The sequence below is a fragment of the Chelonia mydas genome, chromosome 3 (genome assembly GCF_015237465.2).
Source record: "Chelonia mydas isolate rCheMyd1 chromosome 3, rCheMyd1.pri.v2, whole genome shotgun sequence".
Classification (NCBI taxonomy): Eukaryota; Metazoa; Chordata; order Testudines; family Cheloniidae; genus Chelonia; species Chelonia mydas.
In genome coordinates, this window is record NC_057851.1 from 44737990 (window position 1) to 44839094 (window position 101105).

The 101105-nt window shown below is 41.7% G+C and overlaps 1 long non-coding RNA gene across 1 annotated transcript; it reads left to right on the forward strand.

Annotated features, from left to right (window-relative positions):
* The first annotated feature begins 15945 nt into the window (after positions 1-15945).
* Positions 15946-98162, forward strand: LOC122464958. Its single transcript, XR_006289425.1, has 3 exons — positions 15946-16034; positions 97188-97297; positions 97569-98162. It is a non-coding gene; the product is annotated as an uncharacterized LOC122464958 (long non-coding RNA).
* The last annotated feature ends 2943 nt before the right edge of the window (positions 98163-101105 follow it).

Here is a 101105-nt window from a genome sequence, read left to right on the forward strand (position 1 = left end):
TACACACAGAGACCATGAAACAAAACTTCCTCCCACCCCACTCTCCTGCTGGTAACAGCTTATCTAAAGTGATCATCAAGTAGGGCCATTTCCAGCACAAATCCAGGTTTTCTCACCCTTCCCCCCCCCCCCCCCCCCACACACATACAAACTCACTCTCCTGCTGGTAATAGCCCATCCCTCTTTGAAACCTCTCTTTATAATGCGCATGATAATCAAGGTGGGTCATTTCCAGCACTAATCCAGGTTTTCTCACCCCCCCCCCCACACACACCCCCCTCCAAAAACCACACACACAAACTCACTCTCCTGCTGGCAATAGCTCATCTTACAATGTGCACAGCAATCAAGGTGGACCATTTCCAGCATAAATCCAAGTTTAACCAGAACGTCTTGGGGGGGGTTTGTAGGAAAAAAACAAGGGGAGATAGGCTACCTTGCATAATGACTTAGCCACTCCCAGTCTCTATTCAAGCCCAAATTAATAGTATCCAATTTGCAAATGAATTCCAATTCAGCAGTTTCTCGCTGGAGTCTGGATTTGAAGTTTTTTTGCTTTAAGATAGCGACCCTCATGTCTGTGATTGCGTGACCAGAGAGATTGAAGTGTTCTCCGACTGGTTTATGAATGTTATAATTCTTAACATCTGATTTGTGTCCATTTATTCTTTTACGTAGAGACTGTCCAGTTTGACCAATGTACATGGCAGAGGGGCATTGCTGGCACATGATGGCATATATCACATTGGTGGATGTGCAGGTGAACGAGCCTCTGATAGTGTGGCTGATGTTGTTAGGCCCTGTGATGGTGTCCCCTGAATAGATATGTGGGCACAGTTGGCAACGGGCTTTGTTGCAAGGATAGGTTCCTGGGTTAGTGGTTCTGTTGTGTGGTATGTGGTTGTTGGTGAGTATTCGCTTCAGGTTGGGGGGCTGTCTGTAGGCAAGGACTGGCCTTTCTCCCAAGATTTGTGAGAGTGTTGGGTCATCCTTCAGGATAGGTTGTAGATCCTTAATAATGCGTTGGAGGGGTTTTAGTTGGGGGCTGAAGGTGACGGCTAGTGGCGTTCTGTTATTTTCATTGTTAGGCCTGTCCTGTAGTAGGTGACTTCTGGGAACTCTTCTGGCTCTATCAATCTGTTTCTTCACTTCCGCAGGTGGGTATTGTAGTTGTAAGAATGCTTGATAGAGATCTTGTAGGTGTTTGTCTCTGTCTGAGGGGTTGGAGCAAATGCGGTTGTATCGCAGAGCTTGGCTGTAGACGATGGATCGTGTGGTGTGGTCAGGGTGAAAGCTGGAGGCATGTAGGTAGGAATAGCGGTCAGTAGGTTTCCGGTATAGGGTGGTGTTGATGTGACCATCATTTATTAGCACTGTAGTGTCCAGGAAGTGGATCTCTTGTGTGGACTGGACCAGGCTGAGGTTGATGGTGGGATGGAAATTGTTGAAATCATGGTGGAATTCCTCAAGGGCTTCTTTTCCATGGGTCCAGATGATGAAGATGTCATCAATATAGCGCAAGTAAAGTAGGGGCGTTAGGGGACGAGAGCTGAGGAAGCGTTGTTCTAAATCAGCCATAAAAATGTTGGCATACTGTGGGGCCATGCGGGTACCCATAGCAGTGCCGCTGATCTGAATGTATACATTGTCCCCAAATGTAAAATAGTTATGAGTAAGGACAAAGTCACAAGTTCAGCCACCAGGTTAGCCGTGACATTATCGGGGATAGTGTTCTTGATGGCTTGTAGTCCATCTTTGTGTGGAATGTTGGTGTAGAGGGCTTCTACATCCATAGTGGCCAGGATGGTGTTATCAGGAAGATCACCAATGGATTGTAGTTTCCTCAGGAAGTCAGTGGTGTCTCGAAGGTAGCTGGGAGTGCTGGTAGCGTAGGGCCTGAGGAGTGAGTCTACATAGCCGGACAATCCTGCTGTCAGGGTGCCAATGCCTGAGATGATGGGGCGCCCAGGATTTCCAGGTTTATGGATCTTGGGTAGTAGATAGAATATCCCAGGTCGGGGTTCCAGGGGTGTGTCTGTGCGGATTTGATCTTGTGCTTTTTCAGGAAGTTTCTTGAGCAAATGCTGTAGATGCTTTTGGTAACTCTCAGTGGGATCAGAGGGTAATGGCTTGTAGAAAGTGGTGTTGGAGAGCTGCCGAGCAGCCTCTTGTTCATATTCCGACCTATTCATGATGACAACAGCACCTCCTTTGTCAGCCTTTTTGATTATGATGTCAGAGTTGTTTCTGAGGCTGTGGATGGCATTGTGTTCTGCACGGCTGAGGTTATGGGGCAAGTGATGCTGCTTTTCCACAATTTCAGCCCGTGCACGTCGGCGGAAGCACTCTATGTAGAAGTCCAGTCTACTGTTTCGACCTTCAGGAGGAGTCCACCTAGAATCCTTCTTTTTGTAATGTTGGTAGGCAGGCCTCTGTGGATCATTATGTTGTTCAGAGGTATTTTGGAAATATTCCTTGAGTCGGAGACGTCGAAAATAGGATTCTAGGTCACCACAGAACTGTATCATGTTCGAGGGGGTGGAGGGGCAGAAGGAGAGACCCCGAGATAGGACAGCTGCTTCTGCTGGGCTGAGAGTATAGTTGGATAGGTTAACAATATTGCTGGGTGGGTTGAGGGAACCATTGCTGTGGCCCCTTGTAGCCTGTAGTAGTTTAGAAAGTTTAGTGTCCTTTTTCTTTTGTAGAGAAGTAAAGTGTGCGTTGTAAATGGCTTGTCTAGTTTTAGTAAAATCCAGCCACGAGGAAGTTTGTGTGGAAGGTTGGTTTTTTATGAGAGTATCCATTTTTGAGAGCTCATTCTTAATCTTTCCCTGTTTGCTGTAGAGGATGTTGATCAGGTGATTCCGCAGTTTCTTTGAGAGCGTGTGGCACAAGCTGTCAGCATAGTCTGTGTGGTATGTAGATTGTAATGGATTTTTTACCTTCAGTCCTTTTGGTACGATGTCCATCTGTTTGCATTTGGAAAGGAAGATGATGTCTGTCTGTATCTGTACAAGTTTTTTCATGCAGTTGATAGATTTCCACTCCATGCGGCTAAATGCAGTGCCTTGCATAATGACAGGTTTCAGAGTAACAGCCGTGTTAGTCTGTATTCGTAAAAAGAAAAGGAGTACTTGTGGCACCTTAGAGACTAACCAGTTTATTTGAGCATGAGCTTTCGTGAGCTACAGCTCACTTCATCGGATGCATAGCATATCGTGGAAACTGCAGAAGACATTATATACACACAGAGACCATGAAACAAAACTTCCTCCCACCCCACTCTCCTGCTCCAGCGAGAAACTGCTGAATTGGAATTCATTTGCAAATTGGATACTATTAATTTGGGCTTGAATAGAGACTGGGAGTGGCTAAGTCATTATGCAAGGTAGCCTATCTCCCCTTGTTTTTTTCCTACAAACCCCCCCCAAGACGTTCTGGTTAAACTTGGATTTATGCTGGAAATGGCCCACCTTGATTGCTGTGCACATTGTAAGATGAGCTATTGCCAGCAGGAGAGTGAGTTTGTGTGTGTGGTTTTTGGAGGGGGGTGTGTGGGGGGGTGTGAGAAAACCTGGATTAGTGCTGGAAATGACCCACCTTGATTATCATGCGCATTATAAAGAGAGGTTTCAAAGAGGGATGGGCTATTACCAGCAGGAGAGTGAGTTTGTATGTGTGTGGGGGGGGGGGGGGGAAGGGTGAGAAAACCAGGATTTGTGCTGGAAATGGCCCTACTTGATGATCACTTTAGATAAGCTGTTACCAGGAGGAGAGTGGGGTGGGAGGAAGTTTTGTTTCATGGTCTCTGTGTGTATATAATGTCTTCTGCAGTTTCCACGATATGCTATGCATCCGATGAAGTGAGCTGTAGCTCACGAAAGCTCATGCTCAAATAAACTGGTTAGTCTCTAAGGTGCCACAAGTACTCCTTTTCTTTTTACGAATACAGACTAACACGGCTGTTACTCTGAAACCTGTCATTTCTCAGGTAAGTTTGTAAGTTCTCCATACAGTACTTAGCTTTAAATGTTCGCAATTGAATTTGCAATTCTAAGTAGTTCAGTTAAGAAAAGTTGTAGGCACTTATTTCACTCAAAACTTGAAGTATTTCCAAAGACTAAAGTAATGGAAGCAAGAAAAGAGCTTACCTTTTAGACAGGGTGAAATTCTGGCTCCATTGGAGTCAGTGGTAAAGTACCCATTGGCATTAGTGGAGCCAAGATTTCACTCATCTTGTTTATAAACTCCTGTTCCTAATTTCTTCCTCATTACTATATGGACCAAAGGACCGTGCACAGCAATGCTCACTGTTCACTCGACCAGCTTGCATTCAAATAATTTTTTTAAAGATGGAAATATTCACAAACTCTTTTCATTTGAATTGGTCAGTGCTAATTTAAGGATTTCTCAGATTGAGATAATCTGTTTGCAAAATTTGGGTTCTGCCAGTGACTTCTGCCAGGGACATTGGATCAAGACCCAACCATTTTATTTAACATGAGTAATTCCCACTGAAGTCAATAACAGTTAACTTGTATCAAGCAGTAAGATAATCAAGACCCCACTACTGTGCATAGTAAATATAAGAAGAGTATGAGAGAGAAAAGGTTGGTGAAGAATATCTTTTATTGGACCAACTTCTTTTGGTGATAGAGACAAGTTTTTGAGCTTATACAGAGCTCTTCTTCAGATCTGAAAACCTTGTCTCTCTAATATCCTGGACCAACATGGCTACAACAGCATTTCATATGAGAAGAGTATGATGCTGATGATTAATATTTAATGTTAATTCATTCACAAACATTTATTTTTAATGTCTATACCTGAACTGATTGTTGAGATGAGCACACCAGTGATTTCTGCATGTTATTTCCTTTATTTTAATGGGGGAGGGATTTTGAATAAGAATATTGTACTGTTGAGGAGAGTAGCTACCATCCAAATAACTTTTTTAAAAGCAACCATATTTTCATGCAGTGATTGTTAATATTATGGAAAAAGTTGTCTTGAATTAATCTCACATCACTGGATTGACAGAAAGGCCCTGATTATGATCTCACTTAATTTAGCTTTATCTGTATAACTTGGAACAAATACGGACCACAGCACCATAGTATCTAAGTGCTCTACACTCCTGTAACCCCACTGAGTTATTTCTGATTTACACTAACATATAATGATCCATCCCGTGTCAGCTGTTCCCAGCTTCTGGCAAACAGAGGCTAGGGACACCATCTCTGCCCATCCTGGCTAGTAGCCACTGATGGACGTATCCTCCATGAATTTATCTAGTTCTTTTTTGAACCGTTACAGTCTTGGCCTTCATAACATCCTCTGGCAAAGAGTTCCACAGGTTGACTGTGCGTTGTGTGAAGAAATACTTCCTTTTGTTTGTTTTAAACCTGCTACCTATCAATTTCATTTGGTGACCCCATAGTTCTTGTGTTATGAGAAGGAGAAAATAACACTTCCTTATTTACTTTCTCCATACCAGTCATGATTGTATAGACCTCTATCATATCCACCTTTAGAGGTCTATAAAATCATTCAGTTTGAAACCTAAAGGAGATGTGACCCAAAGGTAATAGGCCTTACCTAGCTGAACTCTGAATTTCCAGATGCAGTTAGGACAGCAGATTCGGCCATGAAATTTGAAAGATAAAGTAAAATGTATAATCAGTGGTTGATGTGAAAGAATTTCCCTCTCCCAACAGCACTCCTCAAAAATTCCAGGGGCGGGATATGCTATTTTAATTCTTTAAAAAAAAAAAACATATGCCTGATTTGTTCATCAGCTAGGTCAGAAACCTGCTTGTTCCTTCCCACCTATTGCTGTGATGGGAGTCCTTGAACTATAGTGTGCTGCATTTCACCTAGAACCCTCTCCTGTTCCCATTAAAATCACAATGGTTATTTCCAGCGACTTCTATGAGGCAGGATCAGGACATTTCCCAGAGAACAGTTTTAAGCAAAATGATATTTAATAACAATAACTAGTACATAATGGGGATGGTATTTACAGTTAGTGGTGATCTCTTGTGTCTCAATTGTATCTTGGGTCTTTCTCTTTCCTTCTACTGAAAGTATTCAGTTCCTTCTTAGCTGAGATATTTGCAGAAAGTATATGAATTGCTTCACTAATACATGTTGTTAGTTTGCCTTTTCCATGCTGAACTGGCAAACCTGGAGCGTTCTGACATGTAGCAGACAGCAATTTCAGATCCTATCTCAGTACAGAAAATGCCTCCTCACAATTATAGGGGGCTGCCCAGCATGGACTCCTGTTGCTCTCTAGACAGCAGCATTTCTTATTAACATTACATCTTTTATGATCAGCAAGTTTTCAGGAGGGTGTCCCAATGAAGAGAACTCCACGGGAATACACGCAAGCTGCAGAGCTGCTCATGGTCCTGTAAGTCATGATTTGTAGGCAATGGAAGCTCATTTATTTGCATTCTCCTGCCCTGGGAAGTTCTCCAGCATACCACCATGGAAGGTTCATATTTTTCCTTTTGGGGCTTCCATGGCAGGTGTTAAAAATGGCAGTTCTGTGTGTGTGTGTGTACGTACATACATACTTGTAGTAAATCTTATGAGATATAGTTTGTTACAGTTTTTGGAAAATTACTGTTTCTTCTATCAAAGGCAGATTGCTAAGTCAAGAGGAAGAACATATAAACATTTCCAGTAAAATGCACCTAATATAAATTTGTTTGCCAATTGGTGTTGTGTCTCTAGATGGGTATGGTTGAGAAAATGGTGGGGAGGGCAGGAAAATAGACTGCTCACCTGACACACTTTCTCTACAAGTAGAGTACACAGGGTGTAACATAATCCAGGAAGGAACCTTCCTGTGGGAGTCTCCTATTAAAATACTGGCAGGATACCATTAGCAAAATTTTATTTTCTTTACTGATTTAAGAATACACTAGATGCAAAACACCAAATATTTGCATGTGAACATAGTGCATTTAAGTGTCTGTTCTAAAATGCCTGTTCTTTCCTCATCTAGCAGTCAGAGCTCAAAAACCTGATTGTTTCTCACTGATTTTAATGGCCTTTGTATCAAGCTCTTAGAACCCAATCTAGCAAAGCATTTAAGCATGTGCTTATCTTTAAGCACTCAAGTAGTCCTAGCATAAAGTTAAAGTATAAAATTAAGCATGTGCTTAAGTGCTTTCCTTTATCATGGTCTAAAGACTCATCATACTACTTGGACATCAAATCACATATTCCAATCAATTGCTAATCTAAATCTATGGTATTTTTATTTACTTAGAGCAATGTCTTGATTTCACACAGCCAAGCTATAGCCAGATCAGGATTTTATTGCCCTTTCCAAGCCCCATGTAAATGGTAGCTATTGCTTCTGCTGTTTGTAATCTAGATAATGCAAAGGAAATAGACAGGCTATTATACACATATACAAGCATCCAGAATAGGTATTCTTGATTGGAAAGGAGAAAATAGAATTTACAAAAATTTTGAAAGCACCAGGGAATTCCATGAAGCTTGGTTTTGGCCATGCCAGATTAATATGCCTGTTTCTATTCTGGATTTAGTTTTACACTGTTACTCATTACATAAACTCTGGTTTCTCAGTGGAAATACTTACATTACATGGTAGTTATGCCATGCATATACTGTATATGTACAAATGCAAACCAAAATTTGTCAAGAAATAATTTATTACTTTTATTATTTTTTACCAAATAAAATGCTTCTTTTAAAGCTTAGTTTCTCTGACATCTTTATTTACATTGATTTCATGCTACTATTAATATTTCTAGTTTTAAATATCTTCATCACATTTTTTAATTAAAAAAATTTACTGACATAAAACAAGTCAAGCAACAAATGTTGGTAATGAAAGCTCCAACCGTGCAATTTAGTGCATGCTATGCCCTCATGGAGCCTCACTGATTTCCATGGGGCCTGGTACAGGATCAGCAGTCTACCCTTGGACTGTGAATTGAAGGATGAAAACTTAAATAATTTTCTGTAGAATATCAATAGTAAACTAGAGGTAGCAATAAAGGAGATACTAAGGTTACAAGGATGAGGTCAATTATGTCAACTTCTTGTGCTTAATTTCAAGGTCTTAGATCACTCTGCTTCTACATACATCTCCAGCTTTGTTTCCTTTCATATTACCTCTGCTTTGTTAATGATAATTGATACCTTCTTTTCTTCCTTCTAACACAGCCACCTCTGGGCCTATTCCATGCCGCCCCTTTCAAAATCTGTTTGCCTAGCATCTAACCTCTCCCCATTTAAATGCTTCCTAAAAACTCACTTCTATCAGATTGCTTACAAGAAGTGTCTTCACACACACCTCTGTGCATAAGCGTAGACTTCCAACTTCATGTCTCATGAGGAATTGATTTTGAATATCCAAATATGTGCTAGGTGTTTTAGAGAAATAAGTAGCAAAAAGAAGTCCTAAAGAGCTTACAGTCTACATTTAAACTTAATAAGGAAATGGACAAAAAGGAGAGAAAAGAAAAAGAGAGGACAAGATTTTTAGAAATAAGATTGGGTGGTTATCTGGTTATGGGATGTGTGTGTGTCTCTGTGTGTGCGCGCATGTTCAGATTGACATACATATACATAAAATAAGACATGTCCCCATATACAGAAATATAAATAAAAGAGCATAAAGATTTAACCTACTCAGTAGGATGTGTTCGTGCTGTAACTTAGTAACCACCTGATGTCAGGATTACACTCCTGGGTCCCACTTCTTCCCTTTCCCCTCATTATGTTAATTTCCCTCACTTGTGTCAAATCTAAACTTAGACTGTAAGTTCTTCAGGGCGGGGGACTGTTTTCAACTTCTTTCTCTAAAGTGTCTAGCATGTATTTGGGAGCTCAAAAATTAGTATCAATAATAATTAACCCTATTAAAGTCTCAACTGACTTGAAGAACAAGCCTTGCCTCTGTAGCTAAACAAAATCCAGATTTAATTTATGATACAAATGATTGATTTGTTTGAGACTAAGCAATGAGATATTATTTATCAGCAAAAAGTGTCATGTCATTTTTGATTCAGTATGTACTGTTAAAAATAATAATACATAGGATGAAATCTGCTATAAAAGTGCTTAGATCTCAGAGACTGCATTATTACCTCCGTTTGACAAATGGGGGAAACTGAGGTACGGAGGTCTTATGTTACTCATCCAAGATTTCATAGTGCGCTGATAGTAAAGCTGAGGATATAATTAAGGTCTCCTGACTCCCAGTCCTCAGTCTCCTGCCAGTGGCCTAAACCTTCAAATTTTAAAATGTCAAAGATTACCAGTGATATCGGTTGCCTACGTTTTTGACTGCCTGAGCTGAAGCCAAATTTTCAGAAATTGCTGAACACTTGCCCTCTGAAAATCAGGCCCATTTAAGGAGACTCAAAATGGATCCACCCAAAATCACTAGTCCATTTTGAAAATAGGCCTCTGTATAGGTATATAACAGTGTTTCCATAAAGGTCTCAAAAAATCACTGACAGTTACCACACTGTATTTGAGATACCCACTTATTTTCCATTCTCAGTGTAGTGCTGTCATTGTGGTAACTGCCTGTACATGTTGAATATTCAATGGCAATATAGGGGTAATCTTTATTATTTTTATACAGCAGTCTGTTCCAAGCCCATCAGAAGCAGCTACTGTCTTCATTGATCATTCTTCACTTTGCTTTCCCAAGCTCAGAACACCTCACTATCTGACCAGGGGCCAGTTTTCAACTGGTGTAATTCAGGGTGTTTCCACTCGGGCCAATGGAACTAGTGATTTACACCAGCTGGGGAGCCAGCCCATAGATGGTAATTTTGGTTTATCAGATGTCAAAGAACCATCAATGAACACACACACAGGAACTCACTCCTGATTGTCAGTTCCAGGGCCCTCTACCTTTTTTGCTGCCCCAAGCCACGAAGCAAAAAAAAAAAAAAAAAAAAAGCAGCCACCAAAGAAGAAAAAATAAAAAAACTGCTAGCCACCAACGTGCCAGTGAGGAAGGAAAAAATAAAAGTGCCAAAGTGCCGCCCCTTCTGATTTGCCGCCCCAGGCACCAGCTTCCTTAGCTGGTGCCTAGAGCCAGCCTGGTGAGTTCTTCCCCAACTGAATAAACCTCAAAGTGACCAAGAGTAGCTACAAGGATGTACAGGCTTGGCTGACTGCAGCAACATGTCTGTCAGGCAAGTGCAGTAAAAAAGCCTCAAAGATTCATGCCGCTTTTCTCCTTTTTTTATAGCATTACAAGTGTTTTGGGTGAGAAAGGTGGGTTGGGTCACAAAGAAGAGAAAGAAAAAAAATAAATCAGGAGGATAAGAATACTGACTGTTATCAGTCTCTCTGTTCATAATCACAGAGAAAAAGTTGCTCTCCCCCAGAGTAAGGATAAATTCCGTTTGAGGTGCAACTCCACAGAATTTATCAGGCTACATAAATACATGTATGAGCACGGATAAACTGGCATTATGCAGACAGCAAAAATTAAAAGCAGTCACTGAGCAGTACTTCAGAAGGAAATGAACACAATCGTCTAATTTTTTTCTCTTTTGTTTCAGAGAGTTCAATACACTGGACACTTGGCACTGAAGTCTCCAGTTCTCAGTTGAAAATTAAGCATAGTTCTTCTAGGTACAGAAATTCCTCAATAAAATTCAGTCAAGTGGCCTGGAATGGAGCTGTCTTTGTCACTGTACTTTGAAACTTGAGGTCACCAGCCTGGCCCAGCATAACAAATCTCGGATCTAAAGGAATGTTCTGTTCAATTTGTTGGGACAGATTAAACTTTATCTGAGAGAGGTGTGTATTCCCAAATAAAGCGCTACAGATTCTACTGTCTGACTCCTTTTTTCAACTTGAGGATGGTAAAGTTTCATCACCCACAATGTACAGATTCAAAGCAATAACACCGCTTGGAGCAATGAAATATGAACTCTATATGGGATTACTGACAGACTTTCTGCTTTGCCTAGCCCCTTCTTCACTGCAATTTCACAGAAAAGACAAGGGAGCAGAAGGTGAGGATGTACCAGATAAAGCAATGGACTGTAGAGTAAAAGATAAGGTAGAAGGAAATGCTGTATCTTACATACTCCTGGTCATTGCTTTTCCTGCTAGCATGCCCTCGCTCCTATTTTGTGCACTTTTTTTTACTCACCCTTGGAAATCCGTATGGTGTAAGTTACACTACTGTACCACTTATGGGCTGCTTAGACCCATCTTCTAACCCATTTATATCAAGCATATAGTTTGTACCACAATTTACTTCACTACTGAATTTGGCCCTCAGCGTTTTTTAAAACAAGCTCTACATCAGGACAGCCTTTTTCTGAGTAAGGTTAACGTTCCATAGAGCCAGTCTCCAGCACATTTCCTGGATTTGACCTGGCTAGGAGATCACATATAGATTCAGCCTCATCAGTCCTAAAGACATCAGTCATATTCAAACGTATTATAAAATTCCAAATGGAGGACTTTTTTCTCAGAGATGAATTCACTGCCTTTAATCATGGGATTAATAGCCAATATTTCATTCACTACAAAAGGTAAAGCCAATAATTTGGTTGAATTATTTTCAGATCAATTGTTTATAACAATTTAGATCTTATGGTCTTGAGAGTTTACTTGTAAATTAAGGCGGTGTTTGGCAGTATAAATCCAATCTAGTCAGCTGATTTACATTTACTGGGGCACACAATCACATCAAGAAAGATAAGAGTCAAAATCCAAATGTATGGAGCTTTCTTTATATTTTCATTAAGCATGGGACAGTCCTAAAAATGTGTGGTATTGGTACCAAAAAATAAACAAACAAACAGCAGGAATTTCAAAACTCACATTCCCATATCTGGGGTAAAAAAAAGTTCAAAAGTAAAAAAAAGTTCAAAAGTGCCTACGTGATTTACTAGCCTAAATCCCATTTTCAAAGTCACTAAGATGCATAGGGCCAGAATTTTCAAGGTATTTAGGTGCCTAAGTATGCAGGTGGACATCTTGTGGACTCTTTTGAACACCTATGCTCCTAACTAGGATTTAGGCACTTAAGTACTTTCAAAATTCCTACTAGGTTCCTATTTGCATCTTTAGGCATCTAAATACCTGTAAAAAAACTGGCCCTAAATTACTTAGCTCTTTTGAAATTTTTTTTGCATTCCTTATACAAAGATTCCAGTAAACTATGCCAGAGATTCCAGTTATCCAAATTGAGCTTCTCTCTAAAGGATGGTTACATGCAATATTTTGATCATAAAGACAACTCTTGGGCCACATTCTTTTCTGGTGTAAATTCAGAGTTCTATCATGGATGTGTTTGATTCTTCATTTCTGAGAGAGTCTGAGTAATAAATATTTAACAAATAGCTTAAATTAGGACAGAAGTGATTACACTTCATCAAAATAGATCTCCAATCTCACCATGATTCTTTGCCCACGATTGAACTGCCTTCTATTAATTAATAAAATCTCTTTTGAATTTTAAATGGTCGCTCTGTCCATCACCTTCCCTGCCACTCTTGGATTAAAGATGTATATGATGCACAAAAGGTCTGACAAACCTCATCTGCTTTAGTGCTTCAAAGTGTTAAGAAGTGGCCCGTAGAATATACGTCACTATGTTCTTTTGTGAGTAATTAAATGCTTTTTCCCCTCTCAACAGAGTGGTGAATGCCACAAATCCCCTTGAAATCCTGAGAATATAATTTGAGGAAAATATATAGATCAGACTCTCTACTTTAACACACTTTTGTAGTTCTCTTAATTAAAGGGGAAAAATCACAGAGGAGAAAATATTAGTCTCTCTAGCTGCCTGAGGCAACCAAAGTGGCATTTTTAATTTTCTTTGAACAACAGACCAAATTTGTAGCACTTTGATGTAGCTAAATAAGATTACAGATGACAACACTGGAAAGTATAGGTTAGTATTTTGCATGGAACATTGACTTATTTATTGTTATTTTTAAAGGAAACAAGCTCCAAGCTCAGACTCCTACAAAAGATCTATTTTGAGAAAATAGAAAACCCCAATCCTGTAAAATATAAGGTGTTTCTGAGCTAAGTTAACCCATGCAGAGCCCCTGTTCAAGTCAATGGGGCACATCAATCCACCTGTGCATTGTATTTTGTAAAATGGGGGCCTCATGCCTCACTTTTAACATTACACAACAACCTGAAATGCAGTTACAGCCAGAAAGCTATGTAAGTATGTTAACCACTCAACAGATCAATCTGCTCCCTGCCTGCATTTACAGTCACACCTGCTTCAAAAGGTTTTTTTTTTTTTTTTTTTTTGGGGGGGGGGGGGAGGGAGGTATGTCTTTTAGCATGGAAGATCACATAGAGCTTTGTGTGAGCTGGATTCTTTTCAGTCTCATGAACCATCAAGCAAAATAGTTAGAAAATTCCAGTTCCAAAATCTTTGCTACTGCTGGTGATGCATAAGCCTGAAAGAACACAGCTTGACTTTCAGATTCAAGGGTCGATATCTATTGTTGGCAGATAGATAAACAGCTTCTTGTAAATCGAGAAAGTTTGTTATTGAAAGTCACAGAAAGAATAAATGCAAATTCCTACCTTAATGATATTTTTAGAGTCACTTTTCAGAGTAGCAGCACACTTTAAGGAGGGAGAGTGATTAGTAATGTGTCCTGTTGAAACTAGAGTGGAGTTTTAGGTAGCTAGAATGTAATTTCTGAAAGTGGAATTTGGACTTGACACCTAGGGTAACTAATAGCCTTATTCCTGCAAAGAACTCTGTGGATGCTTTAACGATCATGTTCCATATTGTTCCCCTATCAAATGCGAGTTCTACACATACAACCAGGGTAGCTTATGATCCCAAGAATAACTAAGAGTTTAGTTTTTACAGTTCCCAAAGAAATGCTCTACAGCAACACATTTCTATGCTGGGGCATTAGTACAGTAGTAACTCAAACAAGACAATTCTACTGCCACTATGACTTTTTGCATGCGAGTATTTGTGTTTTAACATGACAGCAGTTTTAAGGAAACCACAACAAACTACTCTGTGCAGTGATTAGCAATGAGATGTATATGTTTGGGATGTATAGGCTGTTATTGATCCCTAAACTATTATAAGATCCAAACATAATTCACAATACATACAAGAACATCTGTTTTTAAAAGACCTAACAAAGTAGAAAAATGTCCTGGGATTAAATACCCATCATTAAACAGTTCAGGGCTTTCAGATGTTCCTTTTCCAGCCTTCAAAATTACGTGTGTGAAGTTTGATTTGAGATTTAATCCAGCAAGCAATCCATTATATATAATGGAACATTAAAAGCAAATTAATTATATGTTTTCTATGTGATTATGATGCAGGCATAAAAATGGCAATTATCATGGGCAAAGCTATAGAAAATAGGAACCTGATTATGTTCTCTTTCAAATCACTGTTTTTTCATGAAGCTGATGCATGTTGCCTTTAAAGATGGAGATATGATTTTACTTCAGTATTCATCTATAAGCAATACTCTGTGAAGGACCTTGATTATACTTCCTGTGAAGTGCAATTAACACATATTCACTTGTTTCAGCTAATATTAGAGCTGCCAGCTGCTACACTGATGTGAACTGAAAGAGTTTGGGGATAAATTCCATCCTGAGTTACGCACAGTAAAAGCCTAACCCTTCTCCTCAGGAGGGATGATATTTTCATTAAGGATTGGCACTCAGGAGATCTGGGTTCAGTTCCCAGTTCTGCCACACGCTTCCTGTCTGGCCTTAGGCAAGTCACTTAGGACCAGATTGTTGAAGGTATTTCAGTGCCTAAAGACACAAATAGGTGCCTAGAGTGATTTTCAAATGCCTCTACGTGCCTAACTCCCATTGATTTCAATAGGAGTCAGGTGCCTAGGTGCTATTCAAAATCCCACTCGAAGCCTATCTGCCTCTTTAGGCACTGAAATACTGTTTTTAAATCTAGCTCATGAATCCTTTTTTTCTTTTTTTGCCTCAATTTCCCATCTGTAAAAAGGGGTTGATAATGCTTCATTTGCCCAGCTTGTCTATTTAGGCTGTAAACAGTTTGGGGCAGGGACTCTTTTCTGTGTTTGCCAGTGCCTAGTATCATGGGGTCCCAATCTGGGTTGGGTCCTCTTGGTACTACTGTAATACAAATACAGACTAATGGTAATCAATCATTAATAAATGCTCCCATTGAGATCAATGGAAAAACTCTCATTAACTTCACTAGATACCTCAGTGGGCTCACCTGTAAAGGCGCTGGTATTAATGACAGAATCTGTCTCAGTTACTTAGCTTTTTCATGTACCTGTGCACAACAAAAATAGCCTTGGGTCTTGCTTGTTCCGTGGTGATTTTATCTGTAGTTCAAGAAAGATTGCTAAACTTCATATCAAAGACCATGATTCTGCTCAGAAACATCTCTCCCAATATGAAATGTGAGCTCAATATTGGTCACTTATGCTCTTCTTAGAAATCTTTTCTTTCGTACTGGGTTACCACCCCTAGACATAAAAGATCATAGCAGGGTATTTCAAGCTTTATTAAACTTCTACTTCCACTGAGCAAGTTCAGCTGAAGGAAATCCCCACATATGCAATAAATGTACTAAGAGAAGTGCTTTTTCCAGTGTATTAAGGGTACCCAATAATCACCAGTTTTTGAGGCCAACTCATGGCTTAATCCACAAATACTGCTCAGATCAACTCAGTTTCATGTACCGGTACTAATAAGGTCCTGTGCATGTTCAAATGGGAGTTGAGGGTACTCAGCATCTCTTGGCATTAAGCTCTAGTAAATTGGGTCTTTTCGTTACTTGCCCTACAGTGGAAGAATGCAACACACTGCGCCTTCTTTTGTGACTACCTGGCCCCATCTAATTCTCCCCAGTAGATGGTAGCCCTCTTATAGGAACTTTTTTCTCCACATGCCTTTCTGTGGCCTGGCCCTTTAAATTTTGCAGAGCCAAGAAGGAGTAGGCCTAAGGTTGCCATTTTGCAGGTAGTTTCTGCATGCTCCATTCTCTTCTCTGCTAACTGGTAAGTACTCTTGCATTTTTCCTTCATTTTCCATATCTTAATCTGCAGAGATGGCATGTTCTCATTACTATGCATTAACACCTTTAGGACAGAAAAAGAAAGAACAGCCTCCAGTTCAAGTAAAAATAAGTCAAATCCTCCTGCTTAGCCACTTGGTTAAACAACTTATGAAACTTGGACCCAGATTTACTTGAATAGATTGGGCATAACTTCATGGGCTCATCAGACAGAAGTAAGCATGTGTGCTCTGCAGATCTCTTCCAGAATTGGTAAGGTATGGTACTCGTAGCATTAGCACAGGGTATAACTTTGGATTTCAGGATTCTAGGGTAAGGAGGTTAGTGCATGATTCAGTAGAATATCAAGTTATGTGGCAGCTTTTGAGTTTGCCCTTCATTTAGTGTGGTTAATTTTGTTGTATTGCTATTAAAAAACCTGCCACAGAAATGAATTTTTAAAAAAAGTTACCTTGACAAGCTAGACTTCTGAAGGCTTTGCTCCAATCTGGAGAGTTATTTGATCATTTTCTTCAATTTCCTTTATCTTCTTTTAAAATAAAGAAGTAGAAAAAATGTTTGGAGAGCACAGGGATGCCCCCTCCAAGCATGGCACCCCAAAGGGCACAGACAGGAGGCATACAGCTGATACTGCCCCAGCCTCCACATGAGGCGCTGCCGAGGGAGCCGCTTTAGGAGTGCGGAGGGGCAGCAGCAGGCGGTACCCTCTAAAGGGATGGTGCAGCACGTGTATTTCTCTGCACAGCTGGGGAGCTAGGGACCAGACTGTGCCTCATCCACTCCAGCCAGCCAGATGGTAAATTACACAATATGTACTTGCTGTTAGTCCATTTCCCAGCAGAGAGGCTTCCAAATAACAAGTACCACTATAATGAGCCCTGTTTCAAAACTTCCTCATGGGCAACCTTAGCAGAGAGGCCAAGGAGTAAATGGTTATAGAAACTGAATTACCCCTAGAAATGGCGTCACTCCCAAAGAGAGACCATTTGAGTCAGACTTGTGAATTGCTCCGGGGCTCCCTGTGCTGTACCTGCAATGTAGATGGAGGAATTTGGTCTCCAGGGCTGTGCACCTGGCATGCTTGCAAACACTAACCTTTGCACAAAAATCTACCAACAAGCTTCCCCCACAAAACAAACAAACACACACACACAACCCTTTCTGCATGTTTGAAGCTGCTTTCTGTTTTGCCCCACTGAGGAAGTGGCTGCTGTTAACTGAACAGGCAATTGAAATACTTGTTCTAGGCCAGAGGCAAAGCTTGACAGCGTAATATATTGCACATTCCAACTAAAGAGGTGTGCACAGATGAATAGTGTATGCACTGTTGATTCCAGGTAAAGGAAATAAGAACTTGTTTCAGCAACATAAAACTTTTTTTTCCCCTTTTCTTTCTTCAGGGAAACATTTTCTTCTCGCTGTAGTGTTGGTTATTGTAGCCAAGGCTTTCAAAAGTGACTGGTGATTTCCGGCACATAAATATTTGGGAACTCAATAAAAGTCACCATAAGGGGAGATGGTTTTCGGAAAGGGCTGAACAATAAGTGCGGCAAATAAAGCCCTTTAAAATATTTCAAGTTGAGGGCCTAAATAGAGAGGCACCCCAAATCATTAGTCGCTCTTGTAAGCCTTGACTTGCTCTTGCACTTTGCTATTTGATTCTATTCCCCCGACCATTTTGCCAAAAACCTAGTCCAGCAGAGCCCGTTCTCCTGAAGTTTTATATTGATATAGCTGTATATTTGCGGGTGCATCATGGAATAGCTAAACCTTTTAATATGCATAGCATGGCAGTAACAATTTCTAGAAATAAGTTTTCAGTCTAATTTAAAGAACAAGAAAAGCATCCAAAGGCCAGTTTGAAGTCACACTGCTGACTGGCAGTACTTTTTATTCTGATTCTGCATGCAGGTGCAAAGTGAAGTCCAACCATGCACTATGTTAAGTGTGCTCTAGAACCTCTTCTACTGACCAGTTCAACTAGTTTAATATTCTTCTTACATGGAGAATTCTTTTCTTTAGGAGTGTATGCTAGGCTCTTATGAGAGTCTGCCTTGGTGTTTCTGTCATTTAGGCTGATTTGTCTTGATCTTCAAGTTCAGTATAGCAAGCCTAAGGGAAGGACAATATTTATTTATGGTTACCCTTGAGTTTAAGGTGCAAGCTGTAAAATGCCATTTATTACTTAGTTTTATTTCTTTAGTTATGTAAGGCATGTCTGCAGGTACATAGTTCACAGTGGGCTCTTATTTTGCTGAATTTGAGCTGCCTTGGCTTCGATGGTCTGAGAAGCTTTTTAGTACCTTGTTGATTTACTAGCCACAGCTGGACTAACCTGTGGAAATGGCTTATGTGGATAAATTCACAGCAATATCATGCATCACTTTTTACAGATAAGGAATGTGTCAGCTACATGTCATTGTCAAAGTGAGCTAGGCATTAGGATGCTAAAAAACATTGTATCATAGTAGGCATAAAAATATTGGGTTACAACAGACAGACAATCTTGTGTGTATGGAGGATTTTAATATCCATAATTAAAATATTGTCTGCCAAATATTTTCAATGACTATCTGTCAGATGTGCAGGGGTGAGGTTTTTACATGAGTAGAAATTAAGCCAAAAGAAGCCTGGAAGCTTCTGGTGAAACTAACTAGTGACTTCAAGGATTAAGGAGAGACAATGGGCCAGATTTTCAGCTCCAGGTCCATCCAGGTAATTTGGCTGCAGGCGACGAAGTGAGAATTCCCTCAGCAGATGGGAATGCTGAATGTGCCAGCAGAGCCTGCTCCTTTACCAGCTGGCTCACTCTTCTGGTCTGGAAATGCGTTGACTGGAGCTCCACTGTGCCCCTTCTCAGCTGACCTGTGATCCTTCAGGGAATCAGCCAGGTGAGTTAAATTAAAGTAGCCATCTCCTCACTCCTCCATCTTGTCACAAAAAGAGAATATGGCCCACTATGTACTACAAATTATTTTATCACTAACTTTACATTGGTTCAATTAAGGCTTGGGAAGTTTTACCAGCATTATATAATACCATATTCATGTTTTTAGATACAGATCCTTTTATATAAGTGGTACAGAGGTTCATGTAAAGTCAACCTATTGTTCCTTATGAGGAACTGTGTGCAGATCTCATCTCCAAAGACCACAGAATGGAAAGGCCTATCGAAATATTAAAAATGTTCAGGATAAAATATTTAATAAGTGTAAACTGTGCTGAAGTATAATGGAAAAACTCTCTTTCAAAGCTAAACCAGCTTTTATTTCCCCAAAGAAATGACCCAGCAGATTTCTTTATGATAAGGTCAGGTGGAAAGTAGACCCTGAGGCCTTTTCAGAATAAAACTACTTAGCTTTACGAGGGAAAAAATCAAGAATAATGAGTTCCATGACTAACGCATCATTCTGCCTTCAAACTGAAAAAACATATGTGAAAATGGCTTTTCATAGAATTACATTCTCACCAGTCTGTTCCAAGTCTTTTTAGAATCGCTTCAGTGTTACCACACCCAGTCTGGCTAAGACATCTGTGAATCAAACCTCTTGTTTATAGGTATGACTATACAGTTTAAGGATACTCCCTGCTGACTCATCTGAAACTACAGCTTACAGAATATCAAGAAATGCTTGTATTCATTGGAACAATGTCAGCGTACAGAACTTCTCTAGACAAGCTGGCCTTCATGTCTCATATCTCCATGAAGATAAAGCAGTGAAAAGTCATTCAGAGATGCATGCATTCATAACATATATCTCCATGGAGATAGAAGATCAGAATAGGACAAAGAACAGACCTTCCATTAAAATATTAGGCATGAACATGACCTCAGTTATACCTGTGCAACACTCTTAGGCCATATTCATCCTTGCAGGTGTAGGGAGTGGAATTTGTATGTACACACCCATGCCAACAGGATAACTGTGTTGAAGAAGGGGATACAGCCAGGGCCGGCTCCAGGCACCAGCGAAGGAAGCAGGTGCCGGGGTGGCCAATAGAAAGGGGTGTCACTCTGTCTGTAATTGGGGTGGCACGTCTGCATCTTCGGCGGCGGGCCCTTCACCCCCCCACCCCCTTTGTCGGCAATTCGGCTGCAGGGCCTGCTTCTTTTTTTTTTCCTTTGCCGCTTGGGGCGGCAAAAAAGCTAGAGCCGGCCGTGGATACAGCTATATACCCTCAAGGGCTCCACTAGGGGAGAAAAGCTTTAAGATCCAGTCAGTGACTGGTAGTGACCCTTTACGTTATTTTCAAAAGAACATTGCCTCCCTTGATTGGGGAAACATGGGTTTATTTGAGGAAAGAACTGAGCCAAGGAAATAAAGCACATCAGAAACATATCTGCTCAGCATGCCAAACATCTAAAACCTCAATTACTCAGACGTACTCTAAGAGAGTAAATACAACATATCACAAGCTTACACCCTCTGAGGGAATCTGGGAGACCTCTCTGAATGTGACTTTAGGAAGGGAGGGTAATGAGCAAATTTCTAGCAATAACAGAACAAATGAGGAATACCAAGTCCAGTACTTCATGTTTACTTATTGTCAGATCTTTATTATATTCCCATGCATTGAAACCAAGATATGTCACAACTACTGGACAGTGATAACAGATTAACTATTTCTTACATAAGGGGGAACAGAAAAACAAATGACTTCAAGAGAGATCACTCGAATAATAAATACTGTCCGGAAACAAAGATTCCTTGCAATTAGCTGCATAACTTGTTTGTTAGGCCGCGTGCAGGGTGATTTAGATAATTAGTGAATTGATTACATGACAAAATTACTTCATGTATTATTTTCCTGTGACAAACTTTGCATTACCCAGAAGTGGAAATCCCAGAGGGCCACCAACAAGAGAATAGGTGGGGAAGTGTCATAATGCAAACTTATGAGAGTGGAGTTCAAAATGAAAAATAGACTGAAAACCTGAGGAAAAATCTGGAATCCCTGAAAAGACCTTATGTCATAAACAAACACAGAGTGTCATTGACGACAAGGGTTCTAGTCTTGGGTCTGCCACTGATCTGCTCTATGACTTTGGGTATGTCCTTTCTCTTCCCGCCCTTTATCTGTCTGGTCTGTTTAGGGTGTAACATCTTTGGGGTAGAGATTGCCTCTTTCTGTGTGTTTGTACAGTGGCTAGCACCATGGCCCTTATCTCTTTTGGTATCTCTAGACACCTCCATAATACAAATACATACTACTGTAAAAGAGTTTAGTATTAGATATAGTGTCACCCCAGGGATGTCTCTTCTACTTACATGAAAGATGGATTTTTCCCATTCTTTTTTGTTACAAAGCTCCTTTGTTGTCACTGCTCTTGGAAAATTGATCAACATTTTTTTTAAAAAAGACTATAAACTAGAATTTAATTTTATTGACATTTTAAGGCAGCTCACACTGCTATAAAATAACGTGATAATAGAATAATAATAGAAGTGTTGAAACAGCATGCAACCCACCTCGGGAAAATAATATGCAAAAGAAAGCAATGTTTTTGAATAAGCTGCTGTTATAAGATTGTTTAGGCTCTTATAGGTAGAAGAAAAACCCCAATAATAGTAGGAGCTATATTTTAAGACAAAGAAGAGCATTACCAGGTTGGGGACATGTTTTTGCACATTGCAAAGCAAATCCTTTGCAGAAAGGTAAACGTTAGGGGAAAAAGTTACACCCTAAACACAATGAAGGGATGTCATGCAAATTGCAGGCACAGATGTTCAGGCTTAATGTGGCATCAGAGGCCAGGCTGAGTTAGAAATTTTGTGTTTTAAAAGGGGGTGGGGGGCTTGAAGCATGACCATGGACAAGATATAAATAAAATTCTGTTTATTATTTAAAGTTGTAATAGTGAAAGTGTGGTCTGGGGTTTCATGCCATGTTATGGCTGGTGATTCTCATTCTTACAAACTACATTACAAATATTTAACCTTATATTAGAGATAAAGAAAAAGAAGGAAAAGTAATTAAAGCTTTTGAAATGTAAAGTAAAATAAGGTTTTCAGTGTAACAATATCCCTTATTCCCTTTCCCTTCAGTGGTAGAGTGTTTGTTTTTGTAAGGGGGATAAGAAAAACCCTGTTTTACAGTCTTTTAGAGGGTATTAAAGATGGTAAAAACTGTCCTTTCTGGGGAAAACAGAAGTAGGTAGTTGAGATGAGCTGGAGCTACATCTGAAGTTCCTGAAGTCCAGTCCTTTAAGGATAGAAAACGCAGCTTCTGTGTCTGGTGCTATTTCTCACTTGCAGCCTCACTGCTGGAGAAACAGAGGCACAGCACAGAGTTCTATCAGCTGCTCTGAGACCTGGAAAACTTGTACCAATATTCAGCTCTTTAGGTCATGGTTTTTAGCTGCCTTACTGATCATGGGTTCACAGAAATGTTGCAGAAGATTCAGTCTTGGCCTACTAAGCCAGACCCTTATTAAACAGAGGGCAAAAAAGAAAGAGAGTAAAAAGGGAGATAAGGTGGGGAAGGAAAAGGACAAATGAAGGAAGGCGTGACAGCAGGAACCCAAGTCTCTCATGCCAGCTGGTGTTCCGAATGTAGGCAAAGTTGGTAGAGGTGGTGATGTCATCGTTCCCCCTCTCTGGACTGATCTGGTCAGGATGCCTTTTAGTGTCAGGACTGTGCAGGCCCAATAGTGTCATGGTGGATCCAAGTGTTCCCAGGAGATGATAGAGGTGATAAAAACTTATTCCTCTCCCACACTTCCTTTCAGTGACCCTTAGATAAACAATGTCCAAGAACAGGTGTCAATCTCATCCTATTAGCATTACCCAATAGAAACATGTTTTGGAGATTTCAACTATAAATGTTTCCTCCCATTTCTTGAATCTTTCAGCTTGTTGTCATTATCAACCTGTAACTTTATCAGAAGCCTTAAAGTCCCTTTATCACAGTTCTTTTTACTTAAACAATCCAGTCTCTTGAATCAGCATGGATTCACCAAGGGTAGGTCATGCCTGACTAATCTAATAGCCTTCTATGATGAGATTACTGATTCTGTGGATGAAGGGAAAGCAGTGGATGTATTGTTTCTTGACTTTAGCAAAGCTTTTGATACGGTCTCCCACAGTATTCTTGTCAGCAAGTTAAAGAAGTATGGGCTGGATGAATGCACTATAAGGTGGGTAGAAAGTTGGCTAGATTGTCGGGCTCAACGGGTAGTGATCAATGGCTCCATGTCTAGTTGGCAGCCGGTGTCAAGTGGAGTGCCCCAGGGGTTGGTCCTGGGGCCGGTTTTGTTTAATATCTTCATAAATGATCTGGAGGATGGTGTGGATTGCACTCTCAGCAAATTTGCGGATGATACTAAACTGGGAGGAGTGGTAGATACGCTGGAGGGCAGGGATAGGATACAGAGGGACCTAGACAAATTGGAGGATTGGGCCAAAAGAAACCTGATGCGGTTCAATAAGGATAAATGCAGGGTCCTGCACTTAGGACGGAAGAACCCAATGCACAGCTACAGACTAGGGACCGAATGGCTCGGCAGCAGTTCTGCGGAAAAGGACCTAGGGGTTACAGTGGATGAGAAGCTGGATATGAGTCAGCAGTGTGCCCTTGTTGCCAAGAAGGCCAATGGCATTTTGGGATGTATAAGTAGGGGCATAGCGAGCAGATCGAGGGACGTGATCGTTCCCCTCTATTCGACATTGGTGAGGCCTCATCTGGAGTATTGTGTCCAGTTTTGGGCCCCACACTACAAGAAGGATGTGGATAAATTGGAGAGAGTCCAGCGAAGGGCAACAAAAATGATTAGGGGTCTGGAACACATGACCTATGAGGAGAGGCTGAGGGAACTGGGATTGTTTAGTCTGCGGAAGAGAAGAATGAGGGGGGATTTGATAGCTGCTTTCAACTACCTGAGAGGTGGTTCCAGAGAGGATGGTTCTAGACTATTCTCAGTGGTAGAAGAGGACAGGACAAGGAGTAATGGTCTCAAGTTGCAGTGGGGGAGGTTTAGGTTGGATATTAGGAAAAGCTTTTTCACTAAGAGGGTGGTGAAACACTGGAATGCGTTACCTAGGGAGGTGGTAGAATCTCCTTCCTTGGAAGTTTTTAAGGTCAGGCTTGACAAAGCCTTGGCTGGGATGATTTGATTGGGGATTGGTCCTGCTTTGAGCAGGGGGTTGGACTAGATGACCTCCTGAAGTCCCTTCCAACCCTGATATTCTATGATTCTATGATCTCCTGTTTTTCATAAACAATTTTATGGAACAGGATGAGTTGGACTTTGTTGACCTTGGTCAGTGTAGAGTAAAAGATCTGCATGACAACCAATAATATCAAAAATTATGAGACACAGGAGATACGGACCACAAACAGGTGTAGCACTGGCCAGGAGGAAAAGGCCCCCAAATGTCAGCTCAGAGGACATCAACATTTTGGCATGCCTAATTCTACAACATGAGAGATTGCCACACCAGCTAGCATGAAGTATGTTTGAACAAGCCCATTTCATGGTTGAGATTAAAAAAAGAATAAGATATCAGTAGAGAACCTCCCACAAGTTCCATCTCAATGTCCAAGTATCACCAAAACTGTATGCAGAGACACAGGCACAGCAATCAGCAGATACGTTTGCATGATACCCATATAATAGACTTCTAGAAATGTAGGGTTGAAAAGGACCTCAAGAGGTCATTTAGTCCAGCCCCCCGTACTGAGGCAGGACCAAATATACCTAGGCCATCCCTGAGAGGTGTTTGTCTAGTCTGTTCTTAAAACCACCCAGTGACAGAGATTCCACAGCCTCCCTTGGAAGCCAGTTCTAGTGCTTAACAATCCTTATACAGAAAAAGCTGTGTTATCCGGCACTTTACCAGCCAGAAAGCTCTATAAACCGGCATTTCTGATCTTCATTGAAAGTCCATTTTATAGTCTGGTTGGCGCGGGGCCGGCAGGCTCCTTACCTGACACCACATGGCTCCCTGGAAGCAGCAACATGCCCCTGTTGCTCCTAGGCGGAGGAACAGCCATGAGGGGTTCAGAGTGCAGGGGCGGTGCGGGCTCTGGGAGGGAGTTTGGGTGCAGGAGGGAGCTTGGGGCAGGGTGTTGGGGCGCGGGAGGGGCTGCAGAGTGCCGGATCCAGGCGGCGCTCACCTTGGGCAGTACCCTGCAAGCAGCCACATATCCCTGCTGCTCCCAGGCGGAGGTGCGGCTAGGCAGCTCTGTGTGCTACCCCCACCCCACCCTGAGTGCCGGCTCCGCAGCTCCCATATATAGCCTATTTAAATATTCTTTAACGTATTCTTTCCCTATATTTGCTTGCTTCCCTTCCCACTTGTTTTTAATATTTATCAGGTTAAGTATCTGGTTACAATCTACTTTTTAGTGAAGACTGAAGCAGAATAGGCAATAAATACTGCAGCCTTCTTGATGTCCGCCTTTATTAGCTTTCCTTCTCTGCGAAGTAGTGGACCTACATTTTCCATTCTTTCATCTTTCTCTTGCTCCTAATGTATTTATAGAACCTCTTCTTATTGTCTTTATGTCCCTTGCCTTTTATGATGCTGATTAATTTAAATAAATGGGGTGCAGTGCTGCAATTGTGGCCACACCATTCAATGGCACCCACGATGCCATATATATTTTAGTACATGATTATCCATATCTGACACTTACTGACTTACAGACTGACTGGAGCTACACGCCCTGCTTGAGTCTATGTTAGGGTAGACCAATGTTTGGAACACTCAGGTACCTGGCAATATGTTCAAAACATCCACATTATCATAAAATGTCTAGAATGTTGATAGATCCTACACTAGAGGTCACAATCTCCAGTACACATGCCTCTGAATGAGCCTGGAACACCATAACAACTGACAGGTTTCAGAGTAGCAGCCATGTTAGCCTGTATTTGCAAAAAGAAAAGGAGTACTTGTGGCACCTTTTCTTTTTGCATAACAACTGAGTAACCATTGGATATTTGTTTATCTATGCACTCTTAAGGGTGCAGACCCACGGACATCTCAATCTGGGCCTGAAACCACTACAGTTTAGCAAAGTGAAGTTCTGGCGGAGGAGGAACAGGGAACACTTTTGACATGTTTGAGGACATGGGTTGTATAAAGAGGCATGCTCAGGGGGACAGAAAGGCAGAAGTCCTGCTGAATAAGGAGCTGTGTCTGATGCTTGAATTAGCAAACCACAGGCTGCTACATACACCAGTGAAGCCTAGTGAAACATGTGGTGGAGGTGCCTTCTGGCCAGTGTTTCTCAAGAGCCACCAGAAACAACTATGGTGCATTATAGTGACTGGATGAAGAGGTAACTCTGAAGAAACCTCTATGCCTGTGGTGTCCAATATGTTCACCACTAGCCACATGTGGCTAATAGGCTATTCAATTGTGGCTAATGCATGTGGCTTTTTTATAGTGTGGCTTATTGTGGCTTTTTTATAATGTGGTTTTTAATTTTTCTTATTAGCCACAAGTGTGGCTAGCAGTGTAGCTAGCATCGAATTTCTATTGGACACCACTGCTCTATGCCATAACAAAGAAGAAGAGAGTCGGAAGGAAATGAGTGATTTTTTTAATGTAAATGTCTAGAGTTCAGGATACATCTGCCTCTTTTATGTGACTCTTTTTGCTCTGTGCTGTTTGAATACCTGATGTTTGAATTGCAGTGGAACAAGTCTGTCATTAGATTTCTTACTACATAACATACTTCCCTTGCCGTCTCTTGCTGACATATATATATATTGTGATAGACCCAGGCCAGTTGGGTATAGCAGAAGGCAGATATACTGGCCACCGGATTAACAGTTTTCTGTTCCCTGACTGGCCAGAGCAGGGGCTGCTCCAGGCTTATGAGAACACCTGACTTCAATTAACCTGCAAAGAGTCAGGTGGGGCCATTAAGCTAATGTGACCACCTGACTCTAATTAAGGCCCCATCCGATAATATAAAAGGGCTCACTCCAGTCAGGCAGAGAGGAGCGGAAGTATGGCTGAAGTGCTGGTTAATGAAGATACCCTCGAGTCATTGGTAAGGGAGCCCTAAGGTAAGGGTGAAGAAGGGAGAAGCAGGAGAGCTGTGGGGAACTGGCCCAGGGAAATGTAGCAACTCTGGCAGTAAAAGGTTGGCTGCCAACAGCTGGGCCGGAAACCGAAGTAGAGGGTGGGCCCGTGTTCCCCCCACCTACCACTAAGGAAACATCTCCTGGGAGGGGAAAACAGGCCCCTGTCAGGACAGGAGGCAAACTGTTTTGGCATGAGGCTGTAGGAGCAACAGAGACTGTGGGAATTCTCTCCCCAACCTCCATTGCTGGCTTATGATGAAAAGGGCTCAGTAGACTGTATCCCTGGCCCTAGAGAAAGAAGGGCTATGTGGAGGGTTGCAGTGAGCCTCTGAAGCTAGCATAAACCACCTGGAAGCGCCGGACCCACGGGGACAAGGTCGGAGCTCTGCCACTAATATATAAGTGTCACATTCATTTTGCTTCATGAAATTTGCAAGACAGTGTGTTATCTGCATGATGCCATGCAGTGCTGTCCTACAAATTGCCAACTATGTCTAGTAGTGAAAGACATTTATCTGTGTAGTTCTCACTTACTCTGAACATTGTGTTCAGTTAGTCTCGTGCTGACTTTGTGTTTCCTGAGCCTTAGGATATGAGTCAGTCTGCAAGTGCCCCTCCAGACTGTAATCATTGCGAACATTTCCGGCTGCTATCTCCCTCCTCCATTAAAGATATTCCAAATCTGATAGCAAGGTTGTACAATATGTTGAAAGTCAGGAATATCTCCCAGACTGTGCTGTGGCAATATAATAGGAGGCCACTGCATCTTTCTAATCTAGACATTGGAATTGCATTTTCAGACTGTTACATGGTCTTTCTGGGGTGGATCTGCCGGCTACGTGAGCAGCATTGTAGCTCTTCCTTAGGAGTTCAGTGGCAAGAAAATGGGAGTCATTGTCATCTGTAAGAAAGGGCAAATACAACTGCTATGTGGGTTTTGCATTATTATGGCAATCAGTATTTGTATAGAGAATGAGAACATCCATAATTATATCAGGATTTGTTTTAAACCCTGAGTTTGTCAGGGATGTTGTGAATCCTCATGTATCAGAACATAAGTCAATTTCTGAGGGTGCTGGGAAGAAACTTTCTCTGTGGCCAAGTTATTCCACAATTGTTCACTGCACAGGGCCTTTGCAGCTTCCCTTGAAGCATCTGGTACTGGCCACTAGGACAGAACAGGATACTGGACTAGAAGGACCACTGGTCCAATCAATCTTTCTCTATGTAAATGCACAGCGAGGTCAGTCTTGTACAAACAGCCAAACACTACCAAGATCATTGGTTCCAAATGCTGTAGCCAAGGCTGAATGTCTGAGGACGTACAAGGTATGACACCATCCTGAGTACTGTGTCTTCTGTATGGTGAATGAATGGAAAACAGTCCAGCTTCTGTAGGTCGCCTCATTCCCTGGGGGAAGGGAATAGGACCAAGAGAGATGTAAGTGCAGTCTATATAGCACCAATCCAAGTGATGAGGTTTTGCTATGCCATAGAACTCTTTTATAGTTTAGCTTAGATTTCAAACTCCTCAGTCAGGGATCTTTCTTTGCTTTGTCAATAAAGTAGAGATGAGTGAATAATGGAATTTTTTGGTTCACTGGCAATTCTGAAAAAATCAGGAGAAAAAAAATCCATGTTGAATTCAAAGATTTTTAAAAAAAGAAAAAAAAATTTGACAAATTGAAAAATAAAATGAGATGGTTTCAGGTTGAACTAAATGTTTTGTTTCAACTTTGAGCATTTTTAAGGTTTTTTAAATTTTTTTAAACTAAAATCGTAGGAAATTTGCAAATGAAAAGTCATTTCAAATTGAAATCCAAATGTTTTGTTTTAAAAATGTTGAAACAAAGTTTTGATTCTTTGAGGGTTTTTTTTTAATAAAGTTGACATAAGTCCATAAAACGTATTGGTGTCACTGAATCTACCTTTTTCACTGAAAAAGTTTCAGTCAAGAATTTTGCCTACCTCAATTATAAAAAAAAAAAACCACCATGTAAATATGGTATCAGAGTGGGTGTCTGTGTTTGAAGACCATGGTTTAAAGGTAAACAAAAAGAAAACTGAAGTTATACAAGTAGAGAAGGTGGAAGAAGAGCTGTTGATTGAGGAGTCAGGAGAGAAGCTGAATCAGAAGAAAGAATGTGCCCTTGGGAAGTACACTTAGTGCCATTGGAGAGAGGTCTGAATAATTGAAAGGAAAAATCAGCGTGCATGGAAATCAATAAAAAAGGTGGCAGCAGTACTGTGGGACCAGCAGTCAACAAACGGTAAGAAAAAGTGTATGCTATGTGTGTTTGTTCCTGTATGTTTGGAAATGGTGGGTCTTACGGAGATGGAAGAGGAAGATACTCTACTGGAAGAGGAAAATAATCTACTGAGGAAAATGGCAGGCAAGCAGAGGGCAGACAAGGGGTGCACATGGAAGAAAGTATGCAGAGGGTGAACTTGGGACTCTCTGATAGGCTGGACTGCTCACGTTTGAGGTGGGCTTGACATGTGATAAGAATGGAAGAAGAATGACCAGCAAAGAAAGCATGGGACGAAGAGGACAGCCACCAAGCATGGGACGAAAAGACACGACCAAAAGAAGTCTGAAGAGAAAAAAGACTGGAACTACAACCGCTATGAACCCATGCTATGGACTGGAGAGAGTGGTGAAGAATCGTGGGCATCTCTGACTCTGCGTAAATGGGAAATGGAGTCAAGAAGCGAAGTACGTGCATAGCTGTTGATTTTGTCTTTCTTGTGGGAAAACAAATATATTGTGTATCTCTTTTGTACAATATTCAAAACACCTAAGTGACTTTGGAGCCTGTCTCATTTGCAAAGGTGAATACGGCACTTAGGAGCTGAGTGCCTAAATCACTTTTGAAAATGGGGCTTAGACTCCTATATTACTTATGCGCTTTTGAAAATTTTCCCCTTTGAGAATAGTGTCAAGGGAAAGGTTAATATAGCAGGATGCAGCAGAATGGCTAATACCTGGGGGTGTCCCCAGTAATTCTATGGAAAGGCATTGTGACTAGAAATCCTAAGGCAGTGATTACATTGACCACTGTAGTACTGTATGACAAGAGTCTCCTCCTTCAGGTCCTGGTTTAAGTCCCTATGATAATTTGTCTCATTTCTACAACTCTCTAGCACCATTGTTCTTGTCATACTGAAGAAGTTGACCCTTTGCCCATATATAACCTGTTTCCCTGGTCTGGGTGTGATCTGTGGGCTCGCTGGACTACCTGTCCTGTTCTCTGCATCTCATGCTGGCAGAGTGATTCCTATTTCATGTACTGCATTCTAGGTAATCACATGAAAGGACTCCAAGCTTGTAAAACCAAACTGGCTCTTCGTGAAGATAATTATTTACAGAGATGTTGCAACTGCAGCAAGTATTCAAGCCAGGTGCACACACACTAACTTTCTGGTGAATCCTCCAAATTCTTCCCTCCTGCACCCTCTGCCCCCATCCTCCTTCCTCTAAATTCCATGCAGGCTGCTACAGCTCCCACACACAGTTGGCTCTGTATCTGTCTGCAAATGTTATGGGTTTGTTTGGACTGGTTGGTTACAATAATACAGGTCATCAGTTGTATGTTTGTCTGTGGTAGCCATTAATCGACATGCAATTCCTATTACAAAGCAATTACATTTCAGTTTAAACTTATTTTCAGCTATGCTCAGTGACAGATTTGACTCTAGGCCATGCCTCTAGCCTGCCCATATTTCTCAGTGCACACTTTTTGGTTGCATTGCTGCTCTGCTAAAGTTTGAAATCCTCTGCTGGTGTAAATCCACCAATTTACACCAGCAGAAATTTTGCTCTGATCATCTTGGGCACAACATTTCCTTCCACCTCTCTTCTTATTGTGCTAAAGCCTTCAGCTCATGTCCCTGGGGAAATCTAGCCCTATATGTTTATTAAATCAGTATAAAGGATAAAGTATGAACACACGTAAATCTGAACATTTTTTGAATAATGGCTTGCACAAGTATTATGACTGGGTAACTTCAAAGTGCTTTCAACTTTGCCATCAACCAGATCCTCAGCTGGTATAGATGTCAACGGGCCAGAGTGAGACAGCAGGATATAGCCCTTGTAGATAAACTTCACAGGTTTAGGCATTGTAGCATATCCTGGCCACACAATCATGGGAAATGTTCCATTCCCCAAGATGTTTAGTGACTTATTCCTAAGCAGTAAAATGTTGCCTAGAGAGGATGGACTATTCCTCTTTTTGGTAACATTAAATACAATTCTGGAGGCTCTACAGTGTGGAAGCTAGGGAGTTGTTGTTGAATTTGGCCCTTATAGAAGTCCATGTTTTGCAATATTTAGGTACTCCAGAAAGAAGAATTAAAGTAGCTGAGACTGAATTTGGAATTTTCTTGCCTTTATGATTAAAAAAATTAATCAAATAACCTTTACTTTTTACATGATATTATGTAATATCCGTTGGGTCAGATTCTGCTCTGTGACAGTATAGTAAGTCTGGAGTAACTACATTAAAGTGGACTTCTTCCAGCCTACTTCAGAGACCTTACATCTATTTATGCTACTGCTCTCTCATCACCATCCTGTTTGAGCACCTGTAATAACTCTCTCTATTCTTCTCTGTTGTCTAGCACCAATCTCCTTCCTTTCCCTTCTTCATAATCTTTCCACTGTCCCTGTGAGAGCCTTCTCTTCAGCTGTTCCTACTATCTACAACAGACTTTGTGTCTCTGCCTCCTCAGCCCTTCATCGCATGTCAGTTATTAGCTGAAAACACATCATCTTTCCTGCCAGTACACCTCTGGTTTCTCTTTTTATGATGTATGCTTGTAACTGTATCACTATGTGATTCAAGGAGCCATAGCATTTTTGTATGGGGCTTATATGAAAAGTGTGTTGCCAAATAGAGTTGCAGCCTGTCATATTGGAACAAAATAATGTAAGTTGGCATCTGGTAAGTATGGGATGAAAATAGGAGCACTGTCAGGTTGCTAGCCTTCGTGTGGGTGGGAGAAAGGCACAAAGGGCCAGATTTACAAAGGTCTTTAGGTGCCTAAAGATGCAGATAAGCACCTAGTGGGATTTTTAAAAGCACCTAGGTGCCTAACTCATTGAAATCAAGGGGAGTTAGGTGCCTAGATACTTTTGCAAATCCCACTAGGTGCTTTTTGCACCTAAAGGCCTTTTAAAATCTGACCCAAAGTGTGTTCTAACCCACAACTCCCTTGAGCCCTCCATGTATCAGCCAGCTGCAGTCCTCACATTCAGGAAAGTGAAGAAAATGCTCCTTCAGTGGATTTAACTGTTTGAACAGTTAACGATATGGTGGATCCTCCCTCACTTGAAGTCTTTAAATCATGACCGGATGGATGCCTTTCTCAGCTGTAGCTCAAGGAGAAGATTTGGGTTTGATGCAGGATCCACCTGTTAAAATTCTATGGCCTGTGTTATGCAGGAGATCAGACTAGATGACCATAGTGGTTCCTTCTGGATTTCAAATCTGTTAATCTTTTAAAAACTACAGTGGAGAATACATTGCCCCAAAGGGGAAGGAATGAGATGGGACTGTGCATCCTTACACCAGCCTGTGGATAGGAGAGTAAACTGTACTCTACAAAGGGAAAGTGCAGCATTCACACAAGGATGTCCAAGGAGGGATTATGACTCCTGTACCAAAATCCTGCTGGAAAGTGCCCTCAGTATGGGCCAAAGGCTCAACGCCTTTGGCCGATACTGGTCCCCGATAAATGCAGACAACTTTCATTGTCCAAGTTCAGAGTAATGCACAAAATAAATAGTGGAAAGTAAATTAGACTCCACAGTTTCAGAACTATACATGCACAGTTACAGTAACTGCCTGTGCAAGTGAGCACAGTGTGCACAACCAGGTGAATTGTCTGTATGATGGTGTATGTTGCATTTTAAACATCTGCACCTAGTTGTTGTTGGGTATTTTAATTTCCATTTTAATACTCCAAGATATGAGTTGTAGCATAGAACTTGTGGTTTTTAAAAAATCTGAGACACACTTTATGTGAAACAAGACCCCCCCTCTTTTTTTGGGCAAAAATAAAACAAAACATCCTTCTGAAACAAAACAGAGTCCTGGATCTTTAAGGTGAAGGAGCTTCCTTTACTGAACCAGCAGGTGGAGCCTTTATAAACAGAGATGGGCTGATTCTGACGCACTCTTTTGTAGATAGCCAGAGTTTAACATATACTCATTAGTATATTACTATTGTATTACCTTGATAGATTTACATTGATTTTGCTATTGTAATCTGCTGTATTAATCTGCTGTCCAGGGATTACATTGAAAAATCTTTCTATTCTATGTTGTTTCTATCATAGAGTCCTATAGCCTCCGTAGACTTGAATTGAGATGTTTTGCAAAATATAAAGTTGTATTAAATTTTGTTTTATTGTATTAATTTTGAAATCAAGCTTCCATAGAATTTCAATAAACATTGTTTTGCAATTGTACATGGCTAGCAGGTTGTCATCTTCCTAGGCTGGCATTAACATTTTCTCTGCTTTAATTTGATAACCTAATAGAACAGTGTTGCAAGAGAATGTCACATTTTAGTTGTTAATCTCTATTCAAATCCATCTAGGCATTAGGACCAACTAGGGATGCCAACTTTCTACTCGCGCAAAACTGAACACCCTTGCCCTGCCACCTGTCCCGCCCCTCCTCTGAGGCCCTGCCCCCTCCATCCACCCTCACTCACTCACACATTTTCACCAGGCTGGCTCAGGGGGTTGGGGTGCGGGAGGTGGTGCGGGCTTCACCTCGGGGTGTGGGCTCCGGGCTGGAGGAGTTCAAGGTGCGGAAGGGGGTTCCAGGCTGAGGCAGTGGGCTGGGATGCAGAAGGGGGTGAGGGCTCTTCCTGGGGGTGTGGGCTCTGGGATAGGGCTAGGGATGAGGGATTTGAGGTGCAGGAGGGGGCTCTGGGCTTGGGGGTTCAGAGTGTGGGAGGGTGTTCTGGACTGGGGCAGGTGGTTGGGGTGGGGGGGGCTGAGGGCTCCAGCTGAGGATGTGGGCTCTGGGATAGGGCCATGGATGAGGGGTTTGGGGTGAAGGAGGGGGCTCCAGGTTTGGCTGAGGGGTTCAGAGCGTGGGAGGGGGATCAGGGCTGGGACGGGGGGATGAGGACTCCGGCTGGGGGTGTGATCTCTGGGGTAGGGCCATGGATGAAGGGTTTGGGGTGCAGGAGGGTGCTTTGGGCTGGGACCGAGGGGTTTGGAGGGTGGTAGGGGGCTCGGGGCAGGGGGTTGGGGCACAGGAGGCGGTCAGAGTTGCAGGTTTACCTCAAGCAGCTCCCAGAAGCAGTAGCACGTCCTCTCTCCAGTTCCTACACGGAGGCACGGCCAGGTGGCTCTGCGTGCTGCCCCATCTGCAGGCACTACCCCCACAGGTCCCATTGGCTGCTGTTCACAGCCAATGGGAGCTGCAGAACTGGCGCTTGGGGCAGAGCCCCCTGGCTGCCCCTATGCATAGGAGGTGGAGGCAGGACATCCCACTGCTTCCGGGAGCCACGGCAGGCAGGCAGCCGCCTTAGCCCTGCTGCACTGCTGACCAGACTTTTAATGGCCCGATCAGCGGTGCTGACTGGACCTGCCAGGGTCCCTTTTTGACTGGGCATTCCAGTTCAAAACTGGACACCTGGCAACCCTAGGGACAGCCAATATGGAATTGATTGCAGGTTGAGGGCCTTAGACCGTTCAATATACGCAAATACAAAATAAACTAATGAAAGCCTAATTAATTGAATAATTAGGTTGTCCATTTAAAATCACAAAAGCCATGAAATGCAGCAATTAAGGTACTAAACACTAAATTAGCTGCATTGCGAATCCAATGTATTTTGTCAACAATATATCGTTCAACATATTTATTCAGAAAAACAGAAATAGAAAATACTGTCTACCAATGAAACAGGGTACAGTTGAGTAATAATGAAATTATCTGTGAGTCTGTATTGGGGTAATATTTATTTTCTTTGCTGATTGATAAATCAGCCCTTTCAGTGTCTTGGGACAAATGTACCCATAAAAACCCCCTAAACTAAAACACTTAAAAAAAGGGTTGGGGGGCCAAAACTAAATAAAGCCAAAACCAAACAAGCAAAATGAAACCAGGGCTACCCATAGAAGTAAAAGCTTGGTAGCTGTAGCTTCTGGTTTTCCATCCTGATTTCCCTTTCCATCATAAAAACTATTTATTACTTCATTCCTCCTCATTTCTAATCTAAACTTGCTTTGGAATATCTGCAATGACTATGCTTTGAGCACCTCCCATGGTAGTCTGTTCTGAACTCCTTATACTACATTTATCACCATAGCTCACTACCTGATTTCTCTCTCAACCACAGACTCTTCCTGGTATCTAATGTACACTTTCCCTTATGTAGTTTCACATTACTCCTGCCATTTTCTGAGACACTGAAAAATTCTCTCCATTTACATGGTAACCTTTTACATATTTATAGATTCTGATCCACAAGACTCCCTCATTAGTCTTTCTCTTTTCCAAGAGAATATAAATGTAGTTCTTTCTCTCCTCATACATCTTGTTTTCTGTACTTTTTATTGACCTTCTGTATTTTGCTATTTTACTTTCTATTTTAGTATTCCCAAACTGCTAGGACAAGGATTGCAGTAAATACCGATTTTCATCAGTGAGGATTAAATTAGTTAATTTGTGAACAGCAGCTTAGATGTACAGAACATTATACATATTAGTACATCCCAGCTATGGTTTCCCCAAAACTCCATAGTTTGGCATTATGCCTTCCCTAGTTTTATATGTGGCACTCTTAGAAACAGAGTACATCTGTTAATATTGCAGTACGTTTTTTTGCAAGAAAGTCAAATCACAAGATCATACTCAGCTTTCTTTCAATTGTCACCCTGAGAGTTTTTGCAAACTCACTGCTTTCAAGACAGTGGCATGTCTTCCCTCATAATTTTCTAAGAGGTCCCCATCTAGAGAACATGGTGAGCTTCCAGCTTGAGGCCTTAAAATTATTTATCTATTCTTCAAGAGGATGGGAGTGGAGAGGAAGAAGATGATGTATTAAAGACAGTTAATTTCTAAGCAGGCTGAAGATTTGAATGGAGGGACCATGCATCTCATTGAGTGAGGGTTGACTGCATTTAGAGAACAGCATTATAAACTTTCACAGAATAAAAATATAAAGACTTTGCCATATTTTGCACTCAATTACACCTCATCTCATTGACATAGTTAGGGTTGTAAATCAGTGCAGAATATGACCCATCATCTTTTGTCTGTTCCTTATTCTACTGGAGAATATTTCTTTAAGAAAAGGTAGAAGTGTGTGAGGTCAACAGTGACTTACATAGAGAAAAACACACCAAGGGAGGGAGTTGTGTTTGTCATAATGCTGCCTCTCCTCCCATCCCACAAACCGAGATTCTGTGCAGCAAGCCTGTGAACTCCAGCTGGGAGGCACAAGGGCTACCAGCGCGTGTAGAGAGAACCACACTCCACAACCTTTTCTCTCCTCTAAAAAGCATTTTATAGGCTCTAATGAACTCATCCTCACAGTATCTCTCTGGGTCAGATTAGTATTTTTATCACCATTTTTCCAGATCGGAAGCTGAGACATACATAGAGGGTTATATTCTGCCACCCTGAGTGAGTAGTACCTTATCCCCAATTAGTCCAATGGAAGTGACTGAGACAATGTAAGAATTAAATTGTTACTCCACTTCAATGAGGTTGGCAGAATTGGGCCCAGAGAGATGAAGGGCTAGGATTGTGATTATCCTATTTGTGTCATTCGTCCCATTTTATTGTAATGGGAAGTGTAAGTGATCACAACTAGCCTTAAGTGCCTTGTCCAAAGTCATGTGGAAAAGCAGTGGAGGAAACAGCCCCTGAATCTGATTGCTGTGCTGTAACTCGCAGACAGTGTGTTCCTTCCCAGCTAATGGGGTCTGTCATATTGATCAGCTTCATTATACAGAGAGATTAGGCTTTTATTAAGTTTGTTCAACAGTGTCTGTACTTCAAGGTCCCAAAATACAAAAACATAGCCTTGTCCTTTGGTGTTTGACTTAGTTTTGCAGGTTTCTGCATTGATACCTCTGCATTTGCTGCTGTTCAAATAATTTTATAATAAGAACCATAGTTCTTTGCCTGTCTCTAGGAACCCACATCTAGGAACATCCGGATCTTCTGCCCATCAACATTCCGATGGGTTGGGATCCAGCTGGAGCCAGTAGGGGTGGTGATGTCAATACTTAGTTCTGCCATGAGAACGGGGGCTGGACTAGATGACCTCCCTCCCAGTCCTATGATTCTATGATAATAATTGCGTTATGAACCTCTGCTCTTGTAGGTTTATAACTAGAGTTGAAAATTCTGCTGAAAGGTAAAGGTTAGCTGGATTAGTCCCATAATTAACTGTGCCCACACATAATGAAATAGCAATTACCAGAAAAATATTTGGAAAACAGCAAAAGTTAGCAACCAGCTATTGGAATGACAATGCACAGCATCCCAGAAGTTTTCCCAGTAGGTAAGCAGTCTTCCAAACCCCATGAGAAGATTTCATATATAATCTTAAATATAACTTTACTTCTATCTGCAGAAGAGAGACTAAAATTTGTCAGTTTGCCAGCTATAGTGTGAGTATGGATAGGGAGAAGATGAGAGAAAGCATGTACACAAGACAGTAACCTCAGATAATGCGCTGCTGGAAAGTGCTAAAACATGATGACGATAAGGGCAGTATAAGACTCTGTGCAGAATAGAATAGAAGGTGGGATGATAACATCCTTCTCCTCTTTCCAACAACCTCCTTACACTGGCGGGCAGTACGGGGCTAATACTGGGAAGATGGCAAAGTGCCCTCTTTTACATGGTATAATAGTTTCTGCTTCTGCACTTGTTATGTTTCTTGTGATTTTCAAAGCAATTCCTGTCCCCTGCATTTATTCCCTACAGCTTGTTATGATCAAGCTATTGTATCACTTCCTGATTGTTGTAAAGATGAAAGTAAAACCCCCTGATCCAAGCCTCTACTACAACGACAACAACAAATTCTTCCAACTTGAAATTCTCAATCATTAATGCTATTTAACACTCTAAACAATAGTAAAAAGAAAAGGAGTACTTGTGGCACCTTAGAGACTAACCAGTTTATTTGAGCATGAGCTTTCGTGAGCTACAGCTCACTTCATCAAGTGAGCTGTAGCTCACGAAAGCTCATGCTCAAATAAACTGGTTAGTCTCTAAGGTGCCACAAGTACTCCTTTTCTTTTTACGAATACAGACTAACACGGCTGTTACTCTGAAACCTAAACAATAGTAATTATTCCATAGTGATACAAGATCCGTAACCTCCTTTATGAGTACTAATGTTGGTATTAATGTTTTCAAAATGTGCATTAATTTAAAGGCATGTAAGATATTGAAATCTAGAGAAGAAATGTATCTTTCTTATCAATATTGCCACTAACTTAGTTTATCTATGGATATTAAAGCTTCTCAATAATTTAAAAGAGAGAATAGCCTATACATATAAGTAGGGTTGCCAACTCTCTAGGATTATCTTGCAGTCTCCAGCAATTAAAGATTAATCTTTAATTGAAGATTGTGTCATGTGATGAAATCTCCAGAAATACGCCCAACCAAAATTGGCAACCTTACATATAAGGTTTTATGGCAGAAAAGGAAACAAGGAATATTGGGCTAGATTCTCCTCTTTGCTGTGTTCCCTTTGAATACTGATATGAATGAGACTGATGTGGTCATGCTCCTTTGTGTCTGTGAAAGTGGACAGTGGCCTTCTATATAAGATGGAGTCTGGAGAGCTGGGAGTTAAAGAAAAGAGTTGCAATAGCCCACAAAACAGAATGCTAGAAGCAGCTTTCTGTAATGTGCTCTCTCAATGGATGTCAGACCTATGTTAAAAATAAATAATGCCAGTGACTGCTAAGATTTGCCAGTTTCTGTATTTTTCTATAGAAATTCCATTTCATAATAGTAATGAAAGATGCCAAAATAACTACTCTTCTGGAAATGATAGGATATCTTCAGTGGTTAAAGCTTCACACCATCAGATGAATCCAGCAATTACCCAGAAAAATATCCTGCCTACTGTATTATGTCTTGCTTACAGTTTCTAGATATCTAGTTTTATGTACTCTGTAAAAATTAATGTCTATTTTTAGGTACTGCAGCGAATCTGTAATTGTGAACCAGTTAAACGAAGAGGCATACAACGTGACACAGTCACCTAGGGGGTTGTAACGTGTAGTACGCCAGCAGACACCAAGTATTGCCTGCGAATATAGTGTTAGGCACACAGAAGACAGAAACCAGGAATTCTGCAGTAGTCTGACAGTTTTTATAAAAGATATTACCTCACCCACCTTATCTCTCTAATATCCTGGGACTGACACGGCTACAACTACACTGCATACAACCATTTTTCTTTTTGGCAGTTCACATTTTTATACCTGAAAGGGGTGGGAGGGGGATATTTTCCTATGCACTACTGTCTGGAATAAATATTTCTATGATAGATGAGCTTGCAGCATGTGTTCCCTAATTCCTTTACAGCACCAGAAAATATTAGATTTTTTTCCCCTTTTTACTTACTGGATTGCTTTAGTTCTGTTAGAAAGGTGCACTGTGAAGAGGAGAGAAAATAATTAGAGAGTGAAAGAATGCAAGAGTTCAAGACTGAGTTAATTTTAAAGCAATGGGTAGTGATTTTCAATTTGCTCTCGTTTCCTCTCTACCATTCTTCTAATCCCATATTAAAGTTCCTCTTTGTCTCTGAGTTGGGTTACGTAGACTGTACGAATTGGACTCCGTGCCTGTTGGAGGTGGGGCAAAAATGCATTTCTGCAGCATGCATTGTTTGGTATATACAGCCTGTTTTGTTTGAAATGAATGTTCTTATTGCAGAAATGCCATAGGACCCAGTCTGAGCCTCTGAGTAACAAACTACATCACTGATGTTCTTGAATTACTGGACATTTCCACCAGGCATGGATATGTTTTATTCAATCCTTCCTTTCCTCCCATGCATGCACGCTCTCCATCTGTCAGCGGGATATTGCAGTTTGAGCCTCCTGTAGTAAAAGGGGAGTTGAAATTTTCAGTAGAGTAATGTGAGCACGCACTCTAGGGCTAGATTCACAAAGGGACTAACTGAGCCATTAGGCACTTGAATCCAACACGTGGGCACCACCGGCATTGACAAAACCCCTTCTTAGCTTCTGCCTAACCCTGAGGGGTCTGAAGTCCCCAGGTGCCTAAATTTTCACTGTTGAAGTCTCTGAGACATTTAAATTTTTGCTGGTGGATATGCGCACAGCTGCCTCATTTCTGACACCAAATAGCCACTTGGCCATGGGGGTTTGTGGGGTGGGTCTCTCTCAGTCTCTCCCCTTCAAGCCATTCCACTTATAAAAATACTTACATAAACATAGTGCCAGCAAAAGAATCACAGTGTTTCTGAAGCCCATTGTTAGGGAATCAGGCAGAGTAGAGATTTGAACCTGGGTCTACTGATCTCTTGGGTACAAAGGTGGGTGCCATCACCACCAGTACTTCCTCCTCCTCCTCCTCCACTCTGGGTTTTTACAAGAAAGAGCTGACCTGGCATAGGTGCCTCACTTCATGAGAGTGTTCAAAGCTGTGCATCCCATCTGGGTCTTACTTACCACCTCTTGCCTAGGTATCGCCTAATGGCTAACTTAGGTGGCTTTCCACTCAGCCTGCTGGCTTCTGTGAATCCCTATTTTAGGCATGTAACTCTCCCCATGCATTGTGTAGGAAGCCTGGGTGCCTAGCCTGGGACTGTGAACTCCACTAGGTGGCAGGGCACCTAAAAGTCACCCTTGAGGTCTAAGAGAAGGAGCACTCTGCTGCCATCTCTTGATGAGCTGGAAGAAAAGACAGAATGAGCCAAACTTTATTTGCATATTTGTTACCCACTGTTCCCAAGTCAACATTTTTGTCATGTTAAAATTAATTTAAGTTTACGGTGAAGTAGTAATTAAATATTGTTATCTTTATTATGTGACAAAGGGCACCTGAACTCTACCTGAGTGAGAAGTCACCATATCTAAAGACTCCATTCTACATGGCTGGGTATTGGTGCTTGGCCAGAAGCCAGACAGAATAGTTTGTTTGTGTTTTGTTTTTGGTTTGTTTGTTTTTTAGCAGAGAGTGAATCTGTAGTGGTGAGATCTTTGCTCTTTCATATAGTGCTGACCCCTTTCTACAGTGCAGTGAGAGAGCGGAGTGAATTCTGGTAAGGATCCTCACCCCAATACCATTGAAGATGTAATTTCTATAGCTGAGTTAAGTGGTGGAGCCTTGAAAGCAGACAGGATTGTGTAAAGATGGTGAGGCTAGAGGTAACAGTGTAGAGGTAGTAGTAAGGCTTATCTTCCTGGAAGCCAGATAGCATGTTTCCTAGGCAGGGCCATAACCATGACAGGCCGAGCGAGGCAATGACAAAGAAAATTGGTAGGGGGCACAAATATGCTTGCTCACAGCAGGGGCTAAAATGCCTAGTTATAGCTCTGTCCGCTGGAGATGGACCTGCCAGAGTAGACTTCTGGACTTTGCTAATCCCTGGCAACAAATGGAAAATGGGGATGGTTGGGTATTAAAGGGACTTTTGTTTGTCGGACCATCAAATGGGGAAACTGATGTAAGGATGTTACCGAAGATACTGTGGGGGTGGGTGGGCATTTTACTTATTTATATAAATATATTGCTGATTTATTGTTGTGTGTTCTCAAATTAATGCAATATTCCTTTCCCCTTTAATGTAGTTTTGATTGCTATATACACAGACACAATACTCATGAGTAGGGAAGTGTTCCCTGTTATGGGTGCCCAGGGAGGGTATTTCTCAAGTTTCTAGACGGGGGCTCAAGCTGGTGGTGTGTTTGTAAATTAAGAGGAACCCCTAGATATTTGAACCTCTCCCTTTATGCGGCTGACAACACTGGGCAGAAAGGTAACATCTGGGGGGGCTTATCCAGGATCATCTAAGTTAATATCCCTCACAAGCACATTTCTCCAGAAATTATCAGGTTGTTATCTTCTTCCTGCTAGATGATGGCATAGGTTTATTCCTTAGCTAGTCATTTATTGCTTCTGCTGGAAGATGGGTAATAAAGTTCCTAACAGAATTCACTTAGAAATAAAAATTTGTTTTTATCCTCATTAACAGTGGAACCTTCATTAACCCTATTAGTATGATTTTTTTAAAATGTAATAGCATTAGCAATTACTACCTATATTGATCTACTTGCTGCATTTTCTTTTATCATATTTATGGAGTCAGTTAATTTATTTTGTAAGGCATTAATTTTGGCCCCGGTCTCATCAAATATCTCATATGTTTTTGGTTCCCCTCCTTTGTGTATGTGTGTTTATTTCTAAATGGAAATTTCTCCTAGCATCGAACTTTCATGACACAATGCAAAGGCTATAACTTTACCCTTCAACACTGGCTTGATTATAACTAATAGAATCAGAGGACTCTCTTAATATTTTAGGTAATTTACTAAGCAGAAAATCTTGGCAAGGGTAGCAGGTTGCCATTGATTTGTCAAGTTTGGAATGATCTGTCTCCACCAGGGGGATAAAGCTGCAAATGTAATGGACACTGACCAAATATGCTCACAAAAATTAATTAATATATCTACTAGCAGGATTGAGGACTCAAACAAGTAATGTAATACAGCTTTTGCAATCATCACATTTCCTAAAGAAGATGAAGTATCTCTCAACAAACACCTTCTAATGGAGTTTGGATAACATCATTTTAATATTTTTGGAGGCATTGTTCAGGGATTCCATTCTACTCCTGAAGTCTAGATTTATCCCAGATTTCTTTGGGTTTGGTAATTCAGTCTCCAAATGTAAGGATTGGGAGTCCTGAGGTAAAATCTTTTGACCACCTGCCAACTAGAAAGGTATTATCTAGCTAGGCCCCCCATACGTGTAGTATCTGAGCACCTCACAATCTTCCTAAGGTGTTTATTCCCACAATACCCTTGTGAGTAGGGAAGTGCTATTATCTCCATTTTACAGTTGAGGAACTGAGGCACAGAAAGGATTTAGTGATTTGCCCAAGGTCACTCAAGAAGTCTGAAGTGAGGCAGAGACTCCTAAGTTAATTCCCTAACCACTGGACCATGCTTCCTGTACTATGTGAGATATATCTACAGAACAACACCTTTGTGTTCCTAAATAGCTATTCCTTTACATTTACAATGTGACCTCATGGGTCAGAATCACATTTTAACATCTTAAAAGGTGTATATTGATTGATCAGGATTACTTTGCCTCTACTTCTGCTGTTAGAAGGATGCAAAAGTCTTCTGCTACTGAGTGTTTGCTCAATTTTTGATGTTCTTCCTCTTTCATGTGCATTTCTTGGGAAAACATCACCAGTGTAGAGAAAATTTAGGATTCTTTTTCATTTAGTAGGACTATGAAGTCCTCTGACATCTAATGCAATAAAGTTAACATTCAGGGAAGTATGGGAAATAATCTAATCTCAATAAATATATATTCATGTAAATAACTGTCTGAATCAGTTGACCATATACCTTTTTGTCTGAACGCTACTTCGCACTATTCCTCTTGTTTCTGTTATCAGCAACTAGTGGTTCCTCCCTCACTTCATCCAATCACTTGGCACAGAAAGACTTTCTCTGATCCCAGAGTAACTTAATTTCTCAAAATTTGACCATGTAAGAGAATCTGATGAATTCCTAAATGCTTCACCTGATGGCATTCAGACTTACTATCCCTTGGTCTGCAGGGTAGTCAATTCTGAGTCACACAGTACTCTGCCTCTCACCTGCTCTGATTGTGATTGTTCTCTAAATAAATCTGTGGAGTACCAGGCTTGGATCTGTCAGACAGGTTCTGTAGAGAAATGATTGGCCAGGTTTTGTGTGATTTGGTGGTGTGAATGGAGTTTTGGTGGCCTCAAATATCTCCTTAAGGACAAAACTCCACCTCTAGCCAGACTAGAGCCTAAAGAAATACCAAGATCAACTGGCCTTTTATCTTGCAGTTTTCTCCTTCCTTCCCCCCAAAACTCTCTGGGTCCTAAGACATTTCTTCTGGCTTATATGAATGTTGTACACAGATTATCTCTTTCTCAGTCTTCACCCAACCACCTGTTACCGCAGAAATAGTAATAACTGAACAATAATATATATGGCAATTGCTATTGAAGGTCATTCATGTCAGACCTTTGCACATGTCTAATCATGCCATTGCTGTCCAGATAACTACAGACATAATGCATAAAACAAATAAAATTAACTCATGGGCCAATAGCCTTATTAAATACATTATTTATTCACACAAGAATAATGTAGACACTTAGCTCTGCTTTTACATTATTCATATTTTCACAGATGAAGACATGAAATGCAAGAAAATTCAATGTAAATTATGTATTACTACATTAAGCAATGGTCATTTGCTTGGCTGTCTCTGAAAACAGGAATGAGATCACTCATTATTATTGGTGGTAGAATTGCTTGGGTTCTGACAGTGTTTCAGGAACTGTTTGTGTGCGCATGCGTGCACAGACATATGCCACACGTCATAATCTCTACCCCCCAAAAAGTACAATTCAAAGCCCCAGCCCTGAAACTTGGACTTGGACTTGGGGTCCACCTGTGCAGAACAAGTTGCAGGATTAGCACCTTATTGATGCACAGGTTTTTAAAGTACCTTATAAAACACAATAGAGGACTGACTTTAAATCTTCAAGGAGCCTTTCAACTAGCCCACAGAGTTCATTTTGAATCCTTTTTCTTCTCTGGTGCTCACTGCTACAGTACTTTTTAGATATAGCCCGGATCATAAAGATTCAATTGTAGGTAAAGCCATGTGACCACCGGCTTAGCAAAGTCTCACTTTAAATGCCAGACCAACTACAGCACAATGTGAAACATGTCCATTTCTTGGCAAAAGCAGTATGACACTGTTGGGCATTGGCAGTTTCCTGAAATTACCCTATGGAATCCACCTAATGCTAACCAAGCCAGTCTGCAAATTCTTTCTCACAATATCCGCAGTCTCACTCTCTCTCATATTCTGGCATTTAAGAAAGCTTTTTTGTATTTGGTTAAAAAAAAAAAAGTCTGGTAAACTGTAGATTTCTTAGTTGCTTCATTTTCCCTTTAATGTTTTCTATGAGTCATGTCTAGGACTTTATCAAGTTATATTGTCAAACAATAACTGGACATGGTTTAGTCACCTCTTCTGTTGATCACCCCTGGGACTGAGGCACCAGGTCTATCCTAACTTGGAGTTGTGAGCCATGTTTAAAAGAATCCTAAGGATTCTTCTACTTGCACCTTTGGGTAACCCTGATATTCTTATGTTTCTTTCGCAGCTGGTGCTTACTGCATCTTTTGTATATTGCCTTATTCCCTATTGAAACTGGCCAGCTAGCGACTTGTCTCCTGACCCCCCACCTCTAGTGCCGGTAGGCTTTTCTCAGGTGCATTATTTTGGCTAACTCTCTTCTACTTTCTTTACTGATTTAGGGATGACAGTTAACGTTGGAGCTCACAGCCTCCTCCCCCTCCCACTACGTCCCCTGTCATTTTCTTTTAAACCAGCTGTATTGAAGTGGTGGTCCTCTATTACCTTTTTTCTCCCTTTTTGTTTCTCTAAAACTAACAGAAAAACAAAAAAGGCCTTTCTGCATTGGTGAGAAAATGTCAGGTAAAGCGTGATGCTCTTGTGTTAGTACTGTTCAAAGATGGTACGGTCAAAGGAAGAATGACAGCAATGCCTGCTCCTATGAACTGGCAGCCAATGGAAATGGAGTCTTCATAATAAAGACAACATATCGCAAGTACTTGCATTTTCATTTTCCTTAACACTGTAGAGCAAAGAAAAAATGATTTAGCTGCTCACAGCACTCCTCAGTTGGTATTTCCAAACCTTGGATGAAAGCCCTGGTTTATGATGTTTTTTCCCCGTCTATAGTCCAGTTTTTAGGGCAGGGGGCTAAGAGTTGGGACTAAGATTCAGTGAAGATTTTGAGTTTATGGCAAAGCTTCAGACTAACCCCACATGGACCCAAACCCATAAGTGATTATAACACAAGACTAGGAGGCAAGAGATTTTTTTTTCCTGCTCTGACACATTTTTTCCTGTGACTTCAGACATGTTTCAAAAGAGCTATCTAAATGTGGTTGCTCGAATGTGTACACCTTGAGCCTGATTTTAAATCTCCCTTTATTGCTGATTTCTGAATCAACTTGCAGGACTAGAATAATGCACCAAGCTTCAGATCTTATGTTTTCCTTTAATGTAATTTGATTTTTTTCTGCTACAGTGGTCCACTTGTATTATATCCTTTAAAATAACAAAATAATCAGTCATTCCCCTTAAACATATTTTTATAATTTCAACATTCATAACCACATAAAATTAACATGTATTTATACTCACGGTTTTCTGGTCATTTTAGTTTCTGCTTCATAAATTAGTTTTCCTTCCTCTTAACACCCCAGCTGAAGCAGTACAAATATAATATTCACTCATTAGAAAAAATCACGTTTAGATGTCTTTCAATTCAAAGCTCTAGTTTCCCCAAAACTTAATGAGTAGGAAGTTTTTTTGTTTTTTCTTTCAACTCAGACTCATTCAAACAAAATGATGCTCCATCTGTCAACTTCTCTTGCCCCACCCCCCATCTTCCTGAGTGAGTGACTATCCATAAACTTCAAATGACCTGCTTAGGAATTATCTTCAAAGAAGGAAACGCTTTCAAGAACTACATATGGAAATGCATAGTCTACTAACTATTTAAACTACAACCCAAACTACTTAAACTAAAACCTTCTAGCCCTGAGAAAATTCCACCTCAAAATTGAGACAAACCCGCATACCAACTATAGTCAATGTATGCAACACACCCCCACTAGGCCATGCTAGTTTTAACATCTGAATGTATATGATATCACATCTATTATGTATGTGTCACCAGCTTGACTTTGCTAGAAAAGCCATCCATATCTCTTGCACTTCGTATTCATTATGTAGCAAAGATCTATCCAGTTCTCATTCTTCTTTTCCTAAAACGCTTTCCTTACACTGAGCATTAAATTTTTCACGACCATTTTTAGCTGCTATTGTGAACAGTAATCTGTTTCCTTAAGACTGTGGAGATCTGAAATGTTGTACATCCTTGGGGTTAGAGCCCTGTGCAGGACTAGCGTAGGGCCCGGCAGTAGGACTGGGATCTCATGGATCCCACAGGACCAGCTGCCATAATAGTGGGAATGGGAGTGGGTATTATGGGGTGGGATCGGAGCAGGATTAAAAATAGTCCCATACAGGGCTTTGCTTGGGGTTATGCTACATAGAGTGGTTCCCAAGAAAAAGTCAGCCTTAACCAAGTGTTACCATGCTTTGATAACTGCCATATCACAGTTTTCTTCTGTTCATGTATATAGCTAAATAAGGTAGCATTTCACAGGAGCCAGACGTTTCAATAGGATAGCCTTGCTTTGTACAGACACTTGCTCCCACAAATTGTTTTGCTTGCAGTTCAGTTGTGCGTACTTTTTAGTCCTTAGTCCTGTAGCCTTAATTATGCTCCAGCAATTCATTTTTAAAGTCACAAATTGTCATCCCTCCCAATACCTAGACTCAGTCCTTTAGAAACTTGATTGCTTAAAGGTGGTTAAAGGTACCTCAAGTCTGCATTACTCAGCTTTCCCACTTTTTCTTGTTGTTGTTGTTGTTGTTTCCTTTTCAATTGAAGTTTTAATTTTAATTTTCTGACTTTTGTTGTTTGTTTTTTAACCATAACATTCTATTAAGGTTTATTTCCTCACACTGGATTTAGGGTTGCAGAGATGTATAATATTTTTTTTTTCTGTGAAAAGCTATGTCACTACTTTTGTTGTTTTGTATAAAATACAATAGTATTCTGGGTTATGCAAAAAATGTTTGCTCTTGGTAAATCTTTAGGCCTATTCACAGATAATAACACGGGGGTTCTTTCCTGTCAGGAGCAAAATTGTGCTCTCAGTTTCATCCACGGGGGTTTTCACTGAGGTCAGAATTTGTGTCTATAAATTAAGTAATCTAACAGCTAATCTGAGGCAATGATCCAAAATTTTGAATCATAAATGTTTTCCTTTATTGCCAGTTCTTCTTAAAATCCAAGTAGACAGAGGCATCTAATATAGGGATAAAATGATAAACTCACTTCATGCCCCAAATGAAATTTCTATAAATTAGCCCAACCATAATACAGTTTTTCTCAAAAACCACAATTATTTAATGTAGCAAAATTGAGGGTGACCTGTTCAATTAGTATGGAACAAGTGCTCTCAGAATTATTAGCTCACAAGTGTTGTTATTAAAAATAGTACAGTAGTGAGAGCAAAAGACCCAGACTATTAACCCATTGGCATGGTTTCAAAACCATTATTCACAGACTATAGTTATGAATGTTGCTAACAATATAAATTATATAGGTCCCATTTAAAAAGCTCTCTGAAAAGCTACAATATTAAAAGAAGGAAAAAGTACATAGGTCAAATATCACTACAGCTAAACTAAATTGATCTAAAATGATTGGCCCGTAATCATTAATGATTAGATAGTAACATATAGCATAAAACTGCTGGAGCCAGTTAATCTGATACTGTTTATTGACAAAAGCCATATATAAAAGAGAGGGTCACCATACATCCCATTTTGGCCAGGACAGTCTCCTTTTTAAGCCCTATCTTAGACATCATGATATTTTTTGGGAAAATGGGCATTTGACCCATTTGTTTATACCAACTGATCATCGCAGAGGAACGTTAGGGGTGGGGGGAGTGACAATCCAAGCCACTGGGTGGCGAGGCTCGGGCTGTCCGCTCTTGGCAGCATGGGACTTGAGTAGTCAGCCCCAATCCTGGGCAGCACGGGGCTCGTGCGTTCAGTCCTGGACAGCGTGGGGCATGGGTGGTCATTCCAGTCCTAGGAAGTGTGGGCCTCAGGCGAGTGACAATGCCAAGTGTCTCAGGCCAGCCCCACATGGTGTCTGGTTTTTACTTTAGGAAATATGGTCACCATAATAGGAGAGAGATTAAAAATTTGACCTATAGAATCTAACAATGCATGTGTTAAAGATGAGCTTGAGGACCTAGGGAACTGTTTCACCTTTCCAAGCAAACCCCCTCACCAAACAATATGAATTCACTGGAATGTAGGAGCCTTGTGGACAAGGAGTCTAGAGGTATTCTACTTTGTTGAAGGAACTGGTCTAAGTTAATTACTAAAGATAATGCAATTAAATTTCATGCCCTCAGTGCCAAGAATCAGTACCTCTGATCAATTTGCTTTCAGGAAAGGACGGTCTGCAAAAGGATTTGTAATGGAAAAGTTAATGGGATGGTAATAATGGTATGTTATTAAATGAACTAAGCTCTGTTACTTGCTGCCCAACAGTAAGAGATGCAGTCACAAGAAAATTATTGTACAAATGATAAGGTTCATATTCTCCAAGTTATGATGAGTTAAATCTGCAGTCCTGACTCAGGCATAAATCTAGCACTGAAGTCAATAGGTAGATTGGTGCCATGACTCGAGTGGGATTTTTGCCTGAATAAAGAGTAAGTGATTTAGCCTTTCTGACACAGAGTTGGGCCATTGATGACTTGCATTCCTGGAAACAATTAAATTTTTACTTGTGCAGGGCCTTGAACCTCAGTGTTCCCCATTCCTAGGTGGGTGCCCTACCTACCAGGCTGTGGAATCATTCTCAGACTCTTTCTTTGGCACAATGACTATTCAAATATTTTATACAAAGTGAAACAGCTTCAACAGGAGAAACTGAGAATGATCCACTCCTGTAGGCTGGTGGTTAGGGCATTCAGTTGAGACAGGGGAGACCCAGGTTTGAATTGGGGGGAGGGATAGCTCAGTGGTTTGAGCATTGACCTGCTAAACCCAGGGTTGTGAGTTCAAGCCTTAAGTGGGCCATTTAGGGATCTGGGGCAAAAATTGGGGATTGGTCCTGCTTTGAGCAGGGGGTTGGACTAGATGACTTCCTGAGGTCCCTTCCAACCGTGATATTCTATGATTCTATGAATTATCCCTCTAGAGCAGGGACTTAAACTGACATCATCTCCTTCCAGGTGAGTGTATTAGGCATAACAGTAGCACCCCATCATCTTCTCCCCAGTGTTTGAGAATCTAGACTTTCATTTCCTTTGCTTTCATTAAAACAAAACTTTGAGTTGACTGAAATGTTTTGTTTGACTTGAAACAAAAAAATTCTGACTTTTTTTTTCTATTAATTGAAAATTCTGAAAAGTTTTTATTTTGGCTCAACCCAAACTAGATTTTTTTTCTGTTTTTTTTTTTTTTTGGAATTGCCAGTGAACCAAAAAAAGAATCAGTTTTTCTCACAGCTCTTAATATAATCTCATATATATTAAGTGTGCATCCTGCGAAACAGGAAAAATCATTCTTGGAGATGTGAAAACGTCCCCATGCCCCTTAATGCAAGGTGGAGGAGACATTAAATGTGAAGTTTAATGTGGATAGAATCCAACTGGGGAAACATAATTTGAATTTCATGCCTTAGTGAATACAAAGCTCTAATGTGATGGCTGTGGAGGAGAGATCAGATATGGGAGCCTGACCCACCTGACATCCTCTCCTCTACTGATGTCCCTCTGGTGTGCTGAGACCACCAGCTTAGATTTTAAACTCTTGGGGGGGGAACATATTTTTATTCTGTGGATAGCACCTAGTATTATGGGGTCCTGGTCCATGACTATAACCATAACTAAGCACACAATCTGGTCCCTCCCCAGTCCTGTTGTTTTGCTTCTAGAACCTGGCTTGACCTCCAGAAAACCCAAGATCTTTTCCCCCCATGATCCCGAAGGCTTCCTACTTCACTTCTCTATTGCCTGTGGGGAAATAAGGACAGGATTAAATGTAATCTCACCACTTTGTTGCTAATGGCACATGTGGCCCCCTCATGCATAACCTAAATACTATGGTTGTCTTCTCTGAATGACTTAGTAGGAAGCTGGAAAAGGAGATGGTGCTGGAGACTGGAAGGGGATATAGGTTCACCTGAAGAACAAGCTGTAATGGGAGAACCTCCATCTATTCGGTATCATGCTTGCTAAATCATTGTGCACTAATGGTAGAAATTTAAGGGCTTCCACTGCTAAATAAGCCAAATCTAGTTAAATACTCTTGTGCTTTGAAAGAAGGGTCCTGTTAATTTTTGGGCCTCTAGTAATGAGATTCTCTTGTCATTAAAAATAATTATTCATTCCAAATAATATTGCGTTTTCTATTGACATGAGACCAAATGATATCTGTGTGTGATGAGAAACCACTTGTATAACGATTTGCAGGGAACCAGAGGGCTTACTTGTTGTAACTGAATGTACATCTACTCTGCTTTGCTTGACCTTTCTACTGTACATGTATTAGATTTGTATTAATAGATTTAGACTGGCTTGACTCAGCTATTGGCTGCCAACTGGTAATTAAGGGCCAGATCCTGGTCCCCTGATGTCAATGAGAGTTATGAATGCTCCACATGTCTGATAATCAGAATCACGACTAAGGTGCCTGATTTGAAGAATCCGAGTGTGAATATTGTGGCATCAGGTGTTTGAAGGTGGGAGTGTCTCTCTGATAAACTCTGGCTTAGAGAACAGCACTGGTGGGCTCCAGAAAGCAGGGGTGTGTTTTTTTTTCTTTCCCATCTCTGTACCCAAATTGTGTTTGGAGCAATAGTAATACAATGGCTGGTGATAGTCAGAGGAAAAAGCAATAAAAAGGGGTTTAGTTGTTTGGGTTGCATTAGGCACCCCAGAAAGGCAAGGAGAACTCAGGGCCAAGGCCTACTCTGCACCTGGTAGCAGAGCGACTGCAGGAGTGTGTGAATTCTGCGCACCTGCAAAAGATGTAGTAGCAGCATGTCTCTGTCAAAGAGCTTAGGAAGATGCTATGATTGACAGTGTCTTCTACTGCGGAGGGCTAACTGCTCACCACCCACAGTGTGGTTAAGTGCTCTATACACACAATGTGGCCGTGTGTTGGTGCTGCTCTGCTCTTCTGCGGTAGGGCTGTAGGGTTAGACACAATCTCTTTATAGTGTTGCTGTGTGTGATTTGATCTTAATTTGGCACCTCCCTTGGGCCAGTGGGTTCAGTGATAGCAGATAGAAAGGCAAAACGAATAAAGAGCCCCGCAAGGGGGTCAGTGGCCCCTTTCCAAGCCACAGAGATCATGTCAGAGTTTCCTGGCATGGTTCAGGCGCTGTGCCAGGAGCACCTAGGGGGAGGAGTTCAGGGGCCCCACCCAGGGTCCTAGGGGCCATATTAGGGATGTTAAAGAGAATGTGAAACAATATCTGCCAGGGATAAACATTTTTAAATCAGCAGGCCCCAATAACTTACACTCAGGAGTCCTAAAAGAGTTGACTGAGGAGATTTCTAAGACCACTGTTGTTAATTTTTAATAAATCATGGAACACTGGGGAAATTCCAGAAGACTGGAAGAGTGTAGTGTTGTGCCAATATTAAAAAAGGGCAAGTGAGATGATGTACGTAGCTATAGGATGGTTGGCCTGACCTCAGTCCTGGGTATAAAAAGAATAATAATAATAGACAATGAGATACAGGATTCAATTCATAAAGAATTAATGGATAGGAATATAATTAATGCCAGTCAAATTGTTTTTTTTAAAAACAGATCTTGTTGAACAAGACTGATGTCATTCTTTGATATTACAAGTTTGGTTGATAATGGAGAACTGCCTAGATGTAATACACTTAGATTTTTGTAAGGTGTTTGATTCAGTATTGCAGGACAAGCTGATTAAAAATAAGCACTATACAATGTCAGTAGAGTATGTGTTAAATGGACTAAGAAATGACTAACTGACAGAGCTCTAGAAGTAGTTGTCAGTGGGAATCATCATTGCATGAAGGTGTTTCTATTGGTGTTCCGCAGGGATATGTTCTAGACTCAGTGTTGTTCAACACTTTAATTAATGATCTGGGAGTACATATAATATCACCATTGATAAAATTTGCAGTTGTCACAAAGATTCGCCAAGTGGTAAATAATGATAACAGCCTTATAGAGTGATCTGGATCACTTGGTAAACTGTCCATTCAAACAAAATGTGATTTTTAAGACCGCCATATGCAAAGTTATACACCTACGAACAAGGAATGCAGGCCATACCTACAGAATGGGGCACTGTATCATGGAATGCAGTGATTTTTGAAAAGGATTTCAACTGAACAGAAGCAATGCTGAGGCAAAAAGGGGCTATGTATAAACAAAGGCATAGTGAGTAGGAATAGGTTGGTGATTTTATCTTTGCGTACGGCATTGATGAGACTAGTACTGGAATACTGCGTACAGTTCTGGTATCCTCATTTTAAAAAGGATGTTGACAAACTGGAGAGGGTGCAGCTAAGACCCACATAAATGATTCAAGGGCTTTAGATAATGCTTACAGTGAGACTTAGAGCTCTATCTGTTTAGCCCCCCAAAAAATCAGAGAGGTGACTTGATTACAGTACCTGCGTGGGGAGAATATACCAGGTACTAAAGGGCTCTTTAATCTAGCAGAGAAAGGCATAACAAGAAACTATAGCCAGACAAATTCAAAGTAGAAATAAAGCACAATTTTTCAACGGTGAGGGTGATTAACAAACTACCAAGGGAAGTGGTGGATTCCCCATTGCTTTTTGTCTTCATACCAAGACTTGGATGCCTTTTGGACAGGTATGCTTTAGTCAAACACAAGTTATTGGGTTCACTATGGGGTGACTGGATGAAATTTAATAGACTGTGATATATACAGGTCAGAAAAAAAGATCTAGTGGTCTCTTCTGACCTTAAACTCTGTGAATACCTGTGGATTGAGAGCAACTCTACCCTGAGGGTTTTCTCCTGTGAGAAGCTATCTGTTGTTACTAGATTCTGCTACTGTCTTCTTTCTAATTTTCCCCCGTGTAACTCAAAATGTGTAGTAACAGTGATGAACTGGCTCACTGCAAGCAGCATAACCACTGCAGAATGGTATTTCTCATGGCACCAAACGTAAGGGGGAAACAGGAGAAGGAGGTTGGCTAGGGGGCAGGGAAGGAAGCCAGGCCAGACTATCTAACAGCAGCAATACAGAACGGTCTTTCCAGACTTCATACAAACACAATGGCTCTGTGCACACAGGACAGATTTTGAGAAAAAGCACTTCTGCAAGCACAAGTGCTACTGTAACTGAGATTACAATCCCTTTCTTCTTCCTCCGTTTCAAGCAGTCAACAGTATTGCTTGTTAGTAGAGCTGCACAAATAACAATTGTTTTGGTTTGCTGGCAGTTCTGAAAAAAACCTCTTTTAGGTCAGACCAAAAATGAAATTTTTGGCAAATCAAAAAGGTGGAAAAAAAATGGGGTGGGGGGTCAAAACATTCTTTTTTCTTTTTTTTACAAAATTGAAACAAATTTTGTTTTTGAAGCTTCCATTCTTACCATTTGAAAATGGTTGTTTTTTAATAAAATTAAAGGAAATTTGGAAACAAAAAGTCATTTTGAACTGAAACATCTGTATCTTTCTTTTTGAACTGTCCTGCTGCTTTCTGTGGATCTCACTGCATCCTGTCAGTTCTGACAGACTTCCTGAGCAGCTTCTGTCAACCTACTTAACCCCCCATCCTTCTCAGGGCTAACATCTTTGAGGTTTTAGCATCTTCTTTGAACCTAGGTTTAGGTCTGTAAGAGAAAAACCTTGCCTGATTAGCTGGAACCAGGCTGGTGGTATTCCTCAGTCAATAGCTTCCCCATTGTTTCCTCAAGGACCCTTAAAAAGAACAGGAGTACTTGTGGCACCTTAGAGACTAACCAATTTATTTGAGCATAAGCTTTCGTGGGCTACAGCCCACTTCATCAGATGCATAGAATGGAACATATAGTAAGAAGATATATACACACACACACACATACAAAGAACATGAAAAGGTGGAAGTTGCCTTACCAACTCTAAGAGGCTAATTCATTAAGATGAACTATTATCAGCAGGAGAAAAAAAAAACTTTTGTAGTGATAATCAAGATGGCCCATTTCAGACAGTTGACAAGATACTTAACATGGGGAAATAGATTCAATTTGTGTAATAACCTAGCCACTCCCAGTCTCTATTCAAGCTCAAGTTAATGGTATCTAGTTTGCAAATTAATTCCAGTTCAGCAGTTTCTCATTGGAGTCTGTTTTTGAAGGTTTTCTGTTGCAAAATTGCCATCTTTAAGTCTGTTACTGAGTGACCAGAGAGGTTGAAGTGTTCTCCTTCTGGTTTCTGAATGTTATGATTCCTGATGTCAGATTTGTGTCCATTTATTCTTTTGCGTAGAGACTGTTCGGTCTGACCAATGTACATGGCGGAGGGGCATTGCTGGCACATGATGGCATATATCACATTGGTAGATGTGCACGTGAATGAGCACCTGATGACATGGCTGATGTGATAAGGTCCTATGATGGTGTCACTTGAATAGATATGTGGACACAGTTGGCAACGGGCTTTGTTGCAAGGATAGGTTCCTGGGTTAATGGTTCTATTGTGTGGTGTGTGGTTGCTGGTGAGTATTTGCTTCAGGTTGGGGGGCTGTCTGTAGGCAAGGACTGGCCTGTCTCCCAAGATTTGTGAGAGTGATGGCTCGTCCTTCAGGATAGGTTGTAGATCCTTGATGATGCGTTGGAGAGGTTTTAGTTGGGGGCTGAAGGTGATGGCTAGTGGCGTTCTGTTATTATCTTTGTTGGGCCTGTCCTGTAGTAGGTGACTTCTGGGTACTCTTCTGGCTCTGTCAATTTGTTTCTTCACTTCAGCAGGTGGGTATTGTAGTTTTACGAATGCTTGATAGAGATCCTGTAGGTGTTTGTCTCTGTCTGAGGGATTGGAGCAAATGCGGTTGTATCGTAGGGCTTGGCTGTAGACAATGGATCATGTGGTGTGATCTGGGTGAAAGCTGGAGGCATGTAGGTAGGAATAGCAGTCAGTAGGTTTCTGGTATAGGGTGGTGTTTATGTGACCATCGCTTATTAGCACAGTCGTGTCCAGGAAATGGACCGCTTGTGTGGATTGGTCTAGGCTGAGGTTGATGGTGGGATGGAAATTGATGAAATCATGGTGGAATTGCTCAAGGGCTTCTTTTCCATAGGTCCAGACAATGAAGATGTCATCAATGTAGCACAAGTAGAGCAGGGGCATGAGGGGACGAGAGCTAAGGAAGCGTTGCTCTAAGTCAGCCATAAAAATGTTGGCATACTGTGGGGCCATGCGGGTACCCATAGCAGTGCCGCTGATTTGAAAGTATACATTGCCCCCAAATGTGAAATAGTTATGGGTGAGGACAAACTCACAAAGTTCAGCCACCAGGTTTGCTGTAACATTATTGGGGATACTGTTCCTGATAGCTTGTAGTCCATCTTTGTGTGGAATGTTGGTGTAGAGGGCTTCTACATCCATAGTGGCAGGATGTTTTCAGGAAGATCACTGATGGATTGTAGTTTCCTCAGGAAGTCAGTGGTGTCTCGAAGATAGCTGGGAGTGTAGGGCCTCCGGAGAGAGTCCACATAGACAGGCAATCCTGCTGTTAGGGTGCCAATGCCTGAGATGATGGGGTTTCCAAGGACCCTTGGTATTCTCTCTGACAGTACCTTATCTTTTCTATTGTTTGGTTTCCCTCTTCCAGCCTCCTTTGATTTAACTCTATGCAGCCAGGCAGGTTAATATCATAGGACAAACTAAGGTGCACATGCTATTTTTGAAAAAAAAAAACACACCGCTATCTCCCTCATTCTCCACAGGAAGAATAGCCTGATTCTATATTCAGAGACTGTATAGCTCAAGGCCTGAGATCTGAGAGGGCATGCACTCAGGGACCAGGCAGGGTCAGAAGTGCAGGTAGCCTGGGAACCATGACAGTGATATACTATTGTCAAGGTTCCTCCCCCACTCTGAACTCTAGGGTACAGATGTGGGGACCTGCATGAAAAACCTCCTAAGCTTATCTTTACCAGCTTAGGTCAAAACTTCCCCAAGGTACAAAATATTCCACCCTTTGTCCTTGGATTGGCCGCTACCACCACCAAACAAATACTGGTTACTGGGGAAGAGCTGTTTGGACACGTCTTTCCCCCCAAAATACTTCCCAAAACCTTGCACCCCACTTTCTGGACAAGGTTTGGTAAAAAGCCTCACCAATTTGCCTAGGTGACTACAGACCCAGACCCTTGTATCCTAAGAACAATGAACAATCCTCCCAACACTTGCACCCCCCCTTTCCTGGGAAATGTTGGATAAAAAGCCTCACCAATTTGCATAGGTGACCACAGACCCAAACCCTTGGATCTGAGAACAATGAAAAAGCATTCAGTTTTCTTGCAAGAAGACTTTTAATAAAAATAGTAGTAATTAGAAATAAGAAATCCCCCCTGTAAAATCAGGATGGTAGATACCTTACAGGGTAATTAGATTCAAAACATAGAGAACCCCTCTAGGCAAAACCTTAAGTTACAAAAAAGATACACAGACAGAAATAGTTATTCTATTCAGCACAAGTCTTTTCTCAGCCATTTAAAGAAATCATAATCTAACACGTACCTAGCTAGATTACTTATTAAAAGTTCTAAGACTCCATTCCTGGTCTATCCCTGGCAAAGACAGACTATAGACAGACTCACAGACCCTTTGTTTCTCTCCCTCCTCCCAGCTTTTGAAAGTATCTTGTCTCCTCATTGGTCATTTTGGTCAGGTGCCAGCGAGGTTACCTTTAGCTTCTTAACCCTTTACAGGTGAGAGGAGATTTCCTCTGGCCAGGAGGGATTTTAAAGGGGTTTACCCTTCCCTTTATATTTATGACAACTATATTATTTGAATATAGTATTGAACAACATATCCAGGTCATAATGTGTATGCAGAAGAGGGTGGAATTAATGTTGTGCATGCAACTGTAACTTAAGCATGCCGGCAATTATCATGTTTCACTTTGCAACCTCAGAATTATTTTAACGTAGTTCACTGAATTGTTAATATTCGTCACATTTCTGTAATGCCTTCCCTTCAAGGCTCTCAAATTTTTGTACAAATCCTAGAGCCAGATTCTGCCACCCTTCCTCACAATGAGCATACTATCTTACACCTCAGTTGGGATCAATGGGAAATGTACTATTCTACAGCAAAAAGAAAAGGAGTACTTGTGGCACAAATTTGTTAGTCTCTAAGGTGCCACAAGTACTCCTTTTCTTTTTGCGAATACAGACTAACATGGCTGCTATTCTGAAACCTGTCATTATGCAAGGCACTGAATTTAGCCGTATGGAGTGGAAATCTATCAACTTCATGAAAAAACTCGTACAGATACAGACAGACGTCATCTTCCTTTCCAAATGCAAACAGATGGACATCATACCAAAAGGACTGAAGGTAAAAAATCCATTACAATCTACATACCACACAGACTATGCTGACAGCTTGTGCCACACGCTCCCAAAGAAACTGCGGAACCACCTGATCAACATCCGCTACAGCAAACAGGGAAAGATTAAGAGTGAGCTCTCAAATGCTCAAATAAATTTGTTAGTCTCTAAGGTGCCACCAGTACTCCTTTTCTTTTTGCGAATACAGACTAACACGGCTGTTACTCTGAAACCTATTCTACAGCAGTAAGGGTGGCTGAATCTGGCCCTTTATGAATTGAGCCTTGCATACTGAGATAGGCACGTATTATTGTCCCCATTTCACAGACTGGTAAGCTGAGGCATGGAGTTAAAATGATTTATTGACCTTAACTAATTCCCCTCTGATCTTTGCATTAGTAGTGATGGCCCATATGCTGCTGTTGCAATTACACTTGTGTAAATCAATACATTTAAAATCAATAAAACTATCAGTTAGAAAAAAATTGACCCATGCTTTTACCTAAATTGGGCACCATTTAAAAAAAAAAAAACAAACAAAAGGAAGTAAGGGGTATATTGTGGAGAATATACAGAATCTGTACTACAGTGAGGAATTCGCACTGTAAGTGTTCTTAGTGGTGTCTTTTGCCCTGTAGCTAGCAAATGCTATATGTTGCATACTTGCCAATTTGGAGGCCATGTGAAAAGAAGTTTACTGCAGCATAGAGCATGATGGATCATTGTCATTCTAGGCCAGATCCTGAATAAGTGCAACACCTGGTGTTTGTGAAAATGACCTTGCTTCTGTTGAATTTCAAACACTATATGTAGGTAAAAGCTGCTTGAGCAAGACAACATTGTCCCAAGATGTGGGATGGATAAAACCCATTTAACTTCTCTTCTGTGGTTTTCCAATCAGTTCAGTGGCCCAAAAACTGGGCTCAGTTTGCATGTACAATGTGCCTTGCAAATTTACATTTCTCAGATCCTCCAGTTAACCAGCCTAAAATAAAAAAAATCACATCCCACTAATTCTTTCTTATTTTTGTGGCTTTTTATGTTTGCTGTAAATCTTTTTATCTCTGTAAATATTATTTACCAGAAAAGTGCTAACATGGAACAGTGTTTTTAAGGCACAGACCAGAATTGACAGAGATTTGGAGGAGCACCACCTGAGGTGGGAGTATCAGGAAACATGATGATCAGTGTTTGTTGGTAGAATAAATCCGATGACATCTGAGAGATCTTATTTCCTGGCAGCTAAATTGTAGGCCTTTAAAAATGACAAAATTATCCTGCCACATGTCCATTGCCATTCCTATGGAATGAACAAAAGACCTAATTTTCCACAGTACGTGCTTTAAAGATCTTCCTGTTCCAAGCACTGAAGTTCAGCCCATAAATATTTTACATTCAAGGATAAGCAATGATACATATTCCAAAGAATGACTGAAAGAATGGCAATGAATGAACATGCCATCAAAAAGGGTCTGGATGAAAGAATGAACCACACAACCTGCAGTGTATTTTCTAAATGTTCCAAATCTATTATTGTGCTTAAATAGAAAACACTTACCATTCACTCACTTGGCCTTGAACTCTGTCATTTACGTAAAATGCAATAGGCAAGCCACAGGCCAAAAGAGAATCATTCAGTGTTTTCTTGGCTACATGCCACTTTCTAAAAGGAGTCAATACATACATTAGCCAAAAATTTGTCAAAAAAGATAAAGGAGCTTCTGATATGATAGTCACAATTAATAAATCAACATTTTACCACAAAGCTATGTAGGATACAACAGCTTATTCCTATTCTCTCCTTTTTATTTTTTAATAGATAAATAGAAATTTGAGTTATTCACCTAGCTGTTGTGGTAACTGACTTTTTATTGGCAATCACAAAACTTCTGAAGATGGGGTTTGCATCCAGCTGTAAGGCAGCATATAAGATAAGTCACATCCCATCCTGTCATGGTTTGAAGGCTATGTAGGGAGGTAAACTGGTGGATTGGGCAGAGGCAAGATGGTGGATTGGGCGGACGCATGGCTAATGCTGTCCAGAACAATGCCCAGTAGCAATAAGAAAATTACCTTTGATCTTTTTCTTTGAATGTCCTGCCTTGGGATAGCAAGTATATTCTTCTTTTCCTCGTTTTGATTTCTTCCTGACCTGCTGTCATGCCAAGGTGGAAAGCAAAGGGTATTTGTGGGAGCCCAGTTGAAACAGTCTATAACTGTCTCTCAGGAAAGCCTGATTTAGTGATTCTGCCCTCCATTCCTGGCTCTCTTTCAGAGACTGCTAAAACTGGGATCAACTGGACTAGTGTCTACACGATTTAAACTGCTAAAAGTAGAATTTTAAATAATCCACAGTTTGAAAAGAAGGTGATTCCAGATTATCATGCAGAATTTTGGCACAAATATGTGTTGTCTAAAGGTGTGCAATGTGTGATTGTCCATGCTAGTTCCACCACAGAACCTTCAGAAACTGAGACCTGTAGAAACAATAAGAAAATGCCTGTGTCCTTGAGAGTCATAAATTCCTACATTCCAAGGCCAGAAGGAACCATTGTGATCATCTAGGTTGAAAAGGAAGCAGTCAGGGTGTAGCAGAAGATGCTACTTGCTTTGGCCATAAAAATGACATTCACCACCTCAACAAAAGCTTTCTTTTCTTTCCTTAAAATGAACGGGACACCTTTTGCTAATTAGCATCTACCAAATTGGCTGCCATGTTCCTTAAACAGCTTTTTGTAAAAAGAGCACTAGTTTTCTATTCCTGATACTTCTTGGTTTCCAGGAAAACTGGAGACTACTGTTGTGAATCTCATCATATGTCAGTGAAACAAGTATATTCAGAAGACCATCTCTAAGTCTGATGTAAAAGGACAGTCTATATTTTTCCAACATTTCTCATAAATTAGACAAAAACTCTGATTATTGTCCCTCTCCATGAATTTAAGAGCATGTAAAATGTTGTTTTACATGTATTACCATTAAGATACAATCGCTACAAGTCAATTTATAGGGATTTAATTCCTCTGAGATATACACATACACTATATATCACTGTCAAACTTCATAAAGGTTACATAGCTTACCCATCCAGTTTAAGAATAATTTAATACCCTTGTAAACCGGTGAATAAGTATAAGTAAGATAGCAGTAAGAGGTCTCTTATTTTGAGTAAATTTTTATGAGAGGTACTCAGAGCAAGCTATCAGAAGTCACTCCTCACCATAGAGTCCAACCTAGCACTCTTTAGCCCTCCGAACCTGGACCATGTATCCTTGTCTTTCTACAGCATTCTCCCTATTCTAGCTTCCCAGCAGCCATTCTTATTGCTTCTCCACTGAACATCTGTGCAAGGGTGTGGAGTAACAGAAGCCAGATTTAACTCCTGATTTACTGGGGACATCAAATTGCTCCTGCAGCCTGTCACAGGCCATTGCTGGAGGGATTGAACAGCTAATGGTGATTGTAAATATGTGGTGAGATTGCCTCATGGCAAAAATATATTTTGCATCTACATCTGTGCAGATACACAAACCATGACCTAAAATCATTTTTTTTTCACCTACATTTGCAGAAAGGTGAGACATACTTATTCATTCAAACTCTGTCTTAAGTTAGAAAAGTGCCTGAGCCAAAACCCTGGATACAAACAGTCCAAGTGTGGGCTGATCAACATCCAGATCCAGAAGAGAATTCTGTGGCTTGAGCCTATCGTTAATTGAAATTGATCTCAATGAGGATTTAAGAGAAAAAGGGGTAGCAAAGGCCAATGTGACTAATTAAAAAGTAAAGAGGAGTAAGATCAATAAGCAGAAAATGCCTATATACCAAAAACTACTCAGTAAGGAAGGAAGATAGTGTAATCTCTACAAAGACAGAATGAATTTTAAAGGATAGTTTGAAGAGTTAAATAGAATCTTTTAAACAGACATTACTAATCTATATTTCAAAGCTTTTGTTGGTTTTGATTAATATCCCCTAGGGGCGGTGGTTCACAGCCTGTACTCTTTGCATCACTGGTAAGTCACAGAGCTGTCTCTCACAGTGCTGAAAAACCTGTCAGTGTTGCTTTCTGACAATTAAAGTGTAGCCCTGGACTGTTTTAGGGTTTCCAGTACATTTTTTTGACATATTAAACCCTGAAAATGTACCCTTTCTCTGTACCCCGTGAATCTACTTCATGTCTGTCTGTCTTGGGTATTTATTTGATATCAGTTGAACCATGATTATGTTTGTGGGTCATGCCAAAATTGAAATAGTTAACAAAAAGAAAAGAAGACTGAACTGCAAAGACAAATAGGTGCTGAGGGCAAAAAAGAGATTTGGTACCAATTAATGTAATTCTTTACGCAGAGAGAACACGCAAGTTACAGATACAAAATGGGGGACATAATGAAGCCACTTCACCCATTGCATTGAAATGAATGAACTTCTATAACTTTTTCATAGATTCCGAGGCTACAAGGCACAATTGTGTTTATAAAAAAAAGAAAAAAAAATGAAAGGTCTAGAAAACATGACATATGAGGGAAGATTGAAAAAACTGGGTTTGTTTAGTCTGGAAAAGAGAAGACTGAGAGAAAGAACAGGAGGATTGTAGTTTCGCAATTATTCCACCCTCTGAGTCCCTGAAAATAGGATCAGAAAATTGGTCCTAAAATCTTAGAGAAGGGGCTTCTTTTCACTTATTTTCAGAGTAATAGAGTTAATAATTTAGTTGTGTTAATTCCCATTTGGTGTATGAAGAACTGTATACAAGTTCAGTGCATCTAGACTAAATTGAATATGTATCCTTGAGTCAGATATTTGTTGGAATTCCTGCCACAACTAAGGCACACAGAAATAGTGCTTGGAGAGTAGGAGTTGGTAACTATTCTGTGAAAAAGTCATATTTGATCAATCTTCATTCCAGAGCAGTCTCTACAAAAATGTCTGCAATTTTGAAATTCCTTTTTAGCGGAAAATCTTTGATGTTCATGCTTTTACAGACTCATGGCAGCCAATTGCAGAGACAGCCTCTGTCCTTGAAGCAATTGATGTTTACACTTTAAACAATCTTATCTGGAGTCTTGATGACTTAAGCTATTTCTGAGTTACAGTGCAAGTTTCATTGGCAAATTAGCTCATTAAGGAAATGCTCCTATATTTGTCCTGGTTTTGCAAATTAATAAAGAGGGTCAGGACTAGAACATAGAGCCGCAAATTTCCTGAGTATTCACTCAAACTTAAAATGAATTCACCTTGGCCATGCTCTAACACTTCCTGTGTTCACATTTGGTAAACATTCATACCGTTAAGACTTATTTGCCCAGATGACTGGTCACTGCAAGTGATTTTTTGAGCTGCACATTAGTGTGTCTATATCAAATTAATTTTACATGGGTTTGGGATACTGCTTGACATAGCAATGAACAGAGCCCTGGGAATCAGGGAATTAAACAAACCTCATCAGGCTCTGACTACTATATTTGCAACTACGGTATGACTTCACAAGCCATTTTTATTGGTAAAAGCTAGAAGAGCAAGTAAGTTAAACCCTACAGTCAGCCAGTAAATCTCACTGTGGCCTGATTTTACAAGAATAATGCTTTGGGCAAGGCTTCCATGGTCCAGAAAGGAAAAAAGGTTCAAATAGTATTTTTATTCTTAATTATTTGTGTTATGGCAGTACCTAGAAACCATAGCCAAGATCAGGGCCCCGTTGTTCTAGGTGCTGTACAAACATATATAATAATACAGTCCCTACCTTGTTGTCTAAACGGGTAGAACAGACAAAGGGAGAAAGGAAGCGTCCTCCATCTGTAAAAAAGGAATACTGAAACAGAGAGATTGAGTAGGATTTTTCAAAAGTGCCTAAATTAATGGGACTTGTGCTCCTAAATCACTTGGGGGTAATGAAAATCTCACCCTAAGTGATGTGCCTAAGGTCCCACAGGAAATTCCTTGATGCCATACACTCTTTTTGTAATTCACAGAGCAACATCTTTAATCCTGTTACTGATTATAAATTACTGTCATCCAGTCAGCAAACAGGAACAACACCATGTGACTTGTGGTGCATGAACAGAGTTCAGATTTCAAATAGCAACTTCAAATACTTGCTGTTTATTGATGATTTGGAGAATAAACTATTCAGGTTTTTTTTTATGCTAAGTACAAATGGTGACAAATAATGCTTGAAGACATCCAAATGCAGAAAGAGGCGAAGTGCATTGAATAAATTACTCTCGCATTATCAAGACTCTCCATTCCCTCTGGAATTCCAATAATCCCCAAATTATTTGTTTAATTTTGGTCTGTCAGACCATCAATTTTCTGCAGGGGTGGTTGAAGCAGTTACCATGTCAGATTGTTTTTGTCTGACTGTAGTCTGTATTCTGCAGTGCTCTGTTACTGCTCTTGGCAAGGCTGAGGCAAAGGTGGATTTATCTTCAGTTCTGGGCTATGCCAGGGGCGTGTTTGGCTCTCAGACTATTTAGAGCAGTCTTAGGGCTGCAGTAAATTAGGCTAGCTCTAGGCCTGCACTAAATTTGGTGGCTAGTAATGGCATCTGTACTATAACATCAGCACAGTGGAGCTAGAGCTCAGTACGCTCCAGGCACACCCCAGTCTTTGGCTCCTCACCCGTCTGATGGGGGCAGGGAAGAGGCCTGACAGAGAGCCATTATGCCCACTAACAAGGTAAGGTCAGTAACTATTCTATACGATTTTCTGGTACTCACATTTTTAGTCAGTTTTAGCACCTGCAGGTGTCAATTACATTGCTCTTCCATTGCCTTATTTTCTAAAGTAGCTATTTCTTTTTTAAAAAGCACTTTGCGAACTAGAATAGATTAACATTTCCTATAGGAAGTCCCTCATGCTAAAGTATTGAGGCTGTTTTGGGTCATTCTCTGTACAGTGTGGGACATGAGAACAACAAGTTGGTCAGGAAGTCAAGACTTAAAAATACAAGGAAGAAGGTGCTGAATGGGGTAAGAGATACAATCAAAGTGTATGCCATCCATCTCACTTACACAGGTTCAGTGACTAAAACGCTAAGGAGAATGATAGGTTGGGTTGGAGGTAGGACTGGTGATGTGTTCAAAGCCAAAAGACAGGACAGATTTATTTATTTTTAGCAAAATGCTAAGTTTTAAAGCATTACTTATGAACATCTGGAAAAGCGGTTGTCAAATTTTCTTGTATTACAAATCACTGTTTAATATAGAGCTTCAGAGTGCAGATCATTACTTATTTAGAGATCCTCACATGAACTAAGCCTCCTATTCCTGTGATGGCTATAGCTACTGCTTACATTAAGGTAATATTAGGGAACTATAAAGAAGACGAGATGACGTTATCTGCTAGGACAGTGTTCTCTTCTCCACCTTCTTTGGGGTTGTCTTCTGTAGGCTGTCCTTTACTTTAGTGTGAGGTACTTATGAGCCTAATAGGGTTCTGCAGTGAGTGTTGAGACTGCAATATATTCCCTGTGTGCCACAGAGGAATCTGTGGAGCAGCCTCAGTAGATGTACACCCTCTATTCCCAGCCAGTCCTGATGCTTCCTGTCCCCCGCAGACTGGTACGTGCAGCCCATGCACAGCTGAGTTATGAACTGTGTAGCAGGCACACACCTAGGCAGGCAGAAAAATCTTCATTCTTCACACAGACAAACGGCACTGTTTCCGCTGCTGGGCATGGTCTGCACCCACAGAGATGAGAGCAGAATCTGCCACTTAGGGGAATTGTTTCCTTTTGCTCTCTTGCAGTGCTAATTTCATTGCCTGGATATGGGCCCCATTAAATCAGCTTGGTCCTTACATTTGGCTACAGTAGTAAAGGATATTTGAATGGTGTTCTTCCCAGTCCTCTAATTGAGGACCATTTGAACATTCAAACTTGACTGCAACAGCATTTCAGTAGCTGATGTATGCCACTAAATATAAACCACTTTTGTTAGTCAGAAAGGCATCTTTTAAATAGTAACCTTTTTTTTACATATTTAAATATGCCTAATGCTGAAATGTCTGCTCAGTCACTACACTGAAAATTAAATGCAAAAATGTATATTAATGGGATGTGACCACAAACATCAGGAAATGGAAAAATAAGTTTCTTATGGCAGCATTAAATGGGCAACGTTGCATATATTTTGCTTTTTAGGCTTTCTGCATGGCCAAGTTAATATTGCTAAATTAACATTAATTTTTCACTCACTGATATGTCTTAATATTTAATTTACTTGGCGTTGCATGGACCTAGGCACTGCATTCAGCTCCCTTTTTGTTTTTAAATGAAATAGGCAAAATGTGCGTTACAAGATGAAAAGTCAACATTTTTCAAACAGAATGTTCATTCAAGTTGACATTTCATTTTGAAAATGTCATCTTGAAACAAAATGTCAAAACAGTTTGTTTTGAAAATGTCACAGCAATTCCATCCCCGCTTTTTTTTCATCCAAAACTATTTGCTGAATTTGACCTGAATTCATGAATACTTTCAGAGCCCCCGAAAATGCATTTTTTGGCAAAAATTTTATCTGCCAAATTTTTTTTGGCCCAGCTTTATAGCAGACACCACTGTGATCTAGTCACTCGTGTGTGACAAAAAACCACTATCAGGGTAGAGTACCACATGTATATATTTACACAGTGTCTGTCCACATATGCACTGAGGATGATTTTTTTTTTTTTTTTAAATATGGCCTTAGCCAACCTTCCCTTCTGCTCTCATAAGGGCACCCTCAGAGGAATTGCTGTCTGTGGAGGGGAATGTGAATTGCGAAGGGAAAATGCACGCTGCGTGAACGTGGTTTTATATAAAATTAACTGTTATGCTTTTTGATAAAAAGAGAAATTGTACCATAGATACAATATTTTCATAAGTGAATACCTTTACAAGTGGCCAAAAATTTTCATATTTTGAAATTTTAAAGATTTTTTTTGAAATGTTGACAAGAAAAGGAGAAAGCTGCCAATAGTGCTGTGTTAATAAAATTTGCTTTCACTCACACTTGTCCAGTCCCACTGACCTTTATGTAGATGCACAGGTCTAAAAGAGTGCCCAGTTTGGGTCTGTGCTTATCTTTGGTGAATCATTTCACTCATGTGTGCTCCTTTCAGATATTTTACCATGAAAGAAGAGCGCGTGGCCCAAAGTATATTCTTTCAGATGCAACAGCTCTGAACTGCTATTTCAGAATGCAGCAGGAGATTCTAGTTGGAGAAGGGCTGATTTAGCCCCAGGGCCAGATTAAGGCAGGGGCTTTAGGGGCTGCAGTCCAGGGCCCAGCTCAAGGCAGGCAGCGATCTCCAACTCCACACCGCTAAAAGTCCTGCGGCACAGCGGGGCGCTCAGGTAGGCTGCCTGCCTGCTGTGGCCCCACGCCGCTTCCAGAAGCGGCTGGCTGCTCGCTCGTCTCTGCGGTCCCTGGTGGGGTGGGGCAGAGGGTGGTGGCTCTGCATGCTGCCCCCACCCCCAGCACTGTCCCCACAGCTCCCATTGGCCGGTTCCTGGCCAATGGGATCTATGGGGACAGTGCTTGCGGGTGCGGGTGGCGTACAGAGACACTCTGTCCCCCTCCTCCCACGGGTCACAGAGATGTGCTAGCAGCCAGCCGCTTCCTGGAGGAGCATGGGGCTATGGCAGGCACCCTGCCTGAACTCTACTGAGCCGCCTGTGGTAAGCGCATCCCAGCCGCAGCCTGCACCTCGCACCCCAGCCCACTGCCCCAGATCAGATCCCCTCCTGCACCCAAACTCCCTCCCAGATCCTGCGTCCCCTCCTGCTCCAAACTCCCTCCCAGAGCCCACACCTCTCACCCTCTCCTACACCCCAAAACTCTGCACCAGCCCGGAGCTCCCTCCTACACCCAAATTTCCTCCCACACTCTGCACCCAACCCCCTGCCCCACCCCACTCCTGCTCCAAACTCCCTCCCAGGAAAAAGACTTGTATACAGGGGCCCCACAAAATCTAATAGAGCCAGGCCTACAGGAGAGTTAATCCGGCCCTGTTTAGCCCTCCCATGGACAAGAATGGCTCAGATACAGCAGCATAAGTACAGAGGGTGAGTTTTACACACATATATATATATTCAAAATGTGAGAAGAGTCAGAAGAATTGATCTTATTAACCTAGCTTTACCTGTCTAAAAGATTCAAATAGCATAACACATGCTAAATCACATTAGATGCTTATCTGATAGTGTCTAGAATACATTTACCATTATCCTATCTTATACCCTGCTTTTGAATATATTAAAGGGTGCTATGAATATATTGTTCATACTGTATTTTCTAAAGCTGCATGCATAATTCGCTGCCAGCTACCTATGGGTGCCACGTTTAATTCATTGTGCTAATGAAGTACTTCAGGAAATGCACTCTGCACATTGCAACTGGCAAAGAAATTTTTTTTTAGCATTTTATCTGAACAGCACCTTGGCATGAAAATCCTCATGGCAAAGCACAAGTCTTTGCTTCTGGCGAAAAGCCAGGCAGGAGTCTTGCTATGCTAATGACTGAAAATAATCAGACATTTGCAGGCAAATGAGAAGTATTTCTAATATTTTCTCAGCTGCTCATTTTGCAGCTACTTTATTTTATCCTTGTTTGCACTTTCCTTTTTTCGGATGAGGCTTTCATTTTAGGTACCTCTCTACCTTCAGCGTATTTGACAAATCACAGAGCACTGCTATCTGCTACTGATATTCAGTTTGTGCAAGTTCAAATTATTGATCATTCCACCCATCTGCTTATGTTAAAGTGGCCTTGTGACTCAGAAGTAGAGCGTTGCAAATATATATGGGGATATTTCTTCAAATTTTATAACAATCTGCTTTGACTTTATGTTCAGTTTCCAACATATCATATATATCTCATATTATATGTTATATATATCTAATATCTCTCATACGTATCATGATATAATATGATATATCTCATATTTCATATTTGCTTTTACTTTTACGTTCGGTTTCCAATATGTCATATATATCATATCTCATATTTAATTACCAGTAGGATAATTGCAAAAACAGCATATTGAAAGGAAGTAATGGTGTAAGCAAATTTCAGATTCTTAGCCTGATGAGTTAGTCATCCAATCAGGAAATAGAAACATACTGTGTGACATACCCAATCAAAACGAGCTGAATTTCAGATTTCATACACTCACAATGAACTGCCTGTGAACAAGCTATGGACCAAGAATTAGTGATAGAGATTTTTTTACCATTTAAAAGAATTAATATATTTGAAGAAAAATCACAATCTGTTCAGACAGTCCACTAATAAAAAGGTATCTAGATTTGTAAAACAATTATATAAGAACTCTTCACCCTGATCTGCTCAGAGGTCATTCCTTCGTTAAAAAGAAAAAAAAATCCCAGTAGCTATGGCATCAGTAAAAACTAAATATGTTAATGTAGTAAATATTTTGTATGGTATTTAGAAGGTTATATGCCTAACACCATCCTCCATAGTAATTAGTCAACTTCTTAAAGAAGGTGAGGAATATAAGAATGAAACAGTAAAAACAAAATGAATAAATTTTTCTTCACTGTTGGAGAACCCCAGTGTGGAATATAAAAGACTAATTACTACTTCTAATTACAAAGAAGTTTAATTCTTGCCTTCAATATATTTGAACCTAGCTCTCTAGAAACATAGCTCTCAGATTTAAATCTCAGAGTAGGCAGGAACACAGCAAAAGGTAATTCCTTTAAACATAAGTAAAAATAAGTTAGAGGAAGATGGCACCTTGGCAGACTATATACTAGAATAAAGAGAGTGTATGTGAATGTATGGGAAAGTAGGGACTTGCACTGTTGGTGCAAAGGTAAATTCTCTTAGGTATTTTTAAAGATTCATTTAAATTAATGAAGTTGTTAACAATGGCAACTGACCTTATTACATCTGAAAATCCTAGCTCTTATCATGCATTCAAACAGGAAATGAATTGTGTGTGCCTAGTCCAGGCTGGAATCTGGTAGTTACAATCCATAAAGCTACAAACACCAGAAAGTGCAAATTTTTATGCCAGAAATTGCACCCATCATTGTCTTCATAGGGTGAGACCTCACTCCATCTGCACAGCAGTGTCTTCTCAGCCTGGGCATCTTTTAAGGAGTTATCATTTTGGTGGGATTGTTTGGAGGCAACCTAGCTTCTGTAAACTATATGGCAAGTGTCCAGAGCAGACCATCCTGCAAACAGGATCTAGAGGCGGTAGTCAATCTTTTTGGCTATTCCTGATGAATAAGTCTCCCATAGGTACAGATTTGATTCTGCAAACATCCTAAATCTCTGTGAGGAGTTTGAGAATGTGGAGAGTCACGCACATTGGACCCTCTCTTTATTTATGGTGCCCATAATCACCACGGCTCTGGGATTTCTGGCAACAGGATCCTGTCAGGGGCCAACCCAGGGTTCAGCCAGTCTTCCAGCTCCATTGGGCAGCTTCTGTATGTTTTTCTCAGGAAGGTTAATAAATCTATTGACTTCTCCTGAGACTAACACCACCAATAGCAGATCACAATAAACCTAGAACATTGCCCCCTTCCTGTCACCCTTGAGTGCTGTAATTCTTATTCCACTAGGCTGTCATCAAGTGGATCTTTGATCTATAGACTAGTACAGACTTGTTTAAAGCTGATGGGTGTGCTATGTACCCTTCTTTCAGGCTAAATGGAAGAAGCAATTAAATGCCCCATTATGTAGTGATAAATAAAAAGGAATTCACTGAAAAATATACCTGCTTTCAATAATCCATTTTTCTTCCTAATGGAAATAATCCTGCAGGGCCCTGTATATTGGCCAAAGGGACAATATGCTAATGAATATTGGCAATATTCTCACTAGCTGATTTTCCAAGAGAAGCTTTGTCAGTTGTCTAGCTGAATATTTGTGTGTCACGAGGACTTATACTTTTTGTTCTTTTTTTAAAATCAGTGATTTACCAACATGGGGCCCCCGGCTTCCGCCACCTGACGGGTGCGTCGGGGATAGCCCCTGCATCCATCCCCGGTAGAAGCCACAGGACAGGGGAAACCTCGGCAGCACCCCCCAACCCCATCCCTGGAAGAAGCCATGGGATGGGGGGCACCCCCCCCGCCCCCGCAGTGGCCTCCACTAGCCTGTGCCTGGTAGAAGCCATGGGACAGGGCGGAAGCCGCCCAGCAGCCCCCCGACATGGTCCCGGGCAGAAGCCATGGGATGGGGAAGCCCCTCCCAGTGGCTTCCCCCACCACATCCTGAGCAGAAACTGCAGGGCAGGGAAGCCCTCCCAGCTGCTCCCCCCCCCTTTCCTGGCAGAGGAAGCCCCCAGTACCACAACCCATCTCCGGCAGAAGCCATGGGGCAGCAGGGGAAGCCCCCGTGCCTGACCCCACTCTCTGGCAGAAGCACCAGGCAGGTGAGATGGGAGAATCCCCAGTGCTCCAATCCTGGTCCCCTGCAGAAGCGCAGTGGGTGGTAGGGAAAGCGGCATTAGCCAGACCCCCACTGCGGCCCAGGGACTGGAGGAGCTTTCACTCCTTGCTGTAGCCCCGGGGCCGCGGCACCGGAACAGAGCTTCTGTGGTCTTGGGGCCGCAGTGGCGGTGGGGGAGAGGGCAGAAAGGAGCAAATAGGTTGTGGGGGGGGACTCTGGGTGGAACAGGGCAGGGCCCCGAGGAAGTGTCAAAAAGAGGTGGGGCTGTGGGCAGGGCCATAGGTGAAAGGGGCAGAATGGGAGCGGTACCGCAGGTTGAAGGGGTGGCGAGGGGCCCTCTACTTGCTCTGGCCCAGGGCCCCAGGAAACCTTAATCCACCTCTGGAGCTAGTAAATAATGTATAGAATACTTCCTTTTATGAAATGAAGTAGGGTGCTATTGCCTGTGGAACATGCCTGCTGTCAGCAGCTTTGGAAACCTGTATTTTTGTGGCCCCAAGAAATTATTCTGAAACAGTAGCACTTTGTATAGGTCACTAGTGAGCTGGTTATATTCCCTGGCATCTTTTCCTAGGTTGTATATTTACAGAGACAGAAATTGTATGTATGGCAGGAGATTGCTGCCACACACAGTCACCCTACTGTTAAAGCATTTTTGCAGTCCCTTAGAAGTAACAGATTTGGGTTTCATTTCTTTTCCTTTTTTAAACTGTCACTTTTATAAGTAACCACTTTAAGCATTCTCCCACGGTGGGAGGGAACTTGTTTTCATATTCACGCCATATAATTTTGTGGTAACCCTGCTGCATGCATCCACACAAGCATGCACATCAATCAGACTGTAGGTGCTGTTGCCTGGAGGATTTGGATGGTGAGGTGAGGGGGAACAAGCTCTGTATGCTAAATGCTGTATGTATTGTCTATACATTCTGGGAGCTATTTCTTTGGTCACATTGAAGATGTAAGTGTTAGCAACCATTGGAATTCATGACATGTTTGTGCTGGAAATGTGCGAGGTTGGGATAGCTGAGTGAGGATATAAGGATATATTAAAAGGCTAAACATGAAACACTTAGTGAGCTGTGACAATTTGCTTTGGTAATTAAATTATGTAAGAAGTTCCTTAGCAATTATATCACATATGAGCATTAAATGTTATAGCCCACAGCACCCATCTGGAGCAAGGCATCGGTCTGTCCCTTCCAGCTGTGCCAGAGGTCTACAGGGCAAGACTTCCCTCGATATGCTACTCAGGCCATTGTACAGGAAATTAACTGTACCTATAATCACCAACTACAGAATTAAAAGCTCTTCCAGTTATTTACTCACAAATAAATACAGATTCTGGGGTGGTGCTAGCTGCTGCCTGGTTACAGTTGATGCTAACTTCTCCTTAGACACTTGTCCGCCACCAGCTTTCACAAGGAGAACCAAATCTCGCCCTGAACTTTCACATGCCATCTCTCATGCCATCTTAGAATTTTCTGGAAAACTCAGAGGAAATCCAAAAATGAGTTTTTGAAAGCTGTGGTGTTTAAATGGTTTTCCTACTGTTGATTTTTTTTAACACTTTCTAATGGGGGCAGTTGGGGAAAAAGGGAACTCCTCATACCTCCAAAATCGTTAGGCTCACTTGAACACCTCTGCACTCTCGTGATCCTTGGTTGCTGGAGCAGCTCCTTGTGGTTGTGAGCAGGTAGCACAACTTAGAGCAGCCCTGAAGCACCTCTATGTTGCTCTTCAGGAGCTCTTCGGGCACAGAAAGCTCAGGCCTGAGGATCTGGCCCCTTAACTTTGTCCCATAATAGAGAGCCTCTAAGCTACCTAAAGAAACAAACCATAAACCCAGACGTACCAATGTGTACCCTGCACACATACTGGTGTGTCACCATAGCATGTCCCATGCCTCTCTATCATCCAATCCAAGTAACTACTGAACACCATCACAATAGCCAGTCTTTAAATTCAAGAGTTCAATACTCAGCTAGCTAGCAAGAAGGTTCTCATGACTCTCACAGGTTGTTTCAGAAACAGGTGTTGGATGCACTTTCTGGCTGTTAAGGAGAGGCAGAGTATCATAGTGGAACTGGTACAATATTGTGTTTACCTTGGAAATTAAGTGACGTTGGTTTGTGAGAGTGTAGCAGGGCCATCACCCCACTCTGGCCCTGAAAGGGTTAAGAGCTAGCCCTTGGAGAGGGCTGGGGCTGAGAGCCAATAAGAAAAGGCTGGAAGGCAACCAATCAGGGCCAGGCTGGGCCCTATAAAAGAGCTGCCGGGCCAGAAAGCAAACAGCTTCTCTCTAGCCTTGGAGGCAGAAAGGCCTAGTTGCCTTGGAGCATAGGGTAGCTGAAGCAGTGCAGTGGTGGGGAAGGGTAATAGGAGCTCCAGCCTGGCAACTCCCTAGGCTGAGGCCTTGTTTGAGGCCTAAGGAGGTACTGGGACTGCAGAGGTGCAGCCTGGGAAGAGGCAGAGGCAGCTAGTCCAACCCCCTTGCCAATGATGAATGGTCATTACAGACTGCAGAGAAAGGGGGGTAGATGACGACCCCAGAGAAAGGGGGCTAGATGATGACTGGCAGTAGCCCCTGAGGCAAGGTGGGTATAGGGGGTTGGGGTTCCCCTGGGAGGGGAGGCCCAGAGTGTGGGGTACTGCTGTGGGCAGAACCCCAAGGTAAAGGGGCAATGGGGTCTGGGAGGGGTACAGGGCCTGAGGCAGGAGAGACACTGGCTGGCAGGAGGTGTTCCGGGGCTGGAAAAGAGCTAATTCCCAGATGACTAGCAGGAGGCGCTGTGGCGGTAAGCGTTCAGTCTGCTACAGAGAGCTTAGCTTGTCTGATTAGCATTGTCTGGAGAAGGTCCAGAGTGTACTGTGATCTCCACTGAGAGCTCAAGATCTGTGCTGTTCTTGCCACGCAGGCCAAACACAAGTGTTATTTTGTTTCTTGGGCCATTTCTGTGGAATCATTTACTTTAACTGGCTTATTCGTGTCTTTGTGGTTTTGCAACTGCTTTGCTTTATGCTACAGGTAGCTGTCACTTTGGGTTATCACTGAGTGTAATGGGCAACTCTCAGGAAACAGTAACTGACAGAAGCTGGTACGTTCACTGACATGATGCCAGCTGCTTACCTAGGATGGAAGCTCCCAGGAGTGGCTGTGCGCAGGGCAGTCGCTGCTGGCTGCCTCCCTGGAAGCACAGAGGGTTTCCATTACTGTGTTTGATGTGTTACATTAAACAGCAGATTACTGATCTCTGGCCAGTACGTGGCTGACTGCCCCTTGTCCCACAGAGCCATATCGAGGGTGAGGAGAGGGCTTAGTAGATGCTGCTTGCTAAGAACAGAATCAGCTCAATTTCTTGCAGCTTGCTCCACGCTGTGCACTTCCTGACAGTGGATGGGAGCTTTCATCATGATAGAGCCATGGCCATCTGCTGTTTTATCCATTGTGCATTAGCCTATATCTTAGACATGTTTCTGAATTGGGGTGCAACAAATATTTAAGTGATGCTAAAATGTTTACTTGTGTAGATGTCTGGCTTGCTTACAGACCCTGTCCATCACAGATGTGTAGCCATGATGCTATGTGGTGTAGTGGATAGGACACACAGTTGGGAATAGGATCCAGATATCCTGATTCCCATCTCTTCAACTGACCTACTGTGTGTAATCTTGAACAATGCCCTTCACCTCTCTTTCCTCTCCCACCCTTTGCTATCTGGTCTGTTTAGACTATAAGCTCTTCAGAGCAGGGATTGTCTCACTGTATATTTGCAGTGTCTCCATAATGGGACCCCAATCTCAGACAGGCCCTCTAAGCGTTAATGTAATACAAAAAATGATCTGACTAGGGACACTTACCCTTCACACAACTCCTGCTGTTGGTGGCATTTCTTGTGTATCATCTGAACAGTTAATTTCATATGCACTGGAAAAATTTCTTTTAATATAGGTCATGGTTGTGTGCTACCAATACAGTCTGCTTAAGTTCCATACAGTTGTCAGGATATACAGCTGTATATCCACGTTTTCAGAATATCCATCTATTCATTTTGTGCATTTTGGCTCATCTGCAGAGTAACATAGACATGATCATCCTGCTTAATATATTGTTTTCAAATGATATGGCTGTTAATGCACCAGTAATATTTTGGCCTATGCACACATCTACAAAGGCAGCTTTGTACATTGAAGCATGGAGCCCTAAGCATTTACTCTCCAGTGATCTGTCATAACACATTGTGGCTTTCGTTTAAATGCAGCTTTCTGGAGGGAAGACAAAGCAGTTTGATTAACCGTTGATTTCTATGATTTATTACATGCTCTGTCTGATTTCATTTAAGTAAAAGCTCAGTCTAGCCATAACACATACAGCACTAGTCACACACAGCTTCACAAAGCATTTCTCAACAAGAACGTACATCTTTGAGTAAATAGAATGAAGTACACCCCAACAGAAAAACAATAAAGACACAAACTGTGCGCACGCCGCCAGGGACACAGCGGGGATGGATCGTCAGGAGAGGTCACAGACTGCTCAGTGTTCACAGGATCGTTAGGCAGCCATCTTTCACACGCTCTCCCTAGAGAGGTCGGGAACTTGAGTCTTGTCTTGAAGCTCTGATTGGCTAGTGACATGGCATGAGGAGTAAGGATGGAACTTAGTGCTTCAGACACTTTTCAGTGTAAGGGAAGCTAACTTTTTATTTTGCTATTCTGTGTTCATTTGTGTGATTAAAAGTGACTTTGTATCTTGGTTTCATTCCTGCTTCCGTTCCCCCTCCTTGCATTTGGAACTCCTTCCCTCATGGTGGCTGTGATTCACCATCTAGCCTTTTCAGGAAGACACTTAAACACACGTTAAGTCCCATTGGCTTCAATGGCCTTTGAGCAAGTGCTTAAGTGCTTTGATCAATAGAAATGGTTTTAAGCACGTTCTAAACATTCTGATCAGCTGGAGCCATTGTGCTCCAGCTACTCTCCTTAAACTGCAACACTTCTCTGAATAACCACTGGTTAGGCTCAATAGAGCAAAGAATTCATAACTGAACAATTGAAAGGGGAAATTATACCACTGCTTTGGGATGTCATCACTATCTAAAGTATTGAGTCCTGTTATGTCAAAGGTGCAGCTTCACTGCTATTGTTGTTTGAGCCAGGTTTGATCTAGCAGGTTCAAATAATAGCCAAGAAGCTGCAGCAGCAACAAGCCTACCCCAGACCTTCACTGCTATTGGCAGAGATAGCTAGATCAAAGCTAGGTTGGGTATGTCTACACATGCTGCAGTCACAGCTCTGATTGCAGTGTAGACATACCCTGAGTCTCAAAATGCAGAAAATATTCTAATCCAAAGTGAAACCTCCCCAGAGTTCAAATTCAGTGTAGTGGTTTAATTCCTCTCTCTTATTGTGACTCCTATGGTACAAAGTAGCACAACTAAGGGCTAATCTACACTACAAAGGCTTTGCCACTATAGCTATATGGGTATAGCTATAGCAGAGGTCCCTAATGGAGACTCAGCTTATAGTGAGACAAGAAGTTATTTTGCCTGTATAGTTAAACTACCTCCCCAAATGACACATGCTACACTGTCAAAAGGACTCTTGCCAGTATTAGCTGCTTCTACAGTGGGGATGTTGCTAGCATAGCTATGTTGATTAGGGGGTGTGATTTTGACAATCGTTATAGTGTAGACCTGGCTTGAGCGGCTAGCAAAGGATTGGTTGTATTAGTCACAGAGCAGATCCAAAAATTGAGGTAAAAAAGCAACAGCTCACCAAAGAGAAACTCAGCATGTACATAATATAGCATGTAATGACTGAATTCCACAGACCAGAGGAGTGTAATGGCAAAGCTCAGTTTCTTTCCCTATCGGTACTGACAGGGATTATATTTGAGGATGATACGGGACCAACAAATCACTTATATAGGAAGAAGCTCTAGAAGTTTAACAATTGACAGTATATATAATTGCTAGCCAGTGCAATGCTTTCAAAGGCAAAGTAAAATTACCAAGTTAAAGTATCAGCATTCTGTTCTACCTCAAACTGGTTTTTAGTACATGAAACTTCACTGTCTCACAAGCTAAACAGTTAGGAAGGCTGTATCTGTCTTTTTTACTGCTCATATAAGCAGAAACTACTGAAAGCCAAGACATTTTTCAAAAAAGTGTGTAAGGCCTTAAGTTTTCCTTTCTTAACTTCATGGCTTCCCTGACTAGGAGATAGATATATAGATATAGTTATAGCTTATGATACAGAAAGTTCCCCTTAAATAAGGCATGCTAAGGGGTTATGACACTGGTGCAGACATATTAACATCAACAGCAAAATGAAGCATTTGAGTTGCGTAGACTATGGATACCCATAGCTGCTTTTGTTCACTGGGAGTGTAGAAGCTTGTCACTAGTAAAGAATAATATCAGGATGAACAACCTACCGGTTTCCTTGGCGCTAAAGGTACTGGGAATGAAATTCAGTCCTGTTCTTGGTAAGATCTGCTTACCGTCCAATGTGTACTCAAAGTACCACACTAAGGGCTGTTAGTGGGACGGTGAAAGAGTAAGGAACACTGTGTTGTGCATCCATTGAATAGCTTGGTTTCTTGAAGGCTAACTTGGAAAAGTTCCTAGGTAATATAGCTCTGCCTCTATAATGTAGTCTGCAGAGGGTCAAGCTGAATGAGAACAAATTGAGCATTAGTGGATAACTGTGACAGACTCTGTGGTCGTCCCTTTGCCCACTCAGCACCCACATAAAATGTATTTGTTTGCCTACCAGGCTAATGTGAATTAATGCTCTGCAACTTTATATGTAGCTATCAATTAAACTGAAAAACAAGCCAGATGCTTTCTTGGGGACCCACAGGGGAAACAGTGAATAGTACATTTTAAGAACCAACATAATGTTCTTACTCCTTCTAAAATTGGTGACCCATAACTTTGACAAAAGGCTTAGTTCAACTGCAGCCTTCCATTCTGACCTGATTTTGTTAGGGTACTAGGTGGGAAGATATCTGAGGGTAATCTACGTACAGGTCTAGCTTTGAACATAGGAATTGCCTCAGTGGATCAGAGACAGGGTTCTTCTAATTACATATTATCTATAATCCTCTTATCATTTGTTTACCTTAGAAAAGAAGCAAATAAGAGGGGACCTCATAAGAAGTATATAAATCAACAATCAGTTTTTTACAGTCCTTCATGTGAGACTTTCATTGCCCTTAATCAGTATTCTCATCACCCTTCTGTGAACTCTCTCTCATTCTACAATATCTTTTTTAAATGGGGCAACCAGTATTGCACACAATAAATTCCAGATGAGGCAGCACCATTGATTTTATATAAAGGCATTAAAATATTTTCTGTATTTTCCATCTCATTCCCTATGTATCCTAAACTCCCCTTTGTTTTTCTGACTGCAGCTGCATATTCAATCGAGGTCTTCATTGAACTTTAAGCACAAAGCAAGTGACAGTTTGGGGCATGGTTTGTTTTTTTTAAACCCTTCATCTCATGCAAATGTCTAATCTCACTGTCTAAACTACTCTTACTCTGTGGCCAAGGGACTAGAAGGGGAAGAAGTAATTCCTTTATTGTTCTCTTATCCTTCAAAGGCAACTAATAGCAAGATCCTCACTTCCAATAAGTTAAGACCAACCATGTTGAGTTCCATGTGCATGTTAAGTATTTTAAGCTCTGGCCCATCTGTTTACTTTTGATAAAACCTATTTATTAAATTAACTACTGGAAAAGGTGACAATACATTAGATAGGATTTGTCATGCCAATGATATGTGATGTGACAATTCTTTCAAGTGCACCATTTACTTTTTGGAAAGAACTGAAGCAAATGCCAGTATTTCAATGTACCGGATGTTATAAGAAATGTAAATCTTAACAATCATCCTTATTCCCTTCCCCTTCATTTGAGACACAAGCCACATATTAAGTTAATTGATTTTCTAAAAAGGATCCCTGGCATATTTAATAACATAACAACTGGCATATTTAATAACTATTGCCACAGGTGGTGGTGGTTTTTATTTATTGTACTCATGTAGGTCTGCCGAGTCCTAGTGGTGGATCAAGATTCCATTGAACCAGCCTTATTCTTTCTCTTCACATATTGTCATCTTCTGTTAGGCTAAGTCTAAATTCAACTATAAGTTTGGGGGAGGGATAGCTCAGTGGTTTGAGCATTGGCCTGCTAAAGCCAGGGTTGTGAGTTCAATCCTTGAGAGGGCCATTTAGGGATCTGGGGCCAAAATTGGAGATTGGCCCTGCTTTGAGCAAGGGGTTGGACTAGATGACCTCCTGAGGTCCCTTCCAACCTTGATATTCTATGATTTTTGTAAGGCAGAATCTGACATTTTATTTATTTTAAAATACTGCACACAGCTATCATGCTATGAAACAAATAACAAAATGCAGATCATTTTGCACTTGAGATTTTACCTGGACTATGTTTTCTTCATTCCAGTTCCAACTTTACAATCTTCCATTTGTATTGTACAAACTATCAGTGCTCAGAAAACTATCTTTGAAAATCCTTTATTGTTTCTATTTAAGCTCCTAGGCTACAAAATGTTGCACTTTTTTGGCCATCTGACTGCAGTAACAAAAGCAATAGTTCTCAAACCGCAGGTTGTGACCCCAAAGTGGTTCATGACCCCATTTTAATTGGGTTGCCAGGGTTGGCATTAGACTTGTTGGGGCCCTGGGCCAAAGCCAAAGCCCAAACCCCCCTGCCCAGGGCAGTGAGGCTCGGGCTTTGACTTCGGTCCCCCCTGCCTGGGGTGATGGTGCTTGGGCAAGCTCAGGCTTCGGTCTCCCCTCCTGGAGTCGTGTAGTAATTTTTGTTGTCAGAAGGTGGTCGCAGTGCAATGAAGTTTGAGAACCCCTGAACTAAAGGAATGTCTAATAGCATCTGAGTGAGCCTGTCTTAGCAAGGAAAACAGATGTAGTTTCACAAGTGTGAACATTTTACTGTATGTTTAAACTTGCCCATATCCTACTCTGCATTCACCTAGATCTCTTTCATTTCTTTCTTTTCATTCTGAGCCCACATACAAAGCTGAACAAATTCAGGCATGATTAAAAGAAAAAGTCATGATTTTCTCAGGATATTGTTAGTGAATTGGGCCCTGTAAAACTAAAAGTTTCAAAATAGAACTAAGTAAATTCATGGCGGATAGGTCCATCAATGGCCATTAGCCAGGATGGGCAGGGATAGTGTCTCTAGCCTCTGTTTGCCAGAAGCTGGGGATGAGCAACAGGGGATGGATCACTTGATGATTACATGTTCTGTTCGTTCCCTCTGGGGCACCTGGCATTGGCCACTGTTGGAAGACAGGATACTAGATGGACCTGTGGTCTGACCCAGTATGGCCATTCTTCTGTTCTTACGTTCTTAAAGGAGTGGAAGCCCCTTTCCCCTGTCCTTTTGGTTTGTACTCCATACATAGAGAGAGATAGGAAGACATGGGGCATTTCATGTACAGTATATTAATGTATTTAGGGTTCAAAGACACTTGTCAGGTAGGGAAATTCTACGAATCCCACTTGCAGATGGGTAGCAGACTTTGGCCTGGTCTGCACTTAAAAGTTAGGTCAATATAGCTATGGATGTGGAAAATTCACACCCTTGAGGGCCGTGGTTAAATCAACCTAACCCCTAGAGGAGACATGGCTAGATCGATGGAAGAATTCTGCCATTGTCCGAGCTACCGCTGCTCAGAGAAATGGATTACTAATAGTGATGGAAAAACCCCTTCCGTCACTGTGGGAAGCATCTGCACTATGGTGCCACAGCAACACAGTCACTGTAGTGATTAGTTCAAGTTCACACAGGTAGGTTAGCATGATTGGAAACTGCATCTAAATATTCTGAGTCGCAATGCAGTGCCTTAAACACAATCTGATCTGCCCACCAGTACCTCCTCTCAGAGGTGGTGATAGGAGGTCAGCTGAGCTTCTGAACTGCACTCCATCATGAATTAAGAGCGGTAGAAGAAGGAAGCCACTGAGGGAACAAAGGTTGGCTGGCTAAAGGGAATGAAGCATTTAGAGGAGCCAAGACAGGAGTCAGAGTTGGAAGGGAGCGAGAGTACTCTGCTCTCAGGCCCATATTACAACCCAATCTCTTCATTCATCTTTGAACAGTGTTGGCGCAAAGTTCTAAGTACTCAAACTAGCTTTTGGATCTAAATGTTGTGTCAGGACCCCTTTATTTCCATTAAATTTTGGTGCAGTAATCTGAAAAATCTGCTGCAGATTTAGCTATAATTTTAAAATTTGAGGCGCTCAGAGAATTCAGTATGAAGTTTAACAACCATTTCATAGTCCCTTGTGCTGAAATTCCATTTATTTTTAACCTGCCCCCACATTATCAATTTTCAATGGGTCACAGCTTTTTATTCTGAAAGTAAAGAGCTGCATTGTAGAAGTTGCTGGAGGATTGAAGACCTGCATCGGGAGCAGCTGTGGCTTTTGGTTCCCAGGAAGGTGTGGGAAGTTTGTGTTTGTGACACCGAAAAGACAGTGGTGTATACATGTAACATCGACGGACCCCCAATCATCATTGGGTGGGATTGGACTTGGGGCCTCTGGAGCTTAGTGTATGAGCTAAAAGCCAACTGGCTGTTAGCTAAGTCTGTAGAGCACACTCAATAGCTCTCGCTCTCTCTAAGTGGTCTCAGTGCCACTAGATGGGACAGACCACCACACCCAGGAGGTGTGTAGGTTACATACTTTCCCTAGCTGAGGAAGCGCGTCCCAAGCTTCAGACTGCCCAGTTGAAATCCTGGATGAGCTTCCACTTGTAACACCGTTAGACCCTGGTTGTTGGCAGGTGGGATCAAACCTGGGGTCTCTGGAGCTTAGTGCATGAGCTACCACGTGAGCTAAAAGCTCTCTCTCTCTCTCCCTCCCCCACGATGGGACAGAACACCACACCCAGGAGGTGTGTGGGTTACATATAGTTTTGCAAAATATGACAACAAAGAGCTACCCCACTATACCCCATCTCAACATCTGCCTCTTCATCTTGAAGTGATGGCTAAACAATTTAATTTGATTCAATTAAATATGATCAGCAGAGGGATCATTAATGCTGCTGATATTTAGATTGTCAACATTAGGGTGAATAGGGCCAGTTCACACCTCTCTTAGAACTATTATTTCAGGCTACCTGAAGATTTACGAAGGCATTATGACACCATTCACTTGGATCACATTTTGAAGCCTTTCTGCAAAACCATAAATGGCCTAATCTACTTCAAACCAGCTTGAGTCAATCCTTGGTGTCTATTCTCCCAGCCAGCCATGTTTCCTCAGTAGAATAGAGGTAGATAATATTGGGAAACAGGTGTATTTAAGTTCTGGATGACCTCACCTTTGTTACTGCACATTTAGGTAACATGGGATGTTCCATAAACACTACATTGACAATAACCAAATAGACTAGAGGAGAGACTGTCTGCATGTCTGGGGAAGAAATAATATTTAAGACAAAACCACAACAAAATATCAGATGTCTACATGATCCATAATCTATTTAAATAAAATGCCCACCTACTGTTCCTTTAGAACAGCTAGTGGATAGTGAAACTCATCTGACCACTGTGATTTACTGGTCTTTCTGTAGTTTTTGAGTCCCCAATTCAAGCAAGCTGCCTTATCCAGGGCACTTAATTTCAATTGGATTTGGGGCCTAACTGCCTTAGCTGCCTTTAAAAATCCTAGCCTTCGTTTTCGTAGGGCTTCATGGAAAAATGAGAAGTTACTGGTAGCGTCTGGCTGTCGTTCTAATTTATTCTGCAACCCGAGAGTGCTGAAAAACTGATCATTTACCTTCAGAAATTACCTAGAGGGTCACACATACTTAGACAACGCTAATAAGATGCCATGTGCATAGAAAAACTATTTTATCATTCACTTTAACGCTCAATTTGGAATGTACTTCTCTATTTGCAGGGTTTATGTACCCACTAGCAGCATTTCCGTATGGGAATTCATTATTAAATGAGGCAAACCACTGAATTCCACAGAAAGATCATCAAAACAAGCAATTTAAGTGTTTATCATGTTGGTGTCCCAAAATGTAATAACAGTGAGCAGGATTACATTTATTTATTTATCCTTTCTAGGTGCTGTATGATGTAGAAAGGTACAGTCACTGTTTGGAAAAACTTAAAATCTAATGCTCCAGTCTTGTTATCATGTCTGCAATGGTGGACCCCAGAGACCAGCCAGCATCCCACTTCAGTGGGATTCTGGACAGCACAGGGGTCAGTCCATGCACATCTGGTTGCAGGATTTGGGGCCCAGGAGCTTGATCTTTCACTGCTGGTTTCTGTGGGAATAAAGCTGATCCTTAAATAGCTTTTTACAGCCTAATAGTTTTAGATGTAACTGTCAAGGCTTGTCCTACAAGGTGTCTGGGAAATCTCAGTTTATCCTTTTGCATGGCTTTTTTATTTTACATCATTGATACGAGAAGATTTAAAAGGTAGACAGAAATTGAATTATTTAGGGCTCAAAGGCTTTCCACTGAGAAAGCAGAGAAAAATCTGTCCCTGGTGCTAAGGACTGGTATTTGGACATGAGAGTAGTAGCCAGATTTGATTAATAAAATGCAAGGTGACTTGAATGAAAGAGAGCAATTTGGCATTAATTCATTAAATTAAAGTCTCGTCTGTTGTTCAAGTTGGGCTAATTAGTAGATCAGAGGGATGATCTGTATTCAGGTTCCATAGTTTTTCTCCATTCTGTTATAGCGTCTATTTATATGGAGTATTGTTGCCTTCTTTTGTTTGACCATCTTTTTCCTCTTCTCTTTTTGTGAGCTTGAATCCTTGGTTCACAATGTAGGCAGGCAGAATAAATATCTAAGCCAGCAGCTCTCTAATTGGGTTGTGGTTATAAATAGCAATGACAATATTATCTGATGCACAACCATGCCAGTTAAAGGTTTATTGAAATGTGTTACTAATGGCTACAGATTAATACAAAATATAATTCTCAATATTTGAGGAGCTGGAGAAGATTCGTAAAGACTCGAGCTTTGGAGTAGGTTATTTAGGAGAGGGCAGTTTTTTCTCCTACCATCACCTTAGAGTCTGAGCAACTAGATACCCACATAGGCATGGCTTCCAGACCTCCGGCCAGTGACTTTCTTTAATAAACACACCTTTAGAAAGTCAGCATAAACCCTCTAAGGCCCTGCTTCTGTCACTGATAGTTCACTGGCAGACTGCTGATCACACACAAATTCCCAATGAAGTTGATGGAGTGGGGGCAGGCATAGCACTCCTCCTGGATGCTATCAGTTGTAGGACTGGAATCCAATCCATGAGGATTCCCACCAAATCATGTAAAAAATGCATATATTTGGCTCTCCTTGGGGATTGTTTGAGCATCTCTACAAATTCTACGAGGAGTCCTTGTGGCACCTTAGACTAACAAATGTATTTGGGCATAAGTTTTTGTGGGCTAGAACCCCCTTCATCAGATGCATGGAGTAGAAAATACAGTAGAAGGTATACACCGTACATGAAAAGATGGGAGTTGCCTTACCAAGTGTGGGGTCAGTGCTAATGAGACAATTCAATTAACAGTAGAATACCATGGAAGGAAAAATCACTTTTGTAGTGCTAATGCGGGTGGTCCATTTCAAACAGTTGACAAGAAGGTGTTGAGTAACAGTATGGGGAAATTAGTTTTTGTAATGATCTATCCACTCCCAGCCTTTATTCAGGCCTAATTTGATGGTGTCCAGTTTGCAAATTAATTCCAGTTCTGCAGTTTCTAACTGGAGGCTGTTTTAGAAGGTTTTTGGTTGTTAAAGAATTGCCATTTTTAAGTCTATTATTGAGTGTCCAGGGAGATTGAAGTGTTCTTGAATTGAATGTTTTTGAATGTCATAATTCCTGATGTCAGATTTGTGTCCATTTTATTCTTTTGCATCTGATGAAGTGGGTTCTAGCTCATGAAAGCTTATGCCCAAATAAATGTGTTAGTTTCTAAGGTGCCACAAGGACTCCTCATTGTTTTTGCTGATACAGACTAACACAGCTACCACTCTGAAACCTGTCTTCAAATTCTAATGTACTTGGCAGAACTTTCTTCCATCACAAGGAGCATAAGAAGAGTTATGCAAATTGTTTGAAAAGTTTTGTTCATTACAGAGACAAGCGATTTCTGGCAGCTTAAATGCTTCTCATCCATATTTCATGGAATGATTTTATGACTTTTTTAATCTGTGGAAAAATGGGCATACAGCATTACATTAAATAGGGGGAAAGCAAGATAAAGCAACTCTTTTGCATTAGGTGACTTAACTTTTTTACTAGTCAGGAAAAGATGTACATCTGGAAATAAACTGTTACGTAGTATTAATGCTTTTAAGTCTTATCTGAAAATACAAGCACACAAATAAAAATAGCAGTGTACTTAAACCATGGTGCCAGATTTAGATGCTTGGTGTGGTAAGCACATGACAGAATTGTTTCATGTATTTTTCCTGTGATGAACTCTACATTACCCAGAAATGGAAGTCAAAGAGGGCCATCAGCAAGAGAATAGGAAGATGGTGAGGAAGATTCCTAATACAAATCATGTGAGAGACTGGAGTATAAAAATGAGAAATAGTTTTAAGACTCTAGGAAAAATCTGGTATCCCTGGAAAGACCTTATGTCATACACACAAAGAGGAAGCATAGTCCAGCAGGCAGAATGCAACTCTGATTCAGGAGACATAGGTTCTAGTTTTGGTTCTGCCACTGACCTGTTGTATGACCTTGGGCATGTCACTTCACCTTCTGTGCTACTTCTTTAATTCCCATCCTTGATCTGCCCTGTCTGTTTAGAGTGTAAGCTATTCTAGGCAGGGATTGTGTTTGTACAGTGTCTTGCACCATGGGGCTCTAGGCATTCTGTACAATGGTAACACGCTGCTGGGGATACCTAGAGCAGTTAGCCACTGTGATACCTCACTAACTCAATAAGAGTGAGTTTGCTGGCAACAAGACGGTGTGTCAGCTCCCTGCCACACCAATCTGTCTTCCTCACTAGCATATTCCTGAAAGCTCTCCCAGTCCAGATTTTGGCCAAAAGGTAATCATCAGTGAACAGAGCCCTTACCACTGGACGTTCACAGAAGATAATAAGTTCGCTGCTCTGTTAAAGAGTCAGTACATCATAGCTTACTAATGTAGCGGGGCAAATACAGGGCCGAATTTCCAAGTAGGCACATGCCTTAAGTTTAAAAAAAAAAAAAGACACAAACAGGAATACGCATTTCATTCAGTACAGTGTATTTACCAGCCATTAAACAAAAGGAAATTTAATGCATTTCTAGCTAGATTACGTACTAACTTAAGAGTTTGAGACTGCATTCCTGATCTGTTCCCAGCAAAAGCACACAAGACCCTTTGTTCCCCCCCCCCCCATCCTGATTTGAAAGTATCTTGTCCCCTGTCATAAATATAAAGCGAAGGGTAACCACCTTTCTGTATACAGAGCTATAAAATACCTCCTGGCCAGAGGCAAAACCCTTTAACCTGTAAAGGGTTAAGAAGCTAAGATAACCTCGCTGGCACCTGACCAAAATGACCAATGAGGAGACAAGATACTTTCAAAGCTGGAGTGCAGGGGGGAGGGGGGGGAGGAACAAAGGGTGGGTCTGTCTGTGTGATACTTTTGCTGGGAACAGATCAGGAATGCTCTTCAGAACTTCTGTTAAGTTAGTAAGTAATCTAGTAAGAAATGCATTAGATTTCCTTTTGTTAAATGCCTGGTAAAATAGGTTATGCTGAATGAATGGAATGTATATTCCTGTTTTTGTGTCTTTTTGTAACTTAAGGTTTTGCCTAGAGGGATTCTCTGTTTTGAATCTGATTACCCTGTAAGGTATTTACCATCCTGATTTTACAGAGGTGATTCTTTTACTTCAATTAAAATTCTTTTAAGAACCTGATTGCTTTTTCATTGTTCTTATGTTCCCTTGGGTCTGTGCTCACCTATGCAAATTGGTGAGGATTTTTATCAAGCCTTCCCCAGGAAAGGGGGTGTAGGGCTTGGGGGGGATATTTTGGGGGAAGAAGTCTCCAAGTGGGCTCTTTCCCTGTTCTTTGTTTAACATGCTTGGTGGTGGCAGCATAGGGTTCAAGGACAAGGCAAAGTTTGTACCTTGGGGAAGCTTTTAACCTAAGCTGGTAAGAATAAGCTTAGGGGGTCTTTCATGCAGGTCCCCACAACTGTACCCTAGAGTTCAGAGTGGGGAAGGAACCTTGCCATCTCCTCATTGGTCATTTTGGTTAGGTGCCAAAGAGGTTCTCTTAGCTTCTTAACCCTTTACAGGTGAAAGGGTTTTGCCTCTGGCCAGGAGGGATTTTATAGCACTGTATACAGAGAGGTTCCCTTTATTTTTATGACTATTTTGAAATGTGCTAGACAAACATGGACTTTTGGGACAATACGTATTAAGTGGGCTTCCTGGGGAATCCCTGGATAGTGAGTAATGTGACAACCATGTCATGCCAAAAAACAAAACACCCAACCTTTTTGAAGCTACACCCTGAGAGGAACATTGACTGGTGATTATCTGCTCTCAGAGATTGGAGATCAAAAGCCCAAACTATAAAGAAAAGGCCACTCTACCCAGCTTTCCTTCTGGTTCCCAATCTAAAGACTGATATGAATGTCTAACCACAAGAAAAACCCATTTGTGGGGTTTGAAGGACTGACACCTACCAGAGCCCTTCGTTGGAGTTGTGGGTGACCTTTGAACTTTTGAGCATGTGTGTAAGTTCTTTCTTTGTTTTATATGTATATGCTTTCTCTGTGTGGCTTTTACCTTAAGAATAAATAGGCGTTCTTAAAAGGAGCTGTGTGATGATTTGTAACTTCTGGCAATACACTGTTCATAGCTCTCAGAGAAAAAGCAAAGCACAGACTCTGGCTTTTAGGCAGACTGGCTTGATGGGAACCTCGCAATGTAAGGCAGAGAGCTGTGCAGCTTTCAAAACCCCAGTCAAAAGGCTGTGAGATACATGTCCCCTCCCAAAAGAGGGGATGTCTGGGAGCTGGAAACCTTTAAGTGGGTGCTCTTGAGACCACAGAAGGGGAAATACAGGTGCACTTAACCTGAAACTGTGACACACACCTTCCTAGTGGGTACTCCTCAAAGGAACCACAGAGATACTCTTGGGAAAGGTGTATCTTAATTTGCTATATCCTGTTTGCTAAACTCACATTTATCCCCAAATGTGTTTAGGCAAGTACTTCTAGAGATCCTAACCTCTGGACTATAGCAACAATGGCTTCAGAGTCTCCAGACACCATTTCTTAGCCTGCTTATGGTCCAGGGTGGGGACATTATAGAGTGGAAACTTTGGATGGAGTGATTTATATAGACAGTTTGCTGAGCCAATGAGGTGCTAGGACTGCTCAGTGGCAGGAGATGGGCTGCTGCAGAGACAAAGGGGTTAGTTTTGGTTTCACTTTGGGGCTGTTTGACTGTTGACCGAGTTTGGAGCTGAGAGAGGAGCAGCACAGTCTGCGGAGTCTCAAATCAACTCCCACTCACTGCACACAGAGATTTTGAACTATTGTGGGATTTAGTATGTGATCAGGGAGACAGAGAACCAGCCCAGTGCTGGCTACCTACAGCCAGCCGAGACCTGCACAAAAGTATCTTTTTTTTAAATTAAAAAATGAAAATGTTCACAATATTTTGAATGAAAGAAAAAACTTTCTCTCAATTTGCTTTTACAAAACATTCTTACCATTTTTGTCCAGCTCTGTTCACAGCCTGCTATACCAATATATAAATGTTAAATTGCTTTTGGGAATTTTGAGTAGAGGATAATCCATTTTGATAAAGTAATTATTTTCGCACATTATTTCTCATCAGCTTTGCCCTCTTAAGTATAAGGCAGAATGGATCTAAGACAGTTTAGAGACTGTTAATGTTAGTGTGATGTACACCACCTTCTGGCTGCCTGAGTATACATGTTAAACCAACTAAGGCTTTGTCTACACTAGCACTTTTGTTGGCAAAACTTTTGTCAGGCAGAGGTGTCGGGGGGGAAAAAACAAAAGTGCTGGTGTGGACAGTGCTATGTTGGCAAGAGAGGCTCATTGGGGGTGATTTAATTACGCCAGCAGGAAAGCGCTCTCCCACCAGCAAAGAGTGGCTATGCAGGAGACCTTACAGCAGTAAGTGTCGCTGTAAGGGCCGTAGTGGAGACATAACCCATGTTTACATTTACGGCTTATGAACACTTAAAACTCTATAGTTCTTCAATGAAGAGGCTATGCCAACAGGAGGGGATCTCCCATCAGTGTAGGTACTCTACCTCCCAGAGAGGCAGCAGCTAGCTGGCAGGAGAATTCTCCCAGTCACATGGAGTTAGGTCAGTTTAACTGCATTGCTTGGGGGGGGGGTGGATTTTTCACACCTCTGAGCGACCTAGTTATATTGACCTAATTTACAACTATAAACCAGGCCTTAAAATGCTACAGCAGCATAGCTACAGTGCTGTAACGCTGCTGTAGCACTTCAGTGTAGACAATACCTACCCCAAGAGGAGGGGTGTCGGTTCTCCCATTGGTGTAGGTAATCCACTTCCCCGAGAGGCAGCAGCTAAGTCAACAGAAGAATTCATCAACTGAGCACTGTCTACACCAGGGGTGGGCAAACTTTGTGGCCCTCGGGCCACATCTGGGTTGGGAAATTGTATGCAGGGCCATGAATTTTGGGCTGGGGCAGGGGATTGGGGTGCAGGAGAGGTGCAGCAGGAGGCTCAAGGTAGGAGGTTAGGGGACTCAAGGCAGGGGGGTTGGGATGTGGGGTGCAGGGAGGGGTTTGGGGTGCAGGCTCCAGCCTGGCACCACTTACCTTGAGCAGCTCCAGGGTAGCAGCAGTGTGCAGTGGGGCTAAGGTAGGCTCCCTGCATGCCCTGGCCGCGTGCCACTCACGGAAGTGGCTCCTGGGTGTAGGGTGGGGCAGGTGGCTCCACTGCATGCTGCCCTCACCTGCAGATATCACCCCTGAAGTTCCCATTGGCCATGGTTCCCCATCCCCAGCCAATGGGACCTGCTGGGGGCAGTGCCTGCAGGCGAGGGCAGTGCATGGAGCCCTCTGCCCTCCCCTCCCCTAGGGGCCGCAGGGACATGGTGCCGGCTGGTTCCGGGAGTGGTGCAGGGCCAGGGCAGGCAGGGAGCCTGCCTTAGCCCTGCTGTGCCACGGGGCTGGCAATTGATGGCAATTGAAAACCCTGATGGCTGGATCCGGCTCGCGGGCCGTAGTTTGCCCTCCCCTGCTCTAAACCCAGGGTTAGGTCAGTATATCTACGTCTTTCAGGAATGTGGATGAGAGCTGAACCTATACTGATGTAAGTTTCCAGTGTAGACCAGCCATTAGAATCTCTCTGAGTTGCCTTAGACCAACTGATTTAGACTCACTTGATCTTACCAACATGAAACTCGCACCCACTCTTTGCCATCATTGCTGAGCAATGCAGTTATATTGACCTAACCTCCGGTGTAGACAGTACTATGCCAACAGGAGAGCTTCTCCCATCGACATAGCGACTACCTCTCACGGAGGTGGATTACGCCGATGGGGGAAGCTCTCCCATTCGTGTAGTAGCATCTTCACTAAGACCTGGTCTACACTACAGAGTTAGGTTGATTGTAAGCTGCCTTTCATCAACCTAAGTGTTTACACTAAAATTTGGCTCCTACCAATGTAGCTGCCTCACTATGCCAATTTAGGCCTGGTCTACACTACAGTTAGATTGACATAAGGCAGCTTACGTCAACCAAACTCTAAGGCCTGGGCTACAGTGGGGGCGGGGGTTCGAACTAAGATATGCAACTTCAGCTACGCTATTCGCGTAGCTGAAGTTGAAGTAGCTTAGTTCGACATACCTGGCAGGCCTCACGGTGGCGAGTCGACCGCGGCGGCTCCCCCGCTAACTCCGTTTACTCCTCCTGTTGAGGTGGAGTACAGGCGTCAATTCGGGGATCAATTTATCGCGACTAGACAAGAAGCAATAAATCGATCCCCGATAGATCGATCACTACCTGCCGATCTGATGGGTAGTGAAGACGTAGCCTAAGTGTCTACACTAAACTGTAGCTCCCACCGATGTAACTCACCCACTACACTGACAATAACTCCCTCTCCGTGAGAGGCATAGCACTTAGGTTGATGTAGTTAGGTCAGTGCAGTGTCAGTGTAGACCCTGCGTTGCTTACGTTGACTATTACTGGTTTTCAGAAGCTTCCCACAATGCTTCACACTGACAGTTAAATTGGTGGAAGTGCTACTGGTGAGGATGCACACCGCTGACACAAGGAGCATAGTGTGGACACACACAAGTGATTTAATTACTGCAGCGCCTGTATGCAGACATAACTTGTACATAATTATAACATAATTTTTTAGTGTAGACATGCCCTGAAGCACTATAGCAGTGCAGCTGCATCACTGCAGCTTTTTACGTGTAGATCCACCCTGAGTGTGAAGGATTCTAGACTGGTGTAATTCAGCTTTTCTTGCTGGTATAGCAAGAAAAGCAACTAAAATGATGTTGCGAGAATGTGTAAATTAAATTAGGCCACTGCTGCTTCCATTTGCATCTTCAAGTTTCTTGAAGACTAATTACACTGGCTTAAACTACCTTACAATCATTTACATATCAATAAGTGGGTATAAAATGGCCTAAGGATGTATAAGTGTATTGGAATATGAATGACAAGGTGGTTAAGGTAATTTTTTAATGGACAACTTCCCTTAGTGAGAGAGAAGCTTACACAGAGCTCCTCTTTGGGTCTGGAAAAGGTACTCAGTGTCATAGCTAAATACAAGGCAGAAAAGATAACATGTTGCAAGAGAACATTCACAATGTGGTGAGCAGTTAACACCTTCGCAGCTGTAGGACAAAAGAGGGCTACTGGGTTACAGACTGCTGTAATGAGCCATAAATTCAGTCTTTACTGAGTCCATGATTTTTAGTTTCTCACAAAGTTATGAATTTAGCTCCAGATACATCTTTTGAAGGTGTTTGTGCAGGTTTCCTTTGAGGCTGAGAACTGAGAGGACAGATATGGAGTCATCCTTTTGTGAAAAGCGTTCGCCTCTGGGTGATATGGTGCTTTTATCTTTTATTTTTCTGTGTGAATTCACTGGGGAGTGCAGTGATTGTGACGTTGGCAGGCAGGTGCCAGCTCATGCCAAAGTACCCATGTCTCAAATGAACACTGACAAATACATCCAAGTGAACCAGATTGGCTCCAGCTGTGTTAGTATTGTTGAAATAGGTATTCAAATTATAAGAACGTTGTGTTGTGTTGTAGCCATGTTTGGTCCCAAGATATTAGAGATACAATGTGGGTGAGGGAATAGCTTTCTTTGGATCAAATTCTGTCCATATATGAGCTCACCCACCTTGTCTCTTTAGTGTTTAGACTTTATTTAATGCTTGTGAGTTGCTCCATGCATTAATCTTTCTTATAATATCTGTATGCCACACTATAAGGTTATATTTGAGTGGTTGTATTGTGAGCCTCTGAGACTATGTAAATCACCAGAGAGAAGAGAGACGTTAAATAGTGTGAACTGCTGACCTGCAACAGAGTCTTATATCCTTCTCAACAGGAAAGGCCATTCAACACTAGATGGACTCCTGGGGGAATTCTGCGCCAAAAAAAATTCTGTACACAATATTTTAAAATTCTGCAAATATTCTTTGTCAAAAGAATACTACATAATCATGCCAGTTCCAATTATTCTGGTAATGTATTACAAAATACCTGTAAGCAAGTATGTCTGTAACAATACAGACACACACAAATTCCCCCAGGAGTAGAGAGTTAAAGAAACCCTTATGACAACCCAGTTCCTGTTTCTCTGCCCTCCCCAGAGCCCAGCTAGGGGACCAGACACCCACAACCCCTCTCCCCAAGTCCAGCTGTGGGGGCCCCCCTAGCCCAGATACCTGCACTCCCTCCCCTCCAGAGCCCAGTGGTACCCCCCTAGCCTGCCACCAGCCCCCTCCCTCCCAGAACCCAGCCATGCCCCCCCAGCCTAGACACCTGTCACCCTACTGCCCAGGGATCCAGAAGGAGAAACAGCCTGCTTATGTGTCCCAGGCTTGTGTGGAGTTCCCTGCACACCGCTGTCTCCTTCCATCAGAGCATGCTGGGAACTGCAGCTGTGAGGAACCCTCTAGCTCCCTCTCCCCCACCCCCCTCACAGTGTCCTCTATGTGTGAGCTGGGCTCTGCCAGGTCCAGCGGCCCCTAGTGGGAGGAAAGGAAATTATGCAAAAAAATTAATTTCTGCAAAATTCTCCATTGCACAGTGATGCAGAATTCCCCCAGGAGTAAAAAGACTTTGTTCTTCTGCACTCCTCACTATGAAGATTAGTCATGCAAATGGATTCCTCCCATCAGCTGAGTTTGCATCTCAGAGCATGTGGCAAGAGGGGGATAAAAATCCCAAACAAAAGGAACTAGGAAGCTCTAAGCTGCTTGGACTCTGGGGACAAGATTTTCTAGACATACGCAAGAGATCTCCAGCTGCTTATCCTGGGTTAGCCCTAAAGGACGGATAAAGCTTCCTTTATTATAAAAGCTTCTATTACCATTTGAAAATTAAGATTGTGACTTGTGTATATGTTTACATGCTTTAACCTTATAAATAACTCTCGTTTCCCTTTCCTATTAAATTTCTGTAGAATTTCCTATAGAATTGACTACAACTGTTGTCTTTGGAGTGAGGTTTAAGGTGCAATTGACCTAGGGTAATCATTCTTTGGGACTCGGAGTAAACTGAATATTGCTTCAATCTTGGTGTAAGGGACAGACCAGGGAGCCAGGAGAGGACCCTGCCCCACACAGGGGTGAAGACCTCATAAGGGAACTCCTCTCTTTTTGTTTACACTGGCCAACGTTCACAGCCCTGCAGCATTCATTGCAGGGCTTATGCTCAGAGTCCCATCTGCAAGGAAGGGTGCTGGGGGTTGTGTGCAGTGCTGCATGTAGGGAGGTGAGGAGCATGTTTTATTGTTGATGTTTTAGTATTTTTGTTAATCTTAATCCTTTCCTTCCCTAGAGCCTCTGTGTCCTGTCCCCAGCTAAGTTCCCTGTGTAGTATTATTCTGTGTGTGGCACTTCATTGGTTGGGGCTGGTATTAATCTGTTGTGGTGTTCATGTACTGGGTTATATTCCTGGCAAATAGGATAGTAGTACTGGTCATTTTCCCAAGGGAGGGCACCCCTTGTGTCCCAGGCGCACAGAGGAGTCACTTTGGCTGTGGGCACCAGGTGCCAAAATAAAGAACCAAGGACTCCACCCATGTGAGGTGGGGAGAGAAGCCACAGGTTTCTGATTAGCAAGCACCGGGAGAGAAGGCTTGAGGCATGCCTGGGGAGAGTGGTTACATTTAAATTACAAAACAACATGAATTCATGCTGCAGCAAGTGGGAGGCTGAAACAAATGGCAGCCTGATGAATGGATTGTTAACCTGTGCATTGTCCATTGTCCATTTTAAGGTGTATAGATTATCATTCTTTTTTCTAAAAATCACTTTGTTGGTTATTTTATTTTTAATAGAATGCCCTAGACACACAGGAAATTGCAGCTATTACTCTCCCTTCATTTAATATTAATGGCTGTAGGGATTTACAGAAAGGCTGGCAAAAGAGGCATTCTCCTCTGCATTCCCTCTCTGTTTTCTCCCTCTTCCACAATATATTTTACTTGAGGACAGCCCGCTGCTTCTCAGAAACTGCTCAGTGCTGCTGCCAAAGAAGCAGTGGGATCTGTTTGACGCATCTCTTAAAGATAAATGCTACCAGTGGTACTTCCTTGCAGCTTGGCCATGGTGTTAAATGGCAACTGCAAAACAGGCAGGCTGTTGAGAGGTGTATATAGAGTAGGAGAAGAGGGTGAAATTAGAGCAGATTTCCATGGCTACCTTCACTGTGGTCCCAATTCAGCAGTCCATCCTTATTCAGCAGCACAAGCTTAAGTGCTTTGCTGAATTGGGATGGACCTAAACACGTGTTCAGATGCTTTGCTGAATTGGTGTCCACAAGCTCATATGATCTTTAAGCAGTAGTTGAAACTTGCTTTCTGTTGTGAAAAATCAAATCTGGTGCCTCATTCAGTATGCTGTCAAGTTAGTGCAGAACTAAATCTTTCAGTTCTTTGTCATATAGATTTAAAAATGAAGAGGCTGATCTGTAATGTAGGAAGAGATGTTGCTTATTTGTGTGATAAATATGTCTGCCATAAAATTTATACTATAAAAAAAAATAAAACCTGGACTCTGAATGGGAGATAAGACAACATAGCCCCAAGTGAACGATGGCAATTTCTTTGAGATATCAGAAGCTATAAAACAAAAATTAATCTGGATTCATATTTATATGGTGTAATATATTGTGTGCGTAACATCATAAACTGAAAGATACAAGGCATTTTACTAGGAATGATGGATTTATTTCAATATTGGTGGAAATTTAAATTAATGGTTATAGGTTAGGTTTGCATAAATCAGTCCCTTTTTTTTTTCTTTCACCTAAATGAAGTACCAGACATTTTCCTCAATGGGGGAAATGGTTGACAGATATAAATTGGAATTTAAGCTTCTTAATGGAGATTTGATATATTCTCTGTAGGCTTATAAATTTGGAAATATCACTTGTTACAGAAGTTTCATACTGATAAATAAGAAACTGAGAGTTAAATGCATTGGGCATTTACAGTTAAACCCTATTCTTCTTGTACATGCATGTGAAATCACATTAGTCTTGATAGAAATGGTGTAATAAAATATATAAACATGCAAATGCAGCAGGTTAAGCTATTGTGCTGATATGATTTGGGAATGTCCTAAAATGTAATAACTAGAGCTAGCTTAAAAGTGTTTCCACTACCCGCCACCCCCCTGACTACTGAAATGAAAACTAACAATGAAAATTAACAACTTTCCGTGGAAAATTTCAGTGGGACAACATATATTAAATAAATTTTCCTGGGGAATGGGTAATTCTACAATTTCAGTTATGTGAAAAATCCAGTCTTTTAAAGGTACACCTCGAGGAGGTGCTACAACCTGATAGAGCCATTGTCTGATGAATACCATTTAGGAGCTGGAGTCAAACTGCAAGATTGGATTGAAGTGTCTGACCAGCATGCTGAGACAACAGATGTAACTGATTGGAAGTTTCATTGGTGGATGAAAAGCAAGCTTAATGAGGTAAGGATACCAAGCTTATCTTGTCCAAGTCAGTGCAATTAAAATGACCCGGGCCTTGTCCATGAAATAAGGAAGGCTAGACTGAACTGGTTTTATAGCCCCTAAATGTAGAAGAGTAGTGACTTCCGATCTCAGCAAATGATTGTTAGAGGAATCCCTGACAAGGGACATGGAAAGGGGTTGGGTGGGAGAGATGGAGGCAAAATGAATGAATAACAGGATGTGTTTACTTCCAAAGCCCATTTGTTGGATTTTGTTCTCTCCCATACAGGCTGTATCCAGAGTGGTGGAGGAGGGGAGGATAGTGCAGAAGATGGTTGAGAGCCTGAACCAAGCCATCAAAATTGTCATTTAGCTGACAACATGGATGGCTGGGATGAAGTAGCTGTGGCAGCTGGTTGGCTTCTTTGAGTATCTTGGTCTCTTGGCTGGTTGTTCATGTGGCCTGTGGAAATTCGAGAAATGAATTGGGAAGATCAATGGGATATTTGAGACTTGCTAAATTTTCTTTTATTTGCAGGTGTATACATTTTGAGGGATCTAAGGGTAGCCCTCGAGTCCTTCAAAATTTGAAGCAACTCATCAGTCGATTTAGAGAATACTTGTGGCCATCCAAAGGGAGGTCCTCAGCAGTATTCTGCGATTCCCAAAAGAAACTGGACACCTAGCGCCAAGATGGTTGTCACATCATGATCATGGTGGAAATGGACCAGGTTGCCATATCAGCTGCATATAAGGAGGACTGTAATAATGTTCTCATTAAGAGTTGCCCTTCATTGATGTCCTTAAATTGTTTGCAGTGTTCCTCTGGCAAATGCACAATAAAGGTGTTGAATTTATTGTAATTCAGATATGTCAAAACAAGGCTGAGCACTTGGTGGTTTGAAATGCAGTGTTACAGAGGAGTAACTCTTGCGACTGAAGAGATGAAGTCACTTCTGCTCCTTGCTGTAATGAGAGGACTTTGTTTTGTGCTGTCTATCACACTTATTTACTGTTTCCACAACCAGAGAATTCAGTAAAGACTCTGAGTACTTGGCTAGAACATAATATTTTTGTTGGCACATTTACAGGTAGTGGATGCTGTAGCCAGAGTCTGCCAGATAGTCTTAGCAAGTTCTAATAAACCCAGATTCACAAGAAGGGCTGAAGGTGCAGAAGCTGAAGCATGTAAAATGTCCAGGAGCTTATGATGAGAGTCTTGGACCTTCGCTATAGTGATTTGAAACATATATCCACTATGCACTTCATCAGCTCCTGAAATTATCTAAAGTTATTTGCCATGGATGGTGGTGGAGGCATTAGAGACTCATGCAGCAATGAGGAGAGATTCATGTGAGGTGTTACCTCCATGTCTGCCTTTGCCTCCTGCTCCTCAAAATTTTCCTCTGGTTGGTGGGATGTGAGTGAGGGCTCAGGGGAATGGATCTGCCTATTTGCCCTAAAAAAGTAACTCAGAACATTTAGGAATTGTTGGCAGTACATGGCCCAGGGGTCCCAATAAGGACACCTGGGAGAGCCCATAAGGTGAAGGAGGAACCATCCACCATGAGTAACACCAGGGAGACAGAGGACAAGGTCATCAGAATAGGTAAAAGAATGGTGTCTTGCAGACTATACCATTGAATTGAAATCTGAGAATCAGAAAACTGATCAATGTTTTCGGGGAAGGGATGATAACTGTTTGCTCTGGTTTGTCAACACTGGGGTAAAAGGAGGTCTTAAAGAAAAGTGTGGAGTCTGGGACCTAGAAGATCTCCACTACTGCTGGGGGAATTCTGCACCACTGTGCAATGCAGAATTTTGGAGAAATTAATGGGTTTTGCGCATAATTTTCTTTCCCCTATAGAAATGGGCTTCAGTGCTCCTGGCTGCCACTGGGGGCCACTGGACCCAGCAGAGCCCAGCTTGCACATAGACACTGCTGAGGGGAGAAGGAGAGTGTAGAGAGTTCCAGGCAGTTGCAATTGCCCGCACACCCTGAGGGAAGGAGATGGCGGTGCACCAGGAAACTCCATACAAGCCTGGGTCCCAGAAGCAGACTGTTTCTCCTTCTGGATCCCTGGGCAGTAAGGGGGCAGGTGTCTGGGCTGGGCGGGGGGCCATGGCTGGGTTTTGGGAGCGAGGGCATGGGTGTCTGGACTAGGGGAGGCCACAGCTGGCATCTGGAGGGGAGGAGGGTAGATATCTGGGCTAAGGGGGCCCTCACAGCTGGACTTGGGGAGAGGGGTTATGGGTGTCTGGACCCCTAGCTGGATTCTGGGTGGTGAAGGGGGCAGAGAGTTTCTTTAACTCTCTACTGCTGGGGGAATTTTCATGTGTGTCTGTATTGTTACCTGTCAGCACATATGTCTGTATTTTTAAATTACCAAAATAGTCGAAACCGGTGTGATTGTGGCTGTGATTATGTGATTATTTTGACAAAAAAACATTTGCAGCATTTTAAAATATTGTGTGCAGAATTTTTAATTTTTTTGTCACAGAATTCCCCCAGGAGTACTCAGTGCGCACAAGTCATGGAAATTCTGGCTGATCGGCACAAGATCCTTTTGAAAATCTAAACTTCTGTGATACTGATGCATAAGTAAGAGTTGGACACAATCCTGTGGAGGCGAGCATTGGTACTGAGGTAGGAACCTTTCCTGGATGTGTTGGTGCAGCAGATGACTGGGTACATCCAGACTCTGACAATATCAATATAATGGTCCAGGTCACTGGGATAGGTAGAATCATAGGACTAGAAGAGACTTTGAGAGGTCATCTAGTCCAGTCCCGTGCCTCATGGACTAAGTATTATCTAGACCAGGGATTGGCAACCTTTTGGCATGCAGCCCATTAGGGAAATCTGCTGGTGGGCCAGGCCTGGCTGGTTTGTTTTCCTGCAGCGTCTGCAGGTTCGGCTGATTGAAGCTCCCACTGGCTGCGGTTTGCCATTCCAGGCCCACAGGGGCTGCGGGAAGCAGCGGCCAGCACATCCCTTGGCCCACACCACTTCCTGCATAGGTCATGTTTTCTAGACCTTTAATCATTTTTGTTGCTCTTCTCTGGACTTTCTCCAATTTCTCCACATCCTTCCTGAAATGTGGCACCCAGAACTGGACACAATACTTCATTTGAGGCCTAATCAGCGCGGAGTAGAGCAGAAGAATTACTACTTGTGTCTTGCTTAGAACACTCTCTTGCTAATATATCCCAGAATGATGTTCGCACTTTTTTTTTTTTTTTTGCAAGAGCATTACACTGACTCATATTTACGCTTGTGGTCCACTATGGCCCCCAGATCCCTTTTCATAATGCTCCTTCCTAGGCAGTCATTTCCCATTTTGTATGTGTGCAACTGATTGTTCCTTCCTAAATGGAGTACTTTGCATTTGTCTTTATTGAATTTCATCCTATTTACTTCAAAATGGTTTGAATTTTAATCCTATCCTTCAAAGCACTTGCAACCCCTTCCAGCTTGGTATCATCTGCAAATTTTATAAGTGTACTCTATGCCATTATCTAAATCATTGATGAAGATATTGAACGGAACCAACCCAGAACTGATCCCTGTGGGACCCCACTCATTACATGCTTCCAGCATGACTCTGAACCACTGATAACTACTCTGAACAGTTTTTTCCAACCAGTTTTGCACCTACCTTATACAGTAGTAGTTCCATCTCAGTTGCATTTCCCTAGTTTGTTTATGAGAAGGTCATGTGAGACAGTATCAGAAGCTTTACTAAAGTCAAGATATACCATGTCTATCGCTTCCCCCCCCCCCACCATCCACGAGGCTTGTTACCCTGTCAAAGAAAGCTATCGG